The 144,179-nt window shown below is 33.7% G+C and overlaps 1 protein-coding gene across 1 annotated transcript; it reads right to left on the bottom strand.

Moving 5' to 3' along the window:
* Positions 1-50,085: 50,085 nt before the first annotated feature.
* Positions 50,086-103,117, bottom strand: LOC129224971 (uncharacterized). The gene is made up of 3 exons (XM_054859518.1): positions 103,061-103,117; positions 54,496-55,087; positions 50,086-50,711 (listed from the first exon to the last, which is right to left on the bottom strand). Exons 1-3 carry the CDS (start codon positions 103,115-103,117, stop codon positions 50,086-50,088), a joined length of 1,275 nt encoding a protein of 424 aa, XP_054715493.1.
* Between the last annotated feature and the right edge of the window lie 41,062 nt (positions 103,118-144,179).

Raw genomic sequence — 144,179 nt, 5'->3', positions numbered from 1 at the left:
TGGCGCATTTATAGTTGCGTTCTTGCTTTCGTAAATTAGAATTATGATTTAAGTGAATATAATTGTTTTTAAAAACTTTACAAATTTGGTTCGGACTAGCAGGAGATCCGGATAAACGGTCTTGCATTTTCAAGTAAGTCCAGTTAACCCTTTTTAGGTCGGACAAGGTTTAGGTGAAAGGGGAAGATATTTGAATAGTTAATTCTGCTTTAGGTCAGAAAGGATTTTGTTGAATTTGGACGATGTCAAATTCTTTGACAGATTTTTTTTTAATAAATAGAAAAAACGTAAGAAATTTTTATATCTAAGAACCTCAGGATGAATTGAATAAAAAATGATTTCGTCTCATACCTGAATTTTAGATCATATATAAACTTAAGCTGATATAAATTTAAGCTCCTAATGATATAAAATTTGTAAAACGGCACAAAAACTTTACAAAAGTATTATAGCGTGCCTATATGAATACAAATTGCAGAAACCAGCTCTGTATTGCATTTCTCTATCGTGCTTCAATTATTGCAATTAATACTTGTCTGTTCCAACTTTGAAGGTACTTGAAATGTCAGCACAATGTTCTACCTCATTCGGAACATTACTTTAAATATTTCATCTTGAAGTATTATTTGGGAATATGTCAAGAAACACCGATTGCAATGTTATAAACTTCTGTTTCCACTAATGAACTTCTAATTAGTGTGGAGTCAGAGCATGAAATGTACTTAGGCGCGTGTTCGAACATTCTTTCTTCTTTATTACCAGATCATCAGAAAAATCGTGATCATATATCGTCTAGAATTTGTTTGATAATATTGAAAATGAAAGTAAAGTTTGAAAGATTTTGGTAACTTAATCACTTGGGGTGCAAGTTAAATTGCGAGATTAGTTTGAAATTTCAACTAATTTTTAGATGTTGAAAAAAAAAAAAAAAAAAAAAGAAAAAAAAGAAAAAAGATCATTTTCTTTTGCTAGCCTGGTTTTGAAAAATTTGTTATCTTTTTGAGGGTAGTTCTAGTTGAAACTCTACACAGCTATCGTTATCGTCGTAGCTTTCATTATTTTTTCCATCTATTTTAACTAGAATTAGAGCTACAATATCTTCTCAACTGATAACATTGACGTCAACAAGTAGTAGAATCTCGTTTATTCGGTTATGGTTTGTCTAACTCTCGTTTATCCGGATCAACCTTGCAGCCTTGTGTTCTGTTTAAATCTGCAAGACCTTTATTTTTGCAACCGTTAGTCCTAAATGTATACTTCCAATTGCAAAAATGTTCAAAATCAGATGCAGAGTTAAGATATTGAAAGTTTGAAGCAAAAATAAAAATAAGTCAAAAAATACAAAATTTCACTTTTTATACGGGCCCCAGGTCCTCTTACTTATATTTAGGAAAATTTTTTCCATTGAAAAATCATTCCAAATGAAAAAGTTTGACAATAGTACGACCAATATTCACCGAGCTATGAAACGCAGCGTTTTGTGACTTACACCACTTCACACTCGCCATCAATAACACCTTTTGGGGGAAAGTATAGCGGTTAACAAGGGTTTGAAATTATATGCGTGAATAGAGTGTGGTTTTTCAAATTGTTCGAGGTTTTGTAGCGTGTTTTTGCGTATCACGGCATAACATTTGCATTTATTTTTGAATAGCAATGAAAAATATAAATACAGTAAACTCCCGATTATCGGCAGTCGGTTTATCCGCGGCTCGGATTATCCGCGGGTCTTTTCACTATTTTTTTAACGGTCATTAAATGTTTTTTAAACTTATAATTGTGTTATTGTTCGTTTTTAGCTTTTACATATGTATATTTTTTACATTCAATGTTAGTAGATGGAATGTAGCAATGTTTTTAGCAAAAATTTAAATGTATGTGTGAGTGTTATTCATATGTTTCAGCTATTGTATACAGTAGTATCGTTTTTCTAACTATTATTCGGATTATCCACGGTTTTCGCTTATCCGCGGTTACCATGCCACCTTATTCCGCAGATAATCGGGAGTTTACTGTACTTTGTTTTTCTTACTTTGACGACCTGTCATTCTTCTGAAAGGGCGATAAGTTCCAATCTCATCTTCTGTATGGTCCCTTAAAACTTTAAACTCGAATATCTCCTTGAGTTTTGGTCGCATAAATGTCAAGTTTTTTGTGTCAGTAATAGTTTTCAATGGAGATTACTTTTCTAAATATTAGTTAAGGGACCTGGGGCCCGTATAAAAAGTGAAATTTTGTATTTTTTGGCTCATTTTTATTTTTGCTTCAAACTTTCAATACCTTAACTCTGCATATGATTTTAAACATTTTTGCAATTGGAAGCATACAGCTAGGACTAACGGTTGCGAATATAAAGGTCTTGCAGGTTAAAACGGAACACCCTGTACATGTACGTTTATTAGACAGTGAGAAGCAAAGGGTGCCAATTTAAAAAAAAAGGAGACAACCAGTATAAATGGTAGGTGAAACTTTCCTCTGTTTTGGAGCAAGAGATGGTGCAAGTATCCCTGATAGGTGCTCTTATACAGCATGATTTAGAAAATCTTTTCAATGAAAGCTACCTAGGACCGGAACTTTAAACGCGTTTTCCTCAAGAAGTGAAAATGTCCACACGCATCACTTTGCTTCCAGCTCTCTCATACATAATTTTAAATATGATAGCAAGAACGTAACTACGAGTCTAATAAAGTCTCTTTTTATTTTATCTATTAAAGATAAAACGTTTGTCAGACCGTGCTTCATTCGAACGCCGCACGTTTGAACCCAGGAGATTAAGGTTCCAGAAGACATTGAACCAATGCTCTGTAAAGAAATGATGTGAAAAAATATTTACTTATTTTTTAATATCTTGCAAATAAATACTGCTTTTTGTAAATTCGCAACTCCAGCGCTCGAATACGCTACCTTGCGGTGATTTACAAAACTGCCGGAAAAACTAAAACATTGCCATATTGCGTTCCACGTAAGTCTGTTGACTTAAACATAGGCAGTTTGTTCTGAGTATTTATTAACGCAATCGATGTGTCTTGGATTGCTTTCAGCAACAGAAAGTGTTCGAGCTCCTCAAAATAATGTTAGTTTTTATTATTTCCCTCTAAAAAGTGATTTGATTGAGAAATAGTGAAAGCGCGTTAATACCAGAAAACTCTGGATTAACAAACATGGATAACGTTATACCAGGTAAAAATTTTATTGTTTTGTGTGAATTTGTAAGAATATGGGTTTTTTAAAATCTTAAATTAATTCAACAAACGATATTTAACAGCAGCATTTAGTTGGAATAGACAGTATACAAAATTTTTTCGTGAATATATTTTCGTAGAACGAAATGAAAAATGTTTAACCGAGAAAGAATTTATTTTGTTGCTTTTATTCTCAGCTGAAAGGTTTCGCAAATTTGTTTAGGGTTATAGTTTTAGTATTGTGCGAGCTAAGTATCCTTGGCTAGATTTCACGTTTTTAGTTAAACCATTTTTAATTTTTATTATGAGTGGAATAAAATGGTAGTAAGATTACAGAATTCGATAAGTAAAAAGAAACAATGGTCAATCAACTGAAAAGAAAACTGCCACCATATATCCGTGAGAATTTTGTTGATGATTCGCATAACATGACACAATTAAATCGTAGCTCAGAAATTAGAAAAATCGAAACAGAAAAATTTTAAATTAACCGATTCGGGAATTCGAACTCAGCTACAAATAGAAAACAATAAGCGCTAGCCAAGCAAGGCAAAAAAGTATCATCTTCTTTCGATAACAATTTGTAATGTCATATTGAATTTTCTAGCATTAATTGTTATTCTTGTCAGGCCACAATTATTATTTAGTTTTATCAAGAGTTGATAAATATCGAATTCAACATCGTGGAAATAGCTGCTTAGAACTACGAATTACGTAGTTTGCATTAATCTCTGATGTTTAGTAATGCTTCTTGAATTCTCATTTCTTTCTATGTGGGCCAGAATATCCACAAGACTTTGAAAATTAATTTAAAAAGAATAAAGCGAAAAAATCATGCATACGAACAAAATTTACTAGACGTATTACCATTTTCTTTGTTACCACATGCGTTTGTTTTAGTTTTTTCGTTCGCCATTAGTCAGTGACTGCAGTGCCCCCTATAGTTCGTTGGAGTTGCGAATTTATCTTGTGCTGTGTTTCCCATTTAATTTTCCTATTTGTCATCGTCTGCAATGCATATATAGGCCAGTGCCAATAGCTTTGAAAATAGTAAAAAGTCGAAAAAATTTAGAACAGGATAAAACCAGTTCGAAAGGTAAGAAAATCTAATAACATTAATAGGAAAAATAAATTACGGGCGAGCTGAGTTCGGGAGGGGGGGGGGTGTAGGGGAGGTTTAAGGGGGGGGGGGGGGGAACGGTTTATCCCGATTTCCAGAAAAATTAAGAGTCCTATCGAAAAAAACTAAACTACAAAGTTGTTGGTAATAAAAAGATCTACAATTTCTGTATTTGCACTTTTTTCTATGACCTCAAAATATATGCGAAAAATTCAAAAAAACGACTTTTTGGTTTTTTATTTTTATTTCCCATAAAATTTTTTTTTTCACTAAATTTAATGAAAAGTTACCTTATTATGTCCCAAATACACTGTAATTTTTTTGGATTTAAAATATTTATTTTTTCTCCTTATTTTGATTCAGTATTAAAAAAGCATCAGAATTTTCAATCAAAAAATCTCACGTCAAAATATCTGATTTTTTTAAAAAAATCGGAGCAAGTTTTTTTCGTTGGAATCTCTACTTTTTGATGGTATAAAAAACAATATACAATACTATGGAAGCTTTTCACAAAAAATGGAGACAATAAAAAAACTCGAATTTGAAAAAAAAAAAAGTCAAAACTATGTAAAAATTTTAAGCTCTTTATTAAAATGTACACTTTAATTACTCGAAAAATGAAATTTTCCATGTTACATTGACACAAACGGAAAATAAAAATGTACTACAATAATTAAAGATCAAGCTACAGCATGCGTTTGTTTTACTCTTCTCATCCAGTTTTTTGGAGTTACGAATAGCAAGCTACACTGTAGGATGGGATAAATGAGCTACTTCAGCAATTTTGAACTGTGTTACCTTGAATATTATGAAAAATAATCAGTTTTCCAATTGTGTTTGCTGTTAGTAAATAGCTTAAAATTTTACATAGTGATGATTTTTTTTTAAATTCGAGTTTTTTTGATTTTCTTCATTTTTTGCGAAAAGTTTCCATAGTATTGTATATTGTTTTTATACCATCAAAAAGTTGAGATTCCAACGAAAAAATTATTTTCCTATTAATGTTATTAGATTTTCTTACCTTTCGAACTGGTTTTATCCTATTCTAAATTTTTTTTGGTCTCAAACATTATTGGCACTGGCCTAATAATTCTTAGTATTATTCCATTATTTATTGTCTGCGCTATCTATTGTTTTTTGTTATGGCAACGGCAAAAAAAAAAAAAATGCGATAGAATAGATGATTTATTATGATCGAATGTGAATGCTGTATTTCTCTACCTCCGTTGGCGGTGAATATAACTTAAACTTTTTACATGTTTATGAAATTAAAAGTCTTTTATAAAAAATGTAAGAGTTTGGTTAATTTATTGAAGTGAAGAAATATATTTATTTATTGAATTTTCTGAAGTTCAAAAGGAAGAAACAGTAAACAATTCTATGTAATTTTGTAACAAAATAAATCTTTTTCCGTAATGATTGGTAACTGTATCAATTTAAGGTTTTGTTTTCCTTGTCACCCCATACTACCCGGATTATCCGGATTTTCTACTATCGGTATTGCTTTTGGTCCTAGTTAGTCCAAATAAACGAGGTTGTTCTTTATTTTTCAACTGCTTCTATACTCCACAAATTAGAAAAAAAAAAAAAAAACTTCATTACTTGTTCCTGAGATTAATGGCTCCTCACTAACTTTCGGTTGACTTCAGAATGTCGAAGAAATTTTTCCAGGAAAGAAAAAATTGAGTTGAAACTCAATGGAAACGTTATGAATCACAAAGTATTGTTGGGCTTTAAGCTGGGTTTTCTAGTTGATAGCGAGTTATATTCCCACAGATTTAACATTGCACTGACCAATCATTTCTGATTTTTGCATCAAACCCGGCATCTCTTAAAATTAGTGAGCTCACTATTTGCTTTGAAAAATAGGTTCCCTGAAACCTCGAAACACGTGTATGAAGTGATCTGCTAATTGTGTGCTTCAAAACGTTGTTGATTGCCAGTTACATTACAATACGCGCCAAAAAAGAATAATTTATTGTCTACTGATTTAAATTATGAAAATTTAATAATGTATAACTATTGATTAATTGTTTTTACGCCACCACTCACCAATTATGTAAGTTAACTTTGTGCGAATTTTGTTGCAATGAAGAGCATTACATTTAGATTTTAAATAACAGCCAATATGTTTTTTTCCGAATTTTCAGTTGCGTTACTTTTTTTTTAGGGGTGCGATACAGTTTTTCCTCCAACAAAAATTCTTCAACCATCACGGGACAGTATTTGGTATCAGAGCACCAAATACTGTCCCGTGCAAATCAAGTGCTAACTAAAATTCTAGAATAAATTCAATTTCAACGGAAACGCTTTTCGTATATTTTGTAACAAATGCTAACAATTCTCAAAATCGACCAGAAATGTACTTCGATGTCAAATCAAAGGTTGCGAGTAAACCTAACTTCCAGGGAACTAATCAGCCGCTATTTGAAACTGCCCATTAAAGTTCATGATAAATAGACCGTCAAAGACAGAGTTAGACAGAATATTTGGATACTTATTGAAAGCAAAAAATAATATTCAACAAGTTGGACTTGATTGTGTTCGAATATTGGAGAAAAAAATCGTAAAACCATTGACCTGTTTCTTTTAGTTTTGAACCTTGAGTATGAGAAAAATCTACTTTCGTACATAAAATGACGGATCGTTTGGACATATGATTTATTTCTGCACATTTGTGACGGTGATAAAATGTTTGAGCGGCGATTAAATACCAAAATTCCTTAATGTAGTTTCTACGAACCGAATATCGCATAAAACAAGGTCTTAATTTATTTCGATATTTCTATAATATATATTGGTGCAACTTAAGTTTCTCAACACGATATGTTTTTTTTTTCGTCATTCGAAAGAAATGTCACCTGTAGTGTCATACGTTTGATGATGCAAGTGATTTTTTCGATCAATTTATTGAGAAACTACCATTGTCTAAGATAGAAGTCGAAGGTTATATTTAGAGACTTATGAAAGGAGAATTAATAAAGGACAAAAAAAAAAAAAAAAAAAGACTATTTAATTATGTTTTTTTTTTAGTGTTACAATACAAAAGTATTACTTCTCCAACATTTTTAGTACTCAATATAGCATGTAGAAAAAAGTATCTTAATAAAGTTCAACTTAAAAACCGAAGAGGAATTTATGGGAAGAAAGAAAATATTTCTTTTTATTTTCGAAGAGGAATTTAAAATTAGTTTTGGGGAACTAACCGATTAAAAAAAAAAAGAAACACTGACTTGTTATTGCTGAAACGCTGTTTCCTAAATAAAAAAGAAAGAAAAAACTTTTATGAATTTGAGAGTAAGCGATATTTATACAATTTCAACCTGCCCTAAAAGCCAAAAGTAAGCAATAGTTTTCGATTAATTTTAAATCTTTAAAACACTTAGAATCTCGTTAAGAAAACATTACTTTGAAATATAATTATGACTCGCTATAAATGAGTAAATGTAACTGTATTATTTTCGCGAAAACGCAAAGCTCTTTACGTCACATTTTGCTGCGTTTCATAAGCTCTAAGATGAAAAGATTCCATCAAGTTAACTGAAGATCATTAAAAAGTAGAAGCTTTATCAGACTTTATCCTTAAAATGTATAAACGTTTTCAGCAATCACTGCCTAAGGAACTCTGACAACAGCTCTGTGTATCAATAACCCGTTTTTCCGCGAAAATAACTTGTAGTATCATTAAAGAATCTCCATGATAATAATGATTAAGAAATAATATTAAGAATTAAAGAGTTATGAATTTTTTTTTCGCTTTTTTTTCAGAAACCCAAATCTTTGGTCAAGTATAAAACAGTTCTTTGTTACGATTATAACTTATGGTATACTTCTTATTATTATACCTTTTGATTAATACTTATGCATTAGGGACGGTGCACAAAATTTCTTTAAATTAATTTTTATTTTTGTTCTTTTTTTTACAAATAATATTTTAATATTTGATGGATGTTTTCATTAGAAACTATCATTTATAGACACAACATTGCTGTTGTGTCTTGAAAATTTTTCGATGAATTTGACTTGCTGGTGGAGCTATACCACTCCCATCAGTAAATTTTCTGATGTATATGCCCAGGTTCATTATTTCTTCTTCATATAACAGTAAAATGGTACAACTTGGGGCCTAGACGACAACAATGAGCCACTGTTGCCATGGTGATGATTTCACTCTCTAGTGGCCTCTTTTTCGAACTTACGGGATCCAAAAAAATTCGCTTAGGTAGTGTAACCATTTAGACAGTTAAAGACGCTTTATCAGAGACTGCCATTGTTGTTGTATAACTTATAGACCAAGATCTCACTAGGCTTGACCTACCATCAAAGAGTTTCCGAAAATTGTTGCCTACTTTTTTCGGGTTCCAGGGGCTAAAAGGTGCCTAAAAAGAGATATAATTTACCCCTCAACGAGTTTTCAGAAATTGTTGTTATAAATGAAGAGTAAAAACTGTAAATGAAATGCTAAAGTAAGGTTGTCTACTTTTTTTCCGGTCCCAAACCAGGGTTGCTAGAGGCTAAAAAGTGGCCAAAAATGAGTAATTTACCCTCAGTGAGTTTCCAAGAATTGTTGTCATGAATGAAGAGTAAAAGCTGTAATGAAATGAAAAAAGCTGAATGTGGCCTACCCTTTTCCGGTCCCTAATCAGGGTTGTCAGGGGCTTAAAGGTGCCCAACAAATGAGTAATTTACCTTCATCGAGTTTCCACTTAATTCATGTAAAAAATGTAGGTAAAAATATTACAAAGTCGATGGTACAGAGTTGCCCAAGCAAAAGTGGTCTAATCATGGTTGTCGCTGTTCAAAGTTTCAATAATTGAAACTTTCCACATTCAGTGGAAGAATCAACAAACACTTTGGTTGTAGTATTGTTTTAAATACATTGAGTTATTGTCTGTGTATAATAAGAGGCCTCACCTCTTGAGCGAGATTACTTCTTCATGGGAAAAAGGTAGCTAGAAGAGGAATTGCTACATTTGCGCAGAATTGTGTTTCCATCGCAATACGTTATTGATGAGAAATTCTAACAATGTTCATTGTTCCTAATTTAAATCTTGCGTTCTGTGACTGTGTTTACTTCCTTTTTCATGATAAAAGAAATACTGTAATAGCAAAAAAATATCTGATGCCTTACTATGTTTCGCACTACAACATTTACTACTTTACTATGTTTATTGCTACAATAACTATTACACTACTATATTTACCAGGGCCACCGAGAGCGAAGGCATGTCTGTTTTGTCACCAGCCCCCCCCCCCCTCCCCATGAAACTAGTCAAATTTGTACCACTCCCATTCCAAGCCGGACTCATCAACGGACGTGCCTAGTTCCGACTAGGCTGATACGGTATTTCGTCGGACCTGATATTTACCATTACCATGTCTATTATCCTACAAAAGGCACCACTAGTATGTCTATTATCTTATTAAGTTTGCCACCAAAACATTTATCATCTTACTATGTCTTACTACTACAATATCTTTTACCATGTTTACCATTACAATAACTATTACCTTACTATATTTAGCACTACAATATTTACAGGTTGCGTTTGCTTCGGAAACTCTTGTCTTCCATTTTCCATGACTAATAAAATTTCTTCTAAATTGTTAAAATCTCACACAGAAAACGTTTTCATATGATCTTGATCAAAAGATTTGAAGCATGTATTGCATATTTTACCCCAAATTTTCAACAGTTCGCATGAAACAATGCTCATTCTTCCGAAATAGAATGGGTTGCAATTCTCGTTGACACCATTCGCGAGAGAAAATGGCTCGTTTTCGTCGTTTATTAGTATCTAGACTAATAACTGCAGCCGTATTACGATTTTACTCTCTCCTTCCACACCTTTTACTGTCCTCATAACACTTTTTTTTGTTTCAAATTACGTCACGGTTACGTAAACATTCGAGAAAAGCATCTCAAAAACAAACACATGGCTACGCGTTCTTGTTTACTTCCTACGACTACCGGTATAGATTTGACCGCTTCTACTCGACTGGAGCATTGATTGCATCAGATGCCATTTACCATTCCGAATATCTTCAGGCTGTGTCTCGGATTTAGACAATCGACGAAAGTGTTCTCAGACACTGAAAGAGCGTTCTAGTTTCAATAGCTATTATTCATCAGAGTAATTTAAACTTTTTTTTTAAAATAGTATAATAATGATCTGTTTAGTAATTGGCGGCCATGCAGTGTTACAATTAATTTTCTCTTTATCAATCGCTTCGAATTCATTGATCTTGATCTGCGGTTATGTCATAAGTCCTTCACTAAAGACTGCAAGGAATTACCACTTTTTTATTCTCGTTTTCTCGGGCGAGCGGAAAACTTTGAACTGACTCTGAAAGTTAAGGTCCTAGTAAGAATCATTAAAATATTTTTTAAGCCTTTCTAATGTATATACATAGAATAAAAAAAGGTGTTTACGTGTGCTCCTTTGTGGGCCGTTTTTCCCGTGAAAACTGTGTGACTTAAAACACGAAATTTGGTTATCAAGTGTTTTTCTGACGCTGTGACTTCAGAGCGCGATTTTCGATAAATTAATTTCATAACAGTCATTACTGCTTTACGCAATGTTTAGCACTTTTCACCCTACACACCTTGAATTAATTGAGCCAGAGAAGCATTTTTTTAAAATCTCGATTGCAGAAAATACAGCTTTAAACATGACGGGAAAAATAAATATGCAAATAGAGCAATTTTTACATTTTTTTGTTAATCTTTGAAAAGGCGTTGAAAACGCCATGTTGCCTAAGGTTTATGATTCTCAATTTATTTAACGTAAAATAAAAACCCAATGGAAGGCCATTGAGGTCAGTGAGACCTCTCAAAAAAATTTCATAATCTGGCAAATTTTGTCTGAGGATTTGCTGAATTCGAAGACAACGTTGCTTCTTCTTCTTTTTTAATGCCTATGTCTCTTTTTAGTATGTTAAGATATGTGTGCATGTTCACTTTTTATCATTCAGTAAATTTCGGAGCTTCATTCGGCAAATTGAGAAATTTCCATCTCCCCAAAAATAAGAGTTCGGGGAGAACACTGTCTGTGGGACAAGAACACTTCATCCCCACACCTAGATCCCCCCCCCACCCATCCGGGTATGTTGCTGTTGCAGTAACTCTTGTATAAAATAAAATATTATGAAGAAACTGGATAATTTTGGCAATATGTTGCCAACCCTGAGTAGAAAACATCTTCTCAGGGGCGATTGGGGCTTTGCAATGCTGCTGCTACAGCTTGGCAAAGATATGCTGGGGAGTTAGTTCAGTGTCAGAGCAGTTGTTACAGTTTTTAACTGACTTCAAAAAAGGAGGTTATGATTTCGTATTGCGGCTTTTTATGTGTGTTTTCGTATTGCTTCAAAAATACTGGACCGATTTGAAAAATTCTTTTTTTGTTTGGAAGAGTATGCTTTCCAGATGGTCCCATGTAAATTTTGTCTGGATCTGATGAGGGGTCTCGGAGAAATCTAAGAAACCTTAAATTTCATACGTTGTGGCTACGTAGACCAGCTCCGTGATACGTCACAGGAGGTCACGTGGTTTTCCGTGAACGGTGCATTTTTTTCACGAAGGAATCTTGACTTGAACAATATTTAATTCTCAAACATCGGGATGTTTGATTTTCACGGCGACCGCCTGACTGTTAATTTTAATTATAGTCTTACTAATGTATTTATTACTCATGTAGTAAATCAGTAAATTAAATGTATTTTGCTACAAAAATAGTTGAATTAATTAATTTAATGTAAAACTGTTTTTGCTAATAAATAACTTCATTTAGTCATTAAAGTTTTTTTTTTAATATTTCCGTTCTGAAATATATTTAGTGTTCAGTTCAAGGGGAATAGAAGACAAAAATCCCCCCCCCCCGCCTACAGTTAAATTTTATTTTCCTTAATAAATATATCGTTACTTGTGTCCGATTTCTGAAGTTTGACAAGTATTCTAGATTTAATATTTCATGATGCCATCAGTTTAATTTACAGTTACGGCAATACTAATTAACAGACTTCGTTGGAATTTTTTTATGTACTTATGTTGTTTTATGTACTCACTTTCTCACTCGAGATGTACGAAAGAAGTGCACCACATACTCTACCCTACGTACTTATTTTATATTTACACCACCAAAAAGCAAAAAATAAATTATTCCTAACGTAACTGAGTAGGTTTAGATTTAAAGGCTAATTTCACGTTTATATAGTTAAATTTGTGTTCAACTCAGGTGAGTTGTTAGTTACGTTAGGTAATAGCATATAGGGGGCCCCGACTTCAAAAGTTTATTCAAAATTAAGAGATCGCATATAATTAGTTAGGTATTAAAATAGTTCATGGTATAGTAATTAAAATCAGTGTTTATTTTACAATTGGATCTTCAGTTTATTTGATTTTTGTAGTGGAATTGTAAAATAAATTTGATTTATACGTTTGGGTACAGGCACGTAGCTAGAACTTTGTTAAGGGGGGGGGGGGGTCCAAGGTTGTACGAACTTCAAAAGAGGACGCATGCTAAAGCAGAATTAGTATCTGATAATTACACCAGATAAGATAAATCCAATTAAAACTGATTATTAAAATATGATAATTAACTAAAATTAATTAAATAATTGAAATTAATAGAGTCATTAGTTAAAATTAGTTGACAAAAATTTTATGTTAAGTGGTAAATTAATTATTGTCAGTTTGTAAATTAACATTAAACTGAAAGTTATCACATACAAAGTTTCCAAATATGGGTGAACCTCTGTCCTCCTGAAAATGAGTGATATATTTTCTATTAATAAAAAGGGCACAATAAAAGAAAAACGGAAAACAAAACTGTTCTAGAAATTACATGGAAAATGCATGCGATAATTTAATAAAATATTAAAGCTTTGTAAAATATTTCAACAAAATATGTACATTTGTACTTATGACATTTTATTTGAAAACTAGAAAATCGCCCGTCAAGGCATGACGGGTAAAAATTGCTTCAACTCTTCTTTATTTGAACGAAGCAATTGCCTGTTTGGTGATATTTTGATGGTTGAAATTTTAACTCTAACACCAGTGGATTAACCCTAAACTCCAGTAGATAGCGTTCATTGTTTTCGTTTCTTCATTCCTCTGAGATGACGCAGTCTTACCAGTAAAACTGTTAAGTTACCGGATTGAGTTCAGCCTTGTCACAATAAAGCCTTTCCCTGCATGTTAAACATTAACAAAACATATCAAATTACATATCATGCCGTGGCGCGAATTCATTGTTGAAACACGTGAGTTACTCGATCACCAGCATTATTTATATGCGGATAAATAAATCTATATCTATGGAGTCGAATGTATAACTATATGAATGTTACATGACGTAACCCTGTCCGATTTGAACAACATTTCATGCAAAATCCCACAACTCTCTCAACGAAAATATTAACAAGGTTTCATTTAAAAAGCTTTAATTAGTTTTTATTATTTACATTTATAATATTCTTTTGATAATGCGAAATAGAATGATATTTCCAATCTTATCCGTTTTCTATCATTCCTAATCATCAATTAAAAGCTTGAACAAACTATTAACTCTTTGAGGGACGGAGGCTTCCTTTGATGCAACCATTTATATATATATATATATATATATATATATATATATATATATATATATATATATATATATTTTTTTTTTTTTTTTTCTTTCTTTAGCCAACTGACACAGTGATTTCAGTTAGCTGAAAAAAAAAAGAGAAGCAAGAAATAAATGGGGTTCTCAAGTCACTATTTCTCAAAGGGTGAAAGCTGTTCGAAAAAATTTTTAATATCGGAAAAGGCGTATTGCCGTTTTTTATCATTATTTTTATCTTTCTAATGGGGCTGTGTTAGAGGCTTTAGCCTTTTGCGGAACAAGTGCGAACCAACGATATGGCATCCAGTCATTCATATGCCACCATTAAGGCGCGGATGTGAATGTCACGGGAAAATTGATACCCAGTTTCCACCAGACGGAGACACCTGAAGCGAAACTGCAAAAGGAATTTAATTTTGTTTAGTGCATTCACAGTCAAACGACCTAAGGGATCTTTTACATGCCGATTAATGGAATGTATACCTAATGAATTAAATTAAGCATCTGCGTAATTTTATTTTAACAACAGGTTGTTAATTTTAAGAACAATACATATCATATTTTACAGCGCAGGTAATGAGTTTTTTTCCTTTAATACGATGTTAGCAAAACACTCTATTGCAAGAAATAGTAAATATCTTTAGCTTGAAGAAAATAAGAGTTAAAAAAAAAAAAGCAATATAAAAAAGAAAAACTCAAAAAAATTTACCTCGTATTCACCTCTTTTGTTTCTTTGCTTGTAACGCAGTAAATAGCGGCAATTTTCACCTAGTATTTTATAGTTAAATGCACATGCCTGTTTTTTGTTACGTTTAATGCTACCTTCACAATTTACTAAAGATTAATGCATAGATGCTAATTAAATAACTCCTTATTACAAAGCCAGTAAATAACAATCAGAAAATGTATTCCAATGATGCAAATACAATTATGTTTTATGGAACAACCTCGAATAATAGATTTTTTCGTCAATTAAAAACTGACCGTTTTTCTTTTGGGATCATAGAATCACAATTCAGTAAGATTTAAAAGTAATCATTTCTAATAAATTACTTATTACATTCGTTAATATGACCGAACTTGTAATTTCATAAACTGATCCCAGTAAAATATTCAAGTAATTTTTAATTTTATTTTTCTATAAAATTTTGATACCGCAAAAAGTTTGTTACATCATCTTCAAGTTTTATTTATTCATTTATTTTACCATCAAACACGAATTCTTTTTGGGCATTTAATATGCTCCATGATCATGCTTAAATATTGGGGGGAAAACATCAGTAAAAAATCTACGTAATTTGTTACTCTGAAAGGAGAGAAATGTTAAAAATAATCTTAAAGTTCAAATAAAATTTTTATCAAATAAAAAATGAATCTGAAATGAACCATGCTAAAAATATAAAGAGTTAAAATGAAAAAAAAATCAATAATTATTTTTTCTCATCTTTAAACACACGAAATGTGTAGAATTTCTTTTTTCGCTGCTGGCTTAGAATCTAAAATTAGTTTTTAAATGGAAAAACACATTAACATGTAAAATTGCTCGTATTATTAAGAAAACTTTAAAATGGAGCACTGCGACTTACTTAGTTTGGGTAAACTTAATTTTCTTTTGCATGCAATTTTGTTCAAGATATATTTCCTATAAGTATGACGTAGATTAAACAACGTGTTAAAACAGAAAAGAGTCGGAATTCAATTAGATTCACCAGGAACGCACCTCACTCTGGCTGTGTTTCGTACAACATGCGTCTACGAAATCCACGAAAATCCAAAAAGAAAGGAGAAAGAAATAAAGAAAACCACGCCAATGAGACTGTGGGATACGGCGAAAGTGGCAATAAATGCTTGTTTTTATTTTGCCGATGGCAATTTGATGGACCAAAGGAGAGGGGCTGAATTTCAAGGTCACACGACCCAGCTAGTTTGAAAGTCGAAAGGGATATTTCCCCGTTTCCGACGGAGTACGTGACACAGCAAAAAGCAGACGAAAATTGGGAACCCGCAGTTGTTGCACGAGGTTCTCGGGTTCTGAACTGACTCAAGCGCTGAGAAAATTGCTGATTAATGGGAATATTTAAGGGGAAAATGCTGTGTTTTATAAAAACATTCTTTCGGAAAAATTTTGTTGATGCGAGATGCAACAACTGAGAAAAAAAGGACAGGGGTCTTTCGGGAAGGGGGGGGGGGGTCCGGACCCCATGGACCCCCCCCCTTGACTACGTCCTTGTTGGGTAGGAAAGCGTATATAAGTAAGACCCGCGTTATTTTTTACTTTTTAGTTCCTCTTTGTTTTTTGAAGTCGGTTCTTTTTTTATTTGAAAATAATTTATGATATTTTTTGATAACCGTCAACAGAAATTTTGATATTCTTGTGGTGCTTCATTCTTATTCTAATGAGAGTAGCAGCTGTCTTTCTGTCAATATTTAGTTCAGTAATTTAGTATTTAGTTTTTATTTTGGAAGGGATTAAGAGTTTAGATCTTGAAAAGGCATTTAAATCAGCCAAGAAAGTAGGATTGTCAGTCTGATCCAGACTTCTGGCCTTTTCGTCAGAGATTCAGCAATTTCATTAAATTCCTCATAAAGTCGGCAAGGATCCATTGCAGTATACAACTTTTGGACCTGAAATAGGGTTGTTGCAGAATAGAGCTAATGTCTGAAATTCGTCTGGAGAAATCTTTACAGATTGCCTGAAAGGGTTGAGTCACTAAAGATAATGACTTCTTTTTATTGATGTGATGAAGGCTCTATCACGAAAACAGATACAAGTTGGCTTTTAGTGCCCAGCCCCATCAGCTGGGAGTAAGGAGTAGGTATGGTTTATCTACATTACTTTTGTTTACATGAAATCAGACGCTTGGAAATGTTTCACAATTGCTCTCTACTGATTCTATCATATCCAGTTTTTGGGTTGCAAGTAAAAAAAGAAAATAACACACATTCACGAGAAAAACTATGTTTAAAATTGATTGAATATTTATTTCTAAAAATCTTCGAATCAAAGATTTTTTTGTTGTGTGTTGACTTAGAAAAATGACACAGTAATAGCCAGCAAACAGTCAAATATCCAGTTTGCGTCCTAAACCCTGTCAATGTTCCTCCGTGACTGACAAATCCTGGTGCATACGAGCGGGTTTGTTGCCCTTGCTCGTATGCACCGAGCAAGGAACATTTTGGGGGGAGGGGGGAGGGTCACGCTAACGTATAGAGGGTTTGGGTACGAAAAATTTCTGAAATTGCTTAAGTGTCAATAGAAATCACCAAATCGATCAGAAATAAGGCACCTAGTGGAACATAAACGTCTATAATTAATTTCGTAAGCAATGAAAGTAAGTAGTATTTCAAATATTTACTTTCACTACAACAAAATTAAACATTTAAAAAACCCCCGACTGAGTCGCAATTGTAGAATCAAGAGGGAAAATTGAATATCCTTTTAAAAGCTTTATATTATTAAAAATCAATGTAGAGTATTTTATTTGCTATTAAATAGAAACTGGCAACAGATAAAAATTTTAAATCATTGCTTTTAATTTCCTTGTCGGCCAACAATGAGTTCGGTTAGCAATCGCGTGAACAAAGGCTTAGCTGTTATTCAAATCTGTTTTGAAAAAACGTTATAATTCGAGTTCTATGAAACATGGAAAATCCAAACACATTCTATCAGACGCGGAAATTTCTTTTCTTTATTTTGATATTAAATTAAAAAATTTTAAATATGTTTTCATTACGAAAATCGCGGAAAACCTTTTAGAGGTTTTTGACTAATATCTTCGTTAATTAATGTCATCCAAAGATGCAACCTAGCTAAGAACACTCTCGATGACCTCTTCTTTCGGACAAATTTTATTTTTCAAAATCGGTCCATCCGTTCAGGCGCTAGAGTGCCACAGACAGATACACAGATACGTCAAACTCTTGTAACCCCTTCCTTTGTATGTCGGGGGTTAAAAAATAATGAATTGAAATTATTTCTGAAATCGTTTACATTTTATTCATCAAATATTTTAATACAGTGTCAATGGATAATATTGCTGATGGTTTCGGGGGGCGGAAGATCATGACCCCCAAGACCCTCCCCTTGTATCCGTCTCTGATAAAACCAAGGGTTTGAGGTATTACTGCGATAATTAATTTTTTTACCCTTCTTCCACGTAGAAAACTCATCGGTTTGAACTTCTGTCGCTGACAGCTGCTAATCGCAGGAAGCTTAAAGATTTTCTGTATGGAAAAAAATGTTTCTTGTAATTCCGAAACAAAACAATTTGCAAGAACTTATGTACGTTTGGATTATGAGAGTGTTGATTCGATCATATTTTTCAGTACAATGGGAGACGTTTTAGTTGCCAATTATTTTTAACTCAAATGAAATGATAAAATAGCCAATAATTGAGTCTTAACTTTTTACTGCAATTTGTGCGTCTTAAACTTTTTTAAATTAAAAAAGAAAAAAAAAAAGATAAATTTTATATAATGGTAAATTATTGTCCAAAGGTAAGGTGACCAGATTCATTTTCCCTCAAAACGGGACGCCTTTGAATTTTAGGCAACAGCATGCTAAAAAAAAAAAAAACGGTTTGTGCTTTTAGAAAGAATATAAATGATCTGATTAAAATGAAGAATGGTACCTAAGGTTTCAATAGACACACATATAAGAAGACTTATTTTTCTATTCCCGTCTCTCAGACCAAGGTTGTCTAGTGAAAAGTTTTGAAAATAGCCAAAACACTACTTAAAATTACCCCAAAACAGCTGACATGTGTAAAAACGTGACCATCTTTTGATAATTTTAAAAGCTTCAAATGCATAACCACACTTGAGTATTTACTTTTACCCATAAAATTTCTAACTTGACATTAGGCCCGTAATTTAGGCGATGAGAGGAGGGGTTTCAACTGACCCTCGCCCCCTGGAGTTTGAAAACATGATGTAATTACGCATTTTTGTTTGTATTTTGATGCTTTTTTTTGTTGTTAAACGCATTGATTTCATACCCTTTGCCTCCCCCTGGAAAATTTTAAAATGACGGGCCTGGTTGACATAGAAGTTGCTACGTATTTTAATATTCTTTTAATTTGCCAAGTGGGGGGAGGATTTATAAAAAAAGCCAAATTGGCGAAAACTTGCCAAATATTAGCCCATTTGGCTTTGTAACCATTTTGGCTAGTAACCATTTTCAACACATTGATTAACTAATCGTTCGGTTTTGCTTACTTTGCTCGATTAGTTACCGTTGTTCTTTTACTTCTGTGACTAACTTGATTACCGCCTCATATTCTCTCATTTGGGTTTAAGTTTCTTACAGTTTTAAAAAAATATAAAAACAGAGTAAGTTGCAAACCTTCAGAAAACGGGACATTTCTGCGTCCCAACACAATGTGCGGGACAACGGGACAGGCTGCACGAAAACGCTACGTATCATCACCTTATCCAGAGGTGATGTTTTTCGAACTGAGAATACAAACCCAGTAAATAGCTCATATTTAGAAATCCAGTGGGAAATACTAAAAAACGAGGAAGATCGCCGAATGGCTTGACTCTCGAAAAACATTGAAGATCATACGTACTAGAAGAACCGTGTTGCGGATCGTGCCAGATCACGAAAATACTTTGGATAGTGACTTGGCCTGAAATTAGCTATAGTGCTGCCTAAGAAGAGACAAAGGTAAACATTTTGTTTTTATTGAAGTACTTTTGTTTTTAATTTACCGGAATTTGGATTTTGTAAACGAAATTACTTACGCAGTTTGTACCAAAACCCGGAATCCGCCACTACCCAGTGGCGGATTTACAGTTTTCGGGGCCCGTTGCAATCTACTTTTTGGGGCCCCTTTATCTATAATAACATTGTGTAAAGCATTTATCATGTGCATTTTTGTATCCTCTTCGAGATCCCTGTGGTAGTAGAGGTCCCTCGCTGTAGCAACATCTTAAATTCGCCACTGATCAGTCAATTATATTATTTCTGTCTGGTTTCAATGACCAATTTTTTTATTCTTTTTAAACTGTTTAAATTTTGTATTTAGTGTTAGGGCTCGATTTTGACTTTAAGGGGAAGTGGGAAAAGAAAATATGGACCCCCACGAAATCTACTTCGTTATGTTAATAAACGTTAACTTCGTTAAGTTGTAATACTTCCCCCTACTCCACATTACAATATTTTACATTGCAAAAAAAAAAAAAAAAAAAGATATTTTCAAGCATTGTAAATAAAAATTAGTTGCACTTTAAATTGTATTGAAATTAAGTTCGCACACTCGAAATTAGAGTTCGTAAGCATAGGTCCTTCAAAACTCATTTACGCTCTACTATTCACCGTTTTATACATATTTATACGAGAAATCCTGTATGATACTCCTACATTTGTACGACTTTCTGCAAGCATGCTTTAAAGCCAAAATTTTGCATGTGTGCTCGATTGAAACCTTGATATTTCGTACTAAGTTTAATAAAACGACACATAAAATGCAAATATTGAGCTGAAATAATTACTGAGTATAACAGTGTAGATAGAAAATAATTTGTACTTCATTGATAAATAAGAACTTGAAATTTGGCAGATATTTTCTTATTTGAAAACAAATTCACCCCCAACTCTAGAATAGTAAGGAAACGTAGCACAAACACTATTTTTAAACAGGTTTTGTAGGGCACCCCACAGTAGCGGGGGCTTTGGGCCCCATTTTTCCTTGCGTAAATCAGGGGCTGTTTAACATAATTTGAAGTTTGTTATTGTATTATAATTATATTTTCTGCTATGCCGGCCTGAAAGAGTTATTTCTACGTTTAGCCTAGCTTAACTCCTATTGCTGAAAATAATGAAAAAATAAAAACCAGGTTAGACAACCGGATCATATGCAATATCCGGTTATACCGCACATCGGCAGTCATAGTGATGCACCTCCAGAAATAAAAAAATAAAATAAACTCGGGGAGAAAACAAAGGTTTTAAGTTACACTGTTTTACTCAGACGTGCAATGACATGCATGACATGTTTGACATGTAATGATAAGTGGTTGGTTTTTGAAGTCTCAATTTAAGGTTTATATTGCCATGTGTAATTAAATTGCAGTAACTGCAAAAATTTTCACTTTTTTTTTTTTTTTTTTTTTTTGCATTTTTGTCATCTTTTGTACGTTAGCTTTACTGTACACGCTTGCTAATTTTCTTTCCGCTGAATAAAAGGCGGATTTCAGCATTTCCCTATTGTTAGTATTGAATCAAAAACCAGTTTCTTCAAATATCTCGAAAATTCATTTCCGCAGATACTGTCGTTTCCCAGACCACGCAGTATAGTAAAACCCTTCAGTTTTAAAAACTTAAAAATGTGCCATTCTTTATTATATTTTTACGCGTCACCAGTTATGTAAGTCATCTTTGTGCGCGAATATTGTGGCGAAAAGCGCATTATAGCACTTGTTGCGTTTTTCCAAACTGTTGAAACGGGCTACTAGCGTCGCTCGCAAATCAAAGAAAAAGAAAAAAAAATTAAACACCATACAATTGACATACAACGATAAGCGAAATATTAAATGCCACTAAAAGAATTCGAAATTGTAGTAGAAGATGCAATTATGTATTCCAGAGATTAAATGCTACTTAAATATTCACATTCAAAAATTTACGACCCCGCTCATGCTAGGCGCACAGTTTTAACATTAAAATCAAGGCCAAACATCACACGCTTGATCAACTTACTCGTGAAACGAAGGATTTGAGTGTTAATGTGATCCCCGCCCTCCTTTCTCTTTACGCTCTGGGAATCACAAATGTTAATGCATTGGTTATCTTAAGTGACTAATTGTCTTGGATAATGACTCACCCACGAAGCTCACGTTGAACGTTTTATTTTTTTCAATATTATTTATAGTAATATTTTGGAAAGTTTAGATGCTCAGCTTGTATGCTTATATTGTAGATTTTGCGAATCATAAAAAACCGACTCGAGGAGCTGAGTGCAGGGGCGGATACAGGGGAAGGGTTATGGGGGTCATGACCCCCCCCTCCTTAAACTGTCGACTCTATTACACATCCAAATTGCATTGAAACAATTTGTGAACAAAAAGTAAACGATTGTAGTATTTTTAAAAAAACGTTTTTTTTTCCTATTAGACGCCATTTGGTGTTTTTTTATTGACACTCAAGCAGTTTTAGAGATTTTTCGCAACCAAAAGCGTATGTTCGTTCGTAGGGGAAGGGGGTGGGGGGTCATTCCTCTGCATAATCTACCTCAAAATGGAGTCTGTAACCGCCCTGGCTGAGTGCTGCGGTTTGGAATAATTTAATGTTTCCCGTGTGTGGAAAGCAAGCCGTGTGTGGAACAAAAGCCAAGAGCAGATAAGCATGCAGCTTAAAAGACAAAAACAGCGGATTAGCCAAACACCAATGACAACGTTATAAACCGATCAGGAACCAATAGGAATGCAAGCAAAGGCCAAGAGCTTTCTCTTAGGTACGAACCCAGAAAGAAAGAATTCAATTGGACAAAGATTAAGCCGAAGCTTAAACAAAAAGAAAAGAAATTGTCAGTAACCGTGAACAGCAAGAAAGGAAAAGCTGAATGGAAAACCATGAAATAAAATAAACAGAAACAAAAAATATTCGGAAAAAGGAAAAATAAAGATAAATAGAAGAAAATGGGGGGGGGGGGGGGGGGGGGTTGTCAATCAAGACAAAAAGGTAAAAATAAACAAAGGAAGATAGATAAAAATGAATGGAAAAAAGGGGGGGGGAATGGGGAAAGGACAGTATTAAAGATATGGGAGCCAAATATTAGAAAAATATGGAGCTGCTCTAAGATCGTTAACTAAGTTAGAACTGTTCCTCAAAATATGAAAGGATTCCCAAAAGTCAAGATCTGATGAATTGGGGCATTTTTGGATAATCGGATAAGAGTTAAAATCAAAAGAATGATTCGAATCCCAACAGTGTTGAGCAATACTAGACTTATTTAATTGTTGTTTTTTCACATAATTTTGATGCTCTTTCAAGCGAATTTTTAAAGCACGCCGAGTCTGTTCAATATAGGCAAGTTTACAACTACAATTAATTCATTAAATTCCAACAATTAAGAGGGTGAATAGGATCAATAAGAGAAGAGAATGAAAGTTTATTCTGTCAAAATTGACAAAGTAATCTTTCGGTCGAAATTGGCTTTACTCTGAGCTTCGATCCAGGAAACTAGGAAACATTTATCGCTTATTGAACGTGAACTTTTGATTTACATCTTTCGGTTTCCAATTCCATTCCCAACTTTAACATTATTGACAGAAATTCTTGGTCTAGAACCCTTCGTACCTCTGATAAACATCAAATTGTTTTGAAAAAGAAATTAGCTATGCTTTGTAAATCTTCTCATGCGGTTCCTCTTGATAATTTACCTGTTGTTAATAAGAATGTTGTTGTTAATCTTTCTAGCGTTCCATTAAGAAATTCTCAAATTGAGGCTCTAAAATGTAATGATAATTTTGCTTTGAGTGTTAATCCTTCTTTTTCAAAGCTTATTGCTCCTGTTGAGAAAGCTTTTAAATTTAGTGCCTTAACTTCCTCTCAAAAAGATTCGATTCGGCATCTTATAGCTTCTAACATTGACTTTAACTCGAAAATTTCTAAACCTGTATTTGCTAATATTGTTAGCCGTTCTGCTAAAGACTTAGTTTCGAATTCTGATCTGGTTGTTACCAAAGCTGACAAGGGTAGCCAAATTGTTGTTCTTGACAAATCATCTTATGTTGATAAAACTAATGATTTGATTTCTTCTGGGCCATATGCTGAAATTTCTAAAGATCCTAGTGATAAAGAGTTAAAAACTATTTCATCTGCAGTCAAGTCTGTTAAGTCTATTCCTTCAAATGTTAAACGCTCTGTTGTTCCATCTATTGCTAATTGTGCTAGATTTTATGCTTTACCTAAGGTGCATAAAGCTGGTATTCCTTTCAGGCCGATTGTTTCCAATAATGGTACGGCTTCGTACAAACTTGCAAAATATTTAGTCTCTGTGTTTTCTCCCCTTAGGAGTCACAATTTATTTACTATTAAAAATTCTGTTGAGTTTGTTAAAAAAATTCATAGTTTCGTTCCAAATAATTCCTTCATGGCTTCTTTTGATGTTAACTCTTTATTTACGAACGTTCCCGTCGAGGGTTCATTGTTATGCCTTCGTAGAAGACTTTCTGAATTTCATTTCACCAATACGGAAATTAAGGATTTAATTCTCCTTACCCGTACTTGTCTTAAGCAATGTTCTTTTGTTTTTAATGGGAAATTTTATATTATGTTAGATGGTTTGGCTATGGGAAACCCACTTAGCCCCATTCTTAGTGATATTTACATGCATCAATTTAAGGTTAAGCTGTTCCAAAAACTGCAGTTTCAATTTTATGTTCGGTATGTTGATGATTGTTTTGTTCTAATGAACCAGAATCAGTTTCGGAGTGATGAGGTTTTATCTATTTTAAACTGCATTGATCCTCATATTCAGTTTTCTTGTGAGAAAGAACGGAATAATTGCATTTCATTTCTTGATGTACTTGTTTCTCGTACTGAAATTGGTTTTGAAACTACTGTTTATCGCAAACCTTTTGCTGTTTCTTTACCTCCTCAATGACTATCGTCTCATCCTCCAAATCAAAAATATTCTGCTTTCAATTCTTTTGTTTATCGCGCAATTAATATTTGTTCTTCGTCGGAACTTCTTAAAGTGGAACTTAATTATCTTAAAGCTGTGGCAATTGATAGAGACTATCCGCCAACTTTGATTGATTCCATTTATAAAAAACTTTCAAATAAATCCCAAACTAATGTTCTTAACCGAACCTTCATCAGAAAGAATTTGGTTGTTTTGCCATTCTTTCCATCTGTAAGCTATCAGGTTGCTAAGATTCTAAAACGTTTCCAATTCCAGGTGGTGTTCTCTCCTATTAATAAACTTTCATTCTCTTCTCTTAAAGATCCTATTCACCATCTTAATTGTTGTGGAATTTATAGAATTAATTGTAGTTGTAAACTTGCCTATATTGGACAGACTCGGCGTGCTTTAAAAATTCGCTTGAAAGAGCATTAAAATTATGTGAAAAAACAACAATTAAATAAGTCTAGTATTGCTCAACACTGTTGGGATTCGAATCACTCTTTTGATTTTAACTTTTATCTGATTATCCAAAAATGCCCCCATTCATCAGATCTTGACTTTTGGGAATCCTTTCATATTTTGAGGAACAGTTCTAACTTAGTTAACGATCTTAGTGCAGTTCCATATTTTTCTAACATTTGGCTCCCATATCTTTAATACTGTCCTTTCCCCATCCCCCCCTTTTTTTTCCATTCATTTTTATCTATCTTCCTTTGTTTATTTTTACTTTTTGTCTTGATTGACAACCCCCCCCCCCCAATTTTCTTTTATTTATCTTTATTTTTCCTTTTTCCGAATATTTTTTGTTTCTGTTTATTTTATTTCATTTTTTTCCATTCAGCTTTTCCTTTGTTGCTGTTCACGGTTACTGACAATTTCTTTTCTTTTTGTTTAAGCTTCGGCTTAATCTTTGTCCAATTGAATTCTTTCTTTCTGGGTTCGTACCTAAGAGAAAGCTCTTGGCCTTTGCTTGCATTCCTATTGGTTCCTGATCGGTTTATAACGTTGTTATTGGTGTTTGGCTAATCCGCTGTTTTTATCTTTTAAGCTGCATGCTTATCTGCTCTTGGCTTTTGTCGGATGACTTTTCATCCATAAGCTCATCATTTTTTGCATTGAAAAAGGCGTTCCCTGTAACGCTGAAACACGTGTCTGCTGTAATTTACAAATTTGTGCTTCTACTTACGTTGTTTTGTCTTACTTTACTTAGTTGTAGTATTCACTCCCCGAAATTATAGTTTTTCGGTAGCATTTGGTATTGCGAACAGGACCGCTGAGAGCCAAGACGGGCCCCTTGTCAGTTTGGTCGCCGTGCCCTCCTTCACCCCTAAACTTTGCCAAATATATACTACTTCGATTCCGAGCCGGGCCTCCTCAAAGAACGGATCCCTAGTTTCCGACTAGGCTGACATGGTCTCTCGTCGGCCCTGATTGCGAATTATCTTTCAGGCAGCAATTATTTGAAAAGTAATTTTGAGCGGGAGCAAATGAGTAGAAAATGTATGGAATACATTATCTGAGAGAATGAATCTAATTTCACGCATCAATTCACGCGTCAAATGACATTCAGCATTGCCTGAAAGTGTCGAACCCTTCAATAGTAAGATAACATAAGATAAGAAATTCTAGTACTAAAAGAAATGTTGAAATTATACATGAGTGGAACGGTCAAACAAATCTTAATCCCTTAATCTGTTGTTGTACACAAAATTTAACAATCTCAAGAATTTGTTGCAAATTATTATAGCATTCTCGTAAGAGCAGGCATGTAATTACAAATAAGCTTCTAGTTTTTTTTCCACTAAAGCAACATTGCCGAAAAAATTCTAACTGCACAACATGCAATTATTTGTCGTAAAACCATGTTTTGAAAAGTACTCTACCGATTGGAGAGGAAGAAAGTTTTTTAATTTGATCGTACGTTCTGTTTTTTTTCAGAGTTGGCCTTATTGGGGACCTATGTTCCTTGTCTGGCCAAATCGTATTTCTTTGTTTAAACTGCTAAAAAACAAAATTAAAACTAAAGTTTTCACATTGAAATATTTTCTTTCTTTTATGAGTCATCTGATAAATATGCAACTCAATCAATTGAATGATAAATGAGCGAGATAGGTCTTAGAGTGTCCTTATTTGACGCATTAACCTTACGCAGTTCCCGTAAGTTAAACCTGAAAACTACTTTTTCCCGAAGTAAGTTGACAAAAACCCTAGAACTTGCATCACATCAATCTCTGATAGTTTTTTGTGTTCTTTTTCACTACCTATTCAAAAGTTAACAAAGTATTGCAGCACTTAGGTTTTAATCTAGGGTGACAAGATATTACTCAAACTATTGTCACGATAGAGTTTTAGCAATGTCATTACAATCTTGTATACGTTTTGGTAGTGAGTTACGTATCCTAATGATTTAAGATTAAAGACTCGTATCCCAGATGGTACGCGTAACATCAGTTGACAGCCATGGGGGCAAGAAAGTTGGTAGCATAAATAGCTTCATCTTTACTAGTTTGCCTACTTTCAGTAAAAGATATTTTCTGATTTCAAGGTTTAATATAGCTTACAGTTCCGTTAGTGAAAAAATGTACATATTTTTCTGAAATTTTACGATATTGATATACACAGTGATCTCGCACTACAACGCGATTTGACTTACACGAAATGCCCATAAAGCGCGTTTTTTTAAGAGTAGTGTATTTCATAGCTGACGCGAACTCTTCGCCCGTAACACGGGATTTTTCGGAACCAAAGCGCGAGATAAATAAATATAGACTTCGTGAATAGAGAGAGAGAGACTTTCCTCCGTTTAGCAGGGGCATCAGAAACGCAGTTCGGAAGCGCGTCATTGTAATAATCCCGAGGTGGATTGTGGAGGACACTATGTGACTGTATTTTTCTATCTGTCATGTTGGATTTGAGTTCATAAACGGTCCCAGTGACCAAGTACAAAAACTCGAAATGTACACTGCTCGACATTGAAAATGCAACACCAAGAAGGAGTGGTCAGAAAGTGATAAAATTTGGAAAAAAGAGAGACAGCAAGGAATAATAAATGATCTTAATTTCAAAATGATAGGCAGAATACAGAGCGAGAACGGCGTCGGGCTCAGTAGGATGTAGGACCACCGTGGACAGCGATACACTAAGAAACACGTTTAGGCATACAGTCAATAAGGGGGCGGATGGTGTCCAAAGGGATGACTCTCCATTCCTTTCAACCATTTGCAACAGTTCGTCTTCTGAACGAGACAGGGACAGAGTCTGCAAAAGGCGTCAAATCACATCCCACACATGTTCGATTGGTGACAGGTCAGGAGAGTATCGTAGCCAGGGCAGCATCTGTGTGCCTTGGAGAGCACTGTGTGGTCGGGCGTTATCCTGTTGAAAAATTGCATTAGGTAGCCCTTGAAGGTAAGGGATTTCCACCGGTCGCAGCACATTATCCAAGTATTGTTGGGCCGTCATAGTGCCCTGAATACGAAATAGAGGGGAAATGGAATTGAACGCAATTGCGCCCCAAACCGTTATGCCACGTTGTCGTGCGGTGGGACGTTCCACAGTTACTGCCGGATTAGATTTGTCTCCACGTCGACGCCACACACGTATGCAGGAACTATCACTGGATAAACAGAAGCGAGATTCAACGGGAAATGGTTCTGTTTGACACGGGAACATTCAAAGTATCTTGCACCTGCTGCAGAATCGAGGAACAAGTGACTTGCTTGTTGGTGGATGCGTCGATCCACGCGTTCTGACGTCACTCTGGCTGCCTCTGCACCCCTCAATCTTGCCACATTTCGTTGTTCCAACCATCTTCGGCACATCCGATGCACCGTGCTCGCATCCATGTGGGTATCAGCTGCGATTTGACGTGCGGACCAACCTCCCCTTCTCAGTCCGATCACCATACCTCTCGATCACCATACCCTCCTTCGTTATCGGCGGCCTGGCATTCTCTCGTGTTACACGTATCTTCCAAGACAAAAATAAAATTTCTTCGATAATTCTCCAGTCAGAAATAACGACACGAATATTGCCCATTCTGCAAGTTCCTTCCCTTATATCTTACTTCACGTTCGTCGGAGAGCTGCGCATTTCACATCATTTACATAACTCAGTGATGTACGTCTACTATTTGCATAAATTTCGGAACACTGCTTCTTGGTGTTACATTTTCAATGTCGAGCAGTGTATGTTGTCAATAAGACAAACCAAATCCGTTTAGCTTCACCGAAGGAAGAAGTTCTCCCACAGTACTAATCTGAACTTTGCTTTGTTAGTGTGTACGATTAACTACTTAGTATTTCACATCTATTTTCTTCATTCTAAATGTGAAAGTTAATTAATGCCCCCTAAGCGTGCCGTTTCATCTAAAACTAGTGAAGATGGAAAGAGAAAGTTTCTTGCAACTAAAGAAAGACTTCGTGCATCGTAGCAGGATTTTACGTTGAGCAACACAGTTTTTTATTTATTTACATTTTTAAATAGAGTACGAATTTTGTTCTTAATGTAGGAAATGGCAATGTATTGTTTTGGAACGGCGTAAAACAATTTGAGGGTGCTCATAAGTGTCTGAAGTAATAGTTTATGTTCATCAAATTGACGTTTCTTATACACGCCCAGGAGAGGACACAGATTACCATTTTAGGGGGGCTTTACCAGCCGAGGACTGCAGTTGGTCACTGGAGTCTGGTCAGTGCTAATTCTGTATTAGCTACCAGTTTGTTTGGCACTCATGGCTTTCTTAAGAGGTTTTCCGCCTCCATCTCGGTCACTCCTATGCCGGGCTGATGAGTGCTAATAAGCACGAAACTGCAATCCTCGACTTGAATTGACTGAGTTGAAGGTGTATTTCATGTACACCTATAGTTGGGACAAACTTAATCTGGTAGCGTCGTAATGCTGTGATTAGGATCCACGTTTCCTTCATAATGCTGCCAGGGTGAGTAAGATTCTGAAATCATTTACATTTTATTCATAAATTATTTAAACAAAATGTGGGAGCATAATAGCGTCGACGGTTCAGAGGGGGGGGGGGGGTCATGACCCCCCATAACCTTCACCCTGATCTGCCCCAGTACATATCCTTTTTTTCAAGGCTAAATTTTGACTTTCTCGAGTGATCTTAGAACGCATCCTTCGCGTAAATCGAGACTTTACTGTATACATACACTCACCGGCGACAGTAGTTGGAGAAAGTCACTTTTTTTGCAGTAGTACTTTTAGTTGATTTATTCTCAAGGAAAAATACTTTTGATATGTTTACAATAGTTGGAGCAAACTAAACCTGGCAGGACCGTAATGCTGCGATAAGGATCCGTGTAGCATTCACAACGTTGTCAAGTTAGATTACCCCAGCTATAGTAGTTTTTTTTTTTCAGCTTAAATTAATATCGTAATATATTAAGTTCGAAAACTTTTTTTCGAAAGAAAGAAATTTTATTGGCATGACATAATTAATTACATCATTTTTCTGCCACTAAGTCCCAGTTACGTAAACTACCTTTCCGAGTTTTGAGGCAAGTGGGAACACTGCATTTATTTCACGTTTCTTCAAAGTTTTGAGATGTACCTCTACAGTCGATATATTTTCCCCCTCTTACAACTATAAAACGAAATCCATCAATCGAACTTTCCACGAACAATTACAACTGGAATTCTTTTGTGCGTAATCCACCATTACATAATAACCGACAAGACCCTCTTATTCACAACTTGCATATTTCCCACATCAAAACAAAAACAAAGTCGCGAAGTGTGACGTTGAAATTATGTATTATCTTAATTCTCATTTCATCATGTTTATGCTTCTCATGATGTCTCGACGGAAGTAATTCGTAAATTTCTGGACGTGATCTCCCCTCGGAGCAAGTTCTCGGTCCAAAACCACCTTGTCCTTATCTTGTCACAACTGCAACAGGTAGCCAGAAGCTACGCTCTCTGTAGCGTGTAAGACTCTCGAAACCTCCTACAAGGAAGGAAGTGAATACTTTTTCTCTGACAGATTCGCATTAATTGTGCTTAATATTTCGTGCAGTAAATTGCTGCCCGCAATCGGCTTAACACCGGATTATGACGTTTGTTAAATAATTTCTTTTAGAGGTTAATTACACAAAATTAATGGTATATGGATCAGTCCGAGCTGCGTCATTATCTATTTGGGCTGCTTCTGTTGTTAACTCTGCGTTAATGATTAATTTTTAAAATGACAAGATTTAATATTTAGCTATGTTTTCATTTTTTACTTTTTCATCTGCGTTGATTTTGTCCTTTCTTAGCCAAAAACAGATACGATATTTTTTTTTTTTGATGGGGGGGGGGGGGCAATGTTTTTGCGTCCTAGAAGTTCCAAAGGAGAAAAATTGAAGCGTTTTATTTTGCTACTTGCTATACTCGCACCGCTGTGCTCGTGTTATAAGGTCGAAAAAAAGAGTTATTTGAGCGTGAGTAATTTTCCTTTGTTCCTTTTCATTTCGAAAAAGAACGAGCTGATGTGTGCCTCACATGATTTCATTTTACTCCAATTTAATGCCATTTTCCCATTATTGGTCATTTTCATGTGATTCAATAGCTTACTCTCTAAATATCACCAACAGTGGCCAAATTGAAACCAGATTTAAAAAAAAAAAAAAAAAAAAATCGCCAAATTTGTCGCCAAGTTGGCGACAAAACTTGGCGACCAAAAGACTGGTTTACATCGAAATTAACAATGATTTCCTGCCAAAAAAAAAGAAAAGACCCCCTTTGAAACACCCGAATGCAACCGAAAAGGTAGGTGCCCAACTAGACCCCCACTAGGAGTCTACGTACAAATTTCAACTTTCTAGGACATACCGTTCTTGTGAGTTATGCGACGTACATCCGCACATGCGCCCATACATACGTACATACAGACGTCACGAGAGAACTCGTTATAACTAACTCGGGAATCGTCAAAATGGATATTTCGCGTGTCTATACGTTCTTAGGCACTTATACACGTGTGGTCGAGTCAAAAAAAAAAAAAAAAAAAAAAAAAAAAAAAACTGAACATTCATTCGGGGGTGAACAAAACGGAAATTAATGTCGATTTTTGAGTGAAAATTTTTTCGCGAATACAATATTTCCTTTTTTGTAAAAGGAAGTAAAAAAAAGAAGGTGTTACGTTAGTTGAAATGTGCACACAATAAATTTACTTGAAGTCCAACCGTATTCTGTGAAGTAATAAAAATTCTACTATATTTATTTACTTATCTATTGAAACTATTGCACTCTACAAAAAAAAAAAAAAAAAAAAAAAAAAAGCAATTACAGTGGCGAAAATAATATAAAAATAGCAATTAAAGCAGAATATAAATTTAAAATACGGTAAAACCTGTGAAGTTGACCACCTGTTTTAGTTGACTGCTTTTATCAGGCACAGAACTAGCCCTTATCACATAAAACAACCTGTTTAAGTTGACCATTAAAGAAGTGCACCGCAAATGGTCAACTTGCACAGGTTTCCCTGTATTAAAACATATAGACTTAAAATTGTAAATGACTTGTTAAAAATGCCTAAATCACGACAATAAATGTTAAAAGTTTGTAAAATTTAAAGAGACAAAAATTACTCCTAAAAGTCCTATTTGGGACAGAAAGTTGGATCGAATTAACAGTATCAGAGCAGTCAATTAAATTATTTAGTGCCCTATAGAAAAAAAAAAAAGACACAGAAGTTCACGGCGTGATTTAAGTCTGGGAACATTATAAATATTACACAAATAAGAGTAAGAATAAGTCAAAAAATCGTGATTATGAGTTTTGTAACACAAGTAATAAGCACATTTGGATTGAATCTGCTCAAAAGCTTTAGCTTTATTATTGTAGTAGGGATTCCAAATCAGACTATAGTACTCAAGTTTGGAGCGCACAAGACAGAAATAAAGCGTTTTAAGCGCTTGCTCATTAGAAAAATTCCGAGTCTTACGTTTGCGAAAACCCAGAACTTTATATGCTTTAAAAATGATGATTTTAATATGTTGCGTAAAATCGACTGTAACTCAAAACACTGCATTTACTAATATATTTAAATAAAACTTATTCTCCATGCACCACCGGTGCAGATTATCCAGATCAATCTGTAAGAGTAGCTTCCGAAATAGTACGAATGTGTCTAAATAGTTTTAAATCATCAGCGAACAAAAGGGAGTCACAGTATTAGAAAGTATTACAGATATCATTTAAGAATAAAATAAAAAGCAAGGGTCCTAAATTAGAGCCTTGTGGCACACCAGAAGTATTAGTAAAATCATTCGAAATAGCACCATTGAAATAAACAAATAACATTCGACCACTTAAGTATAAAAAAAAAAAAAAAAACAGTCAGTACGACTGATATGAAAGCCAGTGTGATTAAATTTCCCCAAAAGAATACCGAAGTCAACCTCATCAAACGTTTTTGCAAAATTAGTGCAAATTGGTACTCGTAGAACGCTTGGAAAAAAATCATGTTGACCAGGTAAGAATTAAAATTTTTAATCTTTTTTTTATTTTAATTTCTGTTTTTTCTCTACTTACTTTTGTAACCTGGTGTCATGGTCTGTGGAACTCGAGGAAACTAATTTTCTTTACTAATAATAAAGCTCAAAGTCTCTCTGTCTGGACGTCTGTGCCGCGCATAGCACCTAGACCGTTCGTCCGATCTTCATGAAGTTTGGCACAGAGTTAGTTTGTAGCATGGGGGGAGTGAACCTCGAAGCGATTTTTCGAAAATTCGATTTTGTTCTTTTTCTATTTCAATTTTAAGAACACTTTCCGGAGCAAAATTATGATAAAATCGACAAGTAAATTACGAAATTATCATGACGTGGAATGGGAGAGCGAATGAACATAGCCAATTGGCGAGAAATTTGTCATCCATTATTTGTAAATATACAGGCAAACCGAATAACTTTTTAATTTTCAACTACGGGCAAAGCCGTGCGGGTACCACTAGTTTTTATATTAAAAAAATGAAGATGGGAAAACCGAAACATTACATGCGAAGGAGAATTCAGAAAACTGGGGCGAGACTCAACATTCTGAAATCAGAAAGTTTAAAAGATTGAATTATTTTTGGCTAATGTTATTTTTATTCATTTAGTTGAAAAATAAACTTTTTTAAAAATGATAATTGGTGGCTTTGTTCCCAGCTATGATCACCACACAAAAAATGAAATTAAAATGGTTAGCGTTCTAAGTTAGGAATCAGGAACCCTAACTTGAGACCAGAAATATTTTTTGTTCTTTTTTTAAATGACATGTTTACTACACATATGAGGCAGTGGGAAGCAAAGGGATTAAGTGGACACTTTCAAGTTTTGAGTTGCATGCGTTTAAGATATCATCCTAGGTTGACTTTCATTGAATTTTTCTTTATAAATCTTGCTATACAGCAGCACCTACCAGGTCTACTAATTCTTATCTCTTGCCCCAAGACAGGGGAGAGGGTCCCCTACTATTTGTACTGGTTATCTCCAAATTTTTAATCTTGTCACTTACATCCCTTTTTGCTGCTCACTACCTCATACAGGGTGTTCCGTTTATTTTCGCAAACGTTAGGTCTAGATGTATACTTCCAATTGCAAAAATGTTCAAAATCAGATGCAGAGTTAAGATATTGAAGGTTTGAAGCAAAAAATAAAAATGAGTCAAAAATACAAAATTTAACTTTTTAAACGGGCCCCAGGTCCCCTAACTAATACTTAGAGAAATAATCTCCATTGAAAACTATAACTGACACAAAAAACTTGACATTTGTGCGACAAAAACTCAAGGAGATATTCCAGTTTAAAGCTTTAAAGGACCATACAGAATATGAGATTGAAACTTATCGCTCTTTCAGAAGAATGACAGGTCGTCAAAGAAAGAAAAACAAAGTATTTTTATTTGTCATTGTTGTTCCAAAATAAATGCAAATATTATGCAGCGATACTCAAAAACTCACTACAAAACATCGAACAATTTGAAAAACCACACTCTATCCACACATATAATTTTAAACATTTATTAACCGCTATATTTTCTCCCAAAAGGTGTTAGTGACGGCGAGTGAAAAGTGGTGTAAGTCACAAAACGCTGCGTTTCATATCTCGGTTAATAATTGTCGTACTAATTTCAAACTTTTTGTGTTGGAATTCTTTTTCAATGGGAATTTTTTCCCTGAACATAAGTTAGTGAACCTGTGGCCCGTATAAAAAGTTAAAGTTTGTATTTTTTGACCGATTTTTATTTTCGCTTCAAAATTTCAACATCTTAACTCTGCATCTGATTTTGAACATTTTTGTAATTTGAAGTATGCATCTAGGACTAACGGTTACGAAAATAAAAGTCTTGCAGGTTAAAACGGAACACCCTGTATATACCTTGCCCTGAGGTAAAGCGTAAAGGCTCTTCCTAAAAGCAGAATTTTTTTTTTTCAAATTAAAAACCTGTGATTAATATAATCAATAGCCAATGTTTTGAAGCACAAAACGTTGGTTAATTAATTATTTTAATTTCCATCACAAAGGTATTTATTCTTTACTATGATTAATATGCTACCAAAGGTAAAAATTGAAAGCTGTCCGAAGTATATTCTCTATTTCATTAAAATTGATATGAATTTACGTCATAGGGGAAAGCTGTATAGTTTTCTTTCTTTACATGCTATGGACATTGTTATGAAAACATATGTACAGGCTTCTGATAGCCTGGCCAAAATGAAACTTATTGAAAGCAGTAGGGGTTTTTTTTTTGCATGCAATGAGATTTGTAACAAAAACATATGTACAGGCTTCAGGAAACGTATAGGGCACGTGGTGTACTTGAGACTGTCGGCAGCCGGATGGAATCCTAACATTTGCGATAAGCTTTCGTGAAGAACAACACGATCTTTAAGTGAATCAATTAATCAACGTTTTGATGCACAAAAATTGCAAATTACTGCAGACACGTGTTTCGGTGTTATAAGGAACAGCTTTTTCAATGCAAAGAAGTATGAGCTTTCGGATGAAAAGTCATCCGAGAAAAGCCACTCTAGCTTTATTTTTAACTTTATTTTGGATATGTTTTGTGACGTGATTACAATTAAAAGAAATTTATTTTCATGATCGAAAATAATAATCGCTTTTGAAATATCGGATGCATTTTCAAAAAGCCCGGATGGCAAATTCCACACTAGGGGTACACGTACAACAAGATTTTTTTATTGGGGAAAGGTCGGTTTATGTTGGATTGGTAACTTAATGCAAGTCCAAAGACGGGGGGGGGGGGGGGACTTTAAAAACTACCCCATGGTGGCGCCCTTATTCCCCCTTCTTAACTCGAATCCTGACTATGCCCATGTCCCTTGCTTCTCCCCACTAACTTTGGGATCACATGGGGTTGGGAATATTGAACAAAATACGCAGCATGAGACGAAGTCAGTTTTTTTCCCCCCTAATCATTAAATGAAGAATGGAAGAGTAGTGAAAGTGAAGACTAAAATTTTACTGTGTGTTCATTGCACAATGCACAAGGTCATCTGTAAATGTGACAAGCGGATAAACAGTAAGTTTCGTGGCAAAAATGCCTCAAAAAGGGTCATATTACTTACCTGGGCGTTTTGTTGAATTTAGAGAAATGCACTATTTTATACAAATCGATGTTTTAATTTCATTTATTTATTTTTGCAAACGGTATTTTTTTCGCATTAATATTGTTGGTATATATATATTTTTTCGAAGTTTTCCGATTTAAAGCTATTCCGATTAAGCCGTTCTAATTAAAAAGGAAAGAAAAAAAAACACTGAGCTTTAAAACAATCAATGACTTATTTTCGGAATGTCACATGATTAAAAAAAATATCATTTGAATTTTGACGTCTTGAACTCAAATTATGTTTTTCGCAATCACAGATTGCGATAGGACTCTACTCGTTGAGTTTCTTTTTTCTGCAAATGGACTGGAATGATGTAAATGGAGAAGAAATTCGCCACCTGTCATATTTTTCTAGAGGTAATACGAGGCATATAATGATAAAAAAGAAATGGTCATTAGGATGCGGTGTTAAAGATCTGCTTGTTATGGCAAATTTGCACCAGAATACTCATTACAAAGATTAAGTCTACAGTGTATAACCTTCATGGTATTTTTATTTCTTATCAATCTCAAATGACAGGGACTAGTAATCTGGACATTTTATAATAAGGATAAAGTTTTGCTTTTTAAGTTCAATCTAGGTTGATGTTTTCTCTGAAAAAACGTAATTTAACAACCGTTCCCCTTTTAAAAGAAAAATCTGCCTGAGTTAAGCCTTGAATGCAAGCAAACAATTTGTAACCATAGGGACGAAAATTTGTCCTCTTAATGAACATTAAAACAACAAATTAGATTCATTCTCGTCGTCATGGCAATTTGAAAAACCAGAGCAACATCAACCTCGGCCAAGTGAACTTACTAAAGCAATTCCGTAATAGCCCCCCCCCCCAAAAAAAAAAAAATTTGAATTTTGACGTCTTGAATTCAAATTATGTTTTTCGCAATCACGAGTGTGTGTATGTAGGCGTGTGTGTTTGTGTGTACGGATTATGTGTATGTGTGTTTGTGTCTGTGTGCTTGCGTAAGTGTGTGGGCAGTTGTGTGTATGAATGTGTGTGTGTGGGGGGGATGTGTATGTGTGTGTAGGCATATGTGTTTGTGTCTGTGTGCAAACATGAATGTGTGGGCAGTTGTGTGTTTGTGTGTGTGTATGTTTTTGTGTGTGTATGTATGTGTGTTTGTGTGTGCGTGCGTGTGTGTAGTTGTGTATGGTATACCCGTGTATGTAGGACGGGGATGCGACCTGGAGACGGCTTTCGCTAGGGGTGCAGCATCGTGAGGAGCCCGTCGACGGTGCTGGTGCGGAGGGTGGTGGTGGGAAAAATCAAAGGACCTCAAAAACAGGTCAAATGAGAACAATAAGCAATCGTGATTGCTCAAAAAAAAAAAAAAAAAAAAACCGTTGGGGTGAGTCGTGCGCCCTATGTTGCAAAACATTGCCACAGCCATTCAATTTCCCTGACTAAAACCATCTCTTAGCCCCACATTTTCCTTTTCTTTGCACATTGTGTAGTTTAAAAATCTTTGAGACTTAGCATATGTTTTGAAAGTAACAAGTACTTTGTGTTTTCTCTCAGTCGAATGTCAAATAGCACTTTAGAGTAAAGTGACATTTATTCGCCTCCAAGAAATACAATTGATTTACAAGTCAGTTCCAAAAGCGTTTTTCCCAAACCTGTGCTTGAAAACTCGAAACTTAAAAAACTGCTAAAATACAAGTACATTCTGTCAGAAAATGTAGCTGTAGTTTTGCTATGCATCAAAATTTGTCTTCACTTTTTGATATTTCTCTGAATTTATGGTAAGAGATTTAAATCTACTGAGTGGATAAATTTTGAAAAAAAGAAAATGTTTCATACATGTTCTTTAAATTTTTTCTCGCCTGTAAAATGACAGTACCTTAATAACTAACTTGCTACTAACTTTCTACGTATCAACCTATGATGGTAAATTGCTTCTTCTACAAAAGCATATTGAATCAATCCGCAGTGAGCGAAGTATCACTTCTACTGGAAAATAAGTAATTCGGTTAGTTTTTCTACATCGATAACAAAATATTGATTCAGTAAGTTACCGCCCTATAGCCAGGGCTAAGGCAGAAATGCATGAAATACACCGCCAATACAAATTGTATTAGTTACCAGTTTGTTTTGCATTCTTGGTTCCTTAAGATGTTTTCCATCTCCAGCTCAGTCACTCCTATGCCGGACTGATGAGTGCTAATAGGCACGAAACTGCAGTCCTCGACTGGAATTGACTGAGCTGGCAGTTTATTTCAAAATATCGATGGTTCAAAACATCGATGTTCGGAATCAAAACATCGATGATATCAATACATCGTCCAAAACACATTGATATTTTGAAACATCGATTTCCTAAGGAAATCTAACAAATGCTTTTTCATATCTTTTTAAATATACGGTAAGAGATTTGACTCTATTGAATAGATAGAAGAGTTTGGATAGAAGAATTTAGAAAAAAAGAAAATGTTTCATACACATTAAAGAAAAAATTTCTTGCCTGTAAAATGACATTAAATTAATGACTTACTATTAAGTTTCTACGTATTTTTGCATTCTCTATAAAAACATATTGAATCAACCCGCAGTGAGCGAAGCATAATTTCTACTGCAAAAGGTACAGTAGATCCTCGTTTATCGTAACCTCGTTTATCCGGACTAACTGGGACGAAAGCAGTCCGGATAACCGAAAATCCGGATAATCCGGGTAGTGTGGAAAATAAACAAGGCAAATCCTTAAATAAGCACGCGTACCTTTTATTACAGCAAAAACAATGCTTTGTAACAATTACATAGGATTGTTTAGTATAATCCACACTTTACCATTTATATTATTCATTCAAACACATCATCATCGCTCCAAAGTGCACCATGACGTTTTTTCGTTGCAAAACATTTTGCGCAACCTTTGCAGAGTTGTACCTTTAACGAAAACAAAAAACAAACGATTGGTTCACTTATAATTCCGCTATCATAATTTAAAATAATTATTTCAAAAAGCGGTATATAGGACAATTTTTATCACTCGTCACAAATGAAGATCATGAAAGCTAAAATATTGCAGAAAAGAAATCGCTTGGGAATGGGGTCGTTTCCAAAATTTCAAAAATATTTTTTTCTGAAAGAACATGCTTAAAAACATAGGATCTAACCATTTTCTAAATAATTTGTTTAAGTTTAATATTTCTTAAAAAATTACTTAAATCGTTGCGCTTTCAGTGTTTACATTTCTTGCCGATGACATCACAAATGATGAAATGCCATTCTGTATTGCCATTCACAGAGCAAAATATTTAATTCGCATCTTTACTCACGTGTATTGGAACGATAGGGTTGATAGCAAGCGTAGAGCTTAATTTTAATTCGCTTCTTGATTATCATAACGTGGAAACGCGGTACAAAATGCGCCGAAGAGCATCATTTGTGACGTCATTAAGACCACGGTTTGGTTGAAAAATCGGACATTTTAAAAAATTATTTAAAGAATAACTGTTGGGAAAATGAAAGAATTATCTGGGTTCATGTTATTATTTTTTTTTGCTTATTCTATCAATTTCAGTGACTAAAAGTAGTACTTTTTGACTGAAGGAAACAACCCCATAATATTAATAAATATCATCTCTATTTTCGCATACAAAAATGGTGTTCATTTTTTTCTTTTTAATTTTGTTAAATTTAATGTTCTTTGCTGTTTATTTTCGAAGTACTATTTAAATTTAAGCACATCGATACGGTGATTGGGAATGATTGTTATTTTCAAAATCGCATCTAACTTCTAAGTTAAACTCTAAGGATATGATTGCTTCATGTATTTTGGAATTACTTTCAATCATTACGATTTTACTTGAGTTCTCTTTGTATGATGTAGTATGGATTCGTGCAAAATTTAAAATTTATAGAAACACGGAGTTTCCAACTATCGTTCATCAAAATTCGAAATTAAAAAATGAGTTATTTAAAACAAATAAATAAATAAAATAGACAACGTTTGTTCACAACTTGTCAGCAATTTTTGCTTGCAAAAACTTGATAAGCACAAATTCAACTCTTTTCATTTTTCTTTAATTTTATTTATTCATTTTAATTTTTTTTTTAAACTTAGAAATGTTCAAGTTTGCATCAGATGCTAACTACTACGGCTGTTGTACTGGAAATGATTGAAAAAACAATACAAATCAACTGGCCCATCATTTAGGGGTCAAAAGGAGGCAATTGTCTCCCCCAACTTTGTGAAGACATTAATGCATTCGGAGTGGTTTTTGTTGTCTATGGGTTAGATTTGCAATGAGTTGCGTTTTCACCACTCCCTCCCCCCCTGGAAAAATTTGAAATGACGGACCTTGCAGGGCCTGATTACTGAACAGGCCAATAGGCAGAGGCCAAGGGCCCCTTTTGTTTGGGGGTCACCAAATCGCTAAAATTGTTTTAGTCAATGGTTGAAATTGAGAGGTTAAACTACAGGGGGACCCAGAAAATGCAGATTAGCTTGGAGTCTCCCGATAATTCAATTGTGCTATGCAAGTCTCTTATTGCCAATAATTATATTGATGCAACAAATGGCTTTCGCATTCGCAAATCATATCTTACAAGCAGAATATGAAAAACATTAAACGTGTCGCCATCTAGCGAATGACGTTCTAGTGAAATCCAAAAAACTACGCAATTTTAATTCAATTTTTTTTTTCTCTATTTTCCCCCCGAAACAAGTTTATGTTTGCCGTTAAAAATTTATTTGCAAACCATTTTTGAAGGTTGACTTGGCAGAAAAAAAATAGACGACAAACTTCAAGACTTTACTTTTAATTTTTCAGAGGGAAAGAGGGGAAAGTAGGGGGAGAGGTAATAATTCTTTACAAAGAAAGATTTTTTAGTGCTTTTCTTTTGCTGTTTGTCGTTTATTATATTGATTAAACTTAAAAAAAAGCTATTTAAGAAGAGGAGGGAAGAGAAGGGGGGAGTGAGTGAAACGAGCATTTGTAAAAATGGGAGAAAAGCGTCAAAATGCACTTGTCTCTAAAATCAAATAAATATCGAAATTTAAGGAGAAAAGGGTTTGAAAAAAGCCTCGTTAGTAAGCTCAATTAATATTATTTAAAAAATATATTCAAGGCAGATAAAATGAGTAAATGATCAGCGCCGCCGAGAGGGTGTGTCAGCCAAGTAATAAACTGGGAACTGGCTAAGGTTGTGGGAAGGGAGGAGTCCGACAATAAAACTGACATGTGGCCCGCCTTGACTCTCTGCGTCGATGTGAATAATTAACTTCAAAATCATATCAAAAAGTGTTATTGTCTTTAGTAGGGGAGACCGGGGATAGAGAGTGTTGACTAAATTTTGACTTAAGCTCGTATATCTTTGATGTTTAACTTAATATGACAAAAACAACAATTGCTACAGATAGAACTATTCAAGTACCTAAAACACTATAATATGACCTATATATTCATCACTATAATACTTATTTAGCCGGTTTTATAAACTCCTGACGTTTGGTCAACCTACCCCATGTCCGGGGTAAGTTAACCATACGCATGGGGTAGGTTGACCTAGGCAGTAATTACTGTAAATAAAGAGTAGTATAAAATAAAACAGCAAAATTTACTAAATGATTGAAAATTTTTATTTAATATAAGCAAACTTAAATTTGAGATCCATTCTCCGTTCACAAAGAATTTTGATAAATGTAACAATCTTTAATTCTCTTATTTTAAAGATTTAAAACAAAAAATTAAAAATAACAATAAGTAAGATTAATTCTTTGTATACTTTCTGTTTCACCCTTAATTGTAACTTTAATTATTGTAATAAATTCGCTAATCAATTAGTCTACCGACCATCATCATTAGTCTACCTACTCCCAACAAAATTTGTCTACCAGCCTCTGAAACCATTTTGAATTTTACCTGCTCATCATATGCAAACTCTGGCACTAACATAAAAGCAATACTGTGTTATATATAATAGAACTATTAATTGAAAGAATAAACAATAAAAAACAAATGTTGCAAGAAAAAAACTTTATTTTGAAAACGTTTAATTTTTAATTAATTTTTTTGAATGTCCGATTTTTCGAACAAGGCGTGGTTTTTACGACGACACAAGTGATGAACTTCGGCCCGCTATTCCACTAACGCGCTGAATCTTACTTTTATTGTTTAGCGCGTTTCCACGATATGATAACAAAGAAGCGATTTAAATATTGCGCTCTGCGCTAATGGCATCAGTGAATAGCATTTCATCACATGTGATGTCATGTGCAGAAGCTCAAAAAATTAAATTGAATCTGAGCTCAAAAAATTAAATTGAATTTGCACACCGATTCGTGATTGCGAAAAACATAATTTGAATTTATGATCTCAAATATAAAACTAATATTTTTATTTTTGGTTATTACTTTGAATAAATACATGGAAACAAAATTTTATTTATTTCAGATAAATACATAATTTAATCCACCTAAGTTATGTAGTGCCTATGTCACATATTACATTAATTTGTACTGCACGAGTTCGAGTTTGAGAGATATGCGAGGAATCTTGTCGTCGTGTGTTCATGTCTACATTACGAGGGAATGTAGTTTTCTTTATATTCGTGTTGTCGTCACTTAGACGGGTTAAATAAAGCGTGCTAATGGAAAACAGTTACTCGTTATTTCACCACAACATTCGACACTCTACCAAAGACATGTCAATAGCTAATACAATCTGGCAGCAGCTGTGAAAGTTGCTTTGTTTTCGATCTAGGGTGGTAGAGATGATCTGGAATGCATCAGTGGATTTTAGAGAAACATCTTGATTTCAACTATGTCGAAGAAGATTATTTATTTCCTAGGTTTAAAACATATCAAACTGCATCATGGTTATTTCAAAGGAACATGAAGCACATGATTTTCATAACTGAGAAACGTTAGGAATGAACTGCTTTTTTTAAACATCACTTATCAATTTTGGCTGTAGCTGCATATTATATATATATATTTTCAAATCTATTGCAAATTTTCACGTAAAATAAAAAATAAATGCTGCAATCAACTAACTAATTCTAAGAAAATTTTTTTTTTTTTTTTTAATTTTTTATTTTTTTTTAAATCAAAACCAGCTCTACTTATATATAAAAAAAAATAGTTTGAATTTTGACACCTTGAATTCAAATTATGTTTTTCGCAATCACGTGTACGTGTGTATGTAGGCGTGTGTTTGTGTCTGTATGCAGGCATGAGGGTGTGTGTATGTAGGTGTGTATGTGTGTGTGTGTGTAGGTGTGTATGTGTGTGTGTAGGTGTGTATGTGTGTGTGTGTAGGTGTGTATGTGTGTGTGTAGGTGTGCATGTATGCATATGTGTGTATAGGATATGGACGCAACCTGGAGACTGTTTTCGCTAGAGGAGCAGCATCGGGAGGGGCCAGTCGAGGGTGGTGCTGCAAAGGGAGGCGGGGGGAAAATATAATCATAGGTAATCAAAACAGTCAAATGAGAACAATAAGCAATGTGATTGCTCAAAAAAAAAAAAAAAAAAAAAGCAGGTGATAAAATTCATTTCCTGCTCTTACGATTTAATTTTTCGAAAAGATTGTTTTTTCATCTGAAAAATATTCGGTGAGTGACTTTATTCTTGTTTTGTATTTTTTAAATTAGCTGAATTGTATGATTATTTACCGAAATAAGTAGTTAGTATTGAGCTGATGCTTAAGTAAAACGAGTTTTTGACAGCCAGTTTTTGACATGAACAAGAGAGATTTGTTTTTTAAATCGCATTTGGGCGGGATATACAAACACAGAACCATCAAATTACGCAAAAAATAAGCATGCAGCATAAGGCATTTATTTCAGTTTTGACGTCTTGAATTCAAATAATGTTTTTCGCAATCGCGAACTGCGATGGGATCCGACTCGTTGGGTTTCTTGTTTCTACAATTGAAACGGAATGGAAATGGCCAAGAAATTTGAACCCGCCATATTATGAATAGTGATTTTCTAGAATAGGTCATACCAGGCATATCCATGAAAAACAATGGTGATTAGGATGCGGTGATGAAGTTTAAGAATTAATGGCCAATATCTACCAGTACACTTATCATGAAGATTATTTACAGCGCATAACGTTATGCATTTTTATTTCTTATCAATCTTAAATGGTAAGTATTAGAAATCTAGATATTTTGCATTTAGATGAAGTTTTGCTATTAAAGTTCATCTATAATGCTGTTTTTTCCTGAAAATAATGTGATTTTACACAAAAAACACTTTTTTTTGAAATGTAAAGTCTGCTTGAGTCAAGCCTTGAAAGGAATATGAAAGAAACCAAACAGCAGACGTTTTGTAACTATGACGACGAAAATTTCACTCTCTAAATTATTACAAGCAACCATCGTCATGGTTATTTGGTAAAACCAGAACAACATCAACTTTGGCCGAGTGAGGATGATAAGCAATTCGTAATTGTTCAAAAAAAAAAAAAAAAAAAAAAACTTTTGAAAATTCATGGATTTATCAGGTTTTGTTAATAAACGCGTCAAGTATAGGTTGGTTCGCTTCACATTAAATTAACACTACTCATAATTTGCGCTTTCCTTCTAAAACTTTTGAGGTAAACCCATGTTTACGCAAGTTAAATCAATACAGTCGACTCCCGCTACAACGCGATCCGACTTACGCGAAATGTCTGTAAGGCGATTTTTTCACCAGTAAAGAATTTTAGACCTAACGCGGATTCCTGGCCCGCAACACGAAAATTTTCGAAGGGAATCGTGGAGTGTAAGTATCGGCTTTGTTATTGGATATTAAATTTTTCTTTTCGTGAATGGACCTTCATCCCTTTAGCATCATTGAGAGCGGAAGGTCCCACACCATGCTAGTCTAAACATCGCTTATACAAATAACTACTCTTCATTTTCCATTTACTTTTTTGATTCTAAATGTGAAAGTTGATGAAATATAATGACACCTAAGAACGATGTTTCATCTAAAGTTTGTGAAGATAGAAAAAGAGAAAGTTTCTGACAATTAAAGAAATGCTAAAGATTACGTGCTTGAACAGCTGTAAAATGCGTCGAAGATAGCACGGCAATTAGGCATGAGTGAATCTTCCATTTGAACTGTTAAAAGTCAAAAACAGGAAATCCGTAAAATTTTACTGAGTGGTATCTAAGCAAGATGCAAAAATTATGAAAATGGAAGCTGCTCTTGTATTGTGAATTCAAGAAACCAGGAAAAGGGGTGGTGTCATAGATGGAAACGTTATGAAAGAACAAGTGAAGCAGCAACTGTATTGTGTACTTAACAATATATAAGAATAACTGTTTGATCACAGAGCATATATCATCATCATCTTCACTTTTTTTAAGTTAAAAATATCATTACTGGATGTACTGTGCATTACAAATATAGTGTATTTGTTTTTCTTACTACATACTGTACGTACCGTAGTGACTTATTTTTATGTCTTTCTTTCCCATTGATCATTGATTTTGTGCATCGTAGCAGTATTTTGTGTGGGATAAAACGTTAGTTTTTAAAAAATACAAATAAAACCTCAGTTTTTTTTATATAAGAAAGAGTAATGTATAGTTAAAAAATTGTTTTTAACAGTTTGAAGTGGTGTTTACAAGTGTCTAAAATAATTGGATATGTTTGTAAAAGTTTTTACTCATACCCTTTTCCACAACGCGAAATTTCAACTTACGCGAGTGACCTCGGAACGCATCCCTCGCGTAAGTCGGGACTCGACTTCTAAAACTTTCTATTTGCAATTGATTTTCCACCAATGTTGTATAGTATGTATATGTATTTTTCTTCTTCCAATATTTTTGCTTTTGCTCTACATAATCATCAAAACTTATGTGTAAGATAACATTTCAACAACAAATAAATCATTGATGATTAAAGTGCGCGTTAGCCTGATAAATCCTTGCAAGACAAATGTATTTTCCACTTACTTTACCGCCAAGTTGTGAGGCACTTATAAATAATCCTTAAAAGCAATCGGATTGCTAACAATGACCTTAATGGACATCGTTGATTGATATCTTTAGAGTGATTTTGAGATATTCACTACAGCGTATATAACTTGATGCCCAGCATATATGCTACTTTAGTTATTCATTAAACGTTCGTTGTTTTATGACTAAGTCTAAGTCTCTTATGATTTAGTAACTACTCTCTAGAAATCTTAATTTTTCTTTGGCTTTTTGAGAGCTAAATAAGTAGACAGTAATTATGGATTTCAAATAAAGAAGAATTTTGAACTTTATTTTTTTTGAGCGTCCTTTTGTGCTTAAGTATGACGCTTCGCGAAATTTTTGTTATCTCGGTAAAATAATCCTGATTTTATTAGTTACCGCCGTGATTGGTCAAAGTTACACAAAACTACGAGTACATTACACAGTCAAGTCCGCTTGTTAGAACATCGGTTAAAAGAATATTCCGCTTAATGTAATACATTTTCTAAGCACCAAACCGTAGTAATTCGTTATTTTGATCCCGGATAATAGCATATCCCGCTTATTATAATAAATTTTCGTGGAAAATTGGCTCTTCCTTTAAGCGGGTTCGACTGTACCTCAAATAAAAACGAGCTGATGTGTGCATCACATGACTTCCTTTTACACCAATTTAATGCTATTTCCCCATTATTGGCAAATTTTAATATGATTCAATAGTTAACTCTCTAAATATCAACAACGGTGGCCAAATTGAAACCAGATTTAAATTTAAAAAAATCGACAAATTTGTCGCCAAGTTGGCGACAAAACTTGGTGACCAAAAGATCGGCTATATATCACCAAATGTCCGCTAAATTATAGCACAACTTGAGTTTGCATCGAAATTAACAATGATTTTCCCCCAAAAAGGTGCAAAAGACCCCTTTAGAAACACCCGAATGCAACCAAAAGGAGAGGTGCACAACTAGACCCTACTAGGAATCTACGTACCAAGTTTCAATTTTCTAGGACATACCGTTCTTGAGTTATGCGACATACATACGTACATAAGCACATACATACGTACGTACATAAGCACATACATACGTACATACGTACATACATACGTACATAAGCACATACATACGTACATACATACGTACATAAGCACATACATACGTACATACGTACATAAGCACATACATACGTACATACAGACGTCACGAGAAAACTCATTTTAATTAATTCGGGAATCGTCAAAATGGATATTTCGCGTGTCTATACGTTCTTAGGCACCTATCCACGTGTGGTCGAGTCGAAAAAAAAAAAAAAAAAAAACTCAACATTCATTCGGGGATGAGCAAAATGGAAATAAAGGTCGATTTTTGAGTGAAATTTTTTTCGCGAATACAGTATTTCCTTTTTTTGTAAAAGGAAGTAAAAATTAAGTCATTCAAAAACAAAATAATCCGCCAAAGACGAAGACGTGAACTTGTGAGTAAAAGAACGTAGCTAATTAAACATCTTATACTAAAGTTGAAACGTGTGGTTATTAGGGGCGGATGCAGGCTACTACTTTAGGTAAGGGGAGGGGGGCGTCATATTGAAGCATATTAGGTTTTGGATACGAAAAATTTCTGAAACTGCTTCTGTGTCAATAAAAAGTACAAATAGGAACGGAATAAGGCCTAATAAGGCATAAACGTTACTAATTAATTTCTCAAGCAATAAAGGAAAGTAGTATTTCAAATATTTAAATTATAAATAATGAATTTTAAAGAGTATTTAAATCGTTTACATTTTATTCATGAACTGTTTGCATACAACGTGGATGGATAAAATTGTCGACGGTTCAAGGGGGGGGGGGTGCATGACTTTCCCCTTCTATCTTCCTCTGGGTTACTTCTTGATTCCTTATTAATAAATCGTTTTTAATAAAAGTTATATTTGCGTAGCACATAGTTTTCTCGTGCAGAAGAATTTTTGAAGTGGATTTAAAACTTGTATTATTTAAAAACATTTTTTAAATAAAAAAATAGAGTTGAGCATCGCTTAAGAAATGAATCATGCAAATTAAAACAATGCATTTATTGTGAAAAAATACAAAACATGAACACCATTCAGCACTAGAAAATCAATATACAATAATTTCAAACACTGTAATAGTTCTTCAAAGTGTCTCACAATAAAAAAAAAATCATAAATAACATACATTCCCTATAATTCAATGCTGAGGAGCTTAGAATTATGTACATAATGCCCAGACCTGCTCCAAACCCAGTGCAAAATAGCTACGGTATGTGATGTGACTAAACACATTATATTCAATATGAAGAAGCAAGTTTGACGGAGTATGTAAATAATGAAAAGAAACAAGAAAAATTCATGCTAAAGAATTTGTGAAGGGGTTCATTATAAATAATTAAAAAAGAAAAAAATCACAAGGTTAAACTTTCTTAAGATGCAGAATTAGTTGTACAATATACCGAAGATACATACATAAATAATGACTTCGACTAAAAAGATAATTCCTTCTCCAGAAGAAAAAAAAAACTTACAAATTTATCTTCCTTGAATTTATTAAATCAATCAATTTGTCCAAAAACGTACTTAAAAGCAGTCAGTTACTCCAAAAACATACCTATGTTCCCTGCAGTATAAATGAATCAAACATAGACATCTTTTAAAAGTTTAACGCAAGGAAACACGTAAAAGTATAGGTTTTATTAATCTAATTGCTGTTTGGATAATTTTTAATTTGTCGTTACAAATTATAATGCAGGCGAATGGTAATGCTGAAATTTCTAAACTTAATATCTTGACTTTAACCAGGGACAGATTGGATTAAACTCACAGTAGTAGCTAAAGGCGTTGATAGATATACTACATCAGTTTGTTTCCTTCTGCTAATCTTATTTGTCGTATAGTCAGCTTCTTTTGGGTTTTGCATTCCTTAGTTAATTTTTTTTTCACACTTGCGTGACATAGCTCATGACAATAATAATGATTTTCGAAATCAACGTATATATTCTTTCTGGAAATAACGGAATTAATTTCTGAATCAGTTGGGATAATAAATGAAAATATCAAAGCAGTAATTGCAATTGAGTGGACTATGGATTCTAATGATGATCTTTAAGGAAATTGAGTCATCATTAACGAAACTCTCTTACAGAACTGAACTTCATCTGTAACGTTAAGTAAATGACTGAAATTCAAAGCAGTATTACTGCAAATGGTTACAAGACGATAGAGCATTACACGGAAAATGATTTAAATTCTTTTTTTATTTGGTTACGATATGAGCGAAATAAATAAATAAATACAATAAAATGAAAGAACAAATAATAATATTAATGAAAAACTATGTTCTCCTTAAATAATTATTAAACAATTTAATTTTGCTAAAAAATAAAACAGCACATATTTAATAATACTTTTTTTTGTACTTGAAAATATGCTTTAAACGATTTGTCAGTGGATTATAATATTTAACTTGATTGTTATGATTCAAAAAGTGGAATAATTTAAGCTCTTCAAGTCATTTGAAAAAAAAAAAAAAAAAGAAAAGTGGGGATTTTTTGACTATCATAAAGCCTTTGGTTGATTTTTCATTTGAAACTTCTTTTGATTACAAAGATTGAACAAATATTTAAATATATCTGAAAACATGCTTTTCTTTACTGTCAAAATGGAAAACATGGAAAGTGTAAAAAAGAGTCGACTTGTTGGTTTTCTCTAAAACATAAAATCTCGGACAAATACACAGATACTATGAACGGTTATGGTTGTTATAAAGTTTTTTGTTAAAGTACGCTTCATTTTTAGCATGATGTTACACAGTCTAACAAAATTGGCATTGTATAAGTAGTTTGGTCAATCCAGAAATTGTTCCTTCGTGAAATTTAACAATCCAATAATTTTTTCATGTAAAGCAACTAAACAGCTCAGTAAATCCTTATCACTGTTAGTCAAGTTTAAACACACTTGTTCACCTGAGATTCCTTAATTCATTTTCCAAGTTAAGATATTTTTAGGTTTTTCAGTAATGACCATAAGGAATAGGGTGATGAACATGATAACCCTGATGTCCTCCACCACCAACTTGCCCATATCCACCTTGGTGTCCTCCGTGATGTCCACCATAAGCAGCACCATGAGCAACATCATGATCCTTGTTGTGTCGACCATCATGACCGTAAACTTTTTTGTGGTATCCAGCACCACCATAGTTACCTCCGTAGCCGTCAGAATGCTTGGATACGTGACCCTTGTTGTGGTGTCCAACGTCATGGTGGGACACTTGATGAGCTCCACCATGCTGCTTTTGTGCATCGTGAAGGTGGTGGTGGGCCCCTCCCTTCTTGTGGCTGCCGCTGTCGTGGTGCTCGTGGCCAGATTTTCCGAATTTGTGGTAATCATCGCCATGTTTCTTTTCGTCGTGGTAGTTTTTGCCTCCGAATCCTTTTTGGTATTTGGCTCCATGATGGTCGTAGAAGTCGTGATGGTCTTGATATTTCTTCTTGTAGTCGCTATCATGGAAATCGTCGTGGAAGGTTTTGTGCTCGCCATGCTCCTCTTTGTGATAGACATTCTTGAACCCACGACTTTTGTGACCTTTATCCTTAAATATCTCCCCACCGACTTTATTACCCTTTTGACCATGACCTGAAAAATTGATAAAAAATAATTATGAAATATTTGCGCAATTCTGTGAATGAAATGACTGAATAATAAACTCTGCAATTTTTTCACGAGAATATATTATCTTCACCTGTAAATGGGGGGGGGGGGGGAATGAAGAAAAACAGGGAAAATTTGTTAATTTTAAAATTAATATGCATACCTAAGAATAGTGTTACATCTTCTAATACAAAATAAATCATCAAAATATTTTTAACATGCACTCGAAAGCCAAAAAATCTTCTTTAAAAAGAAATACGGTAGCGAATAATTGCGTGAATAGGAAAAATAAATAAATAAATAAAATAATTTGATGCACAAAAAGTCCCCCCCCCCAAAAAATAATAAATATTCCACAGAACTTTAATCTATTATATAAGGAAAAACACACACACAAACTTAGGTAGGGAAGACTAGGGTAATGGCTGTCGCCATGATTTCTCTTAAAGTGAATAACGAAGATTTAAACTGATTGGTGTTGCCATTTCACGGAAGTTTATGGATATACTACTCAAGCGCTCGCGCTATCGTGGCAGTCGTCGTTTGCCTGTTATGTAAGAAAGACAAATTTTGACGTTTTGCCTTATAAGAAAAAGAATAGTTTAATCTACTATCAGCTCTTACGTTTACCTTTCCTGAAACTAAACTGATCTCACAATAACAAGGTAAGCCATATTGTTGCATCACACAGTGTTTTATTAAGGTTTTAAGCATTGATATATATATATTTTTGCCGTTGAAGGAAGACATGTTGCTGGGATAATGGCGGTCACCACAATCGGGGGAATGGCCCCCCCCCTTCCAAGGGGTATTTAAGTGACACGCGCTCCCGAAAGTAAAATTAACCTGAGCAACACATTGGCAGTGCTCTTAAATTTGCAACCCCCCCCCCCTTTTTTTACCATGGAAAGATGTTTTTTAAAGTCATTGACTTCATATTCTGTCCATACTTTCAATTTCTTTTGTAATATCTGAAAAGCGGAGTTATGTAATAAAATAAACATAAAGATTTCATTTTAACGTGCTTATTTCATTGAAAATCCTCAGTTCTTATTTTACAACCGTTAAGTAGTAAATGACATTACTGACTGCCATTACTCCAGGGTAGGGGGTAATATCGGTAAAAGTTGAGTAACAGGTCTTCCATATCTTGTTACATAATATGCTGAGTTCATTCTAGAGCAATTGTTGTTTGAATTTTCAACGCCCGAATCAATATTTGAATCACTTGTTACATTTTCAGCATTTACAGAACCATCCATATCGCAATCAAATCTAAAACTGGGCTCGTTATAGGAAGATCTTAAATGGCACCTATTTCGTCTTACTACACAATTATTTTTCTTGTTTCACCCAGTAACCACGAGGATTTTTATCTGTTCTATTTTACCTCTTTCCCCTTCATTTCCATTACGAATTAACACGTTTTGACCCTTATGAAGATCCTCAAGTTTTTTAGAAGTTTTATCATAATATAACTTACTTATTTGTTGCTTATTAATAATTTTATCCCGAACGTTACATTGTAAATCAGGTTTTAACAACTCTCTACTTATTGGCAGTTTAGTACGATTTCTTTTACTCATTAAGGCTTGGGATGGGGAAAAATCTAAACCTTTAATAGGTGTATTTCTGTATTCCATGAGCGCGTTGTATACATCCCGATTAGACTCGTAACATTTTATAAGTATACTTTTAGCAATCTTAACTCCACTTTCCGCTTGGCCATTACATTTCGGATCCTACCGGCCGCGCCATGTTGTATTTTATGAACGTTTATTAAAAGCACAACATAAACAGTTACAAGCCTGAGCAAGAGTACCCAGTTAAACCATAGGAGATACTATTTATAGATTACACACAAGCATCAAGTTGCAGTTAAACCTGATGTGCAAATCACATAAAACAGTAATGATTGCGAAGGTCAATTCTCTAACGTTAACTAAATCTTTGTCTTGATTGCCTCAGGCTTAAAATCAATAGAAATATTCGTTTTAAATATTTGAAACAGATTTATGGAAGCAAAATATCTCCGTGAGAGAGTGGAATAGGAATACATCGGGATTTGGTGACTTGCTTATCTGTTACTTTAGCGAAACAGAAAAATATCGTTAACGTCAACACCATGCTTGATATTAATGCTTAAATTTTGCATTTTAATGGAACTTTTAATGTTTTTTTAATGACTTTATCTATTTATTTTGAAGATAATTTTACATTTTAAAGCTTTTTATGCTTAATTTATGCGGCAGGTTATTTTAAATTTAATGGAACTTTTGCCGTCTGCCTTGCTTATTGGTCAGAGAAGTCTGACTGCGACAGGAAGGGCATGGATGTACTTGCTGTCTCCTGTCTTTGCTCTTTCTTTGTGAGAATGTGTTGTTGTACTGTGAATTGCTGCCTAACCTATAAATGGGTCCTTATGGCATGTGTGTACTGTAGTTCACACCAAATTACGGTTCAGTTAGAAAAGTGGAGCAGCGTACCTCAAATTGCAGTTTAGCTGTCACACGACAGCAACAATGGGACTTTTTGTGCTATTTCATGATTTGTTTTGTTCATTTGGCGGATTGTTTTACATTTGAATGAAACTTTTATTCTTGTTCATTTTTTTTTTCATTTAAGGCTTCATTAAACTTACAAAATTGTGTGTGCTATAGCCAAATAAGTAATTTTCACGAAAATACTACCAAACATGGAGGAAAATATTAGGGTCGCCAAGCATTTGTAGAAAAGTATTATCAACTAGGAAACTTCAGTTTGCTATAGAGATTAATCCATTACACAGTGCTACCAGAAATTGAATTAAATGTTGTTACAAATGTGTGCAACATTACCTCACATAGTCATAAACTAGAATGTTTTAATAAGTCACGTTTTTACATAAATATGCGGTAAATCAACTTAAATACGATGGAAACTCAAAATAGACCGTTGTATGACATAAGACGGGGGTACCTTTGGGGCTCTGTAGCTAACTTAGGGAGAGTGGGTACTTTTTAGTTTACGGGGTTCTAAGTAGGACAAACTGCTTTGGTTCAGTCTGCAATCATGTCTGTTGTTAGGGCTGTGTTGTACTGGTAAAACACTGAAAAGTGTTCCAAAGTTTCTTCATTTTACGGTATTGCATTAACTTTTTTTTTTGCAACTTGCATTTGTATTACTTATGATCGTTTTTCTGTACCATACAGAGCTTGGAATACAATAGGTAGCATCGTATATGAAAATAATAATGATAATAGTAATAATGATAATAGTAATAATGATAATAGTAATAATGGATGCATCAGATTATGCATACTTCACGAAAGAAAGGTAGAACGGTTTTCAAAATGTTTCTTAGGGGAGCATGTTAGCAACTGCGGTGTGACAAATTCCACTGTATTCCGACTCGTGGTATAATGAAACTCGATTGTGTTTCAGATATAGTATTTAACTCAGTGCTCATGTCAGCTTTAATGTAGTCGAGTAATCATCCATTTTATTTTGTCTTTGGCACATTAAATTATGTTAGGTTATAGCAATACTGTGTTGAAAATAAGTACATACTCTAAGCACTCAACTGAAAAAAAATTCTAGTTGTCTTTAATGCTGTTAGTGCTTTCATTCATTTTGCTGTGCAACCTTTATTTTTAAATTAGTAATTGTTTTCTGTTTTTTATTCTTCTATTTTTTTTAACTCCTCGTACCACAAGAAATAATAATTTTAAAGTATTTGCATTTTAAGCATTAAATTAAATCTTGTTTCCTAAGTCGATTTTCTCCTTACCTCCATGCTTCTCTTGAGCAACAACTCCATCTTGATATGATCCACCATTTACGACTCCTTTTTGATCCTTCCCATATTTATCGAAGAACTCTCCCTTCACAGCGTGATCTTGATGTCCTCCCTCCTCATGTCCTTTCGCGAAGGATTCCCCACCTTTCTTCAGTCCTTCTCCATGTACCGCGTGGTCTTCCACTATCTTCTTATGTCCCCCTTGATCCACCACATCTACATGCTCCTCATGGACTCCATGCTTCTTCTCCCCATGCGCACCACCATGACCGTCATAACCGGAATAACCTTTGAATCCTCCGTCATGGAGGTGGTCATGGTGAGAGATTTTGCCACTATGCTCGGAGAATCCTCCTCCACCTCCTTTTCCTCCATGACCGGAATAACCACCAACGCCTCCTGTTGCGTACCCATGACCAACGCCTCCAACTCCAAGTGGTCCGTAAACGGAAGCATCGGCCTGCAAAGATTCCTTTTCTTCTGGTTCATCGACCAATTCATCCTCATATTCTTCATCTTCTTCTAATGCTTCTGCTTCTTCTTTTGCATGTACTGCTGTTGCCACAAACAGCGCCAAAATTACCTGGAAGATAAAAAAAGATTAGTGGTTATTTTCAAGTAATTTAGTTTATGGGAAAGAAAAAGCAATGAGTGAAATGGATTTTGTTAATTTGAAGGAGAAAACAATATGCAAACTCATGTGATGTTGTTATTAACTGTTTCATTTCTGATTATTTTAATTGCGTTTTGTCTTGGGAATAGATTAGTACAATATATTTTCAATAGATTAGTTCTATCAATTTTCAATAGATTAGTTCAATCCATTTCCAATAGATTAGTTCAATCTATCTCCAATAGATTAGTTGAATCTATTCCCAGTAGATGAGTTCCATCTTTTCTGAGTAGAATAGTTCAGTTTATTCTCTAGAGAAGACAGAAGATGCATTGAGAGTTTCAATGATGGTCTATACAAAATGCGAAAAATTCTATCAACTGAGACGCAGCTCGAAATTCAACTTTGGCAGTTGGCAGCAGTGGTTCCAACTTTGCCAACTGCTGTTCGCAGTCGACAGTTTGTGACATTATAAACTATTTCATTGCTGAATATTTTAACTGCTGTTTGTCTTAGGAATAGATTAGTTCTACCTTTTTCCTACAAATTCATTCAATCTATTCCCAGTAAATGAGTTAATTTTTTCCTAGTAGATAATTTCAGTCTATCCCCAAGAGCAGACAGAATATGCCTGAAAAGTTGAAATTATGGTCTATACTTAATACGAACAATTCGATCTACCCAGCGCGAAATTCAATTAGTGATTCCGAAAATTTTGCCAGCTGCTGTAGCAGTCGACTGCAGTGAAAAGGTTATATCTATTTACTGATGTCCTATAAACACAAATTCAGGATGATAATCATCCATTTATCAAAATTTAAATCTACACTTAAGGAAAACATTTAGTTAAGATTGCACTGTATGTTTTGCTAAACGTGTATACCTTTTCTCTTTTATAATCTGAAAGTTGATCGCTAATTTAATGAATATTATCACTTATAAATAAATTTAAGTAGTAAACAGCAAGTCATGTGGAAAAATGAAAAACTTATGTAATGATTAATTTACTCAAAATGATAAATTTACTTCATCTGCCAGTTTGTTGGCGTTCTCAACTTCAATGAGATGGCATCTGCCTCCAACTCGGTTATTCCCTATTCCGGACTGATGAATCTAAACAAGGAAGACACTGCAGTCCTGGATGGGATAACCGGGCTGTCGGTGTGTTGCATGAAAATTTAAGTACCGTTTACAAACAAAAACTGAAGATTAAGTATGAAATTTTAAAATTTTCAATTACATAGGTATGTGAATAAGATACAAACTTTTTCGCATCAAAGGACACAAAGCTTTGTAAAATGAAAAAATTAAAAGCATAAAAGTCAAGAGTTAAAACCATAGTTGGTTATATAGCTCCTTTATCGTATTTATAAATCATCATGTTGCATCTTAAACATTTTTATTCTATTTTATTTCATGGTTGGTTGATTTCATAATGTATTTTACTCTTGTTTAAATAATTTGTTAGTTGAAAAATATACTGGTGATAGTAGCAAATGACTTTTAACATGGTGTCGATGGATCTGGTAATTTAAAATTATTATATAAATTATATTAGATATAGCATGTTTCAAATGTAACATTTTAGAATTTTCAGCGCTAAATAGCAAATTTTTCCCTCGATTTCATGAAAAAATAAAAAAACAAGGCAATTTTTGTCTCTTGATGAGGAAACTAATTGATATTCTTTCTTTGCACATGTGATTTTAGTTTAGTCCTCATATCGATAGGTCATGAATTTTTTTTCTTTCCTCTTTAGCCTACTTTTTTGTTGAAAATAATGCAGGCTTAAGATAATAGTTCATTTTTTATGAATATACAGTGAAATTCCTTTATATCAAATACCAATACAACAAAATATCCGTTTCAGCGAAGTAAATTTTTATTCCCTGTTTAATTGCCATTAGATTGCTTGAATTCCATTTCAACGGAATTCTTGTTACAACGAATAAAATGTCCGTAGTAAAGAGAAACCCCACTTGTCCACTCAATATTTTCTTTTATTACAATTAACAATTGCTGTAATACGTAAACTGTAGTTACACTGAATTCTTGAGAACCTCGATTCAAATAATTGTTAAAAATATTTTTTTTGGTCTACCTAAACTGCACATTCTATTCAAATTAAGTCAAAACACCGAAAATATACAATACTTTTTAGTTTTGGTAGTTTACCTCTGGATCATATAATCAATAGTAGTTACATTTGTCAGTTAAAAATATTTCCAGTTGTCACCAATTAAGATATTAATCACCGTCTGAGCATATTTTAATTCTCAGTTCACAACAATTTGAGAAATGTGCCATTTAAATTTTTCATATATTTTGAGTTTTCAATACTAAGTCCAGTACAGTTTCAGTATTTTCAGCATGTAAAAAAAGCAGATTTCTAGCATTTCAAGTCTCAGTAGACACCCTGTTTAATCATGTTGCCGTTTCCGAAAACTTTGGGCTGACATCACAACGGTTTTTCATTAAAAAAATGTTTTTTTTTTTGAGCAATCACGATTGCTTATCGCTTTCATTTGACTGTTTTGATGTCCTGTGATTTTATTTTCCAGCCAGCACCCTCTGCAGCATCACCGTCGACCGGCTCCTAACGATGCTGCTCCTCTAGTGAAAACCGTCTCCAGGTTGCATCCATATCCTACACTTACACGCATACATACACGCACGTACACAAACACATACACACATACATAAAGACATACACACAAACACATACACACACGCTTACTTACACACACACATTCATGATTGCGAAAAACATAATTTGAATTCCAAATGTCAAAATTCAAATTAATTTTTAATTTTTTTTTAATGATTTGAATGACATTTGTAAGCAGATTTGTAAAACATTTATGGGGGGGGGGGGGGGAAAGCGGGCTTCCTTATAGTTTCCGAAAATTTAACTCTGTCTTCAGAAAATTTTACTTCAGACCACTATTTCCCCTGAATCATCTATAGCTGAATATTTTCAGATATACAGGCCAATATTCTTTCAAAATACAATTCGACAATTGCGCTGGAGATGTCCATTTGTCATTCAATTCGTAATTTTATGAGCATAAAATCACTATCCGGAAACAAAAAAAAATTCAAATTCAGGCGGAAACTTCAATTTAATACCATATCCTGGTGACACAATCACTCTGCATAATGTTGCTCTTTAAAAGTGATTGAAATAGGATCAAAGACTTTTTCGCTGCACGCAATGACAGAGATAAAAACGAATGAAATGTTTGAAGCGACGGAGCAGTCAGTTGTATTCACGAAAAGGAAATGAAAAAAAAAGTTCGTGTTCACAAACGAACTCAATTGTACTGTTTTTTAATGCAATGAAATGGGATCTCTTGCAATCGTGACTCTATGAAAATGACGCCAAGAATCGAGCCTGGCTTCCTTTTATTTCCGAGAAAGAAATAAGCATACCGAAATAAATTTCTGTAAAAAAAGGGTTTCTAGAATTTATTTACACTAACTTTCGATTTTTCGCGGTCTAGGGTGTCACGGTAACTGCGGATAAGCGACTTCAGCGGATAATCCGCAGAATCTTTACTAATAATAAAGCTGAAAGTCTCTCTGTCCGGAAGATGTCGGGATGTCTGTAGGATGTCTGTGACGCTCATAGCGCCGAAACCGTTCGACCGATTTTCATGAAATTTGGCACAAAGTTAGTATGTAACAAGGGGGTGTGCACCTCGAAGCGATTTTTCGAAAATTCGATGTGGTTCTTTTTCTATTTCAATTAAAAAAAAATATCATAAGATGGACGAGTAAATTACGAAATTATCAAAACGTGGAACCGTAACATGGGCACAAGCCAATTGGCGAGATACGAAATTATTATAACGTGGAACCGTAAGATGGGTGCAAGCCAACTGGCGAGAAAATTCACCATACATTATTTGTAAATATACAGGCGAACCAAAAGACCTTTCGATTTTTCTGTTACGGGCAAAGCCGTGCGGGTATCACTAGTAAGTAATAAACTACAGTTGTGTAAAGTAAGAAAACCAACGTTAAAAAAAGCACAAATTTGCCAATTACAGCAGACACGTGTTTCGGCGTTACAGGGAACGCCTTTTTCAATGCAAAAAGTAATGAGCTTATGGATGAAAAAAAAGGCGTTCCCTGTAACGCCGAAACATCTAACGTATCTGCTGTAATTGGCAAATTTGTGCTTTTTTTAACGTTGGTTTTCTTACTTTACTGTTCAGCACAAAGCTATTTGTTTATCAGTTGTGTATTCAAGATCTAAAACAATCAACAACATTCACTTAGCATACACAGTTTTGTAAAAAATGCATATAAAAGCAAAAAAAAAAAAAAAAAAAAAAGTAAATTCGTTCAAGGATGAATGTCACAAGTACTGAAAGGCTTGGTTTCCCGCAACAACACAACGCAACATAAACCTATTCATAAAATAATGGGGTGTTTTCCAAAATTTTAAAAGTATTTTTTTCTGAAAGAGCATGCTTAAAAGCATAGGATCTGACCATTTTTTAAATAATTTGTTCAAGTTTAATATTAAAAAAAAATTACTTAAATCGGTGATCTTTCATTGTTTACATTTCTTGCCGATGACATCACAAATGCTGAAATGCCATTCTGTGTTACCATTCACAGTGAAAATATTTAATTCGCATCTTTACTGACATGTGTTGGCAACGATAGGGTTGATAGCAAGCGTAGAGTGCAATTTTAATTCGCTGCTTGATTATCATAACGTGAAAATGCAGTAGAAAGATTCGGCAAAGTGCATCATTTGTGACGTCATGAAGATCACGCCTTGTTTGAAAAATCAGACATTTTAAAAAATTAATTAAAAAAAACTGTTGGGAAAATGAAAGTATTTTCTGGGTCCATGTTATTTTTTTTTTGCTCTTTCTATCCATTTAAATGACGAAAAGTAGTACTTTTGACTGAAGGAAACCACCCTATTCTCCAATTTCTTTCTCTAATAACGTATTTTTTTTCATTGGTAATGATAATGTTAGAAGATACTGCTTCATGTCGATATGAATTCTGAGTACAAATTGTTTCTCATTTTTCTGAAACATAGTTTGCTAGTATAGTGGTTGATTTCTTGCTTTATTTACTGTAAGTGTTTCATATAGCAATCGCAACTCATGCTCAAAAAAACAAAATTTGTGCTTGACCGATCTTTATCAAATCTTCGGTTTCATTGATTTCTGAAGATAAAATTCAATTTGTTGATAGGATGTCCAGGGCATTAGATTTCATATTTTCGTGCACTTGTATTGAACTCAGTCTACTGTAAATAGGGTTCTTTTTTTTTTTTGTTTTGGAAAATATAGTTCGACGAATATTTTTGTTATTATGAGAAAGTTATAACAACCAATATGGGTGATGGACAGAAGGAATGTAATTGATGTTACAGAAACTGTGTAACATGTATTTCTTTTATAAACGTAGCCGACAAATGGCGAGTTTAAGATGTAATAAATTTATTCATTTTAGATATTTTAAAAGGCAGATAAAATTTATTTAAAAAACAATCTACTTTTCACTCCATCGTCCCCCCGTACCTACCACTACTTGTGGTTTAACCAGTTGGATGGAACCCTGGAGACAGCTCTGATTTTTTGATCCAGAGCAGAAGCTGAGTAGTTCCTGGTCCAAGCACCCTCAGAGGTATCATTTCACTTGGAGGACTTTGTGATCACGAGCACATTCAACGTCCCCCAGTCACCATTAATGAAGACGGTGGATCATCGACCGGCTAAGATCGAACTCTGGACCCTCCAGTCACAAGTCCGATGCCTTACCGATCAGGCCGTCCATAAATGTTGTTTTGCTTTCAAAGGGGGAAGAGGGGAGGGGGTAGTGAAGATGTGACAGTTTGTGACAAGAGGGGGCAGGGTGTTATAAGAAGTGTGTCATGTCGCATTTCTTAACAAAAATATGCTTGAGAAAAACAGCGTGACAGTAACAAAAGCGGGGAAGGGATAAGACGAAGTGTTGCTTTGACACGGGGAGGTAGGAAGGTCAAGTTCGTCGAAAAAAAGTGTGACATAATTTAGGGATATCCCATCATGAAAAGCGCGCAATGAATTTTCAAAGAGGGTTTGTATGACATAGCGTCATGTACATTAACAGCTATTTATGATACGAAAATAGCATCACGTATATTAGCAGCCATTTATCAAATCAAAATAGCATCAAGTATATTAACAGTCATTTACCGCATCAAAATTGTATCACGTATATTAACAGCCATTTATGATATGAAAGCGGCATTAGGAATACTGACAGCCCTTTTTGAAAGTCGAGCACATTGAATTATTTTAACACTTAAAAACAGTAGGAGGAAGATGTTTTTCTCAGGGAAAAGTCTAAAAGAAAGAAAGCATTAAGTACTCGCTTGAGTCTGGTGTCATTTTTTCTTTTTTGATCTAGGGAAATATAATTATTACTTTCTAAAGCTGCTTTAAATAATTGTTTCTAAAAACTACATGCGACCGAATTTTCTCTCTGAAAAAAGATTTTTATTACTTCCTGTTTCCTGACACTGCGACTTGCATCTCAGCGGCAAATGCAATCAGGAAAAAAAAAATTGAGTGAATGCTTTTAAAGCTCCACGAAATATTTACAGCGTACATTGTTCTGGTTTTTAAAAACAATATGTACAGGAACTCAAATAATAGATTTTACAAATTCAACTAATAATACTTTGAAAAGTAATTTATTTCTATTGAGAAAAAGTGGATTTTGTTTCAGATCTTTCTTGAGAATTTCAATGTATTAAGTTTAAAGAACCTACATCTATGTATCTGTTAATGCAGTTAATTCCAATCTTTCGGTATTTTCATCCCGTATTTTTCTCAGAAACTGTTCCACCTCCTCACTTTTCGGAACAATTCATTTTCTCAGTTTTTGCATAGTAATTTATTTAATCAGAGACACTGAGAGGGGGAGAGGGTTGGCACTGATTGCGCCATTTAACTTTTTAGGGGCATTTTGGGGTGTGGAGGAAGGGGTGCTCTGTTGTATTTGAGGGGATGGTCCATCGTTCTTGCCCCCCCCCCCCTCAATTGGAGTGCAACGTGAACTCCAGATTTAATGGACATGAAAATTGTTCATAGTACAAAGTGCGAAATCCGGAATCCTCTGTTGTTCTTCGACTACTCAATATTTCGGATTACTAACGTTTTCCTTGTCGGAAAACTACTCTACCCTATGATTAAAGTGAAAAACCATTGTAAACAAAGCACAAGTTCCCTATAAAGTATAGCATACAGCTATTTCAAGGCTACAATGGGGTCTTTCTATTAGTGCAGAAAACTCACCACACAACAAGAAAGTCGTGAGAGAACTGAACGTCATCACATGGATGCCGGTATATATACCAAATGGGTCGACCAATAGATTGACTTCCCTCTAGCTGGGGAAGCATGTTTTCAATGCTGAAAAAGCAGGTATTGTAATAGAAAAAAAAATTCCGACAATCTAGATTTCGCAATCAAGGGTTGAAACCAGGCACGTAATTTCGAATTTTTCCGGGGGGGGGGGGGGGCAAGGGTGAATTATACCAAAAAAGAGCAAAAACTACGCTCAAAATACATAAATTCCTCAAATCAAGGGGGAAAGCAACCCCCTCTGACCATCCTAAATAACTGGTATGTTTGAAGCACTGATCTTTAATTTTTTAAAAAGTTCTTTCATCTCTTTAGTTGATTATTATGTTTCCAAATGATATAATTTTGCATAAATATCAGTATTTCTGTATATATATATATATATATATTTTGCTCATATTAAATATCATAAGAAAAACAAAATGATAAGTTAAAGCAAAAATAAAGTGGCAGAAAGTAATAAACAAACAAATACATTTATAAAATAAATAAAAGTGTCGATCAGTCTGTTCGGCATTCCCTACGAACTTATGCAAAAAATATTGAATTTTGAGACACCTCAGTCACATGTGTCTCTATTTATTATTCCATCCAAACGGCTTTTGTTTTTAAGACATCTCGTTCCATATGCGTCTCCATTTATTATTTTATCTAAATGGCATTCTTTGAGTTTTGATTTATCCTAAGAAAAACATAAGGCTTTCTGGAGAAAACTAAATCCTAAATAAATGAGTTCCGATGATAGACGAATTCAGTTCGCTAAAACTTTATCTGCAATTTTTTTGATTTTGCCAGTACAAATGCTTTTTTGTTTGTTTGTTTTTTTATTTTTAAATTTAACTTTGTAATAGGATTAAAATGGGTTTAAAAAGACATTAAGGCTAAAGTAAAATGTTTATTAAAACAATTGAGTAACTTCTACTGTTTGGGACTAGTATTCATTTTTCCCCAATCATATGGAAAAACTGGAAATAAAACATGACTCAATTTCGAAGGCATAACAATGATACATCTTCCCTCCCGTTTTCAATCGTTGCTTTTTTTCTTTATTTAAAGCCAACTAGTCCTGCAAATGGTCTTTGGATGAGACCAAGAAAATAACGAGGAAAAAAATGATAGAAACAACATGAATTTAAAAACATAACTAAGTTATTTGGCACAGATTTCTCTTGGAATCTCTTGGACATTATTGACGGTATTAGATTCATTTCTAAATAGAAACGCTGAAGTCAGGGGCGCCCGGACTCAAGTTTTTAGGAGGGCGGAAATTTTCAATTTGGTGAACAGAACTACAAATTTCAACGAATGATGGTAATTTTACCGAATAGAGCTCCAAATGATGATAACTTAGACCTCCCATCGGGGCGGCGCCTCTAGTTCAAGTTCTACATTTTGCCACAATTGCAGTTTCCCAAGCCTGCTCATAAGATAGAAATTTTTAAAATTTCATTGATGAGCCATTCTTCGAAAAGTATTTTTTCTGTCACACGGCTTTTACGGTAAAAACTTAAAGGAAAAATTCATTTAACAATGATTTTTAATTTCATCAAAAATATATCTATTTAAACCTGCCAACATTTTTTTAAATAATATTTTTTATTTTAGTATATTTTTGATTCACAACATGTGAATTCTCACCTCCGTGGCATGTCACACGTGTGACTGTTTATGTTGCTTAATAACTTGTTTAATTAAAAGTATGTACTTATTGTGTATGTGTCTGCTGTAATCGGCAAATTTGTGCTTTTTTAACGTTGTTTTTCTTACTTTATATACTTATTTATTTATTATTCCTTTCACAAGTGTCTCAAATACTAATTGTTTAAGAATATTTAATTTTATAATATTGTGTTTTAGTTGGACAAGGAGTCATGTCACACAATAAATCCTCACTTCCGTTGTCTAAACACAAAATGCCATTTCTCATTAAGACCTGGCAGTAATGACATCTAATTTTATTTTCCATGATACAAGGGAGCCCTCTTGTTTACTTTTAGCCATAGTTGAAGGTGTGAGATTTTTGTCGAAAAACAAGAAGATGGATTTTGCTTTGAAAACTTCGTGTGGTTATTTTGACTTCTCACCTCCGTGAACGTAAATATCAGGGATGTAAATTAATGTAAAAAAAAGAGAAGGGAAGAAGTTTTTATATGCTTAACCTGTGCAGCAACGAAGAAAAATTTTTTCCCCTGAAAAATGCATCTACTAGGCCTATATTAATAGAAAATTCCTCACCTCCGTGACAGACCTTATCAATGTCATTATTTTTGAGGTGAAAATAAATGATGGAGGGGAAATGCATCAATAATATGCATTCTACCAAAATTATAAATTGCCAGTATATCCTCAAATTTGCTAAATACTATTTTTTAATATACATTTGAAACTACTAATTAAGCCATACTTTAGTTAAGAGAGCTTAATATTATATTCCCACTAATCATTAAAATAGATGATTGTTTTTAGAATTAACAAAATTACTAATTTGATATTAAATTGGCCTCGATTTTTAAATATTAAAAGTTTTTTTCTTCTTTTTATTTCGGGAACAAAGCATCATTTTTTTTTTTTTTTATTTATGAGTAAAATAATTGGAACTTAGCTGGGCCATTGTTTATGGTTACTTCTAGTAGGTAACACTTTCATGTAAGAATAAAAAAAAGAAAACAAAAAGTTTCGAAGTTGAAAAATATTTGCCTTCAATAAATTACTTTAAAATAAAAAAAAAAAAAAAACGCCTTCAAAAAATACCCAGGAACTATAAAGCAAAAAACTGACAACTCACCGAATCCTGAATTAAACACTAATTTAACTATACGGGAAATTAGTCTTTAAAACTAAACCTACTCAGTTACGTTAGGTTGTAGTTTATAGGAGGCCCCGACTTCAAAGGGTTATTAAAAATTAAGAGTTCGTATATAATTAGTTAGGTATTCAGAATAATTCATCGTTTGGTAATTTAAATCAGTGTTTATTTTATAATTCGGTGTTTAGTTTAGTTGATTTTTGTACTGGAATTGTAAAATAAATTTCATTTCTATGTTTGGGTAGGAAATAGAATGTAAGTGTAATCAGTTATTTTTTGGCTTTTTAGTTCCTAGGTATTTTTTGAAGGCGGTTTTTTTTAATTTAAAAGTAATTTATTTTTTGCTTTTTAGTGGTGTAAATAACACGTCGAGCGTCTCGGAGACTTCCGACGACTGTGAAGAAAGGCTTTTTCAAATGCGTAACTGTGTACAAAAAAAAAAAAAAAAAAAAAAAAAAAAAAAAAAAAATTGTCTTCATCATTAGTTCAACTTTATCAAAGTTTGCTTTCCGAAAACAAATGCACGAGTCACTAAAAAAAAACCGAAATCGCTTTAAGTTTAAATTTGTAAAATTGTAAATTTTTTAATTGTAATATTGTAAATTGTAATTTATGTTTCGCAATACGCGTCATGTAACTCGTGATAAAAGTCGCATGTTTCTTCTCATGGTCCCACTGTAGATGAAGATTAAAAATTCTACTAGAATGAATTTTATATTTGTTTCAGAGAATCTTAATTCAAAATTTTCATTATCATTACTATTAATAATATATTTTTCTAGTACTTTCTTGAACTATAGGTAAAGAAAGTATACACCTTTGTTTTATGGTCTTTGTTTATCAAAGGGTTTTATATTTAATCGTTTGTGAAGGAAATTGCACGAAATTTATTGTTTTACCCTTAACTTTTCCCTAAAGAACAAATTTGGTAAATCAAGGATTTGGAACCTAAATTATGCCACCCCTAAACAAAACCACCACTAAAACAGAAAAAAAAGCATAAAAACCGGTTCACTAAGTGAGACGATATACGAAGTTAATACAGTACAAATCGATTTAAATGTGAGTATGATATTTGAAGAGTTTCCTCAATTTCATCAAACCTGAACTTGATTACCATTAGACCGCCGAGGAAGTATACCGTTTCAAAGAAAAAAAAAAGAATTTTCCTTATCGGTACAGGAAGGGGCGTGCACAGAAATTTTGGAACCCATCACAAATGACTTTTCCGAGCCCCTCTCCATATTGTTTACCCCTATATTTCACCCTTAATTATAAAAATATTGGTCCCCTTCAGGCTCGGGCCCGGGCCAACAGGTGTCCCCCTCCCTGTGCACGCCCCTGGGCACAGGTGTCTTCGAGTATTTATGGAACATTGTACAAATGAAAAACAAATCCGAGTTCAGAACCACCTCCTTTTTTGAAGCCCACTAATTAATATAAACCTAATTTCAAATTGAACTGGCGGCATCGTGAAATAGTAAATCTAGAATATTGGTCAAACTTCAGAAATCATACACAGTTATAATGTATATTATTAAAGAATATAAATTAAATCGTGGGGGAGGGGTGTTCTGTATTCAATTTCCTCTCAATTGAACACTAAATATATTTAAAAATTGAAATATTAAATAAAGAACTTTATATTTTAGTGCCTAAATAAAGTTATTTATTAGTAAATAAAATATTAAGGTAATTGATTCAACTATTAAAGTAGCAAAATATATTTAATTTACTGCTTTGCTACGCAGTAATAAATACATTAGTAACACCGAAAATAAAAAATTAATAGGCAGCGCAGCGTTGCGAAAATCAATCATGTGACGTATGAAATTTAAAGTTTCTTGGATTTCTCCGAGACTCCTTTTCAGATCCAGACTAAATTACAATGGGACCATCTGGGAAGTATACCCTTCCAAACAGAAAAAAAAAAAAAAAAAAAAAAAAAAATCAGATCGGTCCATAGTAGTGTTGGAATAGTTCGAAAACACCACATAAGAAGCCGCAATACGATATCATAACCTCCTTTTTTGAAGTCGGTTAAAAATTACGTTTTCCTGAGAATGAACCTGATATATTAAGTTAAAAGTTACTTACGATTAGCGATGAATTGATAAGGCATTCGATAGCTTTGTCTCCATTAAAAATGTTTTACTCTATGTTAAATGCCATTATTTCTGTCTTAAAAGAAGTTTATTTTTCTTCCTGAGGTTCCTTTTATCTAAGCAACCGTGAATTAACTTTTAGTAGTGTCCAGCAGACCATTTTCTTACTTAAATATATATTTTATTTTTCATTTGAACATTATTCAGATAAGTTTTTACAATGCATGTGTTTTTACAATTTATGTGTTTTTACAATGCATGTTTTTACAATGCACTGTATTTCGAACTGATTTTGTGTGAATTTGGTGCTCTGAGTTCTAATATGACATCAGGTTTTACCCAGGAGCTCGTATTTCTAAGATATAACATTGAAATATACGTGACACGGGTTTAAGTTACATCTATCGATCAAATGAAAAACAAAGCATGGAATTTTTACTCCTATTGTATTATACAAATAATCAGAACTTTTTACCTTTTTACTTCCTTTTACAAAAAAGGAAGTATTGTATTCATGAAAAAATTTTCACTCAAAAAATCGACCTTAATTTTCATTTTACTCACCCCTGAATGAATATTGAGTTTTTTTTTTCGACTCGATCACGCGTGGATAAGTGCCTAAGAACGTATAGACACGCGAAACATCCATAATGATGATTCCCGAATTAATTACAACGGATTTTCTCGTGACGTTTGTATGTGCGTATGTATGTCGCATAACTTAAGAACGGTAAGTCCAAGAAAATTTAAATTTGGTACGTAGACCATAGACTAATAATAAGAGTAGACCGAGCTTTCTTATTCTTGCTGATGAAGAAAATTGGTTCATAGATGTATCATGTGACTAGTGGAAGGGCTTGGCGAAGACTTTGGCAGCATGGTTGCTAGATGGCAGCATTATCTCCAGTTTGGCACTCGACATGTATTTTACGACAATGTGTTTTCATTAAAAAAAACTTCCAGGTGCAGAGATTGAACTGTTTTTCTTTTAGTTATGCATTATTTTGACATTAGTAATAGTTTTTGATCAGTTTTCGGTAACTTTTATTTTATTTGGAGCTGTCAGCGTTGACGTGAACGAAATGGCGTAAACGTTTTGCATTAACGCAAAAATGTACTAATCGCTATCTTAAATTGAAACTGTAGGTAAAAATCTTACCGTTTGCTGATTCTTCTTGGTCGCTTGCATCTTTTATTGCTTAGAGAGTTATTGAAATTGACTAAAGAAAATGCACAATACTATCTAAACGAAAAACTCACTATATTAACAAAATATTTACAACTTAGAATAACAAATTTACAAATCGGACTCCATAAAAGATCATTCTTCCGTGTTCCATCAATTCTATTTATTTTATTTCGCGCTGGCGTTGATCGTCTGCTACGATTAACGCCCGCTGTTGCTAGGATATCCACCAGTCACATGGTTTGGTTTATGAGCAGCAAAAGGGTTGCCATAGCTCGGTCTACTCTTATTATTAGTCTATGACGTAGACTCCTAGTGGGGTCTAGTTGTGCACCTCCCCTTTTGGTTGCATTCGGGTGTTTCTAAAGGTGTCTTTTGCCCCGTTTTGGGAGGAAATCATTGTTAATTTGGGAAATGACATTAAATTGGAGTAAAAGGAAGTCACGTAATTCACACATCAGCTCTTTTTTTACAAGTGTTCGATGCTCTGCCTCCCAACAAATATTTTAAATAAGTGTTTTAACATGTCAACACCCCAGAACCCGCAACTCCTGGTTCTCCATTAATGTTTATGTTTAAAAGGTTTGACTGTACAGGGCCCCCCAAAATAGTTTGTTTCGGGCAAGGACGGATACAAGGGAGGGGCGATGGGGGCGATCGCCCCCTCCTTGAGCTGAGATTCAGGAACTTTCTTCATGTATATTTTCGATATTAAATTTCCAAAAATGCAATTTTGCATAACCCTTGATGGTGTTAGAAGAAAGGGAGCTCATTCCCGGAATTGAAGTAGTGAAAACGCAATCGTAGCCCATCTCTTATTACTCTGGAGATAGGGACTGGAACTTTATACGGGACTTTTTTTGGAACTGAAGTACCTAAATCTCAATTTTAGACAATCTTATATGATATTAGGGATAGGTTCAAAGACTCTTCCTGGATATTTTTTTGAAATAAACACAACTGTAGGGCACCTCTGATTAAATAATGGTAAGCGATGAGGTTTCGTGCACTCCTTCGAAAGTTTTTAGAAACTGAATTTCAAAAGAGTCAAGAATAAAATTAAAAAAAAAAAAATCGCTCCCTCCTTGAACATTTTCTGGATCCGCCCTTGGTTTCGGGTATATATTAATCGCTGAAAATATCATATACAAAGATTCATTTTGTCACAGATGATTTAATACGAAAATATACAAAACAAAAACTTACAAATTAAACTCAATTCGTTACACCGTTGTTATAAACTTGCCAGATATTTACTCCATGTAGTGAATTTTACTGAACGTAACTGGACTGACAATAGGGCAAATATGCCGGAATCAATCCTTGTTTCAGAAGCTTATACTTGCATTAGAAGTGCGCAAAATGGAGTTAAAATGGCACATTTTGAGTAAAACAGCAGCACTTATCTGAAAAAATAGAGCTGCTAGAGAAAAAATTATTTCATTTTTTTGATTCATAGTCCCAAACGTATCTAAAATCAGTTCTCAAACTCTGGACACCAAACGAACAGCATTATTTTGTTACCCTGTGTAATAAGTGAAAGGTTTGAAGTTAAGGGAGGTTATTTGTTTTCTTAGCATAGCTAACTTTAATATTTGAGAATTTTTATTCTTTCAAAACGGCACAACATGGGCACAGGTGTGGAGTTACGGCTTCTTTATCATGAGTTCATTGACTGTTTTGGGCTAGTTAATGTTTTTTGCATATATGGCTCTCTGAAGTCTCTTTTTTCCTATGTATGAAATTTTAAAAGTTTCTACAGCTAGAGTAAATGTAATAGCACTTACTACAGTGGTGGTAAAAAAAATTGCATCACCCGCGCTGCAAAGGAGAGGACTATCATCCCGACTGCATTCAACACATAGTCAAGCACCCCGTATCCCAGATGATTTGGGGATGTATTTTGTATCAAGAAGTTTGTGGGCTTCACTTTGTGCAAGGAACAGTAAACGCTCAGGTGTATATTGGCATTTTGGAGGAGAAATTGCTTCCTATATATATATATATATATATATATATATATATATATATATATATATATATATATATATATATATATATATATATATATATATACTATCCGGGATCACTTTACTTCAGTTCCAAACGTCATTTTCCAGGATGATTCTGCTTCGTGCCATACAGCAAAACTGGTAAGTAACAATTTAAAAACCTTTATCCTGTCATTAGACTTAAATTGACATGTACGCAAGTTCAGAAATGGAAAAATGAGCATGGGGTTAGCAATTTGCCTTGGCCCGGAAACAGCCCCGATCTACGTAAACAATTATCGGATTCCCTGCTGTTAAATGTTTATTTCGTAAATTTTGCAGAATTTCACATACATTCATCGTTAATCGATCGACCAAAACTTCTCAAATAATCCCATTGTTGTAAAAATGCAAGGGTGATGTAATTTTTTTTACCAGCACTGTACAATGGGACGAATTTGAAAACATGGCAGATGACCAGACCTGGATCTATAAAGTTTGCCTCCCCCCCCCCTAAAAAAAACCTCTGTGACTCTGAGGCTAACAATGTATATTTGTACTGTTAAGAAGTCTTAGTGCTAGTTTGTTTTTCAATTTTATTTTTAACTTTTGGGCCGTTGGGCCCTTTAAATACGTGCCTTGGTCCCCCCCCCCTGCACTGCGGGGTCTTCGGATACGCAGATCCGGGCCTGCAAATGGCTTGTACAAGAGTAAAATTAATTATAGGTACAAATGTACTATTACTTACAGGTACATATGTACCATTAAGTTTGTGTTTTCGTAAATAATTACACATTACAGTAATATTTTTAGTGTATGTTTATATTATGAACGCAATAATTGAAGTTGCATGTTTTTATGAGCTCATTTATTTATTACAAATGTGAATTCTTTTCAGTATTCTATTTATTTTATTCCTACCCATAAGTTATGCAAAGTTATTTAACCCACTGAAATTAGGTTTTTATTAGGGAAATTTTAATTAAGTATAAAAATGCTAATTCTTTCTACTTAAGACTTTGAACTATATTTTGCGATATTGCTGAAAATAAACATTCTGGTTTCGCAATCAACACATGCTTCATAGAAAACAACCCTTTTGTTACTTTTCTAGTGGTAGCGATATATTCAGGTACTAACTAATATTCGGGTCTTTAAAAAATAAATCATCACACCTGCAAACAAAAATGGATACTATCTCGTGGAGGTTGCCGAACCCTGACCTAGAACTAAGTGAAAAGAATCTGGGGAAGACGACTTAAAACTAGTTGTTGTGATAAATTACAAGATAAAGAGCGGTCAAGCGGAAAGAATGGACAAAAATCGTGTATGAGATCAGGGATCAATATGGGTTGTAGCAATATGAAGATGATGATGAATAAAATTATAGTATGAAATGCTTTTCTTTAATTTTGAAAATCTGACATTAATTACAACTGAACTGTAGACTTACGGCAAGAGGATGGGAGAAGTCTGTTAATATCCTAATCTCAGGGATAGATTTAAGAAACGAGACAAACTTTCGAGGAAGAAATCATAACGTGTTTATGATTTGACGCATTTTCAAAAGTTTTTGTCTAAATATATTTGTGGCAAATCTAACCTGGTCATGCTGTGATTAGGCGTAATGCTGTGATTAGTATGTCCGTAGCCTTCACAATGTGTTTCAGTCAGTGGCGGTTACAAGGGGAGGGTCATGGGGGTCATACCCCCCTATATTGTCAACCAAATTCTCCGTCCGCATTGTGTTCAAGCACTTGATGAATAAATTATAAACCATTTCAGTAATGTTATCAATTCATTAATTTTTTTGAAGTAAATATTTGAAGCATTGCTTCTTTTCAATTATTATGAAATTAATTAGTAACGTTTTTGCTCTACTAAGTGTCTTATTCCTGGCCGATTTAGTGCTTTTTATTGACCCCCAACCAGTTTTAGATGCTTTTAGTGCCAAAACCATGAGTTCGTTGGGGGGTTGGGGGTCATTCTTCAGCATGACCCCACCCCCCTGGTTTCAGTTTTGGTTTGTCCCAACTGTAGCCTCTCCTAATCTGTTTAATGTTCAACAAAGAAATTTTCGACGTTCGAACATTTAAAAAATATTTTGATGAAATTTCAAATTAAACGATTGATTTTTAAACGAAACAAACTTTTAATCAAGATCAAAAGTTCCGTTAAATTGAAAAAATATCCGTAAAGTAATTAAGCTAAATCATTGAAGAAAAAAATAATCCGCCAAATTTATCTAACTAATATGAAAGCATGAAAGGTCCAGTTAAAATGTAAAATAATTCGGCAAATAAAGATGTTAAGTCGTGACAGTAAAAGTTGTTTTGAAATGTAAAATTAAAGCGCTAGGAGCAAAAATGACATCAGCAATGAGAATTTTTTTTGGCAAATTTAGCGTATTCTAAATTGTCATAATTCCCCCAAATCTTCATTGGTCCAAATTAATATCATAGAAACTGGTGGTTCGTATCCAGTGGGATGGTGTTAAGTTACGAATAAATTTATTTCATATTTAGACGTTCTTTTATGTAATTGACGAAGAAACTTTTTGCAGCAAAGAATGCAAATTTCAGTGGAGCTCTTGTAACTTACGCTCTCAATCGTCATATAAATAATAGCCGATAATCAAGTAACCTGCGTGTTTCAACAATGAAACTCGCGCCACGGCATGATAATTTGATAATATGTTTCGGTAATGTTTAACATGCAGGGAAAGGCTTGATTGTGACAAGGCTGAACTCGATCTGGTAATTTAACTATTTTACTGGTAAGACTGTGTCATTTTAGGGGAATGAAGAAGCGAAAGAATGGTTAACAATGAACGCTACCGACTGGAAGTTTAAAGTTAATCCACTGAAGTTAGGGTTAAAATTTCAACTATCAAAAGATTATCAAACAGGCAGTTGCTTCGTTCAAATGTAAAAGAGTAGAAGCAATTTTCACTCGTCATACCTTGACGGGCGACTTTCTAGTATTAATATATTTTCCAAGTTTTTTTTAAACATTAAACTTGCATGCATGCATGTATAATCCTACGCTTATTTTGACAAAAAAAAAAAAAAAAAAAAAAAGAAAGAAAAGAAAATATATTATTTTCCATGCGATCTAATTTTTTCCTTCTGCGTTCAGAAGTAATTAATTACCACAAACAGAAGTTTCAGTTATGAATAATGATAATAATGCTGAAGCATAAATACAAAGAAACGTAGAACAATACAATACATAACTGAGCACATAAAACATAATTATTTTCTTACTTTTGATGAGATAGTTGTTTAATACCAAAAAGTTAATTACTTTTTGGCTTTAAACAACTGGCGAGCATCTCTCCATTCAACACAAGCTAATAACTGAATCGTTAATTACAAATATCTGAATTCAATGAATGAAGTGGTAATTAGAAAGCTGATTATGAAAATTAATTATTGATACGTAAAAATTTAACTCATTAATTCAAACTGCAATGAAAGTATCTTAAATGGCACTTTTAAAGAACTAGATCAATTGCCTTGCAGGTTTTTTCTAATTACTGATCTGAGATGATTTAATTTGCAGTTTTAGTCAATTCTTTTTATCTGATAAGACTTTCGAAAATTTCAATTCTTCCTCAAGGTAGATTTGATAGTAATATGAATTGAATTCAATTTAAATTTCATGTCACTTAAACTTCTGGTTACTGGCTAATCAATCATTTTCGTTTCATGATACCGTTTGAATGTATTGCAGCAAAACTTCGTGAAGAGGCAAGGAACAATTAGAGTAATTATTTATGTGTAATAATCATATTTTCAGTCAAACAAATAAGAAGAAAAAGTTCTTTTAATTACCGACATCGAAATTTTTTTAACTTCATTATTTTTTTATATCCATGTTCTAAAAACAATTAAATAAAGACCATTTAATGTCAATACATAACTATAAACTAATGCAAGCAAAGTGTCAGACGATAAATGAAAAAAGAAAAAAAAAGCAATTCGCAACTCCAGAGCTCGAATACGCTACCTTGCGGTGATTAATAATACTGAAGAAAAGGTAAAACATTCCATTCCACGTGTTTTCTTTGGGGTAAATTACAGGCTTCAGACAGTTTATGATGTAATGTAATTTCAGAAGAATAGAAAAGAAAGCTTCCCAGAAACACGATGAAAAATTACTGTCATTCACTAAGCGTCAAAGCAAGTTATAAGTTACAGCATTTGTTTTTATTACCTTTTTCATCCACCATTTGACAGTGGCTGCAGCGCCCTCTATAATTTATTGGAGTTGCGAATAGATTGAGTTAATTATAAAAAATGCATTGAATTATCAGGCGGTATGTTCCAAATATATTGCTAAACTACTGCAGCATAACTAAACTCATGTTGCAGAAAATTTTTCAATGAATAGAAAAAATCCTTTCTATATTTTCGATTTTTTTTTCTATTGTGAGAATATTGCAAGGGATTACTGTCCGTTCTCGAAAGCAAAGGCTACCACTCAGGACAGATTCCATTTCAAAAAGGGGCGATAGGTTAAGGATGGGCACTTTCCGCTCGCACTTGCTATCTGTGTCCCTTTCGACGCTACGTTGGAAGAACGGCTGAACACGTTACTTTGCCCCTTTTACTTTCGGGTTTTCCTCCCTATTTTGATAAAATCAGAGCAGACCTGACGCATGCGCGAATCAGTGCTAGATCTCGGCTAAGGAAAACAAACAGTACATGCAAATTGTTTTGAATCTGTAAAAATAACTCCTACATTGAAGGACACGTTGCGTATTATATCCGCATTCGGCTAAAATATTAGTTCTTAATTTTGTTTTTGCGATTTACTGGCTGTTAGTACAACTGCATAATCAGTATTATTCTTGAATCATACAAAACGTGTAAATTATGACTTTATACAGAGTTTAAGATACCATTCTAAACCCTCGTGATTATAGTACTTTTATGGTATTTATATTACTTAAAAATATCAAGTAAATAAATATATTTTGCCCTTAAAAAAAAGAACGAGAAGAACTAAATATATACCTTCGTACAGAAAGGGTAATAGTAAATCAAACACCATTATAATTGCACAAATTTGCAGTAACGTGTTTCGGGATCAATAGGACCCTTTCCTTTCAATTCATCAAGATGTGAGCTTATAAGACGTCAGAATAAGGCAAATGTCTTCCTCGGTTGCTTTAATATTATCTTTAGTCTCAACTTACGTAAACCGAGAAAATTACGATTTTTATATACTACATTTTAAAAAAGCATTCTGAAAACTTATAAATTTAGTGAATAACATCCTTTGTTGGTTCTCTTTCCACCCATAAGCTCACACCTTGTTGCATTGAAAAAGGAGTTCCTTGTAATCTCGAAATACGTGTCTGAAAATTCCTGCAAGTTGGTGTGTACAGCTTTGATTAATTTACTTTTAAAATAATGATGCTCTGCAATAAACATTTGTTTAATTGGAAAGTCATTTAAGAAAGTTAACATTATGAAAACACTATAGATGCTCAGAAAAAACACAGAAGTTACTATGACTGCTATAAAAATGCTTAAAACTAAAAAACATGTATGTTTTTGAACAGTTTTACTTTTAAAAAAATCAAAAACCAGTTTATTTTATCTAAGTATCACATTTTTCATTAGTTTTGTTGTACTGAAGAAAATTCTATAAAAGGACAGGGAAGAGTACAAGAGAAAAACCCCGTTAGTCAAATAATGCTAGTTTTGAGAAAAACCCGCTTGAATCATGCGTTCACAAAAAGGGGGGGGGCAGGGGGAGGGATCGAACCCCCTCTAGTATTAGTACTGCCAATTTTTAGGGATAACTTGTTTGCACAAATATCAAAACATTTTAACGAAAGTCATTAATGAATGATGGTTGTCAAAACTTTTTTATTTGAAAATTTTAGCATAATTTTGTCCGGCTCTGAAATTACTTTTAGAATTGAAACAATTAATTTTGGGTGACAGATTTGTCTTCTAATGAAAGTGAAAATATGATTCCCCTTTAGACTGCGATTCGAAGAATAATGTTCCTAAGGGCGACTAATTATTGTAAAACATTTCTAACATTATAATAAGAACAACAGTGGCTTAAAATACCCATTAGAATAAAAAGAATTTCTCTAAAAATACCCATTATAAGAAAGACAACAGATTTGAAAAATCCTCATCTTAATCGGGTACATATGGGCGCCAATGGCTTGAACGTTTGGCTACCGGGATTATACCCAGTATCGCCTATTTTCAAACAAATATTTCAGCTGATTTGCGGGGTTTTGTGCAAAAGATGATAGTTTTTTCGAAAAGTATACTTCAACAACCAATAATTAAGGACATTACTAATTTTTCCTTCAACTAAAAATTAATCGAATAGAAGTCGTGATAGTTACACTATTTATAGCTCAAGAACGGTTGAACCGATTAGGCTGAAAATTGATGGGAAGGTAGCTTAGAACCAGGAGACGGACTTAGGATACTCTTTATCCCGTTCGACTGCGTTCCCGAAACGACTTGTAATTGCAAATCAAACGTTTAATTAACTGTCTAGTTGTATGAATTCCTAATAGATGGCTGGGCAAGTTAACTCGAGAGGGCGGTGGCCAACAGTGTCGATAACTACGCTATTGTGGGACCGTTGTGGTCAGCGAACTGATTTTTGAATGAGTTTTTTTTTTCGATATTCAAGTACATAATTTGATTTTGTAGGATTTTTCTATTGGGCGTTGTACTCCTTATTTCTACAACGTTTGTTTTTGTTCTTATAGTTGAAAATAGTTGCTTATCTTAGTAAATATTTTCATTCGTCATATTAGTGAATTGTGATTGTTCTTTATAACTTTTTATTATAGCATTGTTTATTTGGCGAAACATTTTAAATTTCAGATAAAAAACCACTTCACTCGCTCAAGGGCAGGTTTACGGTAGCGTGTTTGCTTGGCGCGTTAAGCGATGAACTATACAGTTGAATGATTATTTTGAGTTTAAAAACTAATGTTAATCTTTGGCGAATGTTTTGGCGAATAGTTTTAAATGCCGAAGAAACCCTAATAGGTTCTTGAAAATGTATGTATGTATTTTAGTTGAAGAAAAATGATCATTTCACATCAGAAAGTATGTAAGGTATTGTGTTTTTTTTTTTTACTCAACGGACTTCCTTTAAATTCTTAGCACGGGCATCGCCGTGCGGGTAATGCTAGTCCCGAATAAAAGTAGAAGCAAGACAGTATGGATATAATGCTTTTAATCAAAATCATGATTTTTTTTCAAAATAAAATGGAAACTGAGAAGCAAAGGGATGATCTACCGTTTCTTACCACTTTTCAGCCTTTTGATGAAAGACCTATAAGCAAAGGGGTGAAGTGCCAAAATTAAATTTCGAGATAACCTTTTCTAATGTTAGGAAATCCTCTGCGTTGGTGCAAAGGATAGAACTAGTATCCCTTGTAGATTCTGCTATACAGCTTGATTTAGAAAAAAAAAATCAATGAAAGCCTACCTAAGATCTGAACTTCAAATGAACTTTTCTCGAAATTTAAAAATGTCCACTCACATCTCTTTGCTTCTCTCCGTAGTATATGTTTAATTCTTTTAGCTAAAATTCTGAAATAGCAAATCGAATGTATCTTTAACGAAAAAAAAAGGCTAAAATTTATAAATTATTTACATTCAATAATCTTTACTAATAATAAAACTGAAAGTCCCTCCGTCTGTCATGATCTCTGCGACGCGCATAGTGCCTAGACCGTTCGGCCGATTTTCATGAAATTTGGCACAAAGTTAGTTTGTAGCATGAGGGTGTGCACCTCGAAGCAATTTTTTGAAAATTCGATGTGGTTCTTTTTCTATTCCAATTTTAAGAACAAAATTCTCACAAGATGGACGAGTAAATTACGAAATTATCATTACGTGGAATCGTAACATGGGCACAAGCCAATTGGCGAGAAATTTCATCATACATTATTTGTAAATATACAGGCGAACCAAAAGACCTTTTAATTTTCTATTACGGGCAAAGCCGTGCGAGTACCACTAGTTTATAAAATAACTTTAGAACCTTGGGGCACAATGTGTGACATGGTCCTTAAAGTTTTAATTTATTATTTTTTTTATTTTAAATTTTATAAATTTGTTGATTAGATCTCTGGTAGGGAGTCGTAAATCTCTTCATCAAGAGGAAAATAGAACTTACCCACAGGAAAGCTTTAGAAGGCATAGTGATGTTGAGTTGGTTGAGCTCGCACTCAGTGCCGAACAGCTTATGCGGCGTAATCCCAAAGAAGCAAGGTGGGTGTTCTCGCTTTACCCCTTCTTGTACTTCCTTCCTCCGTGAGAAATCACAAATGACTTCCCCGTTCCCCGCTCAATGACTTTAAATACGGACCAAATCACGAATATCATATCACATGCAGCTCCTCCCCCACCGAAATAAATAAAGCGGCAAAACAAACCGGTTCTTGGGCAAGAAAGGATCCCATGAAGAAGACAGAAAAAAAAAGTCCCTTCTAATAACAATAAAGCGAACTTCGAAAGCCAGTCATGCTCAAATCTTTGCCACGCCAACAATCTGGGTTGTATGCTTTATTGCACTGTGTCCGAAAAAGGCGAGGTCCAGAATTTTCTTAATATATTTTTTTTCTCTCGACCGTTTTCATTTTGTAATGTTTTTTAGGAGAGTGTTTCGTGTGGTTTTTTTTTTTTTTTCTCTTCTATGATGTCGCCCGTAGTCACCCAGGCATGTTGGGTTGCAAAACTAATAGTTTCTCCGCTAATTGCGACCACCGTAATAAAGGTAATGTCAACGGACAAATGAATAAACAAACGAAAATGTTTGCATGCAATCTTGTGTGGTCGTTTCCCCCGATAATGAGTTTGTCTTGAAAATGACATAATCAATTATTTAATATGGTTTATCACGACAATTCACTAAAAACGTGAAATGTTTGCATAAGAGCTTAAATACAGAAAAATGATTAACTATGTTCACATGTTTTCTATATAAATTCCGTTCTTTTCTTCTTCTAAGCATTCAAGATTGCTTATTGGTTTCACTTATCCTTCGCTTTTTATTCATTTGGTGATTGGCTGATTGAGAGTCACGTGATCCATGATTATTGCTTGAAAAAGAGTATTCAGAGATCACGTGTTTGGTAATAAGTATTATCGTCTACTTACTATGCACGGAAAAATAGTGTTTACTTGTTATTCTTTTTTTAAATTGTATTTCTGATTATATATTCTTAGTTTTTCTGTATATTTTTGGAATTTTGGAATTTATTTTTAACTTTAACCTCTTAAGGTGCTAGACCAGTGCTTGCTCGGTTCCTGGTCTGGGATAAAAAAAAAAGAGAGCTGTCTTCAGGGTCACGTTCAACCGGTATTATACGCGGGACCCTGGAGTGTAAAGTGCAAAGTTACGGTTCTTATGAGTGGTTATTCTTTGGTTGTTTTTTTTTTTTTTTTGGTTTTGATGGCGCAAGAACCTTAATGGGTTATGCTGCGCCAAACTATTCTTTAAGTTATGTCTAAAATATGAACTTCTTATTCTTATATTTAACACAATACAATAATGTACAATATTAATTACAAGTACTTTTACCAAATCTTGTGGCCAAAACGCGAACTGTTCGAAAAAATTTAAAGGTATTTTTTCTGAAACAGCATGTTTAAAAACATAGATATGACCATTTTTTAAATAATTTGTTTAAGTTTAATATTAAAAAAAATACTTAAATCGGAGCACTTTCATTGTTTATGGCTTCTGCCGATGACATCACAAGTGATGAAATGCCATTCAGTGTTGCCATTCACACTGAAAAATATTTAATTCGCATCTTTATTCACGTTTATTGGCAACGATATGGTTGATAGCAAGCGTAGCGCGCAATTTTAATTCGCTTCTTGATTATCATAACGTGGAAACGCGAAAGAAAGATGCGCCAAAGAGCATCTATTGTGACGTCATCAAGACCACGTTTTGTTTAAAAAATCGGACATTAAAAAAAAATAATTAAAAAAAAACTGTTGGGAAATAAAAGTATTTTCTGGATCCATGTTTTTTTTTTTTTGCTCATACTATCCATTTCAATGACTAAAAGTAGTACTTTGACTGAAGGAAACCACCACATTCCGCAGGATTTGGCGGTACTGTCTGACCATCGATTACATGGAATGGCTAATATCCGTTTTATAGGCGGAAATGGACGATTCTATTAGTTTATAGGGGTGTTAATTGCCTTGTTTCGGGTGTGTACTTTTGCTTCTCTATTATTGAGCCTTAGTTTTGTAAAAATGAAAATTTGCTCACAGCAGCATTTTTGAAATCTAAAGTTTTTTCGATCTATATTCTCACGGCAAAAATTAATTGATTTATTTATTTACAACAAAGTTTTGAGCTTACCATTTTGCTTCTACGTTCCTGAACGAAAGGAAAATATTTTTTCTTTTTGTTGTTTCCATGGTAACTATTTTTGTTTCCCTTTATTTTATTTTTGAGAATCCAATAAATGAATAAGGCACTAGTGACATTATAAAACACGTGCATCAAAATCCCATCATTATTTTCCCTTCTCCCCTGCTAGATTCATTCAGATGAAATCGTCTTTACTTGGCACATTGCCAAATTACATACAATCCGTGGTCAAACAGTAACATATATAATTTGTTTTTTGAAAATTACTTCGTGTAGTACGTTACAATTGTTGAAATATTATGATTTATACTTCTTTTTTTTGTATGATATTCAGTATGAATAAAAAAAGGCAAATATAGTCTGATATTTATGCATAATTATAACATTTCGAAACATAGAATACTCAACTGTAAAATATAAACAAGCGAAAAGGAAAAAAAAAAAGGAAAGGATTGTTTGAAAAAAGTTAAAAAAATCATTCATAACCTGGCTACATAACTTAAATGCGAAAATTTTAATCTCCCAGAAATAGTCCCCCCCCCACGCCTTTTTTTTAATAAAGTGCTTTTTCTCCTAAAATATTTTGAAGATTCTTAATGAAAAATTATTTTCAGGTTCTAAATTTTAGAAGAAACATAAATGAGTTTTCATTAAACAAATATTAGAACGGCACAATATTTCTAAAATCCCAGAACTTAAAATTTAATTGATTCTTAAAAGGTTCCGTAGAAGAAGAATCGTCTAAATTCAAAAGTTAAAACCTTCTTTCGTACTGTTAACAGACATTATTTTATATTTCGAGGGCAAATATTCATCCCATAATTTACTTTGTTTCTCTTCTTTAGACTGCTTTTCTTAGGCATTTTTTTTCACATATTTAATTATTTTTTATGTCACGCATATTTGTACAATGTTCAAACAAATGGGTTTTATATCCAAAGCAGTTCATTAAAAATGCTTTCAGTTTAAACATTCTTGAAGTTATGGTTGAAAACTCACGAAATTCTTTTCTCATTATGTAAAGACATAAATTTTCTAAGAAAACATTTTTTTAGTCTGAGATATTTTAAAAGTTAGCGTGACTGAACCGCCTTTTCTTTGTTTAGTAAGTTATTAATTTTTTAAAACACGCTTGATCTTAACAAGAAATTACGTGATACATACGTCATTTTTATCTTACATTCTTTCTTAGATATGTAAAAAAAAAAAAAAAAAAAGGAAAATTTAATTTGAATTCTGAAATTTTGAATTCAAATTATGTTTTACGCAATCACGAGTTGCGACAGGACCCTACCCATTGGTTACTACCCTACTCACTTGTTTCTAGGCACGGCTCTTATCCCTCCAAGTCTACCTCTCCTCCTGAACGGAGACGTGTGTATTAGTTGTGTATGTGTAGGTTTTTTTGTGTGATTAGATCTGTGTGTATGCATGTTGGCGTGTGTATGTGTGTGAGTGGGTATGTGTACGAGAGTGCATGTGTGTAGGACGCCAACGACCAGGAGCGGCTACCGGGGGACGGAGTTGCACCTGCAGGTGACGTGTGGGGGCTGAAAAAGGCACGGACACCAAAGACGGTCAAATGAGAACAATAAGCAATCGTGATTGCTCAAAAAAAAAAAAAAAAAAAAAAAAAATCTAAGGACATTCTAGTGCCTTTTTTAAAACACTCGTTAAATGTTGCAAATGGTTTAAAAAAATTCTCAGAATATTTTTTGACAACTCGGATTATGAACTCTTAATTTTAAAAGAACGTGGCAACACTTACGAAAGACTGAGTCACACAATGGAAAACATGAGCTTTTGGTATTGTTGTATCACCTTATGTCATGAGAGCGAAACATATTCGAGACAGGCAGAGGAATTATTTAAACGAACACAAGCTTTGTTAGACTACGTTTGGTTTGTGAGAGTTTTAAACATTTTTTCTGTCTAATTACTGTTTCAATTCGCTAGTTCGGTGGTGGGGAAATTATGCGGCTTTCGTGAGTTTTTTGTGCTGCCTTTAAACTAAAAAGTAAAAAATAAAATAATAGTTTAAAAACTAAAAAAACACGCTTTAGTAGCAAAATGAACTAAAAAGTTAAAAATAATCTTTGGATGACAAGTATATAAAGTAATTGACCAAACACTTAATTTTACTGTAGTAAAAAAAATGCCTGGGAGGTTGCCTATTTACATTTTTGCATGTATAACAAGTGGAAGAACTTTAAGACAACTGATAAGAAGTCCCCCACGCTTTTTTTCTATTACAGTAAAATTAAGTGTTTGGTCAATTAATTTATATACTTGTCATCCAAAGAATATTTTCAACTTTTTAGTTCATTTTGCTACTAAAGCGTGTTCTTTTAGTTTTTTATACTATTATTTTTTCAAAATGAGATTTAGATACTAAATATTGTTAATACTTGTAACTCTTAAATGAAATCTTTGTGCGTGTGTTCGATTTTTATAATGGAATGTATCTTAGTATTTTATTGCATTATTCACATCAGACACATTTTGAATCCTTTCTGGTTAATTCATGTGCAAATATTGTTGCACTCCGCAGCTCTGATTTGTACGTTGTAAGTAATTCTAATAAGCCACTGGCTATTTGTCCAAAGGAAACTTGGACCCACAAACATACAAGTTAAGCTAATAAAAGCGTGTTAATTAGAATAAACCAATAACTTATCGTCAATAAATTAATTTTGTTATAGAATATTGCATTGTCATCGGGTCTGAGGTGCATTCCAAATTTTAAAAGAATCCGACCACAAAAGTGGACGAAAATTGAGTTGCAAGATTATAAATTTAATTTCGAAGTAGACGGGATTAGAACGCACACCCAATGATTCCCGGAGGTGGACGTCAGGTGAAGATCCGCGCCTTAGACCGATCGGCTGCGAACACTCATAAACTGGTGGAATATACTGACAATAATAAGCCACTAGCTCTTAGTCCAAAGGAGAGTTACTCACAAACAAACAAGTGAAGCTAATAAAAGCCTGTTAAAAAGCTAGATTATGACAATTTGGAAAACCATTTAAAAGTTGATACATATAAAACCACCAGGATTATGTTCAAAATAAGGAATAGTTCATGTTGAACTATTGTCAGTTCTCGGCTTTAAGTCCGCCGTACCAAGTATTGTAATATGCAATTACTTTCAATCAAAAAACAAAAGCGAAAGGGCGACTATGCTAAATGTTTGATTTTTTAATCCAATGTAAGTGCTATTTCATTGGATTAAAAAATTATTTTAGATTATAAATATTAACTTAATATTATTTTTTATCTAACGATTTTCTTCCTAATATAATAAAAATGAGAAAGAAATGTTTGAAGTATTTCAACTTTGTCAGTTTTATTTATATTTAAATGCGCAGTTTTGTTTTTTAATATAAAAGGCTAAAATTATTACCTTTATGTAAATTAAAGAAATGATTTTTGCTGTAACTTCTTACGTTAGATAATAAATAACTTTAGATTTTATTTTATTATTTCTATATAATACAATAAAGCAATAACAATATACAAAGACTATTATCTTTACTAACAATAAAGCTGAAAGTCCGTGTCTCTGAATCTCTGTCTCTGTCTGGATGTCTGTGACGAGCATAGTACCTAGACCGTTCGGCTGATTTTCTTAAAATTTGGCACAAAATTAGGTCGTAGCATAAGGGTGAGCACCTGACCTCGAAGCGATTTTTCGAATACTCGATTTCGTTCTTTTTCTATTCCAATTCTAAGAACATTTTACCGAGGAAATTATCATGACGTGGACGAACAAATTATCATAACATGGTCGAGCAAATAACCATGACGTGGACGAGCAAAAGCAAATTGGCGAAAAATTCATCGTCCATTATTTGAAAATATACAGGCGAACCAAATGACCTTTTAATTTTCTTCTACGGGCAAAATCGTGTGGGTACCACTAGTAACTGAATAAAAGTTGCTATTACATGTTTATTACACTATAAGGCAACCGTTATCACTTTTTAATTTAAATCTAGCTTACAGTAGTACAAAGGTTTCAGCAATCCACGCTACTATTGAACTGAAAAAAGGAAGTTAGATAATGATGAACTACTGTAATTTCAAACATTCGCATATTAGGCCTAGTGCGGGACACCTAAATATTTTTTTAATTTGAATAAATGTTTTTGTGGTACCCTTTATTAACGTTTTTTCAACATAAAATTTGAGATTCCTAAAATGTTTTTTTTTTTTTTTCAATTTGGCATAGTACGTATGTGCTGGTTCTCACTTTCAGACGCAAGTCGGCACGGGTTGCTGTTGTCCAAATTATATGAAACCTTGCTTACAATTGTTTTGACATGAAAGAAAAACATAATAGGTTTTGCTACTTGAAAATCAACTTATTTTGACTAGACACCCTAATGTACATACAGATTGTTTTACCACGTTATTTAATTTATATGCATACTTTTTTTTTTCTGAATGGTATTTTGTTGAAAATTTTAGAAAATCCGAACTATCTATGGTATTAATTAGTTCGGATTTTTGATGTTCTGTTGCATGTGAGATCCATGCTTCATTGTATGAAGTTTATGAAAAATATGGACTCGACTTCAGTGCAATGCAATTGAATTTTGACGATTTCTATAAACAAAATTTAAACATTTACCTCGGTAAAAAACTATCCATTATCAGAAAAAATTTTATCCGTTACCGAGTCAAAAACTAGTTTTTAAATAAGTTTACCGGAAGCTTTCAAAATTGATTTGCATTTTATGGAATTTCTATTGCATGTGAGATCCATGCTTCATTGTATGAACTTTATGACAAACATGGACTCTGCTTCTGTGTAATGCAATTGAATTTCGAAGATATTCATGAACAAAATTTAAATATTTACTCTGGTAAAAAACATTGAGAAGAGATAAAATGGAGGGAGTGAAGAACGTCATTCATGAAACCAAGACCCCAAGTCACGTGACAGATTTTGGAGCAAAGCATTGTAAAAAATCAGATTTCTTACACTTGTTTCACGCAACACGTGCCAACCATTCGTCGTCGTTGAGTCACGTGACTTGGAGTCATTGGGTCAGCTTTTGCTAAGCCAATGATTGCATTTGCTCCCTTCACTTTTATTCCTGCTCTAAGGTAAAAAAAAAAAAAAAAAAAAAAATCCGTTAACACTAAAAATTTTATCCGTTACTGAGTCAAGTACTATTTTTGAAGTAATGTTACCGGAAGCCTACAAAATTGATTTGCATTTTACCGAAGTGGAGTCTATTTTCTCCCTAAAGTTTATTCATTGAAAGAAGAATCTGTTTTTGAATCTTTGTAGGGTGTTTTGTGCAACAAATCATAAATCTATTAAAAATAAATTGCCCTTTAAATTTATTTTCTTTCCCTATTCCCCAACGTATTTGATTTTAGCTAAAGTAAATTGATAATGAAAGATCAAAAATGTTTTTTATACTAAATCTAAAAAGTCTACGTAGAAAGATTGTGAGTGTGTTTAAGAAGAAAAAAACAAAACAAATAAAGAATTAACTAAAACAAATGAAATTAAGATCGTGAAAATAGAACGAAAGACATTGGAATTCCAATGGTTGAATCGCGTGTAAATCAAAGTATTTCATATCCACTCTGCGAATGAAAAGCTAACGTGTTTTACAAAAACTTCTGCATTGGCAATCAATTCGCAAAACAATTGTCATCATTTTGAAATCGAACATTCGAATGTTAGAGGAAGGAAAGATGTGGGACACCTATTTGTTTTGAAATTTGTAATCTCTTTTTTTGTGTCAAAAGAAAGAGATCGTATTAACAAAGGATCATAAAAATCTGACTAGGTATTGATCATTGGAAAAATTCGAGTCAGTGTCAGTACTAAAGAAGAGATTTTTTAAAACACCGATAGAAAATATAAATCAACATCCGGTTAACTTTGAGAAGTATTACAGTATTAATGTCGTTGTAATTCATTAGAAATTGTGATCCCTTTTTGGAATTCAATCCACATTAGTTTTTATTTATTTAAGTGGAAATAAAGATAATTATAACAAAAATTTAAACTTTATAGTCTACCCGCAGAAATATGACACTTACAATGAGGTTGTTTCCGAAATCCTAGAAGTATTTTCTCCTGGAAGAGCATGCTTAAAAGCACATGATTTAAAACTGTTTTAAATATTTTGACAAAGTTTAATATTTCTTAAGAACTACTTTAATCGGTGCGCAGATTGAAATTCATTTTTACGCTTCTGCACATGACATCACACGTGATGAAATGCCATTCACTGATGCCATTAGCGCATGTGCAAATTATCATAACCTGGCAACGCGGTTGACAGCAAAACGTAAACATTTACAGCGTCAATGGAGTAGCGCGCCAAAGTACATCACTTGTGACGTCATAAAGACCACACCTTATTTCCAAAATCGGACGTACAAAAATTAAATAAAAAATAACTGCTGGGAAAATAAGTTTTTTCTGGATCCATGTTATTATTAGTTTTTTCTTTTGCTTATTATATCAATTTCATTGACTAAAAGTAGGTTTTTTGACTGAAAGCAATAACCAAACTCGCAAAAAGCATTAAAAAAATCGATTTTGTTCTCTCCTCCACCTCCTCCTCCCTTTAGAGCATTTTTCATCATACCGCGTTTGTATAAGAAATATTGATTTATAGTTAGTTATACTTTCGACTGTCAATGGTTACAAAATATCTGTAGAATATTTTCAATCAGCTATAGAAACTGTCATGGTTTTTTAAAATAAAAACGTATATTTTTGTCTGGAAGTGAACAGAAAATATATTTATCCAATGCCTCCAAGAAGAACGCTTACGGATCGAATTAAAGCAAAAAGGTGAGGAGAAATACAAAACACAACTGCTCGAACTTCAGCCTCAATCAATGCTAGTTCTAATTAATATTTTTATTTGCTTCGTTAAATAAAGTAAAGTTTTCTTTTTCAACACGTTTTTATTGGCTTCACTTGTGTATGTTTGTGAGTAACTCTCCTTTGGACTAAGAGGCTTATTACTGTTAGTACATTCCACCGCTCTATTAGCGTTCGTGGTCGATCGGTCTAAGGCGCGGATCTTCGCTGACGTCCACCTCCTGGAATTATTGGGAGTGCGTTCTAATCCCGTCTACACCGAAATTAAATTTATAATCTTGCAACCCAATTTTTGCCCACTTTTTGTGATCGGATTCTTTTAAAATTTGGAATACAACCTCAGACCCGATGACAATGCAATATTCTATAATCAAATTAATTTATTAACGATAAGTTATTAGTTTATTCAATGCTTTTCTCGGATGACTTTTCATCCAAAAGCTCACACTTCTTTGCATTGAAAAAGGTGTTCCTTGTAACACCGAAACACGTGTCTGCAATCATTTGCAAGTTTTGTGCTTAATAACGTTGGATTACTGACATTTTAACGCTTTTATTAGTTTAACTTGTATGTTTGTGGGTCCAACTTTCCTTTAGACAAATAGCCAGTGGCTTATTAGAAAATTACTTACAACGTACAAATCAGAGCTGCGGAGTGTGACAATGTTTGCACATGAATTTACCAGAAAGCATTCAAAATGTCTGATGCAAATTATGCAATAGAATACTAAGATACATTCCGTTATAAAAAAAATTAGTTTAAAAAACTAAAAAAACACGCTTTAGTAGCAAAATGAACTAAAAAGTTAAAAATAAAATAACAGTTTAAAAAACTAAAAAAAAAAAAAAAAAAAAAACCACGCTTTAGTAGAAAAAGGAACTAAAAAGTTAAAAATAATCTTTGAATGACAAGTATATAAAGTAATTGACCAAACACTTAATTTTACTGTAATAGAAAAAAAAAATGCGTGGGGGGCATCTTATCAGTTGACTTAAATTTCTTCCACTCGTTATCCATGCAAAAATGTATACAGGCAGTCCCCCACGCTTTTTTTCTATTATAGTAAAATTAAGTGTTTGGTCAATTACTTTATATACTTGTCATCCGAAGATTGTTTTTAACCTTTTAGTTCATTTTGCTACTAAAGCGTGTTTTTTTTTTAGTTTTTTAAACTATTATTTTATTTTACTTCTATTCTGTTGCAACTACAGACGTTCGAAAATAAAACTCCGAGTGTTTCTCCAGTATTCGAATCGTGAAATTTTCATGTTTAAGATTACATCATTTTAAATTTATTTTTTAACACTGAACAATCTTATTATTTTCATGAAAACGATCATAGATGTGCTTTTTTTAATTCAAGAATTTTTTTTTTTTTAAATGAAGATGTTAGTTCAATATTCGTATCAATTTTTGACTTTTAGATTTTTTTTTAAAAAGTTTGAACTTTGTAAACTCTCGTCCCGGAAATAACACGGGCACAGAAAATAGACGAAAGTTCAGCCTCCGATTCTGACGAAAGCGAACAGGAAGGGGTTAACTTGGAGTCCTAACAATAACAGAATCAATTAATTATTTTTAAAGTTGATCTATTTAACTGTTTCCGAAAAAAAAATCTTGTTTGTGTGTTCTGCAGCTTTAGGAAACCAAAGTAATTTTTCTTACTGAATGCTCCGTTAACCGCTCTTTTTTTTACGCCGAAATAATAACAGTAAAAAAAAAAAAAAAAAAAAAAAAAAAAAAAAACAATCCGCTTTCTGTTACAACGTAAAACAAAAGAAACCTTCAAAAAATGTGTTGAATTCCTTTTTGCGTTTTGCTTCCCCTTTCAGTTTAAAGTATTTTATTTCTTTCTCTCTTCACTTCAGGTCACTCCAGAAGTGTTAAAGACTAGGACTTTTCTCGAATTAAAAGAGTATATAAGTACATAAAAACGACTTTGCTCTTTCCGTAAATGACGTTGAATTGAAAAGCTTTAGAAAATTTCGGAAGTTATTTCACGATAAAGGAGGGAAAAAAGAGCTTTCTTAGATGTTCAGCAGACTATGAGGAGTGGGTTGATCGCAAGGGGTAAAAAAAAAAAAGCTCTAATCTGGATTTAAGTTGCTTTTAATGCAGCGTACATAAAAAAAGCAACATAAAGTCGCTGCACAAAAGTTCGTGTCAGAATAAATAAAGCATAGACAGCAGAATGTTTTATCTTTCCACGTTTTGTTAAAATGTTTGTTCTAAAAGACCTTTAAGACTGAGTTAAACTGCTTTGAAATTACAGTCAACTTATGATAACTCGAAGTTCCAAGAGACCGGCTAAAACGTTCGAGTTATTGGTAGTTCGAGTGATGGGAAGTTCCCACAACAGTCTCAAGAGTTTGGGACCCAATGAAAACTTCGAAATGAAGAAATATTCGAGTTATAAAATTCGAGTTATCGAGATTCTACTGCATGGGTTTTACCGGATGCAACAGGAATGAAACTTTTTTTTATAATTAAAACAAAATCATTGTATATTGCTGATGATTTTGTGGCTACTTATCTTTTTTTATCATCTGAGGAGGAGGAGCATAACTTTTGAAAAAATTCGTCAGTTGTTTTAGATCAGAATTCTGCCCCTCAATCTAGATCCTTAAAGGGGCTTCTTTCCTTTTTACTAAAGATTAGAGAGTGTTAGTAACTTTCAAAAAGTTTAAGCAGAATAACTGCATACTTCCAATTTTTCCTTTGTTTTTTTTGTTTTTAGGTCGACATATCTCGAGAAAGAAATGACATATTTTGAGGAAGAAATGACCTATCTCAATAGCCTCAATAATTTCAAAAAAAAAAAAAAAAAAAAAAAAACACTACAGTTTCTGCTTTCAACTGAGGAAATACAAAATCTTGTCACGTTTTAAACATTCATTTTGCACTCTATTGCACGTTAAGAATAACAAATAACCAATACTATAAAAACAGGCAAGAAAATTTGCGAAAAAACACAATTTTTGTATTATAGCTAGAGCCGCCAGTGTCTTTAATAAGAGCTAAGGAAACCAATATTTTGTCATACTCAAATATACAAAATTAAATCCTCTTTTAGCAATTGCAAACATTGTACCATTGATTTTGAATAACTATATTTTGTTATAGATGCCTCACTTACCAAATCGACGAACTTCATGAAACAAAAAGTAGAGGATAGTTATGAAGAAGATGATGTTATCCATAGTAGTAAATTGGCCTTCATGTTGCATCTTCTGTCATCAGGGTCATGTCAACATGGTCAGAAATGTTCTGAACCAAAATTTTAATATAAATTCACATGCTAAGCATTGATCAAGCTCTATTAAAGCAGAAATGAGGATTTTTTTAAAAAGTGGAATTAATCGATTTGGCAATTAAGGAATCCATATATGGGTAATTCTGCCTTGAAAAAGGTTGATTCAAAATTATTTTGGATGTTTCAAAACAAAATTGGTTTTTGGTAGATACACTGATATCATCGATGCTTTCATTTTGAGCGTGGGTGTTTCAAAAAATATGTTTTTGCATTGATGTCGTATTTGTATAATATACAGTGAAATGACTGCATGTGGTTTGAATTTATTTAGAAAAAATTCAATAAAATTGGAGTGGTTCTTTGTTTTTATTCAAAACTAAGGAAAGATTATTTACATAAATTAAAAAAATAATAAATGAATAAAAAGAAAAATTAAAATAAATAAATAAATAAATAATCGCCTTGCAAATTTTTTAAATTCAAAAACTTGATTATTTGCAATATTTCTGCGAACCAACTTTTTAATTAGAAGAATCAGCACTTGCGGACATCAAAGATAATGATTTACCTAATGAAACTACTCTTACTTCTTTCAAAATCCGCTAGAATCAATTTAAGAACTAATTCTTTTCTTACATTATTATCGGATTAACTTCTTCACAGAACATTCATTTGAACGCGCGGAAGTGGAAAATCAACAATATGACGATCTTCTTCATTTCCTTTTGTTAAGCAAGCGTAAAGAAGTGTCTCCTCTTTTTTTCAAATTTATTCTGCAAACAACGAGCCTGAAGCCTTACAGCTGAGTGCTCGTGCCATCTTAATAGAGGATCTGCCTGCCTATATCCTTGCAAATTAATATTTACTATCTGCAATACAGAAAGTGGAAGTTTCTTTACAGTACTAGTGGTACCCCCTACAGTACTGCGGGTACCACGAGTATATTTAATAGTTTATATCACTATCTTTTCAAATTTATTCTGCAAACAGCGAGCCTGAAGTCTTTCAGCTGAGTGCGCGTGCCATCTTAATAGACGATCTGCCTGCCTATATCCTTGCAAATTAATATTTACTCCCTACTGTAAAGAAGTAGGTAGTTTCTTTATAGTACTAGTGGTACCCCTACAGAACTGTGAGTACCACTGGTATATTTATTAGTTTACTTCATTATCTTTTCATTTATTAATTCGCCCTTTTAGTTATTCATTCATTTAATCAACAATATTGAAACTACTCTTACTTCATTCAAAATCCAATAGAATCCATTTCAGAACAAATTCTTTTCTTGTGTTATTATCGGATTAACTTCTTCACAGAACATTCATTTTCAACGCGCGGAAAAGGAAAATCAACAATATGATGATCTTCTTCATTTCCTTTTGTTAAGCAAGCGTAAAGAACTGTCTCCTCTTTTTTTTTCAAATTTATTCTGCAAACAACGAGCCTGAAGCCTTACAGCTGAGTGCTCGTGCCATCTTAATAGAGGATCTGCCTGCCTGTATCCTTGCAAATTAATATTTACTTCCTACTGTAAAGAAATCGGTAGTTTCTTTAAATAGAATACGGAATCGGAAAGTGGCGAAAAGAACGGATGATGGAAAGAGGGAATGAATAGTTAAGAAATCTAATTTATCAGGATCGTTATGTAAAATGGTAGAATTAAAGATGTAGTAGGGGAATGTGGGAGAAAAAGAAATAGTTAGGGACGACTTGACATTTTCAAAATGAACAAATTGAAAATTTGTTTTGAAAACTACAGTACATACAGAAGGACCAATGTATTTTGAGATGAAACTTACAATGGATTATTATTTTTTTTTCAGTAAATTTGTTCTGTTTAAAAAAGTGGATGTTTTCATTTTTTTCCCATGGAGCAAAGTGAAAAGTGAACTGTTTTCTTTTCAATTGTAAAAAATTTTTTCGATCAAATGAATGAGTAAATAAAAGGGGGAATGAATAAATGAAAAGATATGAAGTAATAAATTAATTAATTACTTAACATCTGAGGAACAATAAATGAGTGAATAAAATAGTGAATAAATAAAAAAAAAACAAGTGAATGAATAAATATATATAAGTGACTTATTTAATAAAGGAATTTAAATGAATTATATAAATGATGAAGAGCAACTTAATTTGGTAAATGATTGAATGCGTAAACGAATTTTACAATTTCACTTTGCCCTGTTCAATTTGACCCATACACTTTGCCTTTATGCGCTTGACTAATTGTGCAAAATACATTAAATACAAATAAGCTTAATATTAACCAAATAAACATTGTATGGAATATTAGAAGGTTTAAATTAACATTTAAAATGCTAATAACAAGAACTTTATCATTTGATAATAACAAAAATAATTTTTGACTTGCAGCAAAATATTAGTTTTGAGTATCAATTTTTGAAATTTGCTTGCACTATAGGGTGCGTCTTATTTTTAAAGGTGTTATTTTTTCATGAGGCACCCTTTCATTTTGTTCCTTTGGATGAAAAAAATTCTCATATCTGAAAAATAAAAATTGAATAATATTTAGAGGGTGCTACCACTGCTGCAAAATTTGTCAACTCTCTCTCTCTCTTTATTTATTTTTAAATTTATTTATTTAGTCTGGATAATAAGTAGCAATTAGTTAAAAGTTTGCATTGTCACATGGAAGTAACAAAGAGAAAAATCACAATATTGCTGAATGTAAAAGCCCGAAAGTGTAAACCTGTGATATGAATGGCATTACCGAACTTTCGGACGCATTGTTGACATTATTAAATAAAATGAAATGCTTATTATTTTCTTGTATGCATAAGAAATAGGTATTTGTGTTACGTTTAACCCAACCAACCTTATTTCACGTTGATTGAAAATATGACAAGATATATTGGAGAGTTGATTTTTACACCATTTTTTCACAATGAATGTAATTTTAATCACTTGTAGCACCCCCTAAATTATGTTCAAATTCTATGAAACTTTTATGTGTGTATTTTTTCATCAAAAGGAAGCAATTAAAGGGGTGCCGTATAAGAAATTCAAAACTTTTTTAAAAAGTGCATTATAAGGCACACCCTATTGCACTATCATACGCTTTGATTTTCAAAGGTATTTTTTTTTTCCAGATCGGAATAGACTACGTGTGTTGCTATATAGCCAAAATATTATAAGATGGGTGGGGCTGAAACCAGAGTAAATATTTCAACATTTCACTATGCTCCGCTCTTTTGCTATACACTAGCCATGGCTAAATTAGGCAAGCTAAAACTTTTCTGAAGGAGATCAAGTTAAATTTATTTTGAAATTGGAGAGCAGTGAATGCTTTTTCTCAATTTGAAAGCAGTTTTTCGTTTCTAAATTTACTGTAGCCCCTGTGTGGCAGAATTGTAATTCTAAGGTGGCTATCGGAGCTTTGAGCAAATATTTATGACAGAAACTAGACATAAAAGTTGTAAATTTGTTTACAGTAGTTGACAGAAAAATGATGAAATATGCATAAAATCCAAAAGTTTGCAATTAAAAATAGCTTCTTTCTAGACTATGGACAGATTTAAAGAGACATTTCTACAGTTTGTTAATTACTGAGTACAATATTTAATACTAATTTTTCTCTTATTTTTATCCTAAAGGTATATCGAGTAATAGAGGCATTGATTGTTGAAATATCTTAGCAAATGCGGACTTCGTTTTGAAAAATTGGATGTAGAGAACCCTCGGTTATAGGGATTTCTTTAACCCTTCCGCTGGCTGTTCGTTATAGCGGGGTTTGAATGTATTAACCATTGAGAAGAGATATAGTGGAGGGAGTGAAAATTTTCATTCGTGAAGTCCAGACCCCAAGTCACATGACAGATCGTAAACGAAAGCATTTGAAGAAATCAGATTCATTTCATTTGTTTCACGCAGGACGTGTCAACCATTCGCTGTTGATGCGTCACGTGACTTGGGGTCCATTTGTCAGCTGTTGTAAAATGGTTCAGTGGGTAAACTTGCCACAAATTCAAAAATCGACAAACGCTTATTGAAGGTTAGAAAAACATTTTAACTAAGAACAGTTAGTTAAAACGTATATACAGGGCACATAAATTATATATATTGAAGATTGGGAGCACAAGTCCCATCAAAAAGGGTGACTTTCGTTACATCGGAGCTTCGAAATTCTACTTTCATCGACGGTAAATTCAGTGGCGACTAAACGCTAGATTCGAGTTCATGCTAGGATGCGTTGAATGGCTGTTGCCATTCCAAATCAAGTAATTTTTCACACAGCTTTTGCTAACTCAATGATTGGAGTTTCTCCCTCCCATTTATTCCTGCTCTAAGGTATGAACTGATGTGGCGTCTTTTTCTGATGTTTCCGTGTACACCAGAGTGTCAAGAAAACATTTCCAACTCTTCATTCCTCCACGATTCCGAGTCATCTGGGTCCAAACTACCCCTTTCCAAATTTCTGAAACGGTTATCTGAACTTGTTGGGTAACGGCACCAGTAACAGACAAGGGACCAGTAACAGACAGTCGTAAGTTTGGATTTAAATAATAAGAATTTTATGCTGATAAAACTGATGTTGCTGCCACCCATGAATACGGTGCAACCATTTACTGTTATCAGAATGAATTTTATGAGCCAGTTGGTATTTACAAGGCAGTGGTGGGAGGTTATGAACAGCTACCACAAGGTCTGCCGGTGTTTCATGTTTATTTGAATTAAGTAAGGTTCAGATCTAAAAATAAAGAACTTTTGCACATTTTGAAGAGAAAAGGGAAATTCTGTCCATTACTCATTATTTCCTCATCTTATGTGTTGTGGGTATCAACAAAATTGTCGGTGTCTGTTACTGGGGGTCGGACCTTTTATCGAAATTGAGCAAATAAAAATTGAATTGACTAATAAGAGCAGCCAAACGTTAGATGCATGAGAGAAAAATAGTTTTAAAATTAAATACATTAAGATGCTCAGAAAATTGAGTTAACCCGTGAGTATTGTTTTAAGCATGTTTGTTACTGATGCCGTCACCCTATGTTAAAACCTCATTTGATTTTTTTTAAATATTTTTAACAATGACTTTAAATAGAAGAAGTATATCAAAGGTAATTTGATATCCATTTTTTACTTGACTTATCCAAATAATTGCCTCACGAGTGGAGCGTAACAAGCATCGTGCAATATTTTCCCCAGAAACTCATTTTGCGCTTGATGACAGAGTGATGGCTTCATTGAGCCTTTGGGTTTCGTTTTCTTCATTTTGCATCACTGCGCATAAGTGAATATTGCGTCTTCTCAAAAGGGTGATTTTTTTAATTAGTTTTTTTAATGGAATTTTGGACACAAATCAAGCATCAATGAATGATATGTCAAAATGTGTTTTCTGTGAAGCATTTTTTTTTAATTACAGAAAGTTGCTGCATCAGCAAGAGAAGGTTTTCAATGTTTTTGAAAGTTTATCATTTTTTAACCTTTTCTACTTCCTTTTACAAAAAAGGAAGCATTGTATTCGCGAAAAAATTTTCACTCAAAATTCGGCCTTAATTTCCATTTTGCTCACCCCCGAATTGATGTTCAGTTTTTTTTTTCAACCCGACCACACGCGGATAAGTGTCTAAGAACGTATAAACACCCAAAATATCCATTTTGACATTCCCCGAGTTTATTACAACGACTTTTCTCGTGACGTCTGCATGTACGTGTGTATGTATGTGCGTATGTATGTCGCATAACTCAAGAACGGTATGTCCTAGAAAGTTGAAGTTTGGTACGTAGACTCCTAGTAGGGTCTAGTTGTGCACCTCCTTTTTTGGTTGCAATCGGGTGTTTCTAAAGGGGTCTTTTGCCCCTTTTTGGGGGAAATCATAGTTAATTTCGATGTATACTCAAGTGGTGCAATAATTTGGCGGACACTTGGCGATATATCACCAGTTTTATGGTCGCCAAGTTTTGTCACCAAATTGTTGACAAATTTGGCATTTTTAATATTTTTAATCTTGTTTCAATTTGGCCACTGGTGGTGATATTTAGAGAGTTAACTATTGAATCACATTAAAATTGCCAATAATGGGAAAATGACATTAAAATTGGAGTAAATGGAAGTCATGTGATGCACACATCAGCTCGTTTTGATTAAACGTAAGCTGATGAATTGAGGCAGTGAGAAGAAATGGGATGATTTTCAAGTTTTGAGAAAAGCATGTTTCAAGTTCCGGTCCTAGGTATTCTTTTAATGAAAAGTTTTTCTAAGTCATGCTGTGCAGCAGCACCCTCCAGAACTACTAGTACCATCTCTTGCCACAAAACAGAGGAAAGGCTCACTTTCCATTTGTACAGGTTACCTCCAATTTTTTAAATTTCACACTCACAGCTCTTTACATCTCAGTGCCTCGAACCAAAGTTTAATGAAAGGTACTCCGACTGGTGGATGAACATAGCCCAGTAAAAGAATAGCTCATTATATTTTTTTTCTTATTTTACCCCCCCCCCCTCAAGAACTAGCATCAAAATGAGTAACCTGACAACTGGCGAGTGATAATTTTCCTCACACAATCTATTTTCCTTAAATTTAACAACTATAACATACAAGTGATTTATTTCTTTATTGTACTCTTAGTTATAGACCTTCTTTAATATTTGATGAAACAAAATAAAAACAAGCATTCGGCCAATCCCGCAAGCACTCGCTCGATGAGAAAAACATTGAAATTCGAAAAATTTTTTTTCCAAAAACTATTGCGATGGAGAAACACTCACACTTAGATTACTCCGACTAGCAAACCACTTCACCCCCTGAAAATCAAAGAACAAAATTAAGAAACACCTCGGACAGAAAGAGAAGAATACAAAGGAAAACTAGGGAGAGTAACACCTTCCTCTTACACGTAAGATACCAATTACACTTTTTTACTTCCTGTTACAAAAAAGGAAGTATTGTATTCGCGAAAAAATTTTCACTCACAAATCGGCCTTAATTTCCATTTTGCTCACCCCCGAATGAATGTTCAGTTTTTTTTTTTTCAACCCGACCACACGCGGATAAGTGCCTAAGAACGTGTAAAAACCCGAAGTATCCATTTTGACATTCCCCGAGTTAATTACAACGACTTTTCTCGTGACGTCCGTATGTATGTATGTGTGGATATGCATATATGCTTATGTATGTCGCATAACTCAAGAACGGTATGTCCTAGAAAGTTGAAATTTGGTACGTAGACTCCTGGTGGAGTCTAGTTTTGCACCTCATTCATGTGTTTCTAAAGGGGTCTTTTGCCCCTTTTTTTTGGGGGGGGGGAATCATTGTTAATTTCTATGTATACTCAAGTAGTGTTATAATTTGACGGACACTTGGCGATGTATCGCCAGTTGGCGACAAATTTGGCGATTTTTTTTTTAAAATCTGTTTTAATTTGGCCACTGGTGGTGATATTTAGAGAGTAAACTATTGAATCACATTAAAATTGCCAATAATGGGTAAATGACATTAAAATTGGAGTAAAAGGAAGTCATGTGATGCACAAATCAGCTCGTTTCTTTTTGATGTAAGTAGTTTGCTCACGGCACGAACTCTGGAGGGCTGAAGTGTTGCTTCAAAAAATTTTATTCGACGAATTTTCAAGACTGACTACCTTCTGTACAGTTACAGTAAGGGAAAGATTAGAAAGCTCTGTATTTGTACACTGGTTAGACATGTTTATTAACTGGGTTGCTGCATCACTTTTCCTTTAAAATTCCCAAAAAACCTAAAGCAAAACAATAAACGTTCTTTCTTGAAAGTTTTCAAAAGTTATAACAATTTTTTCAATCTTAAGAAACTTGCTTGTAATGTCATGTTCCAAGAACTGAAGTTTTTAACGAAATTGTGAATCTGCGAAATGAATTTTGACGCTGTTTCCCTCCAGAAGTATCCCCTGGACTCTTAGGATACGAAATTGCACTAGGAATTTAAATTTTCCGAGAAAATTCAAGCTAAGTAGATACTCAAGAGATCGTTTACATGAAGCATAATCATATGACATGGATGATGAGGGTTTGCAGCATCTTGAAAATACTCCGTCAGGAACAGGGCTTGAACCCGAAACCTTGTATGTACAAGACCAACGTCCAACTACTGTGCCATGCCACCGTGCCGGCAGGAGAAAGAAGTGTTTTCAAATGAAGATTGCCGAGGAGCTTATAAATTTTCTATTCCAGCAAATGAAAAGAAAAAAAAAAAATCTCATTTGTCACATACGCTCTTTATCCTTCTTTTGATTTCATATACGTGCGTTATTATATAAATCCATGCTAATTCGACTAGCAAGATGTCATTTAAACTTCCATTCCAGCACAAAATAATTAATTTTCCATGTGCCATATGCATTCTTTATCCTTATACTGATTTCATATACGTGCGTTATTAGTCGGATAATTTAATGTATTGCTAATGAATCAACCCTCTTTCTAAAATAAATCGAAATTTCTGTTTTTCAGTTTGAACATTCGGTTACTAAACAGTAAATCCATGCTAATTCGACCAGAAAGATGTCATTTTGAACATTCGGTTACTAAGCAGTAAATCCATGCTAATTCGACCAGCAAGATGTCATTTTAACTTCCATTCCAGCAAAAATAAATAAAATAATAATTAATTTTCCATGTGTGATATGCGTTCTTTATCCTTCTATTGATTTCATATACGTGCGTTATTAGTTGGCTACTTTAATGTATTGTTAATGAATCAACCCTCTTTCTGAAATAAAACGAAATCTTTTTTTTTCATTCTTAAATGTGAACATTCCGTTACTAAGCATTAAATACATACTAATTCGATCAGCAAGTTATCATTTTAACTTCCATTCCAGCACAAAATAATTAATTTCCCATGCGTCATATGCGTTCTTTAACCTTCTATGGATTTCGTACTCGTGCGTTATTAGTTGACTAATTTAATGTATTGTTAATAAATCAATTATTTTCTAAAATAAAAAGAAATATTTTTTTTTTCATTATTAGATGTGAACATTCGGTTACTAAGCAGTAAATTGCTGCTAATTTAACCTGCAAAATGTCATTTCAACTTCCAGTCCAAAAAGAATTATTTTTCATTCTTTAATGCTTCTATTGATTTTATTTTCGTGGGTTATTAGTTGGCAAATTTAATGTATTTTTAATGAATCAACTCTTTTTTTAATATAAAAAGAAATATATTTTTATTTTCATTCTTAGACGTGAGCACTCGGTTACAAAGCATTAAATCGATTCGAATTTAACCAGCAAATTTAACAGTCATTTTAACTTAAAAATCTATCCACAATCAACTTGCGCGTTGTACGCAAAAAGTAAGTGCAGATAAATAGGGGTGTTAAATTCTTATCGTGCTAGTGAGGCACAAATCCTAACATCAGGAAACAAGAAATGTGGGAGCTATTTACAGAATCCGGTAATCCTCTTAGATAATGGGAAACAACGAAATAAGAAGTGAAAATGCGATTGTAAGTGTTACTGCGTATATAGCATTTGAGCCAGTGAGAAGCAAAGGAATGCAAGTGGACATTTCCAAGTTTTGAGTAAAATGCGTTTAAAGATTAGCTCCTAGGTAGTCTTTCATTGAAAAGTTTTTCCAAATCATGCTGTACAGCAGTAACTACCAGGGCTACTAGTACTATCTCTTGCCCCAAGACAAAGGAGAGATTCCCCTACCATGTGTACTGGTTATCTCCAAATTTTTAATTTTGCCACTTACATCCCTTTGCCCCACTGCCTCATTTGATCTTCACCTCTGATTCGTTTTAGTTTTAAGTTTTTAATTTGTGTTTCTATATCATTTGATTGTTTATCCATACAATGTTTTACTTTTTATAAGTTTTCAGAAAATGTCAACGAGCAAAAATTTCCGAAATAAAATAACTGATCCTTTTAATGACCGTCAAATATATAACTTTTTAAAATTAAAATAAACTCGCTCAATTAACAGCGATTGTTTCGTAATTTGGAGACGGCAAAGAAAGTATTTCTTTTTGGTACACTAAGGAATTGAATAAAAATGAATCAATGTTATGGTTATTCTAGGTCTGGGGATGTTAATGAATTTACAACAAGATGAATAAAAACTACAATTGTCGTTTTTTTAGGTAATACAGTTATAGTTAATGAGTTCAACTGTCGATATCTTACTTGAAAACGAAGCGCATATGAGGCAGTGAGAAGCAAAGGCAGATTTTTTTAAGTTTTGCGTAAAACGCGTTTAAAGTTCAGATCTTCGGCAGGCTTTCATTAATTTTCTTTTCTTAATTTTGCTGTATAGCAGCACCTACCAGAGCCACCAGTACGATCTCTTGACCCATAACGGAGAAGTTTTCCTAACACTTACATCTTGCACTATAGTCGGGGCAAACCTAACCTGGCAGCACTGTGAAGGCCACGCAGATCCTAATCACAGCATTGCGATGCTGCCGGATTAGGCTTGCCTCAACTATAGAAATTTCGTAATTTTTTGTTTTGGCACTTTCATCCCTTTAGTTCTCACTGTCGCATACATGTATTCACAAAGCAAATAACATTCGGTTTGCGAAATAAAATTTCTTTGTCAGCGTGTTAATCCGACATGCTCAGTTTCTGGTATACTTTTGGTAAAAATGTGTTCATCCGAATCAAAACGTGACAATCCGTCAAAATGCGAAAAACGAAAATTTTAACGAATCAAATTTTTTATATACTACTTTGTATACAAAATATTTTGTAAATAGCAATTTGCGTATAAAAGGAATCAACAAATTTGTATTAAGGAAAACATTTTCTCCTGGAAAGCAGTACTAGAACGGAATTCCGACTTTAAGTACCAGTGCATTCCTGGAAATCCTCATAATCCTCGCAAAGATTAGATATGCAGGGTTGCCAAATTTGGAGAAACAATTTGAGAAGCATTTGTAGTAATTTTTGGGAGCATTTTGAAATTTCTCAGAACAGCTCGGTATTTTGCATAAAATCCAATAAAAAAACTAGAACCACTTATATGAAATTGTTTTTGAGCTTTGACAATAGTTTTAAGCACAAGCATAGAAATAAAAAACAGCTTTAAACACTGTCATGCTTGAAAACACTCGGCCGGGAAATGTGGAGCAAAATAACTTTTTCGCGGAGCTGCGGAGTGTCGCAATTTTTGCGGAGCAACTCCACAAGATGTGGAGCAGTTGGACATGCTAGTTGCATACAATTGAAAAAGTGCTTTTGTTACACCAGTTCTTACCACTTTTCAGCCTTTCAATGAGGGATATATAAGCAAAGAGCTGAAGTGCCAAAATTAATTTGAAGACAACTAGTACAAATGGCAGGAGAAATTATCATATATTTTGGAGGCAAGAGTTTGGACTAGTAACTTGTTAGGTGCAAAAATCGAAAATTTTAACTAATCCTTGTTTTCTCTTATATACTACTATAAACAAAAGTAATTTTTATATAGTGGTGGTGGTGGTGTCCAACAAGAAGTCAAATGGATCTTCATGACAAAACTCAAAATGACTTTGGCAACTGCTCTAGCCAGCGGTACAATATTCTCAGTGTAGAGGTCTCCATCAAATGGGTAAGCTCCGATGTTCTGGATAAGTGTCAGTAGTGGTGGGCAGTTGAAAATATGTCCTGGGTGGAGAAAGTTCTTCATCAGGCAATTTCTACATTTTACGTAAGTCCTGGTGTTGTCTGCATATATTTTAATGCCATTAAAGTGGCCTGTTCTTAATCTGGTAATTTGTATAAAGTACTTTGTATATAAAAGGAATCAACACATTTGTATTCCCGAGTCTTACTCAGAACTTAAATAAGCCCACTTGCATCCCGTCGCTTCTCACTGCCTCAAGTGATGATTTATGTCTTTGAATCACATTCAAGGTATGTATTGAGAAAATTCCCAAAGTATTATTAGCCTATCAGTCATAAAAATCAATCACTATGGCGTCATTTCAGGCCCTCTGCCCCGATCAGTCACCGGTATGGTCACACCTACATGGCTTGGTCCTGCTTCACTTGCAAGCAGAACTTGAACATTTTCGCAAAACGCCATTACGCTGATTCCTTTTACAAAATCGGAATTTGGAGCTCATGTCAAAGGGAAGGCCAGTTAGCCACAAGTGGACAAGGAGTCCTTAACTGCCGCTTCGCTACATTACACTCTGTAATGAGACGTTTTTCGAAGTTTTTGCCAACAGGTCCCCCCTTGCATGCATGCGTGGCCGTGACACTATTTGTTCCGCTCGTAAAACAAAGGGACGTTGGGCAAAAGGTATTTAAAAACGCTAAGAGATGCAGGTTCGTTAATTCGGAGTCATTTCTTCCCATTCATGAAAGTATACAACTTGGATGACGCAAGTAGCAAGAATAAAGGCATACAATTCATAAAATTTTCTTCAAAGGTTACGCAATTCATTATTTTGGAATATTTACTCTGAAAAAGTTTCCTTTTTCTCCTTTGATGTACAAAGTACGGAAAGTACCGTAAAACTGTACAACTTTAGACCACTTTATGGGTATTTTTCTTCATATTTTCATTATTCTCTGCCAAAAAAGATTGAGAATTTAACCATACACTACCATACATGTCAGCTGTAGAGTGACGCTTCGAAAAAAATTCTAAATTACACCCAAAGGGAAGGGGAATTTTTTGTGTAGTGGTATAAAATTTCCACATGGTGGTGACAACTTTAGACCACCTCATCTTTTCCTTGATATGCACCGTTAAACCGCTCCGGTCTAAAGCTACAATGCATAGATCGTTCTGTTCCAATCCCGTACACTGTAAAATTTGGGAAAATAAAATTGTACTTCCTTTTTCCGAGTTATAAATTTTTTTATACATTTTGAGTCAATTTTAGGTTTTCTTAAATGAAATTAATTGTGAAAAATACAGTATATTATTCAAATATATCAATATGAACGTTAGATAGTATGAAAAGCAATTAGTAGGTACCTACTCCTGGATTTTATTATTATTTTTACCCAAGGGCATTTTTGTTTATCATTTTTTTACAGGGGCTAGATACAAATTTTGTCCCAGTCGGTTAGGTTTCTTCGTTATCGCAGTATTTTTTTGTACCAACTGACACTGGGAGAATGAGGCCAAAACCAAAATCTACCCTTTTTGCCTTCCTTATTGAAATTTGGTTGCTCCTGATTTCTTGGATCACCTTTTCCATCAGTTCAGGCGAATGGTTGAAGTACCGTCTTTCTTTTCCCCAAAATTCATGTTTAAAACCAAAGAAAACCCGAAAACTAAAAAGCTGCTCAAGATAATACAAAATTGTTTACAAAATATTGACAAACGATAGTAAAAATGGGTGGTTTAAAGTTGCTACTCGAGTTCCCGTATATTGTTTACTTCGAAACGACAAGTAAACAAAGCAACATCAGGATTCGCCGATAAGGCTAAATCATCTTAGATACCTAAGTAATAAGCTTACCTCTCATCGGAGAATTCAATCGGGAAATATAGATTTCAAAGGAGACTTTGAGAGCCAAAGCAAAAACTTCAAAAAACCTCCCAATACAAATGAATGTTGACAGGAGAATGATAACAATGGAGCTTGGGGTTAACAACATGAACTTCGCGACAACACTTAAGAACCTACTGAATTTTTTAAACGACTTTAGCTTTGCTCCAACGACCACTACCATGGCACATACTACCAGATTCCTTCAATGGTCTAAAGTTGCAACACTGGTCTGAAGTTGTACGGCTTTACGGTATTGTATTAAGGGACAATATTTTCTTTCAAATAATGAACTAAATTTCCATTTCGCTCACCCCCAAACAAATGCTGATTAATTTTTTCGACTCTTCCGCACATACATATGTACCCTACGAACCAAGAAGGATTTGGTGCCAGAACGCTGTTCCGGTGTTGCTTTGCTGGAAGAATAAATACCATTTTCACCTTAAGACCGTCACGACTCTAGATTCTATTGCTTCTCCCTAGCGTTCCGGTACTAGAAAAGTTACGAATTTACTGCTGCTACAAACGTATTTACAGCCGAATTATCCATTTTGCTGATCTTCGAATTATGTAAAATGAGATTTCTCGCGACATCTGTACGTAAGTATGTAGAGGATGACTAGAAAAAAGAGTTCCAATAAGGATGCTGCCCCAATAATACGATTTAATGTTTTATGCTAGAAGACAACAACAAACAAACAAAACAGCAAAACAATTTTTTTTTTGTTATAATTGAAATAAAACACATTTATCAACACTTTAATTTATGTTTTCATTTTACTTTTGGGGAGCTTTATCCTGGTCATCCTGTGTGTATGAAGGATGAATGAACGTATGAAAGTACGTAAGCATTGTATGCATGCGTGTATGTATACATACACGCATATATGCATGTATATATGTAATATATACGTATCTCGCATAATTAAGACTGGTATGCCGTAGAAAAATTGAAATTTCGCATATATTATCGATATAAGGTTCAGTAGCCGACATCTTTGTTTAGTTGCTTTTGGATGTTCCAGGAGGAAATCAAGACACGGTTTTGGGGCAAATCTGTGTTAATTTAACAGTAGACGTATGTCATAAATTGGCCACTGCTATCGATATATCACCAAGTATTTCATCGCCAAGTTGCAACCTTCACAATGCTGCCAAGTTATCTTTGCTCTCAACTGTACGTAAAATGCGGAAAACTCTTAATTCCGCACGTTCATGGAATTAATCAGTCAATCTGTTAATTAGGTAATGCGAACATTAACGGATTTCAAGCTTTAACCGCAGTTATACGGCACTTATAAGTAGAAAAAGTTTTTTTTTAATGAAATAAAAAAGTGTGTATCAGTAGATAAATATTGGCTTTGTAAAAAAATGGTAGATGATGGTATGCCAAATATATTTCTTTTAATGGTTGGAAAAAATAAATTTCAATCGTTATTTGAGCCGTGGGATCAAGATATATCAGTTCATCCAAGTTCAGAAAAAAAAAGGTTTTTGCTGCATAACCTACATTTAGTAATTATCGGACATGTCTGCATCGGTAAAATTACTTACTAAAAATTAAAATTTTATTTCAAGATCCTTCAATTTCCAACAGGTATTTAATGTTTATTTGGTTTTTAAAGATCATTATGTTTTGTTAGTTAAAAATATTGAAATCCGGACTTACATAATGTGTTGCAAGGATGAAACTTAATTCGATCGACCAATTTCTTCTTAATCTTTACTAATAATAAAGCTGAAAGTTTGGATGTCTGTGACGCTCATAGCGCCTAGACCGTTCGGCCGATTTTCATGAAATTTGGCACAAAATCAGTTTGTAGCATAATAGTGTGTACCTCGAAGCATTTTTTCGAAAATTCGATTTGTTCTTTTCCTACTCTAATTTTAAGCTCATTTTTCACATGAATTTGATATGGAGTGAATATTTCATGAACATTTTCAAGTTTTAGATCATTTGAAAGCTTGAAATTTTCTGCATAAGATGAAGTTTGTTCGAAGTTTCTACGAGAACTAGAAGAGCCGTCAGAATTGCTTTTTGAAAACCGGAATCCAAGGCTTACCTTAAGCAAGCCAAATGATTCTAAATGATTCCGCGGATTAAAATGAATTAAATAGAAAAAGTTTGATTGTTTAAAAATAGTTGTCTGCTTTTATTTTCTCAGTCTCTACGGAATTATACTAGGTAAAATATTATAATATCATATAACACGGCGTTATTGCGACGTTCTTTCTAAAATGTTCATTTTAACCGATGCAATGTCGGTTTATTACTTCTGAACCTGATTTAAAATGTTAACATTTGTTTTCTGATGATAAACTTATTTGCAATCTAAGCTAATTCCAGGAAGAATTTTTTTTACTTTTTCTTTCATGTAGAAATTATACAATTTACAATTCGGTGATGATGTGCGAAAATGATGTGCCAAATTTAGTGACTAGCGTACAACGTACATCAGCAGATATGGAATCATGCTTCAATTTCTTTGACATTTTTTTTCTTAAAAAGAATACAGTTGTTGTTGTAATAGCGACTAATAAATTAGTAGTCGTGTTAAATACGTTTTAAAATCTGCCACAAATATGAAGAGATCTTGGAAGAAAAATCCCTATATAGAGTAGACGTAAACTGTAACGCACAGTAGACGTAAACTTAACGCATAGTGGATGTTATCTGTAACTCATAGTAGACGTAAACTTAACGCATAGAAGACGTTAACTGTAAATATATCGTGGAACCAAATTAATTATTAATTTTCTACTTCGGGCAAAGCCGTGCGGGTAGCGTTAGTTGGAAATAAAATGCCACTTAAGAACACTTATAAATATTGCTCTCTTGAAATAATGTGTTCAGACGAAAGGCTAAATACAGAATTGCTACAAATTAAATCTAGTACGAAAGGTAATTCTATCATGTTTCTGAGATAATTTAATTTAAAAATGCTCCTTAAAATTTTCCTTAACTACCCATCAGATAATTTAGAACATACTAAAAGTCAGTTTTCGAAAGAGATTATTCGTTTCCCTCTTCTAGAAAGTCGTCTTTTGCTCAATTTCTTTCCCTGGAAGTTAGTAAAAGTTACGAATCTAATCCAATTGTGTAAAAATACCGTCTGCGTTCTAGTTAAATAGTGTTACTGGCTTTGGTTGACGAAATATTTGTAGAATTGACTCTATTTGATTATCCATTTTGTTTCTAGCTCTCAATCGAAGACGATTCAAGATGCTATTAGACGAGTTTTCGTTCGTCCATCTCAGTTTTTTCATTAAAGCAGTTTCTTAAACATAAAAAGGTAAGCCTTAATAATTACTTAATTTTTCTGATGAAATCCTAGTTCCGTAAATCATATACAAACAAATAAACACACACGATGAATAAAGATTTTTATCAGAGCATCGGCATTTCCTGTAGTTGGAGGGCAAATCTAACCTGGCAGCGTCGTAAATGCTGTGATTAGGATCTGCGTAACCTTCAAAGTGCTCCAGGTTAGGTTTGCTCTAACTATAGTAGCGTTGCGACTGAGGAGGGATTATCATTCTTTTCACACACACGCTTCTATTTCACTTTCTTTCTCTCTCTCTCTCTTTTCATATATATATAGTAAATTCTTATTACAGCTAGTTCAATACAACGAAATACCCATTCCAATGATACAAATATCTAGTCCCGTAGAGTTCAAAATAAAAAAGTCTTGGGTGCAAAATGTGCCCCTACACATTGCTGCAGACTCTAAACTTAACGTGAAACCTATCTTTACTAATAATAAAGCTCAAAATATCTCTGTCTGGAGGATGTATGGATGTCTGTAGGATGTCTGGATCTCTATGATGCTCATAGCATCTAGACCGTGTGACCGATTTTCATTAAATTTGGCACAAAGCTAATTTGTAGCATGGGGGTGTGCACCTCGAAGCGATTTTTCGAAAGTTCGATTTTGTTCTTTTTTTATTTCAATTTTAAGAATATTTTCCGGAGCAAAATTATCATAAGATGGACGAGTAAATTACAAAATTATCATGACTGGAATGGGAGAGCAAATGAACATAGCCAATTGGCAAGAAATTCGTCATACATTATTTGTAAATATACATGCGAACCGAATGACCTTTTAATTTTTCAACTACGGGCAAAGTCGTGCGGGTACCACTAGTAGCAAATAAAACGCCAATTTAAATTAGTTCATTGTAAAACTATTCATTTGCTTGTCATTGTTACATCGCTTTGCTCTGGAATTTCACTATTAAATGAAAGTTCAAACAACGAAGTTTTCATACCTTGCGTCTAAACTTTGATGATCTTCATATAATTACGTATCTTGAAAATATATAACCAGAAGTTGCGTCCTCATTCATCTGTTATTAATTTTACTCTGGCTTCAGATGGCAATTCAAAGGATAATTTGGCCATTCATTTTAAATCTTAATTTTTTAATTGAAATTTCTGTCCATTCGATCTTATTGAGATTTTTACGTTAAAACGAAATTTAGAAGTGATTGTGAATTACGAATTTTCCTCATAGAATGAAACACGTATTTAATAAGAAAAAAGAAGCTTGTCTAGAGATTAAAGATCAAAATTTGGAAATTTTTCTGGCCACCAAAGGCGAGTAGAGGCAAATTTATTACTCACCACTTCTTTTTTCTTTTCATGTCACATTTTTTTTTTTTTTTTTGCAAACTAAATAAAATTTACTGAAAAAAAAATTTCGTTTAAATCCTTTCCAATGGAGCTGCGATAGTGGCCTTTACCTCTTGTAACACCACTATTGGAGAGACCATTACTATGAGAATTTTGACGCCCGGTTTCCCAGCCAGATGGAGGCACCTGGCTCTTTTTGATGCAAAACTGCAATAGAAATTTAATTTTGCTAAGGGTACTCAAAGCCAAACGAGTACGGAAACTAGGGAGGTTTGTCCATATGGGATGTTTAACCCACCCTCTCTTTTTCATATTTAAACATTTATTTAACTAATGAGCATCATATAGTAGCATGGTATCAACTACAATCAACCTTTTTTTTTTTTTTTAAAGACATTTTGAAGTAGAATCAAGAAGCAATCTTATGCGATGTCTTTTCCAGGCAAAAAAATGTTTTTTCTTGTTACAAGTTAAACTCTCCTTATACTATTCGTCACTTACGTAAACAAAATTAAGTCGAATTATTTGTGCAAGATTAATGTACTATAAGACAGCGTGCTTTTTAAAAACTTTCACTGTTTAGATTGGATGGTGTAGCAATTTGTGAATGGGGTTGTTTCCATCAGTCAAAAGTAGTACTTTTTGTCACTGAAATTGATAGAATAAGCAAAAAAAAAAAAAAAAACTTGGATTCAGAAAATATTTCATTTTCCCATCAGTTATTTTTTAATTAATTTTTTTAAACGTCCGATTTTTCAAAAAAGGCGTGGTCTTAATGACGTCACAAATGATGCACTTTGGCGCCTCTTTCTACTGCGTTTCCACCTTATGATAATCAAGAAGCGAATTAAAATTGCGCTCTACCCTTGCTATCAACTATATCGTTGCCAATGCACGTGAGTAAAGATGCGAATTTAATATTTTGCTTTGTGAATGGCAAAACTGAATGGCATTTCATCATTTGTGATGTCATCGGCAGAAGCGTAAACAGAGCGCACCGATTCAAGTTATTTTTTAAAAAAATGTTATACTTAAATAAATTATTTAAAAAATGGTCAGATCCTATGTTTTTAAGCATGCTCTTTCAGAAAAAAATACTTTTAAAATTTTGGAAGCGACCCCAATTTATACATAGTTTAATTGGTTTCGAAAAGAAAAACTTTTAATTCAAATAAAAGAAGTTTTTTGTTCTTAAATTGCAATCAGTCCTCTGATATTCATTTAAAGCACTATCTGTTTATTCCGATCAAACTGAAACTTGCTTCTCTCATTTGTTAGAAAACTTATTCATAGGCTCAACCTATCTGTACTTTCCTCAATTATTTTGCAGTCTTTATTTTATTGTAACTGAAAAAACTTTTATTTCATTATGTGAAAATCAATGAAATAAAGAGTCTAGAAAAGACAAGTGTTGTACAAAACGTACCAAATCAAGTATACTCAGATACCATCTGCCAAAACTGCTATCGAAAAGGTGCACAATATGGAAAATGTAAAGAAAAAAATGTCAAAATATTAAAGAAAAAGACTAGGAGACGAACAATTTTGATGCATTTCTGCCCCATAAATATTTAAATTGAGTTACTTTTAATCCATCTAGAGACATGAATTCTGTGTCGTTTGAAAGTTTTCGACTGGAATATTTTAAATAGGGTTGGTTGGGGTAAGTGGCACCCCTTTTGAGAATAGTTCGTTTTCAAAACCGTATACAAAAGTTTTGAAGAAAAGAAATTTAAACTTAGTGTCTTATTTCATCTTGGACATTAGTAATAAACAAAAGTTTATCATTATTTTCTAAAATAATGCTTTAAATATTTTTTACGATTATATTTTTTAAAAATAAGATGAGTGTCCCAATTACCTTATAATAAAATCTCCCCTTTTATTTAAATTTAAATTAAGCGTTTCTAGAAAAGAGGGGAAGGAAGGTTTTACTTGGTAAAGTATGTAAATTTTTAGAATGAATTATTATTATTATTTTTTTTTTTTTGTAAATGTATTTATTTATTAGATATTTACTGTCTTCTAAATATGTGTAACGAAAAGTTTTAAAACAAAAAATAAAATAACTACGTCTGTGAAAATTATTGAAAGCTTATAAATACCTACATATTTTACTTCTCTACACAGAGGCGCCGACTTGCAAAAATTATTGAGGGGGCTAGACATCACTGAGGGTTTAGGTGGTTATGCAATCCCACGGAGGTTCCCCCCCCCCCAAATGAAGGTCAGATTTTTGTACCTTGAAAATGCCATTTTACATATTTTCTGGTGTTTAATTTAAACAGACAAATGAGACATGGCGTTTTTACCGTAAAACAATCTAAAAAATGGTATACAAATTTTCTAGTTCAACTAGATCATGTCACTTGTCTTAGAAAGAGACAGTTTTTTGTTATTTTCTACTGGGAGCCGTGCAGTGCCGTAGCGAGGCATTGAAAAAAGGTAGGGCACTTGACTTGCATGGAAAGGCACTCCTAGAGATGTCGACTTAAAAAAAAAATATTGTGAAGGGTGGGGGGGGAGGGGGTCTTGCCTCGGGAAAGTTTCTAAATTTGAGATCAAATATAGTGAGCTTCAAAGTTTTTATAAAAGCATTTTAAAGTCATTTAATCAACATTAGAACCCCGAAAACTCGACAAGCCTGACACATATTTTTTGGCTTTGAAAAAAGGAAAAAATAAATACAAACACGCACAGTATTTTTGTAAAAAGGTAATTTAATTAACGCATGTTTTTTAAGACCAGTTGTTTTTTCATAAGTGATATCGGCTGACATATTCAAGTGTAAACGCAGTTTCTCAATGTCTAGGTCATTTTTGAAAAACTCACTCGATTTTTCAAAATTTGTTTGATTTTTGTTTAATAAAAGCAAGCACTCTTGTTCAACTGCAATGACCTATGTGAGTCCAGTTGATGTAAACCGCCCAATAATGCAAGATTGTACCATTTCAAAAACCTCAATGTATTGCCTTGTAGTACTTCGGGATTTTGAAAGTGTGCAGTGAGCTGGCTTTGTTACTTTTCATACTTCTTTGGTATAAGTCGATTTCGAAGAAGCGAAAGGATCGTCATTTTGTGAAGGTTTTCCTTTTAAACACAATTCCCAAAAGCATTCAAAACTATCACACCTCCCATTTAATATACAAAATCAAAGTCTCATATATTTTTTCCAGATCAGCATAGATGAGCGCGCCGCAGCGCTGTCCACTAGCAACAGACTTGACCCGTAAGTTCGCGCACTGGGACAAATTCTTAGTGTGCTTGCAGAACCGTAACACCATCATTATTCACAACACTCGTTTTCAGTTAACCTGCTTACTACCATAATAATTATTTGTTTTAACTCATTACTGAATGTATTTTACAAGGTAAACTATCTTCAAACAAGGAAAATAAAAGATAAATTTATGAGTTTAGAAAGCATAAAATGACTAATAATTTTCTTGATTTATTGGGGGGGGGGAGGGGGGGGCTCTGCCCCCTCAAATACATTTTTGAGGGGGCTCGGGCCCCCTCAGGCCCCATGGAGTCGGCGCCACTGTCTCTACATAGTATAAAATGAAGTCGCCAAAAAGCGTCTGTTTGTGTGAAAACGCAAAAATCTAGAACTACGCGGACGAGTTCGCTGACATTTTCAGAGTATCTTTCTTTCAGCACCGGAAAGGTTTGCAGACCAGTTCGAAAAAAATTCGATGAATAGACCTTTTTTTATTCCAATTTAGGTCCAATTTTCACATAAATTCCCGAATATGGGGTTAAAAATTACTTGCATACATCAATATTATATATCGTTGGAAAACGTAGAATTTTCCGTGTTCTACCTAATTTGTTTCAATGCTGTAACTTAATTACGTTATTCGCGTTTCTAACTCGAATTATTTTAGGTTTAGCTGAAATTTAGACACTACTTTCTTCATAAAAACGTCAATAAATAGTGAAGGAATTGTTCCACAGTTTTCTTTTTAACACCATTGGATAGAGCAACATTTTTTACTCCAGATCTATTTCGACCCATGGTCAAATAACTAAACTTCTATCCCCAAAGGAAAAAAGTTACAAGCCTTTTTACGTCAAGTTCGAAAAATCTCATCTCTATTCAAGTTGTTAACTACTTTATTTTGAGTTTCTACCGGCTACGCTTTTTGAATCCATTGTTTCTTTCCTTCTTTAATTTCTTAAACTTATTTTATTTTGTGTTTCCTTGGTTACGCTTTTTAAATCTGACTTTCTCATTTTAATTTTTTAGAAGTATTTAAAAATCTGTCGTCATTTTTGCAAGGGAAATTTTGCATGATGTTTTTTTTTCATTTATTTAAGCCTGATTGTTGAATATACGTCACACAATTTTTATTTTCCAGGTAGACCGGGCAAAGTCGGACAACGCAGCTAGTTTACATGTAAAAGTGTGTTGAATAAACGTAATACAGTTGATTAAGGTCGATTTCGGTAAATTAGCCAAAACTATAGGCTGAAAAATAAATTGGAAATACTAAAAGGCTGTGTCTATTTAAAGTTGGCTAAGGAGGAACTATCATCCTACTGAACTTCAACTCGTTCTTGCAAAGTCAGCAGTATTTTTTTTTTTGAGCAATCGCGATTGCTTATTGCTTTCATTTGACTGTTTTTGACGTTCCTATCATTTTTCGCACTGCCACCCTCCGCAGCATCACCGTCGACCGGGTCCTCACGATGCTGCATCTCTAGCGAAAACCGTCTCCAGGTTTCGTCAATATCCTACACCTACACGCATACATACACGCACCTACACACATACATACACGCACCTACACACATACATACACGCACCTACACACATACATACACGCACCTACACACATACATACACGCACCTTCACACATATACACATATACACCTACACACATACATACACCTACACACACAAACACACACAAACACACACACAAACACACACACACACACTCACATACACACAACTACCCACACACTCATGCCTACACACACGTATATACCCCCCCACACACAAACACACACGCTTACATATACACACACACTCGTGATTGCGAAAAACATAATTTGAATTCAAGATGACAAAATTCAAATTAATTTTTTTAAATTTCTATCATCAACTTCCAACATTAGACCTAAAAAATAACTTTGACATAAGTTTCACAAAAACATAATCACCTGCTTTTGCAGTTTTTGTAGCTGAACTATTAAGTCCCACTAGGTCACCATAGTTGTCTTGCATTTCACAAATATAAACATTTTGTTAGAATTGCTATTGATTTTAAAATCCTCACTATTAGGCTTGGACCCACTTACCCCATAGTGAAGGGACCCACTTGCTCCTTATAGCGAAAATTTGCGAGGTAAGTGGAACCCCTCCTCTCAAACACTTATTAATAATATTTTATGCAAAAATTCTTATTGCAGTATGCCCGGGAGAACGTGATGGTGTTCCTGGGCGAACGTTAAGACGCGCGGGGGTCATTGAATGACCCCAGATCAAAACAAAGTCATACGCTAAATTTAAAAAGCATTTATCGCCTTGTTTACTGTTAAAACTTTAATGTCTAAGAAGTTTCGACTTTATTATTGAATGTTAGATGTAAGTGCGATTTATAAATAAGCTTTACATCGCACTTAAAATGAAAGCATTTCTACATTTGTTCCTTAAATCAAGTTCAAACAAACAGCGGGTAATAACGTTTTACAAAGTTTATAACAACTACAATGCTGTTGCTGGTTTTTTGATGCAGAAACTTGTAGAATTAATGCTAAAAAGTTTCATTTTTTATTAAAACTAAAAAACAGAAAAAAAAAAGAAAAGAAAAAAATCGCTAAATTCAAAACAAACTCGTTTCCCTTTACTCCACTTTATATTAGATTTTTCAATAAACAATTCAGACTTATTCACTTTATTTAAAGTATCTCCATCCTTTTTCAAGTCTATCATATTCGCTGAAATTTTCAACTCCTAAGAATTTCTCTTCTAAAAAATCTTTAGATCTATATTCTCCATTGATGAGGCAATTATTTTATTCAATTTCAGCAAAAAGGGTTCTAAAACGACCTATTTCTTTCTCGACTAGTATTGGCATTATTATTTACATGAAGTAACTTGAATATTAACGGAATATAAAAAAAAAAAAAATAACGGTATTGGCCATTCAAAATAGTTGGTCTGTGAAACAAACGGCAGGAAGCGCGGTTTCATATTATGACCCCAGTAACTGACTGAACGTGTTTTAGTGGAGCACAAATGCTCGAAATCCGTTCAAACTACTACCAAAAGGTAGATAGGGGAACCAAACTCAGCTACTGAAAAGAAAAGAATGAACTGCTGTCTAGTTTTTGGCAATTATACTATTTTCAGAAAGATGGGGTCATAAAATGACCCCCGCGCGTCCTCCTGGGTTAAGTTAAATTATATATGAAAAATTAATGATCATAAAAAAAACCTAACTAGAAACACTTATTTGAAAAATGATGCTTGAACTCGAAAAAAAAATATTTTTCAGAATTTTTTTTTTGACTAATTGTTATGACCTCGAAAAAAATTCCGCGAAACCCAAATAAATGCAAAACCAATCACGGTGATGAAATATGACATAATCTGTGTGAAAAAGTTTAAAAACTTTATCCATATTTCAGTTTTAGGGGGGTGACCCACTTACCCCATAACCCACTTCCCCCCAACCAATCCTATCTAAAATCAGAAAAAAATATATTTTTTTAAAGTTCTAAAGGGTACCATTTCCCCTTAAAACTAGAAAAATTGCCGACTAAAGTTACCTTAAATGAATATTTCTATACATTATGGCTAAAATTGAACGCAATATATACACATTTTAGACTATGAAAACTGATAAAATATTGGAATAAAACAAAAAGTATTAAAAGTTTATGGTATGTATCTTTTCAAATGATTTAACTTTATTTTTCTCAGCACATGTATTAAATCCGAAACATACCGAAGAGGTTAGCATTAAAATTTAGTGAAATTTAAATCCTAACTATTCAAGTTACAGCAAAAATAAAACTTCCGTTGCAACTGAAACTAACGTTGAATGACTTTATTTCATTATTTTTAACGTTTCGATTTCGATCCTTTTTGGTTTTTCGAAAATTGAACTCTCAATTTAATCTTTCATTCCGGAGATTTCAGAAGAAATCCATACACAAACTTCTAAAGCTTCATTCAAAACGAAATGGATTTGTTCCTTTTGTACAAAGCTATTTCACTTGATTCTTTTTTTCGTATAATAACAACAACTCAAGATTGCTATTCAATTTTGAAATAGAATTTTGGCCTTTGTGGATGAAAATGATATTTGTGTTCTCTCCATGCTCGTAAAAGTAAAATTAATCGAGTACTTTACTTTACCCACGCAGCCGATAAATAATTTAAACACCCCCATTGAAGAATTACAATTTTAATTTTTATTTTTATTGCTCAGTGCATGCTGCCCTGTTTGGTTAAAATGTTAAGATGATTTCTTGTCAAAACAATTTATATTTGAAATGAGAAGCTTTTCATAAATTCAAATTTTTTTTTCTCAATTAAGTCGTAGGAAAAAGAAAATAAGAAAGTCGACTCCGATCATATAAATGTTCACAAATATTTGCAGTCGTTACTCCTCGTGCGTTAATGTAGAAAAGCATTAATTTTCTTTGGTTTTCAATAGCATATTTTTATAGGTGCACAAAAATTTTGTATTGAAAACATTTCATTTGGAAATCTTTTCAAACTCTCCCTCAATTATTATTATTATTTATATTAATATTTTTTTTGCAATTTTCGATTTATAATCGGCCGAAAGCTTTTTAACATCAGCATTACTTTATATGCCTGGCACTAGAAACTACGCTGTATGAGTTCAGAAACAATTAATGAATGTAACTTTCTGCAACAAAAGGTAATGTGTCATTATACAATAATACTAATAATAATAATAAATATAGAATTGAAAGAGGTTTTAAATCGTTCATTTTTAAAAATATTTATTGAACTAATGCATATTCTAAAGCCAGTTCCACCTCTTCATCAGAAACATGTGGGGGAAAACTCCGCTTCAAACTTTTTCGTTGTTATTCAATAGTTTCTGTATTCACAGTTTAAGCATTAAGTTACAACCTATATTTTCTCTTAAAATCACTATCTTTATCATTCAGTTAAAATTTAGCATTGTTTAATATGCTTTGTTTTTTTTTTTTTAAATTTTGTGTACACTCTAAGCAATTTTTTTTAATTATTTTTTATTAATTTAATTTTCTTTTCTATATTTATCTAGACATCTATCATGTATACAATGTTGCACATTTCTCATGTATTATTATTTTTCTCCTAAACCCTACGATTAGCATTGTGCCTTAAGATTGCCTATAAGTTTTGTGAAGATAAGAGGCTCTCATTTAATGGCTACTAATAGCAAAGAAGTCGCTGCTAAACTCAATAGACAACAGAATACTAACTCAATATTTGGGTTGATCCCAGATAAAACAGAATATAATGTTACTAACAATAACAAGAAAATTAGTTTACGGAACTTTAATACACATTCGAAACATTTTAAAGCAAAATTATAATAAGCTGTTGAAAAAGAACGTTAAAAATCCAAATTCTTAATGCATCGTACCCCAGAAGTTGTTTAGAAGTTATGATTTCGCACACTTGATTGTATTAAGGTGAAAGGATCATTTTCAGAGGAGAGAAATTTGTACTTGTGTAAAATACTACGAAAGCTAAAAAAAAAGTGCTGAGAGGGTGGCACTTTTTCGTTATAGCTATGTGTTCTCTTATTTTCAAAAACTTTTGCCTTTCTGGTCAAAACAACAAAGAGCTTGTTTTCTCGTCCTCGTCAAACGTTGGTAAAAATAATATTGTTGAAATTTAAAATATAATGTTTTGTGTTTAAATAAAGCAGCTCATTAAATAAGACTCCCAGTTACATTAAAACGAAAAGAAGAGAAAAATCTATCTTTACTACTGTATTCAAAAACTTTTTGAATAAAATATTTTTGCTGTAATCTTTTTATGTTATTTGTTAAAGTAAATAGTTGAAATAGTACTCCCATTCATTGTTTCTGAAATTTATTAATATAGTTTAATTATGCTTCTAATTCTCGCCCGATTTGGCGCTTTTTATTGACACTTGACACTTCCAGAAATTTTTCGCACCCGAAACTATTTTTCAGCATTACCCCTCCTAAAAACCGCTGTTAGCTGGAACCCCCAGCATCTTTATTTTGAACCGGACCAAGAGCTGACCCCCCAAAACGCGATTTATCTTTTTTATGGCTTGTGGCCAGTTAAAATAATAAAAGAATGCAATTAAAAACTTTGGCTCGAATCCTCCCCACTAATTTTGTGGGAAGGAGAACCCCCCCCCCCCATAGTAACTATGAATCAATTTGTCGAAAAAAAGTTTTTTGTTTCTCTTTATTTGGTCCGAGTCGAGTACTATTCGAACTTTCCCATGACCTCTTTAATTGTAAAAAACAATTGCAATTATTTATTCGGTAAAAAAAAAACACGTAGAAAATCCCCCCCCCCCCAGCTATGTTAGGGCGAACTTGTCCCCCAGGAGTGAATTATCGATTGATTAATAAAAAAAAAAAGATTACTTTCGTAGAGAGGGGGGTTTCTCAGAGTTTACATCTGATTGTAGCAGGAAAAAAAATCCCCCCCCCCAAAAAAAATGTTTTTAATTTAAATTAGAAATTTTGAAATATTTTTCAAAATGAAAGGAAGCAATTTTGCGTCCGTACATCTGCTTCTACCATTGTGTGCTCAGTATGAAAAGAAGGAAGGGGAAAGTATACGCCTGTGATGATTTCTTCTTGCTGTTTCGAGGGCAGTTTCGTCAGTGATCAACTGTAGCCAACACAGTGAAGTCGTTATAGCTATTGGTTTTTCTTTTCGGAGCACCCTGTACCGCATCCTCAAACTGAAAACGTAAAAAAAATCCCTTTTTCAAAAATATATTTTGATGTTTTATATTATGAGTGTTTTAAAGGGTAATTTTAAGTGTAGCCAGTCACCAGATAAAAGATAATGTTTTGACAGAAACTTTATTGGAAGGATTAAAAGTTTCAAAGATTCGAAAACACTGAAAACTGAAATTCCGAGATTTTGATTTTTCCGATTTCTTAACAGAAGCAGATTTATATCATCGAGATTGCAGGAACATTTTTATCAAAATAGATAGAGACTATCACAACCAATATGCCGAATGTAAATAAATCTATATGAATTTCCAAAGTATTATTTTAAATATTCATTTAACGCATCGGATTAACGCATTAACATTTACAAGTAAAAAAATCGTTATTGCAATTTTAACATAAAATTACTTTTGTTTGTGAAATAAACTCATAATTACTGGGGTACGGGGAGATTTTTTTTTGCAATTAAAACAATTAAATGTATACTCTGTAAAATTCCCTCACGACAGTTATTTGTTTTTTATTTAATCAGTCTATAGTTCACCCCTGGGGGGCACCACATTGTAAAACCGCGCACCGCGTAGCAACCCCCCCCCACACACAAATAGATGGGGGGAATTTGCTACGAGTTTTTTTAGCGAATAAACATTCAAACTTTGTTTTTTACAATTTAAGCGGTCAGGCTAAAGTGCGAATAGTACTCGACTCGGACCAAAAAAAGAGGAACAAAAAAATTTTTTTTTTGACAAATTGATCCATAGTTACTGGAAGGGGAGGGGGGGGGGGATTTTTTTTTTTGCAATTAAAACAATTAAATGTATGCTCTGTAAAATTCCCTCCACGAAAGTGATCATTTATTTTTAATTTAATCAATCGATAATTCACCCCTGGGGGGAGGGGAGGCACCACGTTGTAAAACCGCGCACCGCGTAGCAACCCCCTCCAAAGGTGTGGAGGGGGGATTGCTACGAGTTTTTTTTATTGAATAAACGTTCAAACTTTGTTTTTTTTTTTTTTTTTGCAATTTAAACAGTCATGCGTAAGTTCGAATAATACTCGACGTGGACCAAATAAAGAGGAACAAAAAATCTTTTTTTTGACAAATTGACCCATAGTTACTGGGGGGGGGGGGATTTTTTTTGGCAATCAAAATGATGAAACTAATATCCTGCAAAATTCCCCCCCACGAAAGTGATCATTTTTTTTAAAGTTTTATAATCGATACTTTACCCCTGAGGGCTACCACGTTCGCCCCAACATAGCTGGGGGAGAAATTCGCTACGTGTTTTTTCTTATTAATTTAATGTTATTATATAATTTTTAGCCATTTAACTCATCACTTTAATATTTTTCTTTTTTTTGACCTTTCATCCACCCACGCAGCAGTGTGACCCAAAATTAGTGGGGGGGATTCGAGCCAAAGTTTTTAATTGCATTTTTTTATTATTTTAACCGGCCATAAGCCATAAAAGAGATAAATCGCGTTTTGGGGGCTCAGCTTTTGGTCTACAACAAAGATGCAACGCTGTTATTCGAACCCGTTGCAGATATCAAAATATATGTGGCGCCATCCAGTAGAAAGTAACGTTAACTTTTTCTCCTGCGCGTTGTATTTATGCTACCCTTTCAGACCTTTTTGCTTTTTGACTAATTTTTAACACTTTAAAAATATTGCATCCCTAACTAATTGCGATGCTTGTATTAATTCAACTCTTTTTTTTTTGTTGAATTTAGATAAAAATAACTATAAGTAGTTGCCTTTTTAAAAATATTGTCATCGTTCCTATTATGTGTGATTATTTTTAGTTAGCATTTTTGAGAAAAAAAAGAAGAAAAAAGAAATTAAGGAAATCAATTATGTTTTGTTTTGTGTGTTTGCAAGTTTTTACAAATGAATTTTTCCAAATTTTGATGGAAGTACAAACTTTAGTGATAACTTAAACTAAAACAGACATATAGAGCAAATCGACAACATTCAAAGTTTGTATTGAAATATTTACACATAACATCTTCCTTAATAGCCCTGAGCTTTCTTAGTAAGTAGCTTACTGAGCTTTTCTCTACATTCCAATTTCAAAAGAAGTTTTGTGCCACTTTTCAATTCTCTTATTTTGGGGTGGATTTCTTTTATAAACTGTTAGAAACATTTTTTGCACTGTTATTACGGATTTGTGTTCTGAATACCAGAGAATAATTTGCGCTTTCACTTGACACCATTTCCCCTTTATCCGCTTATAAAAAGGGCAGATGCGTCAGATGGGGGGGGGGGGGGGGGGGGGAGAAGTCAAAATTGAAAAAAATCACTGCCAAATTTGCTCTATCGCCCTCGCAGCGTTTAAACCTTTTTTTTTTCTTTAAATCGACTGCTTAAATTTGGTACATTTGGTACATTCGGACACACTGTACAAGTCTATGAAAGGTGTCAGGGCATTGAGAAATAAATATTTGCGTACAATGATGAAAGAAAGAAAGAAAAAAAAAAAACGGTATTTAAAATGGAGCAATGACGTTAAGACCTAAAGCAATGGTCGTAACACAGGTAGGGGAAAGGGGTACACACACACACACACACAGTTGAACAATTACTTTCATTCCTTAATTTCTCAAAAAATATTATTTTTTCGGAGAAAATATGTCTCCATGAATGAATAGTCTTTTATTTGCGCTCTGGAATGTTTTAAGATTTTTTTTTCAATATTATTTTTAAAAAATGTCTTCAATTGTTCACATGTATGACTATGGAAGGGTACATCTGAACAAGCCTGTGGTACATATGAACACGATTGAAAAATGCAGGACAAGCATAATATTTCAACGTAAAACTTTTTAATACGAATATATACGAATATACCAATTACACTGAAGGGTTTGTAACTTATAGTGTGTCAGTTTGAATTGTGCATGTGCAGTAACTGTCAATCAGAAAATATTTTTCCGAACTGTATAACCCTACTCACTGTCAAATTTTAAAGTTTCGTAGCATGTTTTAATTACAAGACAAGAAAAATTTTGTAAGAATAAACAATACAAGGAATAGTTTATTATACAAAGTTTATTCTTGTTTCATAGTGCGTTTAAGCTTCATACATATATGATGATGAATTTTACAATTATTTTAAGCTTAAATTTTTAGTTGAAAGAATGTTTGTTGTCTCCTTTTTTCCCTTGTAAATATTATTTAACGCTACAATGCGGGTCAACTATTTAATAACAAAAGAATTCAAAAATAAAAAATAATAAAATAAATAAATAAATAAATATTTTATAATAATGCACTAATAATTAACAATAATTTAACAAACTGATAGCAAAATAATAATTGCGTATTTTTACATCCTTTCTGACTCTAAAATGACTCTAATTGAATAAAATTGACTTTACACTAATATGTTATATTACGGAGAGGATATAGGAATTGTTCTCATGTGTCCCTACACGTTGTGTTCAAAAGTACCACTTCCTTTACCTTAGAACTTACTTTCAAATATGAAAAAAATCTTATGTTAACTAAAAAATTTAAACATTGTCATAAATTTACTTGAGCGTGTGTATTATGGTTGGCAATAATTAAGTTTAGCTTATTTGTTAGTTTAGAATATGTTTTCACTTAAACAAAACAGTGATAAAATTAGATCAGCTTCTGCTAAAACAAAGAAGCTGTCATCACAAGAACATAAACTGGCTCCTTGCTCTAAAATTTTGGCCAAGAAGTAGGGCTGGTATTGCTACTACTTCAGAAATTTTTAAGTTTTTTTGCTTCACTTTATTCTAGTAAAACATAGCATGTTCACATGTGCCCCGTGCTCACATGTGCCCCCTCCTTTCCCCTACGCATATTGAAATTTCAAGTTTTCATACACAAAACATTTCTATGAACTGCCAAGTTCCTTAAGGTATATAGTAACAAATATTTAGTATTATAAATAGCAGACGTTTTCAATATGCTATTTCTTCGGTGCGCAGAAAAATTTCGACTACAAACAGCCAAAATATTTTTTCAAACCTTTGGGAAGATAGTTGAATAAATATCTTTGTGTTAAAAAGTGAATAAGAGATAACATCTTCAAAAAGTACAAATTTGCTAATCCGCTATTTTTACTTTTTAAGCTGTTTGCTTATCTGGCTCTTGGCTTTTGTCGAATTTTTTAAAATCCATAGGCTGGTTTCTTTTGCATTGAAAAAAGCGTTCCTTGTGACGCCAAAATACGTGTCTGCTGTAATTTGCTATTTACGCTTTTTGGCGATGTTATTTCTTTCTTTACTTCGTGAAGATGTTATGCATAAATGCGGAGAAAATTAAGTTTATTCAAGACATTTCGCATTACTTTATAAGCAACTTAAATTAATGCTTATAGATAAAAAAAAATTTTGGGACTTCAACTGACCTGCTGAATCATTTTCAATTTCCTATGTTTTAATTTTGGTCAGAACAGGAAAATCAATAACACACTGCGCAAGAATTTACGCTTTAATATTTTCCACATTTTTGAATTCTGGGATAGAAAATAACTAACATCGCTTAAGAGAGACTTACTTTTTCAACGGCTTTCATCCAGTATTCAAAGAGAACTATGAAATAAATAGTAAAAATACATTTAACCGGGTGGCAGCAATACTTCATAGGCAAATAACGATTAAAAAAAAAAAAAAACATATATATAGTAAGAAAACGTTCTTTTGCTGAACAAATCTAATAACTTTAAAGTAATTTCACTTGGTTAACAAATTTTTGACTTTCAGCCCCAAATAATTTTGATACATATCTGAATTTCAGTAAAAAATAGTCTAATTGTCCCACACGTGTCGGAATCTCCCAGAAGTGAATCCATCTAGAATTGAAGTCACCAGCCAATCAGAACTCACAAGCAGGCCAAAAAAGCAGGCCCTCTAATTGACCAAATAGGACGCTACCAAGAGTTCTTTCGTCTTCAGAGCTTATTCTAATGCTTAAATAGGCTGAATTCCGTCTAATTTAAAAATTCTTAGAAAAGTAAATGGAAGTAGAAGAGCAGAGCTCCCGTGAGCTTTCATTGAGCACTGAGTGAAGGGATGCCCACGCAGAGGGAGGATCCATAGTGCAGACTGGGGTGGTTGTTTTAAGGAGTATTTCTCTCTTTTTTTTGGGAGAGTACCCGTAGCGTTTGAGGGGGTTGCGCCACAGCGCTTTGGTGAAATGGGCACCCCCTGCTGAGTGTGATGTCCATACTCATAGTGACGTCGACGTCATTGTATCATAGCAAATTGAATCATAGCAAAGAAGTGTAACATATTTTTACTACACTGAATAAAACCGTTATGTTTCGACTTTTGACCAAGTTATCTTCTCGATTTGATTTTTTATCAAGTTTCATTCTTCTCTGAAATTTCGGTAATCTAATGTGTATGATTGAGCTGCGAATTAGCTGTTCATTTTCGGGATTTCTTGGAATGATTTTGAAGTAGAAAGGGATGCGCGCGCACGCGCGCCAAGATGGGAGGTCACAGGAGATTGCTGTGAACTTCAAAAATTGTTTCTTATTCAGCAAATTTTGACTGAAGATTCGTAAAATTTGGAAGCAGTATTGCAATAAAGTATTTTAAATCTTTTTTTTTAAATTACCATCTGTCTCTTCTTGCAAGTATGCATGTATGCATTATTTACTTTTTAAATCATTCGGAAAAATTCTTTGTTTCAATCGGTAAATTGAGAATTTCCGCCTCCCAAAAATCCAGATTTGGGGTGACTCGTAGTAAGATAGTTATGACTGAGTTACTAAATTATACAGGGTGAGTGTAAACGATGAACCAGATTTCAAAATATCATATTTCTAAAACTCAGGACATAGGGTTACAGCACCACAGTAACAGACATGCTTAAGACTTCGCTTTCAGAAAAACTCAATTTTCTAATCCTTTTAATGAATATAGACTTTAAAAACTATTTTTCTGTCATGAAACTACATATCATTTAACATTTGGTTGCTTCTAGATCCTCTGAATGAGTTAATTTTATTTTTAATTGCTCAATTTCGGAAAGAGGTTCGATCCCCAGTAACGAACACCGAAAATTCTGATGATGCACAGTAACAGATAGGATAAGGAAATTAGGAGTAATGGACAAAATTCCCCTTTTCTCTTCAAAATGTACGAAAGGTCTTTATTTTTAGAACTAAAGTTTTATTAAATTTAAATAAACATTAAACATCAGCTGGTCTTGTGTCAGCTCTTCATAACCTTCTACCATTACCTTGTAAATACAAACTGGCTCATAAAATTCACTCTGATAAGACTAGAGGGTTGCACCGTATTCATGGGCCACAGCAACATCAGTTCTACCCGCCTGAAATTCTTATTATTTAAATTATGTGAATAACGTTTGTTCGAAATAGTTTGTATTCCATAAGCGGCTAGCTCAAAAAAGCTTGATTTTGTTGTTTTTGACAATTGGATTCATTAAAGCGGTTGATTCAATTAACCACTGATTCAATTAACCGGCGTCCACTGTAGTTTAAAACTCATGACTGGTTTTTGGTAGTACGAAAACGCGTTTCAAATTTAACCATAGCGTGAGACCGTATTTAGCCTATCTGTGGTAGGAAGGTTTGTAAATTTGTTTAATGCTTAAACTGAGTAGACTTAAAATATTTATGATTATTTTCTAGGTTTTTAGAATCATGCGAATTGGAAAAAAAGTAGACTTCAATTAAAGTTTAGTCAAAATAAACTTAATAAACAAAATAAAATGAAATAAATTTAAATTTCAAGTTTTATTAATGAAATTTCTATTCAAAAGAGAAAACACGGACATTCCGATGAGAGGTCACGGAAGATCACTATGACCTCTCGAAGAAAACCTATTTGGCAAAATATCGGACGACTCAACATATTTGGAGACAATATTGCAACATTCAGTTTTTTTCCTTTTTAAAAGGTTTTTAAAATTGTTTTCAAAGATGCCTAGTATTTCTTCTCATTATTACTTTCTTCCATATCTAATATATAGAAAACAGTATTGGATTCGTGCAAATTTTTGAATTTCGGATTTTGATGGAAAGTGAGGTTGTGTTGAAGTGTGCTGAGTCCATTTCGACCATTTTTGGAAAATGTCTGTCTGTATGTGTGTGTGTCACATATGTGAGTGACCAGTTTTTTGTGGCCGCCTCACAGCAAAAACTACCGCATGAAATCGAACGAAATTCGGTACACATATGTGCCCCTATGTCAACTTGTGCTCATTGGTTTTTGGCGCGAATTCCTCGAAGGGGGGTGGAGCAATGGGACGTTTCTTGAGTTATGCGTGCTTGTTATTACCCATGAAGTAACTGGCGGAATCAAACAAAATTTAGTTCATATGTTGCCTCTAACAGGAACAGGTGCTGATTCAGTTTTGGTGTCAATAGCTCAAACATGGAATGAGTTATAGAACTATTTTTGTCGTCAATTGTGACTGCTGTATCTCAAGAAATATCGAACAGAATCGAACAAAAATTTATCGACAAGTAACCCTTAGAGTGTATAACAGCTGATTTTATTTTGGTGTCAATAGCTGAAAAGGGGGTGGCGCTATCAAACGTTCTTTTTTCCATTGTGAGTGCCATATTTCAGCTACGTTCTGGATGAAATTTGGAATAAGTATGAATCCATATGTAAACAGGCGTTGGTCCAATTTTGACCCCAATCGCTCCAAAAGGTACTGATTTTTTTTTTGCTAATAAAAATAGCTTTATTAATGCAACAATAAGAAAGATAAGAAATAGTAATCAACTGTTGTTTGCGTATTTCTCGTGATTTTAATTGCATGGAAATGTGTGTGATCGGAAATATTATCTCAAAATGATTTAAAATTTTTAACTGTTGCCATCTTATGTTTGTTAACGAATAAAATATTTATAATTAGTTCAAGCAAGTCTTTTAAAATAACTTTCAATTTTCGTTCTTTGCTTTGATTTTGCGATAATTCAGACATTGGGATGATCGTCAAGTTTTGGCATGTGTAATTTAGTTTTTGGTTGGGAATATTGCTTTTTCGTCAAGCATGGGAAGGATCAGAATTATAAGAAAGATATAGAAGAATGTTTCGTGAGATATCCACAGCATACTAGTATGTTGATGTATGATAGCGTATTCTACCATTCGATAAAATTAGAATTTCATTCGGCAAGCTGAGAATTTAAGCTCTCCCAAAAATTTTAGTTCGTGGGACCACTGAGGTGAGATCGGAGAACATTAATTTACACTGGAACCTATTTTTGGGCGATTTTTTTTTTGCGCGGTATATGAAAATTTCAATTGGATTGTGACTCAGTTGACGAAATTATGTATTTATAAAACAAGGGCGAGGTAGTATCTTCAAGTGATGACAGGGTCACCCCGAAGGGAGGTCACTGTGACCTCCCAAACATTTCCTTATTCGGGAAAGTTCGTCTGACTATTCGACAAAATTATCATGACTTGGTTTATTTCGTTTAAAGAATCAATTCCTTGTTATTTCGTAAATTTGGGGTTAGTTTCTACGTGAAACTTTTTTTTATGCGGTCCCTATCCACCGCATAAAAAGATATTTTTTAACTGTGTTGCGAAAACAACTTTTTATAACTATTCGTGAAGTTTTGTGCGATTTTTTATGCGGTTCCTATTCACCACATAAGACAGGTTTGGGTGTAATTCCAAATTACACAGTTTGGAGATTCACGTGTGATTTAAATGTGCACATGCTATTTACAGGTGACCAGTAATTAACGAGTTGAAAAGAAATCTCAATTTCACGAAAACTGTTTGGCGTATCAAGTTGAAACTTGGCTGTTAGATTCAGTGCGTTTGCCGATTTTTTTTTTTTTTTTTTTTTTTTTTTTTTTGTGCAGTCTCATAGAGTTTGCTTTTGTTGTTTATTTTTCAGTGAAAATGTCGAGATATAGCGTTTCAGAGCGCATTTTTATGGTTCAAAAGTATTATTCGAACAAAAACAGCCCAATTGTGACTGAAAGAAAGTTTGCGACTGCTTAGGACAACAGACAGACTCACTTCTGAACGATATGTGGAAATTTTGGGAAATCATTTCATTTCAGCAATTTAAAATGAGCTGGGTTTCGAAAGCACGTGGCTGATGCAAGAATGCACACCACTTCATCGTTCCAATGAAGTGCTTGATTTGCTTGAAGAGCACTTTGATGAGCCGATTTTGGCTTTAGGACACCTGAAATCTAAAAATATGGGAACTAGTTAGGCCTCCTATTCTCCTGACTTGAACTCCTGCGATTCCTTTTTGTGGGGTTATATCAAAGACAAAGCTTACGCTAGAAACCGAAAGAGCATCGAAGACCTGAAAACTGCGATTTAGATTGTTATTGAAAGCGTTGAAACTTCGACCCTTCAGCGAGTGATGCAGAATTTTGCTATTCGTTTGTGCTATATTTTAACTAGAGATGAAAGACACATCGAACATGTATCAAACAAATTCCCATGTATTGTACTTTGTTTTAGAATTTAAATATAATTTTTTGAATAAGTAGTTTTCGAGAAATTAATTTTCAACGTCAGTGCGTTAATTACTGGTCACCCTGTAAATGGCATCAATAGCAGTGCGAACAGCTTGAAGGAACTTCTTGCGAAGTGTTTAAGGCACCCTCTTCAAAGTATAATACTCAAGTGTAATTTACGTGCATGTTGCACGAAAATATTGAAATACAATAAATAAATGATCAAAAGCTAGCTGTTAGGGTAGCAATTAGTTCTGACATAATATCTGAGGTTGAGATATGGAAATATGTTGTGTGCATTTCCTTTTAAACATCTCTCGGAGAATTTGTTTTGATAGAATAAAGAGTCAACACTTGGAAAATGATTTTATAAAACAAATAACGATACAAAAACATATCACATGTCTAGAGTAGTATAAACTTAAACAAATTTTGCAGCACTAATATGATCTAAAACTAGAATTTTTTGCTTAAACTTCATTAGTCATTGAGCACATAAGTAACATATTTTTAAAGCTTTCATATTATTTTAACTTTATTTTTCAAGTTATACGGTTTAAGTAGAACTTGAAATGAGTAAAATATTTTTTTTTTAATGTCTTTTATTGCATATAATCTGTTCTTGAAACTTTAGTTTAAAGGGTCAAGGTAGTCTTAATGCAGCCTTGGATCGAGAAATATAGAGTACTTTGAGCTCTCCTAACTTTCTTAAAAATGAAATTTACTTTTGAAATTTTTGTCAACAACATTATGAAAAGTTGCTCTTTTTAATCACCTGTCATAAATTTAAAAACTGTTGCAAAAATGTTTTTATGGCGATAGTGAAAACATTGAAAATGTTACACTGAAGTTCACTTCGCGCAGAACTGTGAACAAAGTATTGTTATACAAACTTACAACAAGCTATTAAACAAAGTGTATTAGTGCTTTAAAGGCGATTCATTATTTTAGGCTCAAATAAAAGATTGAAAACTATTTTTAATTCATTAAACTTTCAAAGTTATAAAATTTTACGCAAAAAAATTACGTTTTAGATTTTTTTTTTCACTACAGCTTACATTGAAGTATAACTTCTGAACTACTGTTTCTTTTGCATACAAAAAACATTTTGAGCACTACTATTTCAAATATTTTTTAAAATATCTTGTCACACAACTGAAAAAATTAGAACAGAGAAAAACGAGTTTGAAATAGGACTTTTAAATTCTTGTTTACCTTCTTCTGTTTTACATTTTTTTACAATAAATTCAGAAGTTTTGTACTACTATCAAAATTTGGTATCACAACGTGCAGAATGAAGCAATGTATCAAATAATATGTTTTTGAACAAATTAAGGAAAGACTCCCTATACCCCTTTTTAAGCGAACGTTTTATTAAATCTTCATTGCATAGAGTAGTTTGACCAGAAAATGAGCGGTTAAACACAATTTCGTTTCAGAAATTCATATTACCGCTAAAAAAACTGAAACATTTGGTCATTAATAACGATGTGATTAAGATGAGTAATTGTTAAAAAATTGTAGAAAACTTGTTTCATGTTTTTTGGAGGCCTTAATGGAAAAATGGTGCAACAATCCAGTGAACAAGTTTAACCAGTGAACAAGCACAACATTTGCTAGTCGTTTAAAACTTTGTAGAATCGCACAGAAGGAAGTTACTGTTGCCAAACTCTCCTCTGATGATCGAAGATCCCACTAGGCTTGACCTACCTTCATCGATGTTTCTAAAATTGTTACTATATATGAAGAGTAAAAGTTGTAAATAAAACGTGAAAGTAAGAATTTCTACCTCTTTCACATGACCTAATTGAGGTTGCCAGGGGTTGAAATGTGTCTAAAAAAAGTTTCAATATTGAAACTTTGAACAAGTCAACCCTATGATGTTAGCGCTTTTGCTTAGGTAACCTAATACCGTCGGTTTTGTACTATTTTTATCTACATTTTTTTAATGCAACTTATGTGGAAACTCGATGAGGTTGAATTACTCATTTTTGTGCACCTTTTAGCTTCTGGCAACCTTGATTAGTTCACACGCCACAGGCAGACAACTTTACTTTAACCTTTTCTTTATAGCTTTTACTCTTCATTAATGACGATAAGGCATTGGACTCGGGGCCGGAGGGTCTCGGGTTCGATCCTCGCTGGTCGAAGACCCACCGTCGTCATTAAAGGGGACTGGGCGACGTTAAATATGCTCGTGGTCTCAATGTCCTCCAAGTGAAACGATACCTCTGGGGGTGCTAGCACCAGGTAGCTATTAGCTCTTGGACTAGTTCTAAATTCTCATTAACTGTTCGATCCGGTGATGGTGCTGCCATCTATCGGTATATAAAATAATGGAGGCAAGGCACTTAGTATGCAGTCCTCGACATGAATACAGTTGTAGTCAGTTGTGACTCTGAATAGGAATAGGAATTAATGACAATTTTTGGAAACTTGATGAGGGTAAACTACTCATTTTTGGGCACTTTTTAGTCCCTGGCAACAATGCTTAGTCACCGAAAAAGGCAGGCAACTTTACTTTAGCGTTTTATTTACAGCTTTTATTCTTCATTTGTGGCAACAATTTCTGGAAACTCGATAAGGGGTAAATTATCTTCCTCATTGAAAACTTTTTACCCCTGAGAATCCTGCTTAGGCACCGGAAAAAGGTAGGCAACTTTAGTTTAGCGTTTTATTTCCATCCTTTACTCTTCATTTATGATAAAAATTTTTGGAAACTCGATGAGGGTAAATTACTAATTTTTAGGCACCTGATAAGTTTTACTTTTACTCTTCATCTATGGTAACAATTTCAGGAAACTTGATGAGGGTAAGGCAAGCCGTGGGATCTCGTACTATAAGAAAGTCTTTCTAAAACTGAAACTGTTTAAAAAAATACTAGCTATTCATTTACTGCTGGTGTGTCCATTCTTTGGAAAACTACCCTAAAATGGAAATATTTTTAGAATTTTTTTAAATGAGAGCTCGACATTGTAACTTTATAAAAATATGTCTGACGACACCAGTGCTGTCAATTTTGTAAATCGTAATTATTAAAAATGGTCTCTCAAGCAAAGTATTATAAATCCTTGCGTCTTCAATGCACTGATTTTCATGGAAGAACAAAGAAGCTGTTTTATCCACTCTGAAATAACCATTTGGAAAATATTTAACTGGTACTCGAAGTGGTGTTGGGAGCTGCTGTAGTTAAGTCTTTCTTTTCGTTCGGTGTGGCTGTAGGGACACCATTGGGGAATACGCATTCACGAGTAATAACGTAGCTTTTTGCTTTATTCTGCCTATTAGTGTCATTTGTACCCTTAAGTGGCCCAGCGTCCACTTCTTTGTAGACTGTCTTGCATCCTTTGTCATTAAAATCTATAGATGGAACTTCGAATTTCGGAATGGTGTAAGAAGGTATTGTGTAGGGCGGAGCAGGGTCCTCTGTTGTCGTCTCTTCATTGCTACTGTCTTCGATGATTGATCTTCGTAGGGATCTCAAATGGGGACTGTGGTGAAATCCATCAAAGAGCATTTCGTCTGCTGGGAATGCTTGCATTTGATCTGGGAAAAATAGTTCTTCACTTTGAGGAGCAAAGAACGGAGAGAATGATAACTGTGGAGGCATGAAAGGTCTTTGTGGTGATCGAAATAAACCATGAGACTGTATACCTTGTTGCAAGAAAGGATTCATAAAAGTCATGTCTTGTCCAAAATAATTTCTTGACACTGGTAATGGAAATCGAGGAGGAGGTACTTTATGAAACGTTCTACCAGGTGAAAACACAGGTTGCGTTGAATGTCTAAGAAGAGGGTGGGGGTTGGCAGGTAGTATAACGGTTCTGTTTGCTTTTCTCTGCGAAGGTGTAGGTGGTGGTAACCGATTTGGTGGTTTCTTGTTTGATACGTAAGTATCCCCTCTTCTTTCTTCTGGCGCTTCAGGAAAATGCTCAATACTTATGTCCTGAGGCTCAGCAGTTGTTGTTTCTAAGATTCTGTGTTTATCAGTTGCTAATGTTTGAAAATTTGAGTGGGTAACTGGATTCTCAGTTTGAATTTGCAGTGGTGCTTTAGCAATATTTACGTAAGATGGACGTGTGGTTGAGTGCACGGAAGCTTTAGCTTTTTGAAGTTTTTCAAGAAGATGTGGACTGCAACAGACACTGTTAAATGGCGCCGAATGCTTTCTCGAACTTACCACAGTGATAGCTGCATCTGGAAACTTTTGTCTTAGCTGTCCGGATGGGATATTTGTTGTCTTTGTTGTAACTGGAACATCATAATTATCATACTGATCTTCAATGTTCGTCTGCTCTGTTGGGCGTTGATTGGCACCGAGGCCATTTCGAGACCTAAATCTCGTACTAGGAACAGTTCTTCTCATGGCTGCATATTCAGCATTTCTGTGCAAGGACATTGGACTATTTACTCTACGTACTTCTTGTGGTGATACAATAACTTGACGGATATCTGGAAGAACTGTAACAAAACTGAGACCATTTTGCTTCGCGATGTTTCCAAAAGGTGTTGTGGGCAACCACTCATTTCTTTGCTTTTTGTTTTTATACCTTCTGTTTGGTTTCTGTGTTCTCTCTTCTCGATTTATTACAGTAATATGAGCATAAGACGATTTCTCTGTAACCGCTGATCTGATGACTGGTGCTTTTGATGGCATTATTGTGGTATCTATAGGTTCATTGAAAGAACTCTTTAATGTTTTCTTTCGAAATTTGCGTACACGAACAAGTCTTCTCCCTTCCTCTTGCATCTTCGAATCCTGATTGGGATCTTGAGGCTTATACTTCGTATGGTTCTGCATGTTGTCTTTTTTCAACTTGTATTTTCTCACTATTCTTGGCATTTTTTGAGTGTTATTGACACGGTTTTCGATTTTGTCTGATGTAATAACTGATTCAGCGAGAATGGGCTCTCGCTGAGACCAATCACTACTTCTTTTGGAAAGCACATGACTATCTCTACGCAGACTATTTCCCGGATTTCCAGATGTTAATGGGAAATGTATTCTTAATGTGGCATCGTGGTCTTGAAGTTTTTGGTGCGGTGCTGTATGGACTTCGATAATCAGCAGGATAGACATGCAGATACATATCTGAAAGTAAAACAATGCTTTTATATACTCCATAAACAACAAATATTTTAAAATTTTTATACATAACATACACCCCCCCCCCCCAAAAAAAACGGAGGGAAGTTAAAAAGCTCAGCATTTTTTGACGAATCAACAACGAAACATTTATTATAACGCACAATATTCTTTAAACGGAAATGAACTGAACTTTTATTTTTATAATTAGTGATTTTCTATGACACTATGTTCCAGCAGTAAGAGTGGATACATTTCACATGTTAAAAAAAAAAAAAAAAAAAAAAAAAAAAAACCCGCATAATTTAGAAAACACAAATACATTTTTTCAGTATTTGATTTAAATATTTGATCAGTCAAGCATCTCTCAAAATATAAGATTTTCTAAATTGAAATTTCAAAACTATTGTTTCACTGGAATATGGCATGAGAGAATGGTGGTGTTTAGTCACAAACTCCTGGTATCAACATGTTCTAATCGTCAGCGAACCGCAGCCGATGCTTTGAAGATTGAATAGTTCATTGAAGCATTTGATTAGAAACGTGAACATTTTTTTTCCGACGGAAAGGATTTGTCATCAATTGAATTGAATTTACGAAGATAAGTTTTAAGATGTGATTTTTCCGATTAAAAATAGAACCTAATTAAAAGCTTGTAATTAATTGCTGCTTACGAATAAGCTAATAGATATCATTCGTTTTAGCCACTAGCACAACCAGAGTTTACCTTGGGAGAGGGGTGAGATGAAAAGTCGTCACAACAATATTTACTTGTAGTTAAAACACTATACTAGGATCAACATTATTTGTCTGACTTAATCAAGAGCTTTCTTGAGGAAGGAAGCGCCCCCCCCCCGTTTGTTGCTACACTATTATAATAAATAAATAATACTTTTGTGTAGAAAAGGAGATAACCAACGTTTTATAGCACAAAATCACAGATTAGACATGTTTCGGGGTTTCAAGGAACTCCTTTTTCAATGAGTTTTTGGATGTAAAAACATCCGGTGAAATTGCTTTAACGAATGTCTTTACATCCAAAAGCTCACTATTTTACATTTGAAAAGGGGTTCCTTGAAACCCCGAAACGTGTGTCCACAGTAATCTAATTTTGTGTTACAAAATATTGGTCATTTCCTTTTATTTCAGTTATACTTCACTAAAATCTATTTTACTACTTGAATTGCGTATAAATAGTGCCTTTGAGTAATTTTACTTTGACCTTACGATTTTCACTAACCAATGTTGTATCCAAATGCCTTAAATAAAACTGAAACATCAATTGAAGGAGTTATTTAATCTGAAATCAAAATGTAGTCAACCCAATCTTTTTTTTTCTATCTGAGGGTACAACTTCCCATAAATACGAATTGGCAGATTAATGACTCTCTTAATTAATTTTATATGGGAATTCCAATCTATATCCTCAGTGAAAAACATAAATTTTTATCTGAAAACCCGGAAACCGATGTTTATCCTATGATTCTTTAAAAAATGACCTCTGATTTTATCTTTCGTGACATTTTTTTCCTTGCAGAAAAGCACCAAATGTGAAATCTGTAACGATAAGTCGTAAAACGGAAATAGAATACTCGTGAACATTCAAAGTTTTATGGTTCAATTTCTCAGAGATAGTTCAACATTCCTTATGTGCTAATGACAATAAGGAAGATTTATTGGGTTTATTTTCTTTCATCAGTGGCCTATGGTTTATATATTGTTCTTTCGCTGCTCAGAAATAAGTCACATTTTTCTTTTTATATTGTTTCAGCCCATTCTTGTAAGGTTTTATTGCCAGCCGTGATTTCTTGAAAGTGGTTATTCCGAGATTTTGGAATGTAATAGTAAAACTAATACTCAACTAGTAAACAACATTGACAATGCTCAAGTTTGAAGTTGATTACAGTTTTGGGGCATCAAGGAGCCCCCTTTTCAAAGTAGAGGAGAGTAAGCTCTTGGAAGTAATGTCACACTGAGAAAAAGGATGTTTTTAAAAATGAGCACATTCGTGCTTTCAAATTTTCTTGAAACCTTGTGCTTCAAATATGAGTACCCGTTTTCAAGTAGTGTGCTGAATTATTTCATACTCAAAAATGAGTACATAACTCGGTTAATACTAAGTTTTTAAATTATTACATGCTCAAAAATGAGCAAAAATACCTCAAAAATGAGCACATATTCCTAGAGTACGTGAAAGGTTTCAAAAATGAGTATTTAATTGCCTCAAATATGATAACCACATCGTCGGAGCCATATCGACTCAGCTATGTGCTCAAAATTGAGTACTTTTTCGTTGTTTTTGAAATTGTTGTTTTTAAAGTGCATCCGAAAAAAAAAGAAGCAACGTGGGTTAGCAATCGACAGTTTAAACAGTAAAGCTAGAGGATGAACAAAATAACCAAGACGAAACGAAATTTGGATCCGTAAATTAAATTCCTGACCGGGAAATAGTGCCGAAATTCAAGTCAAGGAAAAATTAAGCAATAATTCTCTGAAAAATCCTGTTTGTAATAAATATCAACGCAGTAACTAAAACCGCTGATAAAAACTTAGCAATAAATTTCATGCTGAGAATAGTTATGTAAGGTATCCATTGAAATGTTTTAGAAAAGGCAGAAACACAGAATGAGGGAAAAACATATTGAAATTACGAAACAAATCTTTGTGCAACGAAGTAACAATGGGGAAATCTTTTATAAAGCAAAAATAAGCAACTTAACTACAGACACGTGTTTCGGAATTTCAAGAAACCACTTCAGCGATACAGAAACGTGTGAGCTTCTGGATATCCTCCATATACATTGTAAGTGCATGTATTTACGATCTTACCGAAAAGAAAACAAAGTAAAGTTTTTCTTACGTGGTTGAAGTGTAAATTTCCGTTGAAATTTGAGAGTAAAATTGCTTCGAGAGTTCAATACTCCCTTTACTTTGTTCAAAGGGGAAAAACATACGTATGAACTCCATTTGAGTTAATGTTTTTATATCTAAATAAACATTAAAAAAATCAATATAATCCACCCTTTTCTGGAAGAACGTCTTGGGGTATTTCACTCATGATATCGTGCTTTGAGGAGGAAGAGGGTAACAAAATCACAAAATTGTGGCAGTTTGTGACAAGGAGGGAAGTGGTAAAAAGAAGTGTGACGTCTAACATTGTTTCATTACAATTTAGTGTGTAAAAGCAGCGAGGCATGTGATAAGGGGAGGGGTAAAGGTGAAGTGTGACACTTTGTGACAAAGGGGAGGGGATCGATTTCGTTAAAAAAAATGTCATTTATGGACAGCTCCTTAACAACTAACTTTTCATGATCGAACATAAAGAGCCGGTATGCGTTCCACACAATGTAACCAAAAATCTTTGACAGGAAAAACGAATTGTTTGAAAAATTATCGCTATAAATATATCAGAAAATCATTACAAGCATTGATTTAGAACAAATCAGCATGAAAACAACACAGAAAATATTCGACAATCCTTACACTACGCTTGCTGCATGTTTAAAAAGTATTTGTATGCAAAGCAGCGTAAACTGGTTTCAAAAAGTTGCGGTTAAGATGTAATGTGATAGAAACTCGAAATTTAATTAGTATAAGAGGGGGATAACAAAATCACTTTGAAGTGTCGAACTGCTCAATGGAGGATGCAGTCACAACCACCTGTGCGCTGTTTCGAGACGGAGATTTCGCTTTATTGCTTAGAAACATGTCCTGAGGCAACGTGCCGATGTGTATGACTGAGCGAATTTTCCCAACATTAGAAACGTTGAAACTATTCCCAGCACTTTTGAAACAATGTATAACAAGTATTTTCAGAGAAGACTATACATGCTATTTGAGAAGGACGTATAGAAAAGTATCGGTGCTTTTGTGTCTTCAAATACCCGATGAATTGATTCTGTAGTATTTGAAGTTTATTTTCTGATGAAACCTTCTTTTTAAATTATCTTGAGAGAAGCTAATGCAATAAAAGAGGACTTAAAAGCTCATTTTTAGTTGCGAGTTTTATTCATTCAAACAGAAATCGATGGCATTGTTTCCATGTTACGTAACTCAAGTTGATACGTTTTCTTGAGGATTTGGGCAAAGATTTGATTTGGGTTTGTCTTCGTACATTATTGCATTATGTTGGCTATATTATTTGAAATAACTTTATAATAGTCGTTAACAAGTTTAGCTATTTTTAGGTAGAGGGCGCGGCAGGGGATGTTACCCGAATGTAATGCAAGTAAGAAGTGAAGTGAAATGAGGTTTGTACTCTGACGGAAAAAAAAAAGAACGTGTGTTTGTTATGTGCTTTAGAAATTGTTCTTGGAGTAATGTTCGCTATTATTTCTGCTAATTAAAAGTTTTGAAAATTAAGTTTTGTTGGACCTTTAATTACAATCCCTGATTATGTCATCGTACTTATCTTGGTCAAAATGCAGGTAGGATGCATTCGTTATTATTTAAGTAGCTACCAGATTACCAGCTTTCGGTGGTCCTCTCGACCTACTAATAATTAATATTGCAGCTTCATAAAACTGACATGCAAGAAAAAAAAAAGCTTGCAACAAATGCAAAATTTTATATGTAATATCAGAAATCATTACTCAAAGGTTAGTAAATATCAAAAAATATTGCAACGTTAAATCGCAAATTCGCAGAGAACTGCATACAAGTGTTTCGGAGTTACAAGACAACCCTTTTTGAGTGCAAAAGAGTTGATGGATGGAAAGATATCCGACTATACAAAAAGCGAACAAGCATGTGTAGGCCGATATGCACCTTTTGAATATTCAACTTCTTCAAAAAGTACCAATACATAGGTACAATGAGTTTCCGTTTAACCTGCAAGACTTCTATTTTCGTAACCGTTACAATTTCCAAGTGCAAAAATGTTCAAAACAAGGTGCAGAGTTAAGGTATTGAAACGAAAAAGTAAATCAGTGAAAAAATACGAATTCTAATTTTTCAAATGAACTCTAGGTTCCCTTACTTACTCTTAGAGAAGTAATCTCCATTGAAAAATAATTCCAACACAAAAAACTTGACATTAGTACCACAAATATTCACAGAGATATGAATCTCAGCATTTTGTCACTTCCAGCACTAAACGCTTTAGGTGAATAACACCTTTTGGGGGGAAAATCTAGTGGCTAACAGGTCTTTAAATTAATTTGCGTGCATAGGGTGTGTTTTTTTCAAATTGTTCAAACATGTAGTGTGTTTTTACGCATCACAGCATAACGTTTGCATTTATTTTCAATAGCAATGAAAAATATTAAAGAGACTCATGCGGCAGTACTGCTCCATTCGAACTGTGAACAAACAGAACAGGCGCTGCTATAGGAGGCCTATGGCTCCTATATCGTTGGAAGCGTGTTGTACACAAGGTTAGTGACTATATTAAAGCACTGTAAAACTTTATGATATGAATCATTTTTGAAATCGATGTAATTATATAGTTGCCACTATTGAAGTTTCAACTCTTGTACAATGGCAAACCTTTGCTGAAGTCACAAAAGGCTATTGAACGGTCTATTATGAAATACTTAGAAAGAAAGGCATTCGACGTTTTAAAAAGAATATAACGGTAGCCTGAAAAGTCCTGTGAGATTTTTATTGAATTTATTTAGGAAAGGAACAGTAGTACATTTCGACACTGTTCAGTTGAAACACCGACTCACTATAATTATTGTAAGAGTAATAACGGATCTTTGCCGACTTTCTACCGACTACCGACCGAACTCTTTCCGTTAAAAAAAGCCTTTTTTCATAGTTGTAAATGCGAGTAGTATGAACATTTACTTTTTTAAATTGAGAACGTAATTGAAATAAGTCAAGCTAGTACTAATTAAGTGATTTTCTCATGTCATCTTTTAACAGAATGGTTTATTTTTTTAAGAGGATACTTTTAGAACCAGAAAGAATAAAAACGGACATACTCTGTTTTCGGGTCATAATCAATATGAAAGAATGTTGAATCCAAAAGGACTCTGTTATATTGTTTTTTTTTTCGAGGGACTGGGCAAAACTAAGCTCTCTTTTTTCTATTTAAGAAAATGGAATTGTGTTTTATCACATAGATAAAATTTGCAAAGCAGAGTGAATTAATTTAGATTAAAATTCTTGCTGAAACTTCGAGTAGTTTAGGACTACAATATCTAAGTCATAATTATGTTATTTCTTTTCTTAACAGCTTAGCTGCTATTAAAGAAAAGCATTTAAAAATATGATTTTTCCTTTTTAGCATTTCAAACTATCAAGAAAGTTAAGTTTCTAGTTTAACTTATATAATGTATGATTTAAGAACATCAAGAAAAGCCTGCGAATAAGCCATTTTAAAACATGTAAACAATGTGGTGTTTAGGATTAAATATATAATGCATGCTTCTCCAACTTGTTTCTTCCTCTTCTATTTTTAAGCTTAATTGAAATTCGAGAGATTCCTTTATAAGTCCGCTAACGTGACGTAAACGTCTCTTCACTAGCCTAGCCTTACTCTTTCATCAACGCCTCTGGATTTTAGAATGCTTAAAATTTTAAGTGCTGGGTTAATCTTACACTAACTTTCTCTAACCAAATATTAGTCGCAAAATTTAGAATCAAGTGTTCTTCAAGAAATTTAAAGGGCTCCTGAAATCAAAGGTAGCTATTTTAAAATATTTTAACAGAAATGAACTTTATTCGGCACGATACGTGTTATATCTATGAATGATGTTTGCTATTAATAATATTGTATTAATATTTTTTAAATAATTCAGGCTCTCGTTTTGTAATGTTTACATACAGGGTGTTCCGTTTTAACCTGCAAGACCTTCATTTTCGCAATCGTTAGTCCTAGATGTATACTTCCAATTGCTAAAATGCTTAAAATCAGATGCAGAGTTAAGATATTAAAAGTTTGTAGTGAAAATAAAAATGAGTCAAAAAATACGAAATTTAACTTTTTATACGAGCCCTAGGTTCCCCAACTTAAGTTTAGGGAAAATTTTTTCCATTGAAAAACAATTCCAACACAAAAAGTTTGAAATTAGTAAGACCAATATTCACCGAGGTATGAAACGGAGCGTTTTGTGACTTACACCACTTTTCACTAGCCGTCAATAACATCTTTTGAGGGAAAATATAGCGGTTAACAAGTGTTTAAAATTATATGTGTGTACAGAGTGTGGTTTTTCAAATTGTTCGTGGTTTTGTCGTGTGTTTTTGCGTATCATGGCATAACACTTGCATTTATTTTGAATAGCAATGAAAAATATAACTACCTTGTTTTTCTTACTTTGACGACCTGTCATTCTTCTGAAAAGGTGGTGAGTTGCAATCTCATCTTCTGTATGGTCTCTTTAAACTGGAATATCTCCTTGAGTTTTGGTCGCACAAATGTCAAGTTTTTTATGTTAGTAACATCTTTCAATGGAGATTATTTCCCTAAATATAATTTAGGGGACCTGGGGCCCATATAAAAAAATAAATTCTGTATTTTTTGAATCAGTTTTATTTTTGCTTCAAACTTTCAATAACTAAACTCTGCATCTGATTTTGAGCATTTTTGCAATCGGAAGTATACGTCTAGGACTAACGGTTGCGAAAATAAAGGTCTTGCAGGTTAAAACGGAACATCCTGTATATAGCTTTATAATGTATATGTATTTCACATGCTGCAGAGGTTCTCAAAGTTTAGGCCTCCACGGACCTCCACCTGAAACGTTTCAACTTTGAGGACTCCCCCTCTCACGAACAATAAAAAACCCTTTATCTAATACATCTCAGTTTTATTTCATAATATGTATCTTGTATCTACGTACTTTTTGTTTCATTCATTTCACTATGCACGAAGACCATGCAGAAGATAAGATTGGAACTTACCGCCCTTTCAGAAGAATGGCAGGTTGTCAAAGTAAAAAAACTACTTATACAGCAGTGGGCAGGTAAAGGACAGTAACAGCAATTTTTTCATTCTTTTTTTCATTTTTGTCATCTATTGTACGTTAGCTACATTGTACAAGCTTGCTCATTTGGTTTCCGCAGAAACAACAGCGAGAAAAAAAAGTCGAATCCCAACATTTTCCTATTGTTGGTATTGAATCTAAAACGCGTTTCTTCAAATATCTCGAAAACTCATTTATGCAGAAATTGACGTTTACGCCTTGTTCAAGGTATGGAAGTGCTTTGATCTTTAAATAAATTATGACTACTCTCCCTCAACTTCAATTATTTTAAATTATTTTGCACGTTTTACCACACTAGCATCGGGAACCTCCAGGGGTCAGTGGACCCCATTTTGAGAGAATCTGACATACGGTACTGTTTGTTTTATTAAAAAAAAAAAAAAAAAAAAAAAAAAAAACAGACAAACAAAAAAAAAAAAAAACATTGAGCATTTTTCTCATTTTATTTGCTGAATTTTGTCAAGTGTGCAAGAAATATAATGCTGGGTTACATGAAATACACCGCCAGCTCAGTCATTTCCAAACCGAGGACTGCAGTTCTGCTTTAGCCCTAGCTATTGGGCGGTAATTTACTGAATAATGCTGGGGTTAAATTCACCCCACCGTTACAAAAGAATCTCCTCTCCAATTCAAGTTTAAATTGCATTTAAAATCGGAAGATTCATTTCAAAAACCGTTATGGTCAGTCTACTTCACAATTGTTGGCACTCGGCAAACAACAAAAAAGCAATTACTTTATAAACACACCGCTGTGAAGATTGTAAACAAACAACGATGACAACTTGCTCCGACCATGCTTGATATTAGCTACTTCAGCTTATCTTGTTTTCAATCGATTTTGAAGCAGATTCGTCGAAGACGAATGTCAACAATCGTAAGGTGGACTAAAGTTTTTCGTTTATTTTTCTTTTTCTTATTTTTTTTTTTAGTACACAATATCAGGAAGCATCCATTCTTACTGCAGGAATCAAATGATGAGTGTGTTTCTATCACTTCTGTTCGTTGTTCTCCAAATTCAAAAGTAAGAGGAGATGGGGCAAGTTGATCCGCCTTTTTCTTTATTTTTTTATGTCATCGAAAAATTTATGAGCAATTCGATTTTCTAAAATAAGTTTCACTAAACACTTCTGAACACCACAGATTTTTTTGGAAATGTTGAATTGATAAACATTTTTTATATTCATTTTTAGCAGAACCTTGTGAAGTGGGCCAAAGTGTCCCACGGGTGGGATACGTTGGTCCGCTTGGTGGGGCACTTTGGATCGCATAACTCACACAGCATTTGCTTTGTTTAATACTATCAAACAGTTGTTGATTGAGATCGGTTGTTTATTTTTGTTAACCCATAAATTTCAGCAATCAATACAACAACAAAAACATTGTAAACGTTTATTCTATACCTTTTTGATAATGATTCACTAACTTTTTCTGGAATAAAAATATTTTTATTTTAAAAACCAAGCTATTGTTAATACGAGAAAATGCTCCAGCAGTCGGCGATATGGAAACCCAGTGCTCGGCCATGCAGGAGCCAGTAATCGGCCGTTTCATTTTCGTTAGTCTCATGAGGTGTAAGTGAATAAATTTGAACAAAACTGAATGCGAAACTTACAGCACAGCAGTGTACTTAAAAAAGTAATTATTCCAGTAATTACGAAAGGATTTTGCATTCTGGATGTCTTCTAACGTTTATCTTTATATTATCTTCTAAACTGCAATGATTAATGCAATCATTCTTAACTGCAATCAGTTTATCTTCTACATCAGCGGTTATCAATTTAGGAGAGTGGGGGAGGGGGGTGCAAAAGAATATCAAAGCGACGGGGGAGGGAGGGGCGTTAGGATACATCAGATAAAATAACATCAACCCTCCTCATTAACGTTGTGAAAGTGACTGTGTACGCCAACCTCACTTAGACCCTCAATTACCTCAAAAAATTGTATTTACTTCTTTTCATTTTGGATTTCATATGCTCTAGTAATAAGCTGTTCAAAATAAAACTTTGAACAGTTGAGTTAAATTTTGTGTGTGAAACTATCTAGATTTTTCCTTATTTACTTGTTTTCAGCTATCCATATCAGCTTTAGTTTCCAATTAGCACGTACGTTCCTCCGTGCGTGCTTAATACAAGCACGTACGGAGGAAGAGGGGGGGGGGGGTGATCTCATGTCAGTCTTCAAAAAGGATGCAGAGCCTGAAAGTTTGAGAACCTTTGTTCTACGTCATTGACTAAAATGGTATCATATGCTGCGAAAGAAGAAATTTGAATGAGTGGAAAAGACCCGGGCTAAGCTGGTTTTTTTTAGGGGGGGGAGGCATTTTAAAAACTTCTAAAACATGAGAATTTAGATTCCCCCTCTCCTCCCACCCTGACACAAAAAGATTTCAGTGTTAACTGTTTATGTTAACATTAAGACTGAACGAAAGAGTTGATAGAATTCATGACCGATAAAGAGCGAATTTTTGATCGATATGATGGACATTTGACTACTCTATGTTCATTAGAACGAAACTTCAACATAAGAAACACATGGTTAAAATTGTAGTTTTGGAAATAATTTCACCTCAAAACAATAAAAGTAAAAAT

Source organism: Uloborus diversus, chromosome 6 (genome assembly GCF_026930045.1).
Source record: "Uloborus diversus isolate 005 chromosome 6, Udiv.v.3.1, whole genome shotgun sequence".
Taxonomy (NCBI): Eukaryota; Metazoa; Arthropoda; class Arachnida; order Araneae; family Uloboridae; genus Uloborus; species Uloborus diversus.
Note: the sequence above shows the minus strand (reverse complement) of the source record. Positions and strands in the feature narration are given on the sequence as shown.

Coding starts and splice junctions, on each gene's coding strand:
- LOC129224971 (XM_054859518.1), bottom strand. CDS start 103,117: ATGGCGTTTTGCGAAAATGTTCAAGTTCTGCTTGCAAGTGAAGCAGGA. Junction 55,088..103,060: donor GTGAAGCAGGACCAAGCCAT/GTAGGTGTGACC, acceptor TTTATCTTCCAG/GTAATTTTGGCGCTGTTTGT. Junction 50,712..54,495: donor TGCTCAAGAGAAGCATGGAG/GTAAGGAGAAAA, acceptor TCAATTTTTCAG/GTCATGGTCAAAAGGGTAAT.